The sequence below is a fragment of the Orcinus orca genome, chromosome 3 (assembly GCF_937001465.1).
Source record: "Orcinus orca chromosome 3, mOrcOrc1.1, whole genome shotgun sequence".
NCBI lineage: Eukaryota > Metazoa > Chordata > Mammalia > Artiodactyla > Delphinidae > Orcinus > Orcinus orca.
Window position 1 is genome coordinate 103,986,778 of NC_064561.1, and position 144,179 is coordinate 104,130,956.

General features: G+C 36.1%; 1 protein-coding gene and 1 long non-coding RNA gene across 4 annotated transcripts; one reads left to right on the forward strand and one right to left on the reverse strand.

Moving 5' to 3' along the window:
• Positions 1-29,576: 29,576 nt before the first annotated feature.
• Positions 29,577-64,498, reverse strand: FAM174A (family with sequence similarity 174 member A). Of its 2 annotated transcripts, XM_033408458.2 has the most exons (3): positions 63,922-64,489; positions 42,306-42,440; positions 29,577-30,140 (listed from the first exon to the last, which is right to left on the reverse strand). In XM_033408458.2, the coding sequence occupies exons 1-3, from the start codon at positions 64,359-64,361 to the stop codon at positions 30,137-30,139; spliced, it is 579 nt and encodes a 192-aa protein (XP_033264349.1). In that variant the 5' UTR covers positions 64,362-64,489; the 3' UTR covers positions 29,577-30,136. The 2 variants fall into 2 exon arrangements, with proteins under 2 accessions (XP_033264349.1, XP_004281360.1); XM_004281312.4 differs by lacking the exon at positions 29,577-30,140 and having other exon boundaries at positions 42,302-42,440; positions 63,922-64,498.
• Positions 64,499-64,635: 137 nt separating this feature from the next.
• On the forward strand, positions 64,636-72,062 carry LOC117197237 (uncharacterized). Of its 2 annotated transcripts, XR_007476252.1 has the most exons (4): positions 64,636-64,843; positions 65,394-65,613; positions 67,738-67,802; positions 68,130-72,060. It is a non-coding gene; the product is annotated as an uncharacterized LOC117197237 (long non-coding RNA). The 2 variants fall into 2 exon arrangements; XR_007476251.1 differs by lacking the exon at positions 65,394-65,613 and having other exon boundaries at positions 64,641-64,843; positions 68,130-72,062.
• Positions 72,063-144,179: the final 72,117 nt, after the last annotated feature.

Consider the following 144,179-nt stretch of genomic DNA (forward strand, 5'->3'; position numbering starts at 1 on the left):
TATATTTTAAAGTATACATCCCCACATACACACATATTTTATGACTTTTAACACATATTAGGTGACTACATACCCACAAAAAGTTGAGTATGCAAATATAATGTTTATAGAAATGAATGAAAATCAAAGATTAAATTAAATTCATGTAATATATTACAAAAATTATTGATTATAATTACTTTATCAACACAATATAAAACATTCTGCAAGTAAATTTAGCAAGATTTTTGCCATAAAATATAAACAATTCTAAGGAAAGAAGTTTTATATTATGTATCTATTTAAAAATATGTATTGGTAAATGTGCTTACTAATACAGTAAAGAAATTACAGTGGGATGCCACTTTTCTTCTTAGTTAATGATGAATCCGAACATTTAAATATACTCATGAATATTGTAACAGGGGTCCTGTCACACATCCAGAGTGTATCTGAGTATGACTGGGAAATTTACTTTTTCTTTACATTTTACTTTTTTTTTTTTTTTTAATCTTTTGGCCACACCACGTGGCATGTGGGATCTTAGTTCCCTGACCAGGGATGGAACCCATGCACCCTGCATTAGAAGGTGGATTCTTAACCACTGGACCACCAGGGAAATCTCCTGACTGGGAAATTGATGAGGATACTATAACTCTTTTTGTAGGAGGGCCTGGAAGCCACTTATCTTGTTTGGTTCCCCCCATAATTTCACTGTGGGATTAAGCTCAAGTAGCCTCAACTTGAAATGGATCTTAACTACTTTTCCTCCTTTGAACTGCATCTTCAATCCCTGCCAGTGGTTTCTGAACTTCCCAAATAAACTATTATACTCAAATCCTCATCTTAGAATCAGCTTCAAGGGAAACCCATTCTAAGATACCTGGTTTTACTGTCTTGCTAACATATTACAGTCCAAAAGAGGCTCAATTATCTGGATATTACACAGAACATAACTGTAGCCCTCTGTATTAATGACCTCATATTAATCAGAAATGAGAAGTAAAAAGTAATAAGTATTCTTCATGCCTTAGAAAGAAACATACCAGGATGTGAGAAACGAAATATAAAAATTCAGGAACCTGCTGTTGGTGAAGATTTTAGTCAGTCAGTGGTCTGGGTAATGCCAGTATATACCCTCTAAAGTATAAAGCAAATCATTACGCTGTGTCCCTCCTGTCGCTAAGAAAGAACTTCAGTGCTTGATTGCTCTCTTCAGGGTTTTGGAGGCAATGTCTACCACACTTGCACATGTTGATTCAGCCCATTTATTAGGTAACTTGTTGGGTGACCTAGGAAATTCCAGCTAGCACTGTAGCCTTGACATTAAACTGGCAGATCCCATTAAAATCTCTAAACATTCAGGAAAGAGGATGAATTCAGGAGAAAAAATAATTTCAAATTCCTGAATGTATAGACTCAAAATATTAATCACACTGTTGGCTTTATCTTGATAAAACAAAACAAGGTGATTTTTGTACATAAGAAGTTCATTGAAGCCATAAAGAGGGGAAATTTTAGGAGGGACTACTAGGAATCATGATAGGAAACCAACCATAGATGAATATAAATAATTATAAAAAGTGAGTAAGGGGTCAGTTCAGGTCAAAAACACCAACATATATTGAACTTAACAAGAATGGTTACATTATCCCCTCAATAACACTCACCAGTGTCATATGAGGAGAACAGAAAACAAATAATCAAGACTATCTGAGCTAGATATTGGTAAGGTGAGAATGGAGGAGGAACACTAATGTGGGAAGTAGGGAGAGTGGACTTGGAGTAACTTGAGTGAAACCTACTGTATATCAAATTGGTACCATAACCACAGGAAAAAAAACATGTAGCTTTTGAGCACAATTCAGACGGTACATCATTAGTAAAATATTCTTTTAGGATAAAAAAAATTGCAAAGAAATCTTAAAATTCTCTTACTAGATGTATTGTCAGTAAAAATATTGGTTGGTAAAAAACATATATATTGGTATTGTAATTTTGAAATAATTATATTCAAATTGAAAGCTCGAGCAAATAAATATGCTATTAATATCAGTGACTGAGATTTTTCATGTAAGAGAAAAGAGGCAAAATTATAAAATCAGCAAAGTTAAAAATTCTGCCATGTTAAATTTAAGTTAGACACGTCAACATGAACTTATGCTTTTTAGGTCACTGAAAGATCACGACACTCCAGTAGCAATTGTACCCCTAAAACCCAGAAACCTGGATCTTGGTTTCCACATACCCTGATAAAATAAACTAGGGCTCTTAGACACATTCCAAAATCAGAAGAGAGAAAACAAAATGTGAGTCTGGGACTTTTGTTGTGCAAGCCAAATGCGGAAGTTGTCCAAAGGACGTAAAATCAGCTTGGAAGGGCTCCCACTGGCCAATTAACATCACAAGTGACTGCACTTGAAGGTAAAACAACGAATAAATAAAAGTCTGTGAATTCTTTGTGACACTAAAAAAAAGAGGAAAGATAAGAAAAATTTACATTGATATAACAATATAAGGCAAAATAGTTATAATACTATATAAATGTTAAATAAACGTGAAATTATTGTATTGACTATATTGACTATACAAATGATCTCTAAAATACATAAATCAATTTTATGATAAATATGAGGGGTTTTACTTGTAATTTTTACTTTGCCAAAAATAAAAAATTATAAACTTTGCTACCTAAATTATACAATGTTTAACAGGTACTTATAGGAGAAATTCAAAGTTATTTATATATTTCCTACTGGTACAAATACTAATTAATAAAAACCCATTGCTGTAAAGGAAGATGAATTAAATACATATTTAACTGGTGACATATTTTCAATGGAAATTATAAACTCTTTAATAATGTCACATTTATAATAATTATAATCACTTTAGCAAATAATTTAAAGTAAAAATAAGAAAAAATCATTGATACAGTTTTAAAAAATGAAAGTAACATCTGTTCAAAGGAGATTCCAGAAGGAAACTCTTAAAGATTCTTCATTCTTGCTGACTTTATTTCTAATAAACAGTACAGCCAAAGATGCTTAAATTCATGGGCAAATTAAAAAGCTCTCTTACTCTGGGATGGAGATCATAAATCCATGGCACTGACATGAAAGAGAGCACGAGTGCTCACAGAGTTTATTTGGCTGTAAAAGTCAAATGGTGGTCTTTAAATAACTTATGTGATTGGGTGGTCGCTTAGGAAGCTGCAAATGTCATTTACAGTCTTTGCTAAGAAACTGCACAGTTTCTCCATGAGAACATTTTGATTTTCTGTGAGAATTGTCCTTTTCAAAAAATAACTTAGTGCTTTCTGATTATGATACCTTCATAAAATTCCTGCTTTACAAACTCTTATAAAAATAAAACGCACATATTTCCATCTGTAATTTCATGAAATCCCATTATTCAAAAGTTGTTACTGTTCCTTTCCTATGTACTTACAGAGACTGATAAGCATAAACAGAAGAGATCACAGAAAGAGATTCCTTATTATAGCTATATGTTAAATAAAAGCAAATTCTTGTTCTGAATATATGTGGCAAAAGGGGCCAGGAGATAGGGATAATTCAAAGAACTTAGGAATTTAGACATGGTGGTGCATGTAATACATTTCAATACTAAAGGCATGTGGAAATCCAACATAAGTAGAAAAATAATCTAAACCTATCCATCTGTGGCATGTTTCAGAATGCAAAAGAAGACTATGGTTTGTGTGCGTGTGTGTGTGTGCGTGCGCATATACATGTGTCTGTGTTTTGAGAGAGGGAGAATTCCTCCAGTAATCTCTCTGGAATTGTTGTTCTCCTTTGTGGATAGTAGGCAAGTTTTTGCCCAATGTTTTAAAATGCCTGGACCTATGGGTACAAATAGATGTGGCTAGAAAGGATCTGGTTTACACAAATAATTCACAACAAACGCACTTCTAAAAACATAAAATTGCTTTCTTTCAGAAAACTGAGGAACACATTTAAGCAACATACTAAATATTTAATTCTAAGAATCTAAATTAATTTGCATAGCCAGTGGAGTGTCCTTTAGGAAGCAAGTTTTCAGTTCAGTGTTTCTCATTCCTGGAAATATGTTCATTTATTTCATGGTTATTTATTAACTCTGTTCTGTGTGCTAGGCATCATGCCAGGAGTTGAATACAAAGTAATGAATTAGTCAAAAAACTTACCCACATGCAGTGTACATTTCTGTGTTGGTGGTGAGAGGGAAGGAGACATACTTGCAATTAATATAAATAAGTAAATGCATAAGCTAATTTTATACTGGGATTAAGCAAATGAAATAAACAAGACATGGTAATAGGGAATAACTGGGCTGAATTATGGGTAAAAATGGGAGACCTCTTTGGGACAGTGACATTTAAACTGGACCTAAACCATAGCTGGACCTGTCTAGTTATGTGAAGAACCAGTAATGAATTCCTTAGAGTGACTACTTAAGTAACTTGCCCAAGGCCAACTACCCTGTTAGAATGAAGCCCAAATTCAACTCAAGATTTTCTGACTAGAATATTACTCTTCTCAGCACAGAACATTTCTATCCATATAATTATGCCTATTCAAAAGTTTCAGATTCCTTTCCCTCCATCTGTTCTCGTCATCTCTTGGTGTTGGAGGCCTCCAAGACATGATCTTTAAAATTTCTCTCTTCTCAATCTTTGCTACATTTATGCCCTTTGCAATCATGTCTCATCTCATACTTTAAACACCACCTATAGGCTGATGGCTCCTAAGTGTATATCTGTAGTCAGGACCTCTTTCTGACCTTCAGACTGATTGCCTACTCACAAAAATGATGGCTAATAGACATATCAAATTTAACATATCTTCAAATGAAATACTGGTAGTCAATCCTCCTTCAGACTGACTCTATCTCAGTTAAATGCAATTCCATTTCTCCATTTGCTAGAGCAAAACAATTTGGAGTTATTCTTGAACCCTTTCTTCCTTTTATAAACTGTCTCCAACTCATGAGCAAATTCTGTTAGCTATACTTTCAAAAAATGTCTAGAACTTCAGAACTAGGTAATTTCTTCAAGATATTTTTTCTTGTGTTAGCTATGTGTATTCTGCTGCTTAACATATTGTTGATTTTCTAGTCCTAAAATTATTTTTTTCCATTTCTATCACTTCCATTTTTCTTTCAAATTTGCCTATACATTTCTATTAATCACTTATTTTTTGTTCATCTTTGTGATTGTCCTTTTTTTTTCCTTTTTGATATTTTGCACAGTCTCCTAAGTCCTCTAAATTACTTTTTGTTCAGTCCTTAGTAATCTAACTATGATACTTTATTTCTATGACTGTTACACATGTTGTCTTGACAATGTCTATATTTTTTTTTATTTTTGATTGTGAGCTCATTGCTTTATTTTAATCTGTGGGAGTCCTGTGGCCCTAAATTGTGAAAGCCTTCCTCAAGATAAGATTTGCTTCTGCTTCTTTTTAGTAGCTGGGAAGCACCACCCACATGGGTGGCATTCTAACCATTTTCAGGTAAGAGGTTTCACTAAGTCCTAGCCTCAGTTCCTCCACCTTGATTCCAGTCCAAAGCTAAGGGTTTAACAGCTTTTATACTGGTGATATCCATTGTGCCTCTACTTGTTGCCTGAACCTCTAGCACCAATTCTTGTCTTGTTTGCTCACTTGTTTGGGAGGGGTTTTCCTTGGAGATCACTACTACCTCATATGAAACCAGCAGTGCTTTACAGAGTGTGTTATATCTATGATCCAGTTGTTTTGAAGTTAGGGCGTCTTTCATATCACCAATCTACTATAGTATGGCCAAGGAAGGTCAATACCAAAAAATTGGTATTTTTGACCTTTTATTTTGTTTCTAGAAATGGATATAGAAAACCTGACATGGTTGTTAATTTTTTTTTCTCCTTTAATTATCTCAGATTGTACTTTGTATTTTTCATGTCTATGCTTTAAGTACATACAACATTATGATTGATGATCTTCCTCTTAACATTAAGTAACCTTCTTTAGTTATATCCCATTTAATTAATTTGCCTTAAGTTCTATTTTTCACATAATGCTACTTTTCTATTATTAGTGGTCTAGTAAATCCTTTTCCACCCTTTTATTTTCTCCTCTTTATATTTTTAAAATATGGATGTGTCTCTTTTAATGAGCAGTTATATTTATATAATTCCAATCTTTGTGTCCCATAAACAATAAGTTTATTCCTTCTATCTTTATTGTTGATATTAATACTAGTGTGTATTCGGTTTCACTTTTGCAATCTTGTATATATACCATGCTGCCTTTGCTTTGTTCTCCTTTTACCCTTTTTGAATTAAGTTCCTCCTTTCCCCCATTACTCATTATTAAGTGATACATTTTATTTCTAATTTCATTGATTAGCCATAAATGTTGAACAAACTTATTAACTTTATATGTTTTCTGACAAAGTTCAAAGTCAGCACATAAATAAATTTCACCTCCTCCCCATACTCCTCTTTTTCCCATCTTCTTCTTATAAATTTACCTTATTTGTACTTAACAACTTAGTTTATCAGTTAGTTTTTTCACCATTTCTTCTCACTTTCCATTCCTTTCTTCTGGGTTCCTTTTATTTCTTGTTGAAGTGTATCTTTTAATCGTCTTTCTCCTAAACTTCCCACAACTACTAAACTCCTAATCATGTTTTGCTTATACAGGTATTTATTTTATTTTCACTTTTGAGTAAAAAATTAGCTAGGCAGAGAATTCTAGGTTTATAACAAAATTACAATTCCATTAAAAATATAATTCTATTGTCTTCAGACAAAAATATAATTCTATTGTCTTTTTTTTATTATAGATGAGGTCTGCTACATTCAATTTTTTTTTTCTTTAGTTGTTTGTAAACATGATTTTTTCTTTGGTAGTTCTGAGCTTTTTCTATTTGTCCTTGGTATTAGGTAGCTTTATTAGAATGTATGAAGTTTATCTTTTAGTTTTTATTCTGCTTTTTTTATTATTTGTTAATTTAATATGCTCCACTTTCTTCAGTTCTCAAAAGTTTTAGCCATTATAACTTTGAATTGTATCTCTCCCCATTTGCCTCTCTGTGCTGCCCCTATAAATTAAGTTACACCATTGTTTTCTTCTGTCTCTCTGTTCTAGAATTCTGAGTGATTTTCTCAGTTTTACATTTCTAATTATATGTTTTGGTGTGCCTAGTTTACTGTAGAGCTTTTCTATTAGATTTACTATATCAACTATTATATTTTAATTCCAATATTTTAATTTTTATATTAGTCTGTTATTGATAATAACCACAGGCTTTTACTCCATAATTCATTACAGTGTGAGACTCCTAGATGTCCACTAGCAGATTTTGAATAAAAGCATCATGTGCGACTTCCACACGTGGCTCATAAACCTCCTGTCCACGATGCCCCATGCTCTTTCCACTTTCCTGTGGCCTTCAAGATGGTGATAAGAACAATTTTTGAAGCCAGCTACTAAAGATGGAACAACATGTACAAGTCCAGGTCACTGAACAATTACATGTGTAAAGTCAGCGCCAAACTAAAATTCCCACTCTGTACTGTCATGTGAGAAAGAACTAAACTTCTTGTCCTTTAAGTTAGCAAATCTTAATTTGAAAACTCATCTTGCATTGGAATATTTCTCTTTTGGTCACCAGATCAGTCCTCTTTGTGCAGTATTTTCTGAGGTCATCTCAGCTGAGCCCCAAGGGATCCAAAGCTGAGAAACAGATCATCCAAATGTGTTGAGAACTCTAGACAACAGCACCTCTGTCTTAAAAACCAGCATATGGTTTGGCCAGGATCCAAGTTGTACTGTGACCTCTTTTTACTCCCTCCACCACGTACAAACAGTTTGTTTCTCCTACAAGTGGGCAAAACTTTACTAACTACTTTCTTGTATCTAGACTGGCTTTATGACTCAAGCATGAGCTGTGAGGCCTCTGTTTATATGCAAGGGTTGAAGTTCTAGGCTCAACTCCTGCTTCTGAGCCCAGAATCTCTTAGACTATAGAGCTTCACTTCCTACTTTGACTTCCAAAATATTTCTTGTTCATGTATTTTTTTTTAGCACTGTGATACTGTTTTAACCTTAAAAACTATTTCTATGTATTTGTAGAAGTGAGAGCAGTTATACTTGTGTACTTAATCTAACATCATGACTTCTATAATTTATCCTAAACAGTGAAATCCATGCAGCAATGTATATACAAAGACATTTATTTTAGGGTTCTTTATAAAAATCAGAAATGAAATAAATGATTGACAATAGGGTTTGATTAAATAAATTACACTATTCCACAAAATAGAATATATGCAGTCTGTAAAAATAATTATGTTAAAAATTATTGGCTAAGCTGAACATAGATTAATTTTTTTTAATTTAAAAATAACTGCTTATACTATAGTTCATATATGTATATTTACACATTTGCATGTTTGAGTGCATGTCTGTGCATATACAGTATGTTACAGGGATAGGACATCAAGTTATTTTAGATTTGTAGGCTCTGAAATTGCATTTTTCAAAATTTTTATGATGAATATTTTAATGTCAGAAGACAGGATAAAAAGCTAAACTTCTGAAGGTAATATTAGACCTTCATAGTGAAAATACAGTTGGTGTTAACTGGCAATGTATTTAAAAACATATAATTAAGATATCATTTAGATTCTGATCTGTTCATTCTATGGTTTCTGGCACAAAAACAATACCTATGCTTATTTACTTCAGTCTATGACTGGAATCTGGGATCTTGAGCCTGCTTCTTCATCTGGCATATGTTTCACAAACAGATGGCTCTTCCATTATGCCCCAAGGCTGGAAAACTTGGGCTCTTTCAAGCAAACCAGTAAATTATTTAACTTCCTCATGGTTCTGTTAATGACCTGATAGATCAGCAAAGCAATGAAATGTGTAAAGTGCACTAAGTTAATGATGGTATGAAAAATTCAATGAATATAAAGGGAAGAAACAAACTGAGCAAAGAAGCAGTAGAGAAAAATTTTGCCAACATACATTCCTCACAAAACTCTATGGGAGGGAGTCAGCGGAGGCTTTTAGGGAGCAGTGTTGGTGGGAAAACTTGGAGCTTCCCAGGTGAAATCTGAAACTGGACGACTGTACAAGGAGGGCAAGGAGAGATAGAAGAAAGAGGCAGCCACTCCAGATTCTAGATTTTATGGGAGGACCAGCAAGATGGTGGAGGAGTAAGATGTGGAGATCATCATCGCCCCCATAAATACATGAAAAATATATCTACATGTGGAACAACTCCTACAGAATACCTACTGAATGCTGGCAGAGGACCTCAGACTTCTGAAACGGCAAGAAAATCCCCAAGTACCTGGCCATGTGCCTGACAGTGTCTTGGAGTTCCGGCTTGTGGTCAGGCCTGAGCCTCTGAGGTGGGAGCGCTGAGTTCAGGATATTGGACCACCAGAGATCTCCCAGTTGCACGTAATATCAATTGGTGAGAGCTCTCCCAGAGATCTCTGTCTGAACGCTAAGACTCAGCTCCACTCAACGACCAGCAAGCTCCAGTGCTGAACACCCCATGCGAAAGTAGCAAGACAGGAACACAACCCCACCCATTAGCAGAGAGGCTGGCTAAAATCATAATAAGGTCACAGACAACCCAAAATACACCACTGGACATGGTCCTGCCCACCAGAAAGATAAGATCCAGCCTCATCCACCAGAACACAGGCAACAGATCCCTCCACCAGGAAGGCTACACAACCCACTGAACCAACCATACCCACTGGGGGCAGACACCAAAAACAACAGGAAATATGAACATGCAGCCGGCAAAAAGGAAACCCCAAACACCATAAGTTAAGCAAAATGAGAAGACAGAGAAATACACAGCAGATGAAGGAGCAAGATAAAAACCCACCAGACCTAACAAATGAAGAGGAAATAGGAAGTCTACCTGAAAGAGAATTCAGAGTAATGATAGTAAAGGTGATCCAAAATCTTGGAAATAAAATGGAGAAAATAAAGAAACATTTAACAAAGACCTAGAAGAACTAAAAAGCAAACAAACAGTGATGAACAGCACAATAAATGAAATTAAAAATTCTCTGGAAAGAATCAATAACAGACTAACTGAGGCAGAATAATGGATAAGTGACCTGGAAAATAAAATAGTGGAAATAACTACTGCAGAGAAGAATAAAGAAAAAAGAATGAAAAGAATTGAGGACAGTCTCAGAGACCTCTGGGACAAAATTAAACGCACCAACATTTGAACTATAGGCGTCCCAGAAGAAGAGGAGAAAAAAAGGGGACTGAGAAAATATTTGAAGAGATTAGAGTTGAAAACTTCCCTAATATAGGAAGTGAAATAGTTAATCAAATCCAGGAAGCACAGAATGTCCCATACAGGATAAATCCAAGGAGAAACACGCCAAGACACATATTAATCAAACTATCAAAAATTAAATACAAAGAAGAAATATTAAAAGCAGCAAGGGAAAAGCAACAAATAACATACAAGGGAATCCCCATAAGGTTAACAGCTAATCTTTCAGCAGAAAATCTGCAAGCCAGAAGGGAGTGGCAGGACATATTTAAAGTGATAAAAGGGAAAAACCTACAACCAAGATTACTCTAACCAGCAAGGATCTCAATCAGATTCAATGGAGAAATTAAAACCATTACAGACAAGCAAAAGCTAAGAGAATTCAGCACAACAAAACCAGCTTTACAACAAATGGTAAAGGAACTTCTCTAGGCAGGCAACACAAGAGAAGGAAAAGACCTACAATAATAGACCCCAAACAATTAACAAAATGGTAATAGGAACATACATATCGACAATTACCTTAAATGTAAATGGATTAAATGCTCCAACCAAAGACATAGACTGGCTGAATGGATACCAAAACAAGACCCATATATATGCTGTCAACAAGAGACCCACTTCAGACCTAGAGAAACATATAGACTAAAAGTGACGGGATGGAAAAAGATTCCATGCAAATGGAAATCAAAAGAAAGCTGGAGTAGCAATTCTCATATCAGACAAAATAGACTTTAAAATAAAGACTATTACAGGAGACAAAGAAGGATACTACATAATGATCAAGGGATCAATCCACGAAGAAGATATAACAATTGTAAATATTTATGCACCCAACAGAGGAGCACTTCAATACATAAGGCAAATGCTAACAACCATAAAAGGGGAAATTGACAGTACACAATCATAGTAGGGGACTTTAATACCCCACTTACACCAATGGACAGATCAACCAAAATGAAAATAAAAAGGAAACACAAGCTTTAAATGCCACATTAAACAAGATGGACTTAATTGATATTTATAGGACATTCTATCCTAAAACAACAGAATACACTTTCTTCTCAAGTGCTAATGGAACATTCTACAGGATAGATCATATCTTGAATCACAAATGAAGCCTTGGTAAATTTAAGAAAATTGAAATCGTATCAAGTATCTGTTCTGACCACAACACTATGAGACTAGATATCAATTACAGGAAAAAAACTGTAAAAAATACAAACACATGGAGGCTAAACAATATGCTACTAAATAATCAAGAGATCACTGAAGAAATCAAAGAGGAAATCAATAAATACCTAGAGACAAATGACAATGAAAACACGATGACCCAAAACCTATGGGATGCAGCAAAAGCAGTTCTAAGAGGGAAGTTTACAGCAATACAGTCCTACCTCAAGACACAACAAACATCTAAATAAAAAACCTAACCTTACACCTAAAGCTATTAGAGAAAGAAGAAAAAAAACACCCCAAAGTTAGCAGAAGGAAAGAAATCATAAAGATCAGATCAGAAATAAATGAAAAAGAAATGAAGGAAATGATAGCAAAGATCAATAAGACTAAAACCTTGTTCTTTGAGAAGATAAACAAAATTGATAAACCATTAGCCAGACTCATCATGAAAAAAAGGGAGAAGACTCAGATCAACAGGATTAGAAATGAAGAAGTAACAACTGACACTGGAGAAATACAAAGGATTATGAGAGATTGCTACAGCAACTATATGCCAACAAAATGGACAATCTGGAAGAAATGGACAAATTCTTAGAAAAACACAACCTTCCAAGACTGAACCAGGAAGAACTAGAAAATATAAACAGACCAATCACAAGTACTGAAATTTAAACTGTGATTAAAAATCTTCCAATAAACAAAAACCCAGGGCAAAACGGCTTCACAGCCAAATTCTCTCAAACATTTAGAGAAGAGCTAACACCTGTCCTTCTCAAATGCTTCCAAAATATAGCAGATGGAGGAACACTCCCAAACTCAATCTACGAGGTCACCATCGCCCTGTTACCAAAACCCGACAAAGATGTCACAAAAAAAGAAACTACATGCAAATATCACTGATAAACACAGATGCAAAAATCCTCAACAGAACACTAGGAAAGCGAATACAACAACACATTAAAAGGATCCTACACCATGATCAAGTGGGGTTTATCCCAAGAATGCAAGGATTCTTCAATACACGCAAATCAATCAATGTGATACACCATATTAACAAATTGAAGGAGAAAAACCATATGATCATCTCAATAGATGCAGAAAAAGCTTTCGACAAAATTCAACACCCATTTATGATTAAAAACCCTCCAGAAAGTAAGCATAGAGGGAACTTACCTCAATAGAATAAAGGCCATGTATGACAAACCCACAGCCAACATCATTCTCAGTGGTGAAAAACTGAAACCATTTCCACTAAGAGCAGGAACATGACGAGGTTGCCCACTCTCACCACTATTATTCAACATATTTTTGGAAGTTTTAGCCACAGCAATCAGAGAAGAAAAAATAAAAGAATCCAAATCAGAAAGGAAGAAGTAAAACTGTCACTGCAGAAGACATGATGCTATACATACAGAATCCTAAAGGTGCTACCAGAAAACTACTAGAGCTAATCAATGAATTTGGTAAAGTAGCAGGATAGAAAATTAATGCACAGAAATCTCTTGCATTCGTATACGCTAATGATGAAAAATCTCAAAGAGAAATTAAGAAAACACTCCTATTTACCACTGCAACAAAAAGAATAAAATTCCTAGGAATAAACCTACCTAAGGAGGCAAAAGACCTGTATGCAGAAAACTATAAGACACTGATGAAAGAAATTAAAGAGGAAACAAAAAGATGGAGTGATATACCATGTTCTTGGATTGGAAGAATCAACATTGTAAAAATGACACTACCCAAAGCAATCTACACGTTCAATGTAATCCCTATGAAACTACTAATGGCATTTTTCACAGAACTAGAACAAAAAATTTCATAATGTGTATGGAAACACAAAATACCCCGAATAGCCAAAGAAATCTTGAGAAAGAAAAACGAAGCTGGACGAATCAGGCTCCCTGACTTTAGACTATACTACAAAGCTACTGTAATCAAGACAGTATGGTACTGTCACAAAAACAGAAATATAGATTAATGGTACAGGATAGAAATCCCAGAGATAAACCCATGCACATATGGTCAACTTAACTTTGATGAAGGAGGCAAGAGTATACAATGGAGAAAAGACAGCCTCTTCAATAAGTGGTGCTGGCAAAACTGGACAGCTACATGTAAAACAATGAAATTAGAACACTTCCCAACATGATACAAACAAATAAACTCAAAATGGATTAAAGACCTAAATGTAAGTCCAGACACTCTAAAACTCTTAGAGGAAACATAGGCAGAACACTCTGCCTATGTTTTCACTCATATTTATGCTATGACATAAATCACAGCAAGATCCTTTTTGACCCTCCTCCTAGAGAAATGGAAATAAAAACAAAAATAAACAAATGTGACCTAGTGACACTTAAAAGCTTTTGCACATCAAGGAAACCATAAACAAGACGAAAAGACCACCCTCAGAATGGGAGAAAACATTTGCAAATGAAGCAACTGACAAAGCATTAATCTCCAAAATATACAGGCAGCTCATGTAGCTCAATATCACAAAAACAAACAACCCAATCCAAAAATGGGTAAAGACCTAAATAGAAATTTCTCTAAAGAAGATATTCAGATTGCCAACAAACACATGAAATGATGCTCAACATCACTAATCATTAGAGAAATGCAAATCAAAACTACAATGAGGTATCACTTCACACTGGTCAGAATGGCCATCATCAAAATATCTACAAATAGTAAATGCTGGAGAGGTTTTGGAGAAAAGGGAACCCTCTTGCACTGTTGGTGGGTATGTAAATTGATACAGCCACTATGTAGAACAGTATGGATGTTCCTTAAAAAACTAAAAATAGAACTACCATATGACCCAGCAATCCCATTACTGGGCATATACCCTGAGAAAACCATAATTCAAAAAGAGTCTTGTACCACAATGTTCATTGCAGCTCTGTTTACAATATCCAGGATGTGGAAGCAACCTAAGTGTCCATTAACAGATGAATGGATAAAGAAGATATGGCACATATATACAATGGAATATTACTCAGCCATAAAAAGAAACAAAATTGAGTTATTTGTAGTGAGGTGGATGGACCTAGAGTCTGTCATACAGAGTGAAGTAAGTCAGAAAGAGAAAAACAAATACCATATGCTAACACATATATATGGAATCAGAAAAAAAAATTTCTGAAGAACCTAGGGGTTGGGCAGGAATAAAGACACTGACATGGAGAATGGACTTGAGGACATGGGGTGGGGGAAGGGTAAGCTGGGACGAAGTGTGAGATTGGCATTGATATATATACACTACCAAATGTAAAACAGATAGCTATTGGGAAGGAGCCGCATAGCACAGGGAGATCAGCTCTGTGATTTGTGTCCACCTAGAAGGGTGGGATAGGGAGGGTGGGAGGGAGATGCAAGAGGGAGGGGATATGGGGATATATGTATATGTATAGCTGATTCACTTTGTTATATAGCAGCAAGTAACACAACAATGTCAAGCAATTATTCTCCAATAAAGATGTTAAAAAAAAGAAAAAACTCTGGGAAATAATGAGGTAAATGAGAGTAATGGAAAGAAGTATCAATAAAGGATGAGTTTGAATCTCTGAAGATGCCTGTGTGTGTACATTTAGAAAAAATTTAGTATAGAAATTTCTGTTGTGAACTATGTCTTAATATATTTAAAACAAGATCTAGAGGGCTTATGCAACTAAAAGTTACTGGATTTGATTTCTTTTAAAGCACTATATATAATCTAAGCTACTTGAGTGCTGGGCAAATAACTATCATTTTTATTTCCCAATGTATCAGCCCAGTGTGCTCCATGTAGTAAGTGATCATTAAATCATTGATGAATTGAATAGAATGTACTGAAGTTTCCAAAAGTAAAAGAGATTAAAAGCAATTATATAAATGTTAATAATGACAAGGTGAATTCAGGAAATCTGTGCTTTAGTTGAGATAAATCTGTTTTCTATTTGGTTTTTCTATATGGAAAGTACCCTTTAAAAATTCTTGGATTTTAGAAGATTTATCCTTGCTTTAATTTTTCCTGTGTCATTTACTTACTTTGAAGATCTAAGAATAGTAGGAGTAGAAATGGGTATCTTTTTTTCAGAGTGAAGCATTTTAAAACCCAGCGTTTATAAATAATTAATGCATCTTGGCATAGAATTTAACTGATGCACACAAGAGCTGGCCTACCCAATGAGGCTGACTTTTCCCTAAGCTTTGAAGGCAATAATAGCTTTAAGCTTTTTGGGTAAAGAGAAAAAAGAAAGAAAAGCAAGCCTCCAAGTAGGGGACAGCTGTGTTTATGAACCCTGAAGCTCAGCCGATAGATATTTTTGCCTAAAACAAGGCCTGCTAACCGTGGACACATAAACCTAAATCATGTTAGTCCGCCAGCTTCGATGGTGAGACACAGCTGCAACACAGAGCCTGATTCAAACAGCAGCCTTGGCGGGTTTTCATGTTGCTTCAGCTCATATCCATGGGTAAGCACTCTGCAAGGGAGCATGCTGAGGACAAAAAGCATGCTGCCTGGGTACAAAGACAAAAGAAAGAAATGAAAATAAAATAAAATCTAGGTCTCCACTAAGGAACACAGCTTGTTAAAGGTCCCTTCCTGATATCCGTCATATCAAATATCATCCCTCATTGTGTCTAATTTTCTTTAACCCAAAATTTTGGACAACGGTATTTGTTATTTAATGGCAATGCATCGGTGACAAACTACAGTTAACTCCAAGGTTGTTTCTTTTTATACCATATCGTTTTTATGTCTAGAAAAGATAAATATTTTGCATACATCCTATATATGATAAACTATATATCCTTTTATTTTTAGTATTCTCCCATGAAGTATCTAGTTATTCCCCACCATTAACTGAGATACCACGAAAATCTTAAGGAACTGCATTTCAGTAGTGATCTCTATTTTTTAATAGTTGAAACCTGTCTTTAAGCCCAACTTTTGTAACCTATAGAAGAAATAGTCTTGGGCCCTATGACCCACTGTTTTTTTTTTTTTTGCGGTACGCAGGCCTCTCACTGTTGTGGCCTCTCCCGTTGCGGAGCACAGGCTCCGGACGCGCAGGCTCAGCGGCCATGGCTCACAGGCCTAGCCGCTCCGCGGCATGTGGGATCTTCCCAGACTGGGGAACGAACCCGTGTCCACTGCATCGGCAGGCGGACTCTCAACCACTGCGCCACCAGGGAAGCCCCTGACCCATTTTTAAAAACCACATCCCATCACAAGATAAATATCAAAAGATTAACCAGAATTAATACCAGAAAGTCTACCAACCTCACAATCATAATTTCAAATATCTCACAACCTCAAAACATTTTCCATCTGGAAAGTTGTTTTTAATATTCCCACCACTTCCACAATATTTTAATTTCTTTGAGATCACCAACCCATTGATCTCTTCACTTTCTCACAGTCCATCAAGACTGTCATGTTTTTTCTCTCACTGTCCAGCTTAGATCCCATTGTTAATCATTTTAATCTTCACTTGCAAATACTCCCAAATGCCTTGTCTTCCATTTTTTCTTTTGCATTCACTTGGCAGAACCTAAACTTAGTTATACCCAATTATAACATAAACAGCTTAGTGCCTACACAAGAGTCATTCCCCATTCCCTTTCAAAAAGAAGTCTATTTATTATTACTACTATTATTATTATCACCATACTATTCTTCATGAGCAGGTAATTTAGGAAAGGCTGACTCAATCCCAGATGTAGGTTCTGACTAGACCAAGCTACCATGTTTACCCATTCCTCTTGCTGGGGAATGGCTGAAGCTTGAAAATATGACAGAACTTCGGCCAATAAAAGAAAGTTTTCTAAGTGGTTTCCAGAAACAGTGGAAACTCTTACAAAGAGATAGTGGTGTTATGGTACATCTTTTTTTGCCTAGATGTCTGCATATGGCTCCTAAAACTGGGGCAGCCATTTTGTATCCATGAGGGAGCTAGTCATAGAAAATGCCAACATTTGGAGACTAGCCAGGGAAGTTGAATGAGCTTTGGTTACTATAAACCACTGATTTAATGGACCCTGGACCAATGCAATGTTGAGACTTTTTTATTGAGAAAATAAATCTTCCTTACTGGTTTATTTGGGATTTTGTCGTTTGTGGTCAAAAATATTCTGAGAAACCTGAAATAATAACTATTAAGTAATCACATACCTGGTTTCCCTTTCAAATTATGATCAATAACTTTGAATAGACATTACGTACCACTGAGCACTGAGCAATCCCATATCCTTCTTAGTAATTTTGCTTTTCTACTGGCTCAAATTGCTATTTTATACCATCTCGCCCCTGCCTTTTTTAAAAAGATTTCCTTATCATTTTCTTAGCTCTGTTCTTACTGATTATGTTATCAAAATCAAATGTGCAATCTCTCATTTTTTCATGACTAATTTTTCAATCCTATCAGTGTCTGTGTTCAACTTCCCCTTCCCTCTTGTTGCATCTAAAGAAAATTTTGTGCTCCTATAAAATATCAAGGCTCCCCCATTGAATTCAAGATCCCCATAATCCTTGCTTTCTAAAGGACTTTGGTTCCTTCTCTAGGTTCCATTTCTTCACTCTTGTTTTCTATATTGTAACTACTTGATCTCAAACTCAGGATTAAACTTACTTTTTCTGGCTTAAGTCTCCATCATTTAATTGATAGGAATCTAGTAAAGCCACCAATAAATTTCATGTTCCTAAACTCATTATATACTTCTATGTCATGTTATTAAAACTTTCAGAAGTATCTGATTCAGTTAACCACTCCATCTTTCCTAAAGTATTTTCCATTTTCCTTTCTCAGCCATTGTGTCACTAACTCATGGTTTTTCTCTTTAAAAAAAATTCTTTTGTGTATCCTTCTCCACTAAACCTTTGAAAGTTGAAGTTTCTCTGAGCTCAGTCTGGGGCCCTCTACTCTTCTAAATCTATACACTCTCCCTAGGTGACTGGTGACCTCATCCATCTCTAAGACTTTTTCAAAATCAAATATTACTTGCACAGAAACATACCGACTCTTTTTCTGCAGTCTGTAATCTAAGAACATGCATAACAGAACTCTTTACAAACTTTGTACATTGAGGTTCCTTGGACTGTGATCTTATGACTTTTATTCTCTAAATTTATATAATCTCCCTAGGTAATTTCATTTTCCACCCCAAAATAAGTATTTTCTTTATGCCAATAATGCACAACATTTTTATCTCCAACCAAGAGTCATGGATTTAGATATCATTGCATTTTGGCAATACTCAAATTCATATTTTACTAACTCTGTGTTCCTGACCCAGACCCAACTGTCTACTTGAGATCCTTACTTGCCCATCTCATTGAAATCTTAAGGTCAACATGAGCAAAATGAAAATATTGATTTGGTCAATATTGGTCACCTCCCCCTCCCCCACAAAATACTTACTTCAAACCTAATCTTCTGTTAATTTTCCGTATCTCAGTTACAATACTACAACTGACGCAATTACTAAGGCAAAAAACCTGGGATTCATTTTGACTTCTCCTTTTTTTATCTCCCCCTCCAATCTATCAATAGGTCCAGTTGGTTTATATGTCTAAATCGTATCAAGTATCCTTTACTTAATCCATTTCATTTCTCACCACCTTAGTCCCATACACCACCTACTTATTTCAAAAGCCTCCTAACTAGTTTCTCCAATTTTCTCTTACTTCACTCCAGTCTAGTTTCTATTTAACAGCCAGAGGGATCTTTTTAAACACAAATTAGATGAGACAACTTCTCTACTTTAAAAACCTTTCCATAGCTTCCCATTTGCATTGCAGTTATAATAAAATCCAAACTTCTTGCCAGGCCTTTATAACTCTGCATAATCCGGCCCATGTTGGCTTTCTAACTTTGCACTAGTCTCTTCTAACTCGTTAAACCCCAGGCAGCCTGGTGTTCTCTCAGTTTCTATAATGGTTCGAATTAGTTTCCATTTAGGGAACTTGACATTGTAATTCCCTGGAATGCTTTCCCACCATTTTTTCACACATCTGTCTCTTTTCATTCCTTTAGGTCTCATTTTAAATGTACCCTCTTTGGGATGCATTTCTTAAATTCCATGCTAAGTAGCTTACCCTGCCCCTACCAACACTTGTGTAACATGGCAACTAGGTATTTCTTTCACAGGACTTATCAAAATCAGTAATCATTTTACCCATGTTTGTCTACTGGTATATTGTCTGTCTCTTTTATTGGAATATAAACTCTATGTGAGTGGAGATCTTGTCAGTCTTTTCACCTTTAGGCAAAGTGACTAGCACATAGTAAGTGCTTAACAAAATTTTGTGGAATTAGTGACTAAATATTGACTCAATAGACTCAATAAAGTTATCCATGGCCCAAAGAGAAATGTGAGCTGATAAACTTGTTTACATAAGACCTTTATAGCTCTCCCAGAAAAATCCTGAGATACTTTCTAACTGCTAAGTCTTAAATTTTCATGCAACTTTAAAAATATTTTAATACTCAGAATTATTTATATTTAAGCCATGTCTCATTTCAAAAAGAAACTTCAAATCCCTGAAGTACCTTTTCAAAATAAATATAGAAAAACTTCAAATTGAATAAAAACTTGGGAGATTGCTTCAAAGTGAAAATAATCTATAACAGCAATAAGTATTACTATTCTTGAGAATTACAACTATTAGTGAGAATTGGTTTCATGTAGACACTATGCAAATAACTAGTACTTGTACTATTCCTATATGGTTGTCACAGTAAGCTTATGATGTGGTATTATTATCCCAGTTTTTCAAAATAGGGATACTAAAGTTTATAAAAATTAAGTAATACCCAGGGGCACACAGCCTGTGGCATATGAACTCTGACTATTGAACCTACTGTGTTGCATTTGCCACTCTGCTATGTTGCTTAACCAGGAAGGAAAATACAATAAAAAACAGGTGTGGCAGGGCTTCCCTGGTGGCGCAGCAGTTAAGAATCTGCCTGCCAATGCAGGGGACAAGGGTTCCAGGAAGATCCCACATGCCGCGAAGCAACTAAGCCCGTGTGCCACAACCACTGAGCCTGTGCTCTGGAGCCTGCGAGCCACAACTACTGAAGCCAGCGAGCCACAACTACTGCAGCCCACGTGCCTAGAGCTGGTGCTCCGCAACAAGAGACGCCACCGCAATGAGAAGCCCGCGCGCAGCAACGAAGACCCAACGCAGCCAAAAATAAAAAAACAAAACAAACAGGTGTGGCAGATTCTACACATCCACTTGCATCCTTTTTAGCTTGCTTTTCTGTAAAATAGAGGCTGTAAAGCTAAAAACTACAATCCCCAGACTGCTTTGCGATACCAAGCAGAAGTTTGGCAATAGAATGAAGCAAAATGAGTCAGCCTTCGGGCAGGGAGATCTGATCTTCTGGCATGTATAATCAGAGGTATGTTTTTCTGGGGCAGCTGGAGAAGTTTCTGTTATCAAGTTCCTAGTGTTATAAGTGTTAGGTGACAAGCCATGCTAGCAGTAATGTTTCTCTGTGAACAGTTTTTTCTCTAGCTCTTCTGGGGATTTTATGAACTAACTATTGCTAATTAAATTATTTAAAATGCATTGTTCTGCACAGAAGCACTGCGACTGATTCAGTAATTGTTACTACAAATAAGTAACAGGGACTAAAATATGGACTTGACTTAATGGAGAAAGTGGAAAGATGAAAAGTCAACTCTTAGATACTTGACACTGGAAAATTGGTCACACTTCAGAGACAATGGAAAATATTTGGTCAAATTGTTATCTGATGAACTTTGTTGAATCAAACTATACACTGACTGAGGCTGTACTGTTGGGAAGAGTGAGGACTGATTGGAATGTTGTCTAGTGCTAGCTCTATTGCCACCTTTAAGAAAATTCTACAAGAGCTAGATGAACCCAGGTGAGAGGTAGATAGCTTGGAAGCACAGATGGGAGGAAAGGCCACTTTCGTAAGAGAAACACTCTCTTCCTACAGTCTAACATCTATATTGGCAGAGAATCCCCTAATTTGGGGCCTAGAAACAAACAAACAAACATATTTCACACCCTAAATAGAAGCCATCGCAATGGCAGCAAAGCAGCAACCTTAGCAAGAGATAAAACTGGTAGGCAGCCAGGCAAATGCAACTAGTATGAAGGCAAAAATGCGATTAAGGATTTGGCCTTACCCCATATACATTATTTTAAATTACCCCAAGGCAATGACCATTAAGTTAAGGGAGGGGGAATGGGCAGAATGTAAAGGCTATTCAGTAAAGAGAATATTCAAAATTAAAAACCTTCACTAGGTAAGATCTTTAGCTACAGTTACATCTACAGGATACTAACTGGACACAGGTAATCTCCTAACTTTCGGACAAAACAGTAGGTGACCAAACACCCAGTCTGGATTGCAAAATCTTGTGACTATCATTGCTCCACTAAAAAAGGTATGAAACAATTCCCAGTCTCCCCCAACACACAATAATAGGCAATTGCTTTTGAAAAGTACAACAGCCTGAAGTATCAGATCTGTGTAGCATCTCAGCAGAGCCAGGGACCATAAAAATGGAATGAGTACAAGATTGGCTGACCCAGAGCTTACTCTGCCACTAGTTCAGGGAGTCCTTGCTATTCTTATCAGCAGAATTTGAAAATGTCTATGGATGTTACTTCTCTGTATTTTCTTAATCCTATCTTTTTCCAAATGGAAGGTTTCATAATTGTTAATCTATACTTTCTCCAACATTGTGCCTATTTTGGGGACAATTTACCTTTTAGTTAATAAATTGCCAGACAGCCAGGAACTACACATGGCCCTGCTGGTGAAATTACCTATCATCAAGATTACATATCTTAAACTTTGATTTGGATGCAGCTACTAGAAGAGAGTTTGCGATGTCTTCATTGGAAAAGAGGTGGCTCTATTCAAGATAGCAAATGTTGTTAGTTCCCTACCAAATACTCATTCCCTTCTTCCTCATTATAACTCCTATTTTTTGTGTGACTGATTTGACTGATAGGATATAGCAGGAGTGACGGTCAGGAATTTTTGAAACCAGGTCATATGAAACCTTTTAGTTAGACAAAGTTTAGTAACGACATGCTCCAGTAATGTAGAAAATAGAAAATGGTCCTAATGAACTGATATATCAGGCAAAGGAGATTTCCAGGAAGAATGTTGAAAGTGCCAATTGTTTTCTGTTAGATGAATAGGATAAGATACAGATAGAGAAAGAATGAGCTAAAAAAGACAATATTCAGTGTTTTATAGAAGAATTTAGAGGGAAAAGAAAAGAGATAGGATTTATTGGGCTCAGAAATAGAACTGTTTATCATCTCCAGTCTTTGTAGGCAGCAAGAGGTTTCTCAAAATAAGAAATGTCTTCAGGGCAAAACTCAAACCCAGAATATTTCTAATAACACATAACAGGAGAATAAATTTCAGTTCAATGGTGCCTTTAGAGCACACTTTACTGACACCTCAGAAACATTTCTGGTAGAGCCTTAACCAAAACAAAAAAGCTTCTATGAATATCACAGAGTGTCTTACAGAAAATAGGGCTCCTAAGAATATTAAGGATATAATTCCACACTATTGAGTCTTTCAGCCTAAAATAAAAGAAAAAGAATTGTGGGGATGGCTTTTGTCTAATAGAGTGAACCCTAATAAAACTGGACTGAAAGGAATAGAAGCAATTCACAATAAAAAAGAGCCCTTGGGGACTCCAACCTTCTAAAAGCAGCAAGTAGGCTGAGAAAGCTACTCAGCAGCAAACATAGGCCAGTTCTAAATGAAAAGAAGGGAAGTGCTAGAGAGCATAGCCAGAAAACTAGAAGGCAGACCCAAGTGTCAGACTCATTCTCAGGAAGCAGGACTCAGCCTCAATCAAGGAACTGGTGACATGTGCTCAGCTAGATTTCAGACTTCTTGTGGATGAGTGACTGCTATGTGCCTCCTGTCAGACCCCGCTCCCTTTTAAAATCGGAGTTGTTGTTTGCTTTGCAAATTTCATACCCTTGTATCACCATTGTAATAATGTGTTGAGTAGATAACCTACTGAGTTTACTGAGCAGATAACTTGTCTCTTTAGTTCCAAGATCTTCCATTAGAGAAAAATCATGCTTGAGAAACTGCATTTGAGAAACTGGACCCTCATCATCCCCTGAACATCATTTAAATGACGGATCCTACACTTTAAACCAATGTCATAATGGAGTACAACTTGGGAGATATTGTAGAGGAATAAGTCTATTTTGCATGTGGAATGAACGAACATGAATACTGGTAGCAAGAGAACAGACTGTGGTAGGTAGTCTTCAGAAATGGTCTCCACTGATCCCTTGTCTCCATGCCCACACATGCTGCTCCTCACATGACAAGGTAGGCTGTAATTTCCTCCCCTTGAATCTGAGGACACTTTAGTTATTTTCTTGACCAGAATATGTGTCAGAAGCAATATTCAAAAACACCTGAGACCAAGTCATTAAAAGTCTTGCAGCTTTCATTTTTAACACTTACTCTTGGGATGTTCGCTCTCAGAACCCAGCTGCCAGGCTATGAGAAGCCAAAGCCATATGCAGGCATTTCAGCTGAGTTCCTGGCCAACAGTCAGCATCAACTCAGCCACGTGAGCAAGTCACCTTGGACTCTGAGCCCAGTTAAGCCTTCAGATGCCTCCAGCACCAGCCACAGTCTGACTGCAATCACATGAGATATCCCAAGTAAGGACAGTCAGTTGAGCCTAGTCAATACACAGAAGCGTATGTGATGATGATAAATTGTTTTAAGCTACTAAGTTTTGAGGAGGTTTGATGTGAAATAACAGACGGTAGGAACACCTCTTATCAGGACCAGCCATGTTTCTTCTGGTCTTTTCCTCCTTCCTTTTGCAAACAAAGGAATGATGCCTACAGCTGGAACAATCATCTTAAGCCCATGAAGGAAATACCAAAACATTTTTAGAGACCTTGACCCTGAATTCCTTGAGCTATAAATGAAGCACGATCAACCACAAACTTCCTGACTTCAACACATTAGGAAAAAGAATCTCCTATTTGGGCTTTTGGTTACACACAGCCATGTACACAAACATACTCCAGGGATGAGGTGAATACACAAAATGATACCATAACGTGTTGTACTTTGCTAAACAGAGGCTGCTGGTTCAGCTTTGAGTTTTGTGGGCAAAGAAAAAGAATCAGTCACACAGCTACAAAATTGCCAGAGTATATAAAATAAAAAATCAAACTAGCTGTTCAATGGGAACCCAAACATTTCTGATACTGAATTGAAGTAAATATCTCTCATAGATCCTTGTAAAAAAAAAAGATATGGTGTGATGCAGTATACAATTTACTCATTGTTAACAAGTTAAATATGACATATCGTTCACAGCTATATATTTTTATAACATCTCTCTCAGAATGCCAGACAGTCCAAAGCAATTCTACAAAATGAAAAACAATGAAGTTTTACAGTTGTTGGCAGTCCAAATTAATCTAAGAATAAAATTCAGAATATAGAGAAAGTGGTGGCCAGTGATTTCTACTATCAATCTTTATAAAAACCTTCTTGCTACTAAGCTGTTGATAAATCAGTCTGATAAAATCCAGCAGTATAAGTATTGCATATAATTAAAGATAGACACAAATGCTGATGTGGAGTTAGAGTTAGCATTTTCTTAAGAAAACTGAAGAGCCTAGTTAGGATATGTACCTAGATAGGAGACTCTAATTCAATCTGGAGATTGGCTGAGATAGTAACCAGTAACAAAATAAGGGTTTTCTCTTAGAACATTTCTGTTCATTTCACAACAAAAATGGCAAACTAATATACTAATGATCAAGCCCATAGAGTATATGTCCAATAATTTTAACTTGGAAAAAAATTAGATTGGTTACTGCCAAGTGTCCTCTTGGACTGTATGTATATATGAACATGGTGTTGATTTGGATACAGGAGGTGAGGGAAATGCTAAGGCTGACTTTCCCTCTGGTCTCTGTACTAGCAACAGAGTGACACTGAGTGATATTTATGACACCTTTATAACAAATGTATGGAATTTCAGAGCATAGATGTGAGGCAATAAAATCATAGTATGACCTTATTTTCCTACTGTTTGTCTCCCTGTGCCTCAATTTCCTCAACTCCTCAAATTTATTTTATCTTTTTATTATATATACATTTATAAACAACCTTATCCTTTCTTTGGAAACTGAGATTTACATTAGTAAAAATAAATTTCTTAAACTCATATTCAGTAGGCCATTCTGCTACTTTATAGCTGTTTGATTTGGAGCAAATTCTTCAAATTTTCTGAGCCTCAGTATATTTGTCTCAAAATGAAAATAATAATCTGAAAGAGCTATTGTGAGGACTGAATGAATTAACAAGTCTAAAGCATTTAGCACACTTGTGTTGTTAGTCTGAACTGTTAGTTATATGTGGAGAATAAGAGACTGTGGAAAACGAAATATGGAAGACAACCAAGTTGAGGAAAATGATGGAGCCAGAATACAGTACAAATCTGTTAGTCTCTGAAGCTCTGCTCTTAATCATGATGTGGTTAATCTTCAGACTGGTAGAGGATCTCAATCTGAGATTACAACAGAATCTTTTATGGAGCTTTCTAATTGTACAGATACTTAGGCCACTCCCTATGCTGATATAACATGAATTCTTCAGTGTGGGATCAGCACAAGTATATAGTTTTTAAAATTTCCATAGGCTAGGAACCATCATACTTTCTGCAGAAAAGAAATCTCACTCTTTAACACTTCTATAAAGAGTCCCTTTGGTCCTGCTAATAGTTTTGACTTTCAGGTCCCCAGATATATTTGTTTTTTATACTGTGTACATCATAAAGGAGTTAAAAGTAAATAAAACTGCGAACAGATATCCAGAGTGGGTTTTTTTCTAGGAATAATGTTAAGTACCTTGATAGGCAACTAATTCAGGAACAGTAAACAGTGGACCTTTATGGATGCTAAAAATAAGTTTGATTGATCTACCCCTCAAAGTCTATTTTACCAGAAAGTTGAAAAAAGAAAAAAACTCAAAACTATGGGATATTGTGAAATTAAATTCACTTATCCATATCTTGAAAACAGAATATTGAAATCCATTACAAAAGATGAGCCAGAGAATTGGGATGATTACTTTTTGAAGCCCAGCTTGCCATATTCCAAGAAAGAAATAATTATCAACAGAAATGATATAGAGTTTATCTTCTCTGAAAGCCTACACCTATTGATTTTACCTTAGATCTTAGGATTTGTTAAATCCATAGCTCTGGGCATGGTGTAATGCAAATTTGACAAGCCAAGGGCATCTAATTAAAGGTCACATGTTTGTTGCTTAGAAACAAGTAAATCTGCAGGCTTCTTGGACCTCCTTGACTACACTGGTGCTTGTCTACCTAAAATTTAGGTCATTTATCCACAAGAAGCTATTAGCCCACATGAAGCCTACTGGGTAAAATACAGTTGGAATTTTAGGAAGGGAGATTAGACCATGCACAGATGAAGAGTAACAACAGAGTCAGTGGGAAATATACGTAAAACAAAGAGATAAGAGCTAAAGTCTGACGCTTAAAGATTGCCATCCTTCCTGTTTTGGAGATAAAGGATTAAAAAACAAAACAAAAAAAACAGCCTAATCACCCTATGTAAAGAACTTTCTTCAGGCTAGTGGGTGAACAGAGTCAAAGGATAAAATATATTCCTAATCCTTTTTAAGTAATGAAAATAGGTATGGGGCCAGGTTGCCCTAAAAAGGACCCTGGCAGATTAAGAGGAATAACTATCAGAGATGTTTGCTTACTTTGCTTCAAATGCCTATTTGAGAAAAACCCCCTAATTTTGCCTCATCCCTGATGACATGAGTATTGAAGGAACCTGTATAATTAGAATGGAGAGAAATCCAAGTAAAAACACATATATTTAGAGTCAGATGAAAAATAGAGCCAGAAACCTGGCTAGAGATCCTATACTATGCTCTATAATAGGATCTTTTAATGAAATACGCAGCATCCATTGTTTCTTAACCAGCCAGACATGAAAGTTTTGGGGAAGGTCCCTCTTCTATCTTCTTCCCTTCTGCCTTTACCTCTTGCCTTGTAACATGCTATTGATACAGGCAGGCAAAATATATTATAGACTGTGGATTTAAAAATGTTCAACTTCTGATGTAGGGACTGATGTGAAATTACAGGGACTATCAAACATCTATCTTAGTAAGTCAAGCATAGCATCTGTACTGAGAATAATTTTTGCCGGATTTTTATAAGTCACTGAGGATAAAGCTGTTTATGAAAGCCATCCTTGAAAGTGCTGGGATAGGCTGAGGAGTATTGGGGAAATAAGTATTCCAATCACACATGTTTATGAAATGGATTATTCTAACTACACTCATCCCTTCAATAATTTTTCTTACAAGTTCTTTTACCTTACAACATGAAACAATTTTTCCTTTATTGCTTCACTTTAGAAAGTAAATTAGGTAAAACTATATTGAATAAGCAAATATGAATAAAACTAAAATTAAAAGAGAAAAAAAAAGAAAGAAAAAAAAGAGGATAGTTGATTAAAGGTAATAGATTATATCCTTGGTAAACAACTAAACTCCAGAACCAGCAAGAAGCTGATAAGGTGTAGGTTGAGTACCCAACCCAAGGATTTGATTTCACAGTAGTAGTTACTTACCTAATAATTATAATTATGAGAAATTAGGCAGAAAGAAGTGACTTGATTTTCTAGCCACATGCAGTGGTTGGTCAGGCTTCCGGATCAAGTGTGGAACAGCTATATACTCCAAACCTATTCTTTCCCTCCATTGACTCCCCTCCTGAGCTGTGAATGCAATTACACTAGTTTCCATTGATCTGTAATTTTGGTTAGACTCTTACTAATAAAACAGCCAAAAGGAGGTACAAAAGGGAAAGGAGAATAGTTAACATGTTTTCAAACATCAAGATATCACCAGCTATTTTATAATGTGTATTTAACTTTGTAGGTGAAAATCCTAACCATTTTATCAGCATGCTTGTTACACATCTAATGAAAATTTATTTACATAGCTAAATAAAATTTTGTGTACTATCTGGCACTTTAATCAAAGTGTGACTTATGATGATGATTAAAATAGATTTGCAGTTCAGGAATGACTATATGAAAGTAATGAAATAGCGTTTTTAACCAACATGTCAGAATTTCACATTCAGTTAAAAGATATTCTTTTTAAAGTAGTAACCTAGAGAAACTATATATTTCTTATAAAGTTGCCAGTTAGCATGTAGGTAAAATGCCAACTAAGTTGGCATTTTAAGTGGCCAAATACTCCAACTTACCTCATTGCTAGAGGATTACCTAACCTTGCCTTGCTGAACTCTAGAGTGGCTCCAGGGTTTGTTTTGGCCAATAAAATGTAGATGGAAATGAAATATATCACTTTAGGGCAGAAGCTTGTGAACTAGCATGCAGTTCACCACATCTGGACATTTAGCTACGAGGCAGTATTCCAGGCAGAGGTTTCTCCATCAGCCTTGGCCCTGGAGAAAAGACAATGAAGAGCAGAATCACAGTCCATAACAAATGGGCAGGGTAATGAGAAATAAATCTTTGCTGTTAGTCCACTGTGATTTGCGGACCATCTGTTACTACTATATGACTAGCCTATCCTGACACACACATTTAAATTACCTCCATGGCCCCTCTTGGCAAGGGAGTTTGTGACCCATACTTTTAAGTTCTCCTCTAATTTTCAGAATGTGAAAAACTGAAGCTCAATAGTGTTAAATACATGTTCAGAAGATAATGAAGTCAGTCTCTGTATCTAGGTCTGTCTGACTCCAAGGTCTATACACATACTTTAATTCCTTACTCTCCTATGTCATAATGTGATGGGAATGTTTTCACCGTTACTTTTCTCTCTCTCACAATACTGTAAATATATTAAATGGCTTTGAAATTCACTGGTTTCTGAAATATCTAATCAAAGTAGTATCATAATTTAAAAAGGAAGTTGCTAAAATACAATAACTCTTTTTGACAGATTTTTCTAGAAATCAAATAAAATACATATGTTAATATGTAATTCTATAGTGTTGTGTTTATCTTGTAAACACATTCTGTACCACTTTAAAAGTATTTTAAATCATATTTATTGTTTTGCATACAACTCAGACATTTTTAATATTCAAAAATCCCAAATGCAAAGTAATAAATTTGGCTTCTTTTCCCCACAAAAATGGGAAATACATCTTGGTAAAGAAATTTTTAAATTGTTTTTACACACCAGTTGTTTGTTGGGAATTATAGTTCCAGGAAAAAAAACAAAACAAAACCAAACCTTAACTGGCCAAAAAAAAAAAAAATTAACTGATTAGTATGTAAACAGTTTACAATAATAAGGTAAGCAAGAAAGAAAAACTGATCAGAAAATACCCTGCTTTAAAGTAATTTTCAAATTTCTATTATGGTACAATTTATTCCCAACAACTCTGAGCCCATTAAGAGCACTTCTACAAAGAGAAATACATAACAAAATGATACAGTATTTATTGCAACAAGAAATTAATTAAAGGTTATCATAATATATGTAACTTAAATACCCCCCCATTGATAAAGTGGCTTTTTATTCCTTAAACATAGAAATTCTGCTCTTCATTGTAGAAAGATGAAGTCCTCTCATCAAAAGGCACATTTTTATCTGCAAGGAAAATAAAAATACTATAAATGCCCATCCTGGAACAAATTTAAACACATTTAAAAATATTCCCAAAGATTTGAAATGACAGAAGATAATGAAAGTATTTAAGGAAATGATAATGAATGGCACCAATAAAACACATGATTACTTTGTCTATATTAATTATATCAGATAATATTCTTCAAATTATAATTCTAACTTTTTCAAAGGAATTTTATATATAATTATTGTGGGTAATTAAAGGCTATTTAATAGTCATACTAAAGTTATATCCTTATATAATATTCATAAACAACTTTAGTTGACTTAAGTATACAATGTAGTTATTTATGTATAGTTTCTATAAACACAATTCTTAACTGATCCTATGTCTAAACCTTCAGAAATGAGGATTAATTGAAGTTGCAGGCCTGGAAGTATATTCAATGAAACAAATAAAAAATGCTTTTAATATTTATAATACAGTTACAAAATTTATCCATACAGAAGATAAGGTTTTCTCTAAACTATATAATGGGCAAATTTGCCCATTTTCTTACCTTATTGACTAGTTTATGGTAATATGAGGCTATATTTTCATCACATATTTTTATAGACTTTAATTCTAATTATACATCAGGCTTTAGTGCTACTTAATCCAAACCATAGATTCCAAGAAACTTCTGCTAATAAGAGCCATTACAACCAAAAGCACGTAGTCCAACCAAAGCCAAAGGTGTGCAGATTTTACTAACTTAATAAACCGTCCTTTATAATCATCATTAACACATAGAACTTCACTGGAGATACCTATGAGAATGAGTAATACTCTCTTCCAACTTATTGTTTTGTCTGAATCTTTAGTAAGCAATCTATAATAGACCTCTAAATGATTAGATTATTACAAGCTAATGAGATTCTAATAAATTTTAATTTGAGGGTAAATTTAAGCTTTTAAAAAATATATATTGAAGGTCATTAAAAAACCTGCTACTCATGAACAATAAATAATTCCTCGGAATTCATGCCTACATTTAGTGACCCCCAACTCCAAACCCAACATTTCTCTTTTGCCAGTTGCCAAATTTAACCTTCAGAAAATACTCTGAATAGCCAGAGTGACATATTATAAGCTGTCTGCTCAATATTTCTTATCTCCTTTTTGTTTGCTAATAAAAATACTGATTTTTTTGTGAGCAAAGTAGGGTGGCAGTCTGTTGGGAAGGGGAGAGTTCTGAGAAATTTTGATTTCCTGATAAAGAGACAGATGTGGCTTGGGTTCTTGCCTCTCACTATTTTGTTTTCTGGAATACAGATGTGATGGCTAAAATGGAAGCAGCCATATAACCATGATAAAACAAACATCAGAAAAGATTTGGGAAAACTGCATAGATATAGAGATCCTGTAATCAAACTGCCATTGAATAGATGCCAGGAGTCAACTCCTGTATACTTCTTATGATAGGAAAAGACTTTCGAGTCTCTGTAATTCTAGGTTCTCTACTACTTGTAGCAAGAAATAGTCAATCTAACAGAAGCAGAAAGTAGAATGGTGGTTACCAGGGACTGAGGGGAAAGGGAAATGGGGAATTGCTACTCTAAAGGGTATGAGTTTCAGTTATGCAAGATGAATAAGTTCTAGAGACCTGTTAAATAACATTGCACCTAAGGTTAACAATAGTGTATTATGTAACTAAAAATTTGAGAGGGTAAATCTCATGTTAAATATTTTTACCACATGTTTTTCTATGAGGTAAAAGCAAGTCTGTAGTATCAATACATTTTATGGAAACCTCAGTGTGAGTATTTTTCAAGCTTCAAGAATGTTCTGTCTCTACACATTATGCAATGATACAATAAAAAAAGACATTTTCAAGGACAAACTAAGAGCTCACTGGGAAAATCTTAAACTATCAAAATGGCTATTAAACCAAATCAAGTTTGAAAGGAAAAACTGTCCTAGTGTAGTCAAGAGTATTGTTATTCTTTGTTCATTTAAATACATTTGCAAATATTAGATTACTGGAGTTTTTTTTCCTCCCTGGTCCTTTTAAAGAAGAGATAATATCTTTGGATTTTAAAGAATGAACACTATCTGAGAATGATGGGAAAGGTTAATGCCTTAATAATTGTGTTTAGGACTTTTTCTGTCCATAAACTTGAGGTCCTTGTCCCTGTACGTCCTGCAACCCCATTCACATAAATCAACCTTACAGGTGGCTATGCTCTGCGTCCCACGCCCAACTATCCCACTATATACCTCAGAGAGTCTGCAATCCAGACTATCACGGCAGAATATAAATCCTGAACCAAAGCAGTAAGTAAACATTTTATTAAATAGATCAACTGCTATATGAACAGAAACTTGTGATTCAACTGTTCTGTAAGTTTCCATTTGACAGAATTAGTTTAGACCAGATCAGTCAAACACTTTTGCTCTAGGTTTGTACTGTCCAACACAATAGCAATCTGGCAATTTAAATTAAAATTTCAATTAGTTAAAACCCAATAAAATTAAACATTCAGTTCCTCAGTCACACTAGTCAAATTTCAAATGTTGAAGAGCCACATATGGCTAGCGGCTATCATATTAGACAGGGCAACTCTAGACCATGTGCTGAGATGAGAAAACAGCACTACCAAACAGAATTTAATGTTACATATCATTTGTTGAAATAATATACAAATTATTCATGTTCTTAACCAATAAGGACACTGTGATGATGAATGGAGCAAGGCAAATTTTCTTCTAAGGCTCAATGTCCACAAAAAAGTAAAACATACAAAAAACCCCAAAACCCTACATGAAGGTTCTCTTTTATTACCTGTTTAAATAATGGCAAAGACAGCATAGTTCCCTTTAAATGGGTAAACTACAGACTATCCTACTAGTAACACACACTGGACATCCTTAAATACCAATTTCTATCTAAAATAAGCATTAGTACTTTGACATATTCCTATACATATTCTATTTACTTTGAATAACCTTAGTGTTTATTCTGATAAAATGTTATGCTCCACATTGAAAGTAGTGATTTAGAAATTAGAACTATTTTCAAATTGATAACTGTTTGAATAAGATCTTCTTAATGAGAGTTTCTGGTTAACACACTTATATCAAATCTGCTTCCTGACTGTGATATGCTGATGTTAATAACCAGAAAATACTTTGTAGCCAAGTAACATTGAGCACAAATGTAATGAACACATACAATACAATACTAAATTTAATGAAGCAGAATGGAAGTAGCTAAAAAGCAAATACAGAGTTTTTAAAATTACATACTTGGCAGAAATCACTAGAATAGCCTTGAAGTGATAGCAGTACTAGCTTTTAGAAGCTGCTACCAAGATTGCCAAAATGTCCTTTAGTGTACATCAATATAAAATAATAATAATAACTTTACTGTTCAGCAGAAATCAAACAGAATAACAAGGTATTTTTTCCACTTGTTTTGTGTTGTAAAGCACTGTTTTAAACTGCATTTTTGAGACTGCTTATGAGTATTTACTTCCAAAATTTTTTTAAAGAAAAATGAAGGTAATTTTTAGTTAATATACAGCTGTCTCTGATTACTCATCGGTTTTTCTATCTGAGAGAGCTAAAACGTCCTACACAATTGTTCAAGAATTGATATTTGGTTTTCAGTTTTATAATTCCTTTGCACAAAATGTTTCAGTAACCAAACAAAAGAAATTACCTCTAATATACAAAATTAGGATATCAATAGCAAATTCAAGAGAAGTCATATTAACTAAACTGCTTGAGCTATTTTTTTCCACATACCTACAAATTTTCCCAATTTGACTGTATTAACCTCAATGCTTAAATCTAGTGGTAAGGATGGTTAACTCCTCAATATCCATCCAACCCCAGATAATAATTCTGAACTAATCATGGTACTTCCATTTTTCTTGCAAGTGTTTAGTTTAGGAATGATCACATAACCAATGATATGAAAAACAAAAACAAAACTCTGTTAAACAGAGTTTCTGGGGAAACTATTCTCATTCCTAAGAAGGAGACACAAGATAGCTGGTCCCTAACTTCCACTGAAAATTACTATTCTGGGCATGATTATAGGAACTGCTGGCACCATCCTATTATTGGCCTCAGAATGAAGCCCGCACTTGAAGATGGTCAGAGTCAAAGGGATCACAAAGAACACAAGCCAAGAGCCCTGATGTACTGTGCCTGGAGTTGGCCCTACCTGTTATATCTTATTACATGAAATAATAAACTTCCTTCAGGAAATTTAGGTTAAACCATATACTAGCAGTTTCATATGGTTCAATCTAATGCAAAGAAAGTTAAAAATAAGTACTCCAAATTCTAGCCACCAACAATTACTATTAAAATTTTTATGTACTAAAAGCCACATTAAAAATACCCCTCTCAGAAAGAGCTGACTACAAAAGGATAGTTTTATACTGTGATGAAATTTTAAGCAAGGAAATTAATTTACCTCTCTGGAAATGACTTGCTTCCCGTTATTTTGTGGATAGAATTTGGAAAATGAAGATGAACTAATTTTAGAAAGCACTTAAACAATGAAAGAACCATCAGTAAGACATGATCCAACAAGAATCACCAGCAGTTATACTGTAGACTAATATGATTCTGCACTGCATTTGGCAAGGCAGGCAAATAATAATATTTATATTCCTAATTTTGGGGGTCCCATTTGAAAAATGAACAATAGCGAGTGCTTGTACAGAAGACAGAATGAACAGACTTTAGAATTATTCTTTTTATGGGTATAAATCAAATAAATATTTGAAAAATGAAATGAGATTTCAGCAGGAAGAGAAGCCTAGATTACTTAAACTCTCTGAGCCTCAGTTTTCCTATCTTTTCCCCTGCAGACCACAGGCTCCGGATGCGCAAGCTCAGTGGCCTGGCCCTTGGGCCCAGCCGCTCCGCGGCATGTGGAATCTTCCCAGACCGGGGCATGAACCCGTGTTCCCTTCATCAGCAGGCGGACTCTCAACCACTGCGCCACCTGGGAAGCCCCAGTTTTCCTATCTTTAAAGTGAGAGCAATAGAAACTACCCTGCAAGATGGTCTTGATGATTTCATTGTTAAGGAGCCTAGCACAGTGTCTGGTACATCCTGCACTAAGGCAGGTATTTACTATTAAGTGATATTATAATTACACCTATTATAGTTCTGCTACCCCACTCTGTCCAGGTTTCCCCCTGGCTCAGTGATAGGACCCCTGCCTGATTTTATCCCTCTAAAGACATTCTCTCTACCACTGTCATACATTCCTTTGCTTTTTTCTACCATTTATGTGACTGCTCTGGGAAGCCCTTCCTGAAAATCCTCTTTCAGGGCCTACGAAGACCTTGTGATACACTCTCCATATAAGTATTGATTTTTCCCTTTTATTGAGAGCAACAAATGGCATTAACCATGATTATCAGCTGTTATTAAAGTGAGTTACAATAGGATCTATACAGATAGTCCCCAACTTATGATGGTTTGACTTAACAATTTTTTTTTGACTTTATCATGGTGTGAAAATAATATGCATTCAGTTGGAACCATACTTCAAATTTTGAATTAGATCTTTTCTCAGGCTAGTATTATCTTTCCTCTTTTGTGATGCGGGGCAGTGGCAGGGAACCATGCTTCCCACTCAGCCATGTGATCACGAGGGTAAACAAATGATACACTTAAAACCATTTTGTACTCATACAACCCATCTGTTTTTCACTTTCAGTGTGGTACTCAATAAATTACATGAGATATTCAACACTTTATTATAAAACAGGCTTTGTGTTAGATGATTTTGCCCAACTATAGGCTGATATAAGTGCTCTGAGCACATTTAAGGTAGGCCAGGCTAAGCTATGATGTTCAGTTAAGTTTGGTTTATTAAATGCATTTCCGACTTACGATATCATCAGTTTACACTGGCTTTATCAGGACATGTCCCCATTGTAAGTTGAGGAAGATCTGTGCATCTTTCCCACAAGATAAATTTGAAATGTTGAATAAATTGATGTCATAATGCATGTTTAATATCTAATACCAACATTGGAAGATCAGAGAAAGTCCTGCCCATTGAATCTACTTCAAATGAAGTAATAGAGTTTGGACTGTATATCTCAACAGAAAATAATCTCTAAGTTACAGAAGGTAATAGGAATACAAACACACCTCTGTCCACACTTCTCTGAAACTTCTATCCATTACTAGAAAAGAAATGAGTCTACCTTCCTCAAAGTGAGAGACAGAAAAAGAGGTCGATGTGTGCATAGACCTTGAAAAAAAATCACAGTAGAGATCTAAAATCAGTGTAGGTGTTATTTAATGCTGTTTGAAGAAGAAAATAAAAGGGGAATAGAAAAACTGGTCTTTGCTTCTTAGCACCCTGAAATATCCATCTTATTGCTCATTTTAAAAGGTGCAAAAGTAGGTCGGGCTTAGAGAAGAGCATTACCTCTGGTTTTAGCAAGGTCAAAAAACAGTAATTGGGAATCCTAAGTCTAGCTCAGACTTCTTTGTTCTGTATTTCTGGCCTATGTATGTATATCTATTGTTAACGACATGAGGCTGGGCATTTTGTCCATTTTTGTTCACCACTGTATCCCCAGAGCGTAGTAGAGTGCCTGGGGATACATGGCAGATAGTCTATCATTGCTCTTAGTGAAAAAATGAATCCATCCAATTTGCTATGTCCTCTGGGATATCATAGGCACCTCCAATATTCATGGTTAAAACTGACCTCACACCCTTTGATAATAATCCCACTCCTATAAATTTACCCTGAGCATACACCTCCAATAATATAAAAATATGTATGTGCAGGTTTATTCATTGCAGTATAATTTGTAATTGCAAAATCATTGAAAACTACCTAAACATCAGAGCATAGGCAACTGATTCAATAAATCATGATACATACACAACATGGAGTATTATGTAGCTGTGAAAAATAAAATCTCTATGAACTTATGTAGCATGACTTACAAGAGATACTATTAAGTGCAACCAAAAAATATAAAAGAATATACACTATATGCTACCTCTTGTGTAAGAAAGAAGAGAAACATAAGAAATAACATATTCCAACCAACTTTCATCAAAAGAACCACAGGAGGACAAACCAGAAAATAATGAAGTTGATTATCTACAATGGGTGAGATGGGAAGAATGGAGTGGAAGGGATACGAGGGAGTGCTACTTCTCTGAGTGTGCCAGAGAGTGAGTGGGTGTATATTCTTAAAATTTTTTGGTATAGTTTTTACTATTGGAAGCATGTTAGTGTTTTTCATATTTAAAAAAAACAATAAAAATGGGAAGGACAGAATAAATCTAAAACAGAAGCAAGCAAATGACTTAAATTATATTTCAAATGACTATTACAACCACATAGAAGAGGGGAGAAAAAAAAGAACTAAGCCAAATTACTTACTGTATCTGACTACCCTCAGTCCTGGGCAGGATGAGGCTCTGAGGAGAAAACTGCAAACAAATCCTAAACTCTTCTTGGTAGATTTGTTTATTGTAGTGCTCTAGGCAAAGCAATTCTGAAACTATATTAGTTTTATTATAAGATTGAGCAAAGAAGTAAACATATTGATGTTGCTGGGAGCCAGGATGTTGCTGGGAGACATTCTTAACACAATGAACAAGAAAAATGCCACTATGGAAAAGGAAGAAGGCAAGAAAGAACCCAGTGGGGATGGACTGGAATGGTAGAATGTGAGGTGTGAAGTAATAATATCTAAAGTATGCACATATATGCAAATATGCGTGTATAAGTGTGCACGAGTGTGTGTGTGTGTGTGTGTGTGTGTGTGTGCGCGCGCATGTGCGCTTATGTATACATTTCATAAGCTTGTCTGCTGACAGGGCCAAGAAGCAAGGACGCCCATAACAAAGAGCTCACCTCGTACCCAAAGGAACTAAGCCTCCTTGGAGAAATGGTTGATTCCATGGCTGTAGCAGGGTAGGTACAAAATGAGCCTGGAACACCTTGTTAGGCCAAAATGTAAGGAAGTGCTTAAAAAAAAAAGGGAGCAAATCACAAGTGCACAGAAGCCAGCTTGAAGAGGCTCCCACTGGCAAGTACATCAGTGAATTATAAACCTTTGAAAAAAGAGAAAATCATGATTCCATAATGTCAATAAGTAGATAGATAGGTAAGTAGATAGATAGATAGATAGATAGATAGTTAGATAGGCACACGGATAGGTAGAAAAAGAAGAAATGAGGGTAAGCTCTTGCTTACAGTACAGTGTCCATGCTGAATGGTAAATATGGAGGAAATGTTGTGGTTGGAAAATCATTATTTTGCAACTATCATAGTGAAGATTAGATCAGGCAAGAATCATGACAAATGGGTACTAAACCTAGGGGGAAATGTTGATGATAAGCAAAATATTTTCATGATTTTAAAATGTCTATTTATTAGTTGCAAAGGGGGAAAAACAGTGCATACTAGAGAAATTAGACAAAACCTTGAAGAGGTACATCACAATTACCACTGCTACTGAAGGACAGATGGACACTATGTGTCTCCTGAGAGACACAATATCCTGAGAAGGATGTAGAAAGATCTATGTAGTATTTCCACCAAGAATGCATACTCTGAATCTAATTATAAGGAAATACCGGAACATCACTTAAATATAAAATGAGAGGGATGCAATCTTCCATATCTATATTATGTGAGGAAAGAGAGAACACAAGAGAACAAATAAAGTAAAATGTAAAGGAAAGGTGATTCTAGATAAAAAGTTTAGGATACTCTTTGTACTATTTTTATTCCTATAACTTTTCTGTAGATTTGAAATTATTCCCAGACAGAAAGTTTTTTCTTTTTAAGTAATGTATGAACATATGCTCTTTGAAGAAAAAAAATCAAATAACATAGAAGTATATAGAAGGAAAAGTAAAAATGAAAATGAACTGTCAACCCCCCAATCTCACCTCTTCCCCACTAGAAGCTAAGCTTCACAAAGTCAGGATTTAAAAAATTTGTCTTTTCTATTCTGTTGCTTTAATGTGTTCCAAGCACCTAGACTAGTGCCAGGCATTAAACAGTTGCTGTATAAACTAGCTGCTACATCATTCATTTATTGGATGAATGAATGAATGAATAGGTAAGTACACTTAACAGTGTGCTGTTCTCCTTACTTAATCTAGACATATGTACATTAAAGTTTATTCTAAGTTTTTTAAGTAAATGGTATCATAATACTAAAAAATTCAAGCTGATTTCACTATCAATTATCACTGATAATTATCATTATCATTACTCCCAAAACTGCTTCTCCATTATTACCATTTCTCTCTCTTTCACCCCCCAAACACAATACCTAAATCTTGTTGATAATACCTTTCAAAGCCTCTTGAATAATTCACTCCTCTCTACTTCTCTTGCTATCACCTAGCACAGGCCACCCCATGTACGTGTACCATCTAACGGGTCTTCTTCCTGGTCACCTTACTCCTTATCTTACTCTTCTCCAATTTATGCACAGTAATCTTTGAACTATAGCTTTGATTGTTTTCCCTGTCTTAAAATTTTCCAAGTGTCTCTTTGTAACCTGTAGAATAATTTCTAACTGATTAACATGGATCACAGCCTGCCTGGTTCTTTGTTCTGCCTTACCCTCTTCCTTTTGCATTCAAAGCTCAAAAATCATTCATGCACCCATTCATTTATTTCACACATATTAATATAGCATATATTTAACTTCTTTGAGTTTCTTGAATACACTATACTATACTCTTTTGCTTCTGGTACTTTGTGACTGCAGTTCTGTCTCCAACTCCTGCCCCTGTATCCACCTTTCATTTAGCTAATTTTTACTCATGTCTCAAGTCTCAGTTTACATGTCACTTCCAAGAGGCTTTTCTGGACCATGTGTTTTTGGTTAAGTGTTCTGTGCCCCCACTATTGGTTCTCACACCACCCTATTCTTATTCTTTCTCTGTTTATGTAACTCTGATTAATGTCTAGCTGCCTAATGGAATGCAAGATTCATGAGAAGCAGGGCATAAGAGAGGGATAAATATGGGAGAAAGGTCTGTGATGAAGCAAAATACAGAATAAAAGATGGCTACAGGTAACTATATCTCATGGAAACTGTCCCCTTCTTTATGCCCCTCCTACCTTCCCTAGTTCTGTCCCTCTTCATCACTCCTAGGCCACTTTCCCCACTACTACAACACAGATCTCGTTATCTGATTACATATATTTCAGTCAAGCGGCATCAATAGTTCTCCAATGATAGCAGGGCACTACCAAACTCCTTAAAAGACTACAAAATTCTTCCAGGCTTCCCTGGTGGCGCAGTGGTTGAGAGTCCGCCTGCCGATGCAGGGGACACAGGTTCGTGCCCTGGTCCGGGAAGATCCCACATGCCGCGGAGCGGCTGGGCCCGTGAGCCACGGCCACTGAGCCTGTGCTCCGCAACAGGAGAGGCCACAACAGTGAGAGGCCCACGTACCGCAAAAAAAAAAAAAAAAAAAAGACCTTGCCCATCCCCATGACTTGTCACAGCTGATCCCCAGGTATAACACCTTTCATGTATAAATACATGTGCACACACAACAGGCTGCATTCCAGACATTTTCTGCTGCTTACATTCTGAACAACTATCATTTTTCACAACTACTAAGCTCTGGGTGGTTGCTTCTGACTGTCAAGCACACTTAAAATAGACAAACTGGGCTTCAAATTCAGTTCCTCTTTGGAAACAACCCCGACTTCCTAAGTCAACAGCTTCCTTTTTTGTGTTCCCTTTCTGTGTGTGTACAGAAGAGGTACCTCGTATGCATTTAGCTTTTTAAAATACTACAAATACCACACTCTTTAAATACTATAAAAACTTTGCTGAAAATTAAAGGAAAATAATTATATAAAAAGTGAGACTTCACCCCCCATCCTCCTCAATGAGCACCTTCTGTAGGGTGAGCCCAAGATGAGAGAAATGGTGAGGTGTTTCCTCAGTCAGTCTCAGTTCCCAACTGTATTTCACAATTACTGTCATTCTAGTGTGTAAAGATAAGTATCTATTACACACAGTGGCTCCTAAATGCATGCAAGCAACCTCATCAGGTTCACACCTAAAGAAGCAGTCAACAACTGGGAATATTAGACTTAATGGGCATTGTACAATACTTTATAGGCAATTTAAGGTCTTTCAGGGGGTATATTTGAATGTTCTAAATAAACTTTAGAATATTCTAAATAAAAACATTTTTACGTATTCTATTCATGTTTATTTTCACTAAGAGACTGAATCCCTAATGAACAAATACAGTTGTTTTGTTCATGTTTATATATCAGGTCTCTAATACTATTTTATGGCATTTCATGAATGTATTTTTATTAAATGAATGAATTACCAGCAACTAAAAGCTCATATGTATTTGATTTAATAGCCCAATTTTTGTTGAGTCTTTTTTTTAACCCCCAGATTTCTGTACTCTTTCTATATGCACCTGATTCTGGACTCCAGTTTTCCTTCATCCAACTAATTTCCTCCTCTATTTCAACATGTCTTTCCCTATTGAGTGGAACATTTATTGCCTCCTTTCCTCATTCTATTTGCATTGAAACTAGTCTATATCCATATAACTTTGTTTATCCAAACCTTTTAGGAAAGGTCTTAACACTCAGTGAGAAGAGATCTGAGAATAGACGTTATAGCCACACTGTCAGACCACTGACGATTAGTCCCACAATTCTGCCAAAAACACTGTTTACAAATAGAATAACCCAGACTAAAACCAAAATATTTTCAGAATGCAAAAAGAAAATCAGGTTTACTAATCTCCCTCCCTCCCTCCGTCCCTCCCTCTCTCTCTCTCTCTCTCTCTCTCTCTCTCTCTCTCTCTCTCACACACACACACACACACACACACACACACACACACACACACACACAATTATTATTATGCAGCAGTTAAAAGGACCAAGCTCTTCAAGGAGATTTACAATAATGATTTCTTTGGGGGATGATATTCTATTGTTTACATCTCTTTTAGCAAAGCAATGCGAATGTGAGCTATTTGTTGGGTATCACAAAGAACTTCATTAAATAGAACTGAAAATAATCATTTAGGATACAAACTGTTAAATGAAATTCTACTTTATTTTTTCAGTTTACTTGTCAAAGTACCTCCTGACTCATGGAATTAAACTGCTCAACACTTACCTTCGAGGATGATTGACATCAAACAATGTGTTATCATCATCCTCATCATCTTGTTCTAAAGGTGTCAATTCCATGTTTTCTATGTTAGTGTCCAAAACTCCATATCTCCTAGTCTTTCGGTTTCTTCTTCTCATCCTATTAAATAGAACATATTAATGAATAAAAATTATTTGAATATGGTATACATGATCTTTATACTTACTTGTAAACTAAAAATAAATTATCCCAGTTTCTGACATTGGAGGCATTCAATATCAGAATGGTTACATTTCAGAAACGAAACCAATTTACCACCTAGGATTATCGATTAAACAAAAGCTACTCCTGTATGTTTGTGTGCCATCACCATTTCTTCTGTCTGACATACCTTCTTCTCTTTCTGTCAACGTATAATGTTGACAGATAATCCCTCAAGTCTTAGTTCTGGTACAATATTTTTACTGAAGGCTTATGTTCCAGCCTTTTCCCCATCTTCTCCATGCCTTACCACTGTGCAGCGTTAGGTACTTTCTGCCCCACTATGAAACTGTATGTATATATGCACTCAAATTCTAGACTAGGTAGCGTACACTCCTGGCTGCATATCAGAATCACCTAGGGTATTTTAAAAAGCTCCTTACTCGGGCCATATTGCCATACAATTAAATTATAATTTCCAGGGGTAGGAACTAGACATCAATAGCTTATTAACATTCTACAAGTGTCTCCAATGTACTGAAAGCCACTATCCTAGATCAATGGTTCTTGAAGTGTGGTTCTCTGGATCAGCAGAATCACAGTCATCTAGGGGCTTATTAGAAATGCAAATCCTCATGCCCACCCGGACCTAGTGAGTAAGAAACTTTGAATTTGGGGCCCAGAAACCAGTGTTTGAACAACCACTCCTTGTGAGTTTGATGCAAACTAAAGTTAGAGAACTACTGCTCTAGAGGAGAGAAAATATTTTAATATTTAACTATTATCTGTATATATATGAAGGCGTCTCATGATTTAGAACCCTACTGTCTCCTTCTCTCTCAAATACCTTGTTCTTTTCCTTCTAATTATTTATCTCAGTTTGCATTTATGTGTGCTACGTATGTATTTATTTGAGTGTTTATTTGCCTGTCTCTCCCACTAAGTTGCATGAGGGGAGAAGCCATGCCTATCATGTTCAGCACTGTATTACTACTTTGTAGCACAGTGTCTGATTAAGATTCTCCTTAAATATTTGTTGAGGGTCTGAGTGACATCATATTCTAGTTCAGTGATCCAAATCTGACCCTGAAATCAATGCCTATATCACCTCCAACGTAACAACCTCAACTCTATACACACAGAAAAATGTTTCACACAAGTATCTATGGGAGTTTAAAAACAAAACAGAAAATAGCAAGTAATAACAAATAAGTTTACTTAAATTCTGATTCACTTTGTATGAGGTAATAAGTGTGATAAGAAATACTACAACTATAGCACCAAGTATAGAGCAATACGAGCCTCTGTAAAAATGATACTGGGGACCCCTAGGAGACAAACTGTCCCGTGTGTATATATATTTGAGCCTTACTAAGAAATATTTGAGTCTTACTAAGCATCAGGCATTGTGCTAGCTTCTGGGTATAAAGTACCTGGCTGAGTGATCAAAATTTACAAAATATTACTAACTTTAGGTAAAAACCGAGATAATTTCCACTAATTACTGCCTAAAAATCTATTCTATATGCCCACCCAAAGATGGTAGAAAAGGAAACCGAGGTTTAAGTATAGTATTTAGAGCTACAAATATAACCAGTGAAAGAGTTAATACTAATAACTGGCAAAAATGAGGTAGAACTGGTGATGGTATGAAGTATAAGCCTGTCTTTATATAGTGAAAAATTACATGTGTTTAGGTTGTTAAATTTACAAGTATATATATGTGTGCATGTTTCTATGCATTGAATATGTGTGTATGCTGATAAACATACACATACACACATACCTTATGTAGACCAGAAATCTAAACTTTTTTCTGTAAAGGATCAGACAGTAAATATTTTAGGCACTGTACATCACATATGGTCTCTGTCACACATTCATCTTAACTTCTTCAGTTATTATTTTGATTTTTTACAACGCTTTAAAAATGTAAGACACATTCTTGGCTCATAGGCCTTAGAAAAACAGGTCAGCAGACTGGATATGGCCTATGGGTCAGTTTGCCAATCTCTGATTTAGACTTATGAAAGTAATTCACAGAAGAACTAAGAACAGAAATGATAGAAGTACTGACACTGGAAGTAGGAATAGAAAGGTACAGGGGAATTATAATTCACTATTGGTCTTTTTGAACCACATGATTTAATAACATTTGCACGCATTGCTTTGATTTTAAAAAGTGAATATGTAAGAATGAGTGAAGCCACTTGGCAGCTTAAGTTAAGAATATTCAGAGTCATAATTTCTTCCCTTCCCTTTTGCCAGTCTGTTGCTCAACTTTCTAAACCATATGGCTTCCAAACATTCTGGCATTTTCAGTCATGTGAAATTATTTTTGGAAATAAACTAGATTCTTTCAAGTCACATATTACATATCAAATGGTCAATATGTTAATAACTAGGTCATTGTCAGCCACAGGATACCTTGCCAAGTCTTTAAAAAGGAAATGATATGAACATAGAGTTTAAGGACTTTTGACATCTCAGCTGACACTCTTCTCCACTTCCAAGGTCATCATCATACCTTGAATGATTTTCCAATCTTTCAGTGAGTGGCTAATCTAATCTGCCCAATAACACTGTTTTCTCTTTCTGTTTAAACATTTGACTGCATTGGTGTGAGCACTTTTTCATTTATTTCAGCTTCTACTGTCTTTTAACGTGTATATAAATACCACTTTCTGAATCCAAACTCTTTAATAAGAACCTACTTCATATGCAAAGACTGTGTACTCTTAGGCACCAAATAAATAGGGGAATGCAGTTCAGTTAAAATGAATTTAGTATTTTAGTAAACGTCACTAATTCATACAAGAATAAGTCAAATAAAAAACTATATATTGTTAAACAGAATTTAAGCTTGAAATGCAACTTCCCTAAGAATGTCTTTCCTAAGTCCAAGGATATAGGCAGTGATGGCTGCATGGTCATGACAGCTTTATGGCCATAAAAACATCAAATATAATGAAACACATCCATATGCAGTGATTTTTCTCAGGGAAAGCCAGAAACACTTATAAAGCTTTAAAATTATTGGGCTGATTCAATGAACTGCCTACTTAAAATACTAATAAATATGAAGTGAAAAATACAATACACATAAAAATATACTGAAACTTTAAGTAAAAAGGCTACTTCCATTTTTTAATACGCAGTGTACATTATTTTTAAACAAAAGAGAGGAGGATTTAAAATTCATGCAATTTTAACAGCTATGGCTCTTATCCTACAAATTAATGTTTTCATTAAGCTCATGATGCCCAATTTGTCCAAGTATGTTAATAACTACATACATATAATCATAGATATGCACAGTTTTCTACCAGACATAGTAAACGCATAACTGCAACATGAAAAACTATTTTGTTGGCTCTTCAGTTAACAAAAAAATTGGGACTTTATCTATAAATGTGTAGAGAGGAAAATATGGAAGCCTAAGAAGGCAAAAGAAAATAGCAATATGGTTTATTATTATATTGAATTATATTCATTCATCACATGGCAATCACAGGTAAATGATCTTGATTAGATACCTTCCAGGTATTCAAGTTATTATTCAAATAGCTATCTAAAATAGATGCAGATTCCTCTATGTTCCATTATACTCAGGTCGGTAAGAATTATTTCTGTTTAAATAACATGTAAAAGCTACAGTAGAAAAATAAAACTAAACTACTAAGTAAGGTTGATAAAATTTTATGTAAAAATGTATGGTGCCACATAAAATAAACACAACAGAATAAAACTCCATTTCATTTTACTACTCTGTGAAAGGGAGAAAACCAATCAATGTAACCTGCTGTAACTTGCTGTACCGATCTGATTTTCTTGTTTTAACTGAATGCCTGTAGGGTATTATTAAGTAAGGAATTATATAAGTAATATTATTTCTTAATTTCTTCTATTACGCATTCAAAACTGACTGAGGAATATAGTATTTAGTGTATATTTTATAGACATACACTCTCCTATATGATTAGGCACAATGATAAAGCAGAGTAAATCTTAATAAAGGTACGACTAATGATACAGAATTTGTTTGCCTTGACTTTTTTTGGCAAGAAAAGTGAATTACTGATCAAGAATGGTTTTGGAACTCATTTTTTTTGCACTGAGACATAACTAAATAAAAATTGGTGAGCCACAATTTTAGTTGTCTATGATATTCATGAAGAAATTCAACCCAATATATAACACACAGTAAAAATTATTTTATCTGAAATCTCTCATCTTCATCTCCCATTCACCAAACCTAATCACGTTTTTCAAGAAACAGACACCAGTAAGAGATGAGTATGTTATGAGTTGAATTGTGTCCCCTGAAAATTCATATGTTTAAATCCTAATCCTTAGTTGCTCAGAATGTGATGTTGTTTGAAAACAGGGTCTTCACAGAGTCAGTCAAGTTAAAATGAAGTCATCAGAATGAGCCCTACTCCAACATGACCAGTGTCCTTATAAAAAGATGAAATTTGGAGACAGATATGGATACAGAGAGAACACCAAGTGATCATGAAGCTGGCCCATCTAAAAGCCAAGGAGAGAGACCCGGAACAGAACCTTCTCTGTATTAGTCTGCTCAGTTTGTCATAACAAAATACCATAGTCTTGATGGCTTAAACAACAGAAATTTATTTATCACCATTCTTGCGGCTGGGAAGTCTAAGATAAAGGTACCTGCAAGATAGGTTTCATTCTGAGGCGTCTTCCCTTGGCTTGTAGGCAGCTGTCATTTCACTGTGTGCTCACATGATCTCTTCTTCGGGTGTAAAGGAAGAGAAAGAGAGCAATCTGGAGTCTTTTCCTTTCCTTATAAGGGATCAGCTCTATTAGAGAGGGCCCCTCCCCTATGACCTCATTGAACCTTTTTTGCCTCCTCACAGGCTTTATCTTCAAGTACAGTCACATATGAATTTGGTGGGGGAGGGGGACGTAAACATTCAGTCACTCCCTCATAACTCTCAGAAGAAACCGACACTGCCAATACCTTGATTTCGAATGTCTAGCCTCCAAAACTGTGACGTGATAAAATTTTGTTAAGTTCACCTAGTTTGTGGTACTTTGTTATAGCAGCCCTGGCAAACTAATACAGTATGCAGAAGATTTATCAGGGGAAATGCTTCTGAAGGATAAAGAGGGAGGAAGCTGGAGACGAGGAGGAAATCCTACAGAGGGTGATACAGGTCTGACACCTGTGAGAGTAGAAAGGAAGGATGACAGGATAGGAACAGCAGTACCAGTGCAATGCAATTCTGAGAAAGTTTTGACCAGACCAATGGTATGTCCTTAAGCAAAGGTTGCCTATTAGAGAAGGGAGTCCTCTTTCAGTCACGATGACCAGATTTGGCTACATTCAATCATTGGCTAGAAGCAGGTTTAGGAATCATGGCACTGGCATGGATGTTGTGACAGATCCAAAGCTGTGGAAACTAGAGGCTATCCCCACAGCAGGGTCTCTTAAAGGGAGGTTTGATCAGTGTACTTCCACGGCTGCCACAATCACAAAGTCCAATTGACTGAACTTCCTAAGAATCACTGAAGTTCACTTATAGTGCTTACCACTGCTACTATCTATTGCCTTAATTATTAAAATAGCTTTATAACTGTCTACCTCTGTCTACTCTGGTCACTCAGCAATCTCCCCTCTAAAATTACCAGTGGTTTCCTACTGCTTGGCAGTAAATGATTCTGTAATAAGGCCTATAAAGTTCAACACAGGATGGCTCATACTTTTCTCTCTAGCCTCACCTTGCTCTTGACTCTACATTCTACTTCACTTTCTATACTCCATTGACAAAGCCTTCCCTCATTCCCTCATAATAGCTATGCTTTCTCTGACATTGGCACCACAATATTGCTGTGGTACTGCCTATTCATTTTACAAGGAAGGCTTCCCTAATCTACCCACCTAGGTCACAAGCACCTATTATTGGCTTCCATACCACCCATACACATATCCTTTGAAGAACTTATCAAAGATGTACTTGCACACTTATTTTTGTAACTTTTTATCTTCTCTATTAGACCATTAATTTCATGGGAAGAGGAAATAGATCTGTTCTTATCCCTCTGCCTACAGCACACAAGGACTGGCATAAAGCATATGCCTAGGGCTTCCCTGGTGGCGCAGTGGTTGGGGGTCTGCCTGGCGATGCAGGGGACGCGGGTTTGTGCCCTGTTCTGGGAGGATCCTGCATGCCGTGGAGCGGCTGGGCCTGTGGGCCATGGCCGCTGAGCCTGCACATCCGGGAGAGGCCACAGCGGTGAGAGGCCCGCGTACCGCAAAAAAAAAAAAAAAGCATATGCCTAATAAATATCTGTTAAATTATTTAACTGAAATATTCAGATTCACAATAGGTCTTGCATTTTCTCTGTATAACAAAGACACCTACAATTTTATATGCAAATCATCACCTCTGGTATAAGAGAAGCCAGAAAGAACACCATCTCCAGAACCATACCACAGCAAAACCTAAGGGATCTAGCCAATTTTTATATTGTAATTTGGATAATAGCCCCCTGGCTCAGGACACACACACACAGTGCTAGAATAATTAAGCATATTAAACATGCATTCACTCCAGGACCTCTAAGATACTCATTTAGGATGTGTTAGGTAGATTAGCCTACCTGCTTTAGCCCAGGTGATTCTCATATGCTACCTCAATTAGAACCACCAATATTCAACTTGTATCCTGTGCTGTGGAGTTTCATTTTTATCTTTTGGGTATGTAAATTTACCATATTATAACATGTAGTTATTCTTCATTTACACACTAAATAATTGAAGTTTATCCTTTCAAAAGCCAAACTATTGTTTTTCTTTTAAAATCTCAGCATTCTACATGGAGCCATATCCAACACTAGAGCTATCCATGCCTTAATATATAGGATAAAATGAGTTAATTCTACTCTTTTTGATCTCTCAAGGATCATTGTAATTATACCACTTTAGTGTAAAGCAATGGTGCTGTCATAAGTTATTGACTCCAAGTTGATAGACTACAGAACTTTTGAATCTTTTTGGCTTCTTTTCATAATTATTCTTGGGTCCTCTCTTTTGGCTTATAAGTTACCAGGCTCTGTCACTATCACAAGCTTGACCAAGTGCAGCACTAAATAGAAGATTCCCCAGCAAGGTATCCTGCCACTCTTCATCTCCCGTAACATGTTCACTGCTAATACCTAAAAGTTAAAAAAGAAAAGATCAAATGCATGTTTATCTATGTTTAGGTTATTGGAATGTTGCTTTCTCTGATAGACCCCTTTTCTAAACAAGCTCCCTGTAATTCAGCATGTACAATCAGTTCTTGTGTTTAGGTCTGTCTCCCATTTGATGGTATGCTGGTGGATACCCCCAGGTGAAGTAAACCTTAAGTAAATGTCATATAGCTTAGCTATGAAGTATCCTACATGAAGGTGCACAGCACATAGCTCCCTTGTCATCTTTCCTCTTTGTCTTTATATAGATTTCCTAGTGTTCTCTTCTAGGCCCTAGAATTTGGGATGTGAAGACTGATAATTCTCCTGACCTCCACCTCTAACAGTTCAGCATGGGTTTATTCCCCAACCGACTTTAAAGTCTTATTTACAAACTAGCGCCTCTAAGATTCATCCCGCCTCACCTTTGACTGGCTCTATGACCAACATTCTAGCAGATTTCTCTTACAACCTCCTTTTTTCTCCTTGCTCCCACCCCATCTCTAGCCTTGTCAGACCTAACCTCTTGCTGATTATAGTTTAAGAGGTCAAACACCACAGAGTATGGTATGGGGGAAATACAGTTTTTTACAGAAAATACTGTAAAAAACCCCCAAATATATTACAATAGCAATTCTAGATACAGAAAAATTTCACTAAGAATATTACTATTTACCGAGTGTGCACATATGTCAGGCATTGAGCTAAGCAGCTTGCAAGCATTACGTGATGTAATCCTCACAACAATCCTATAAGTATCCTCATTCTAAACATAGAAAGTCAAAGCTCAGGAAAAATTAAATTTGGGACAGTAAATGGTAGAGCTAGGATCCAAATACAAGCAGGTTGATTCTCAAGTCTAGGTTCTTAAACATTAAGCTATATTGTCTTCCTAATGATTCAAAGTAATTCTAACCAACGTCCAAAATTAGCTACCAAACAGTCTTCTGATCCCTTATACAATGATCTTACATTATACCAGTCTGGATATATTGTTTTAAGTGAATTGCATTTTCGGGTTCATCCTTTCATGGTAAAAAGTAATGACTTGGTAGCTACTTACAATAATAAGTACATTTATGATGTTCTGGTTAGGCCATCTCTTAGTTTTGATCACTGTAACAGTATCTGCTTTTTGTTTATCCTAAAGGAAACTCTCTTCTGCCTTAACAGTACCATGATTTTGGTTAGACAGCAATTGAGCCCAGCCCTAAGAGATATATAATGATCATAATAATTGGTGCAACCAATCATGAAAATATAATTTCCCTTTTGCCAGTCATTGTCTAGGGCTAAGTAGATGAAGCAGTTCAGACAAATGAGACAGAAGGGGTTAACTCAAGTAGTGGGGTTTCTGGGAAAGATTTTTCTCCTTGATAAAAAAAGAACATAGGAAGAGAAGGCCTCTTTTCAGGCCCCCTTCCCTCTTTCCTATTTGAGATACTATTGTGTGGGAACATAATGCTTAAAGCTGAGGTAGCCAACCCATGGTGAGACAAGGAAAGAAAAAGCCAGAATCCTTGATAATCTCACAAAGTCACTGAACTAAGCCTAAGCCTGCTCATATTCATGATAAGAATCAACTACAAAACGTGTCCTTATGTTAAAGTCACGTTTAATTGGATATTCTATTACTCACAGGTAAAAACCTCCTAACTGATAAGGGCGTTGAGTATCCTAGCTTCTCTGAGTTAGGTTACCAGTGTTCCATCACCCACTTGTATGTTTCCATATGATTCTCTTCATTTTAAGAATCTGGATTTAAAGGTGGCCCATATGATAACTTGTCCAACTACTTCTTTACATAGTCCATATTCAGCACCATTCTATAAACACTTCACAACGACTGTGTCATACACGCAAATGGTTTACTGATGTGCCAAAACAAAGATCTCCTTAGCCCTTTGGAGTAGCTAACAGGGTCCAACGTAGACAGAGATCAGGGCAAATAGTCTCAAGCATTTACCCTACATGAATATCAATTTCTAAGTGTGGCATGGCACGAAAAAGGTGGGGGAGCACTACCCTGGCCCAAATTCCCCAACAAATTCACCTCATTACTTTTATCTCCCAGAACTGCACATGATAAATATTGTCTAAATACAGAAAACCCCATTATCATATGTAGAAGAACAGACTAAAGAGATAGCTTTAGAAGCACGAAATCATCTGTGTGAAACTTCTGAAAATTGTAAATCACTATAGAATTTAAGGACTCTTTCATTCAATTACAAATAAATAATTAAAAGAAGCACTCTCAGAAGCCTAGATTTTTGTCCTTATTATAAGAGAAAATGGAAAAGATCCATGGAAAAGACCAGAAAAGAGTGATAAGAAAAATAATAATCATTATCACTAGTAAAATTCATTGAGCAGTTATTATGTGCCAGGAACTGTGCTAAGTACTTGGTATAGGTCCTTGAAACAATCCGTTCTGGTAAATACTATCATTTTCTCTATTTTACAAAACCTGAGCTGAACTTTAGAGCTGCTGTGTAACTTACTCAAGAGTACACAGCTCTTGGGATTAGAACTCAGAAAGTCTGACTTCCCATAAGACTATACTGAAAAGGGGTTAAAATAGTAAAAAGGATCAGAAGCCAATAGAGGAAAATTACTCAAGAATTAAATGATTGGTAACAAATGCAGTAGAGCTATTCAGAATAAAGACCCTTCTGGTAGAATAAAGAACATTTGGTAGCTTGGAGGTGATTAGTGACCTTACAGACTGCTGGTCAAATTGCATGACACTTTTTGAGCCACTCATAGGGACTGGCATTTTAAACCGCTAGGCTAAAAAATATCTAGCAAGGTGGGTATGAATAGTTCATATTCCTCCTTGATTCCTAGAGCAAAGATGGATCAGGGAGGTGTAAATATGTTGTTTCGGTGATAGTATTCTTTTCTTTTTGCACCCATATTCCTTTATTGGTAGTATCTCTACCACAATAAACTGTCTGGTGAGATGATAATTAAGATTCCCACCACCTCTGCCAATAGAGAGACTTAATTTATTTCTCCTTCCATGGAATTTGATTCCTAAGCTGAGGGACAAAGAAACTGAAAATTACTGCGTATCTATACAATGGTATGTTCCTGCAAAGAAACCTGTGTGGTATTTTGATGTCTTGTCTCCTAAGCTGACTTAGTTTCTGCCTGTTCCCAGAACCGATTCTCCAGTTTCTCTTTAACTTTCTGAGATCTCAACATTCTTCCAGTAAATCCCCATTAGTTTAAGTTAGCCAGGCTTGTTCTATCTGTTTAACTAAAATAGTAACTGATAGAAGCAGTAATCTAATATTCCTTTAATATTAGAATGAAGCATGAAAGGAAAAGTGTACAGGAGGAGAAAGATGGGGAATGTTATTTCTTTTGAAAAACGTAATAAAATAATTGTTTTCCCTACCCAAACATTTATTTTCTCAGTCTAATCAAACTTAGTTCATTTACTAAATGTCTGAGTGCAAACACTGTACTTAGCCTTGGATAAAAAATGATAAGTAGGGCTTCCCTGGTGGCGCAGTGGTTGGAAGTCCGCCTGCCGATGCAGGGGACACGAGTTTGTGCCCCCGTCTGGGAAGATCCCACATGCTGCAGAGCGGCTGGGCCTGTGAGCCATGGCCGCTGGACCTGCACGTCCGGAGCCCGTGCTTCGCAACGAGAGAAGCCACAACAGTGAAAGGCCCGCATACCGCAAAAAAAAAAAAAAGAAAAGATAAGTAAATAGCCTTTGTTCTCATGTTTTTGAGTCTTCCCCAGACTCACACTGATCCCCGACAAGAACTAAGAATGCTCATTCATTAGGCAACTACTGACTCAGTGCCTACCCTATTTTGTACATAACGTTCAGCACTGGGGATATAATAGAGAATGAGACAGCCTCTTCTCATAAAGACTATGTATTAATCTTAGGAAGCCTACTCTGTTCCTTCTCTCTATATATATTTCAATTTCTACAGAGAGAATCTAATTGTTATTTGGAATATTTCCAGACTCAAAGTGAAAGTTATCTCTAGTTACACATTCATTATAACTGAATTAGATTAAAGTAAAACAATATGGACATTTCATGGACTTCAACTACTTTACAAGTAAAATATTCTGTGTTTTCACATATCAGTTAATGAAATGATGATTTTGGCCCATTCTTCCCCCTTGGCACAAATAAATAATGCTGCTTTGTTGTCACAACTATTTTGGAAGTTGGGGGGTCAAAATGGGCATTCACCAAAATGAATAGTTTTCATCCCATAATCTGGAAGCAAAAAGCATAAGTTCTGAACATTGCCCAGACATTGTAAGCATCAGTCAAGCTTTGGACATCAGGTGGCCAACTAAATTTAGGACTTGGACTAAATGAATGTACTAGATGCTGGTTAAAGAGTCCAGTTTTTCTTAGCCATAGGTTCAGAATTTGGCTGTTAACACACAATATTAGTGAGTCATCCAACAGAATCAGACTGAAAAGACTGTACCCTTCTGAGCTTTACAGAAATGAAGATAGAAAATCAATGGCGATAAACAATTATATATAAGATTATACATAAGGCGGAAGCAAAATGAAAAAAGATCATCCCCAAAAAGTTATCATCAGACCCATTATTTATATGTATATGAAACATAACACTTAGGATACTCTGGATATTTATAGAAAATATACAGACACCATTAACTAACAATTATATAGTGGGAAAAGTAATTACTGCTTCAATTTTCTTCTAATATTTCTTTATATCAAGACAGAAGTCTCAGTTTAGTGGTAATATGTCTGTAACACCTCATTTTCTAACTTCCTCTTTAATAGAAAGTGGGCCTGGATTTGCTGGGTTTTGTGAACCAACAGTATATAACTCAAATAATATTGTTTCCACCAGTGGTTCTCAAATGTTTTGATCTTAAAATTCCTTTCCGTTCTTAAAAATTATTCAGGACCCCAAAGAGCTTATAAATATGTGGATTATATATATATCAATTATGTGGATTATTAATATGTTAATTAAACCTAAGAAAACTTTAAAATATCATTTGCTTTTTAAAATTAGAATAAATCTACTACATATTAACATAGTTTTTTGTGAAAAATACATTATCAAAAAGAAAACAGAAAAATGAAAATTGGCATAGATTTAGATTTTTTCAAATCCCTTTAATGTCTGGCTTAAATGGATAGAACTAGACAGAAAATGAAAAGAGAGAAAATAGAAAACAGCTAGATTTTCATATCTGCTTCTGCCTTCAATCATTTGCAATGTGTTGTTTGGTTGAAGGATATAAAGAAAATCCAGGTTCATGTAGATATGAGCTTGGAAAAGGGAGGTGCATTTTAATAGTGTTTTCAGATACTGGTGTTTATGCTATTTTGATAGTACACCAAAACTCAACAAGAAGTAGTTTCTTAAAAGCTAGTTGCAATGTGCAGTTTGAAACTGTATCAATGAACTTCTTGTGCCCTATAAACTTAGCATGTATTATTTTGAAAGTAGTTTTGATCTTGCAGATCCCCTGAAGAGGTCTCAGAGAACCCTCCCACCCTCCAGGGTTCCCTGGACCACATGTCTACCACTGGCTTACACTGTACTTCTTCAATCAGTTATTTAAGCCAAGGGATGTTGGTTTTCTGTTCACAAAATAATAAATAGATATGTTTAAAAGGAAACTTTCAGTTTAAAATAAATCCACTTAAAGAAATATATGAAATAGTAGAGGGTAGGCAGTTACAGGAAAAAATGTGAAATAGTTTAGAAAACAAACCAGTGCATTCCTATAAACCTACCCTCTACTGTATTTATACAGGAGGAAACTACACAGTGCTTCCTCAGCTCTTCTCTTGGCTGGCTCCTTTTAACAGTGACGTCTTGGCTCTGCATGTCAGCTCTTCAGAGAGGTGGTACACAACTAACCCAGTTAAAGAGGCTTTATTATAGATTTCCAAATCAGTCTTACTACATAGTTGAAATATTTTAATATCATGATTGATGCCATAAAATAACTTTACTTCAGTAACAGTGGAATGTATCAAGTGGAAGTTACTTACAACAGTAACAAGTGTCACTAATTGAATTATATAATTCCTTTTCTACTTGATAAGGCATTAAGAGGAGTAGAAAAATAAGTGACAGTCTTCTACTTTTACTCATAACCTGGTACAACATAAAGACCTGGTCTACTTCATCTAAAGGTTGATCATAGTCTTAGGACACAGACATCACGTTAATGGGAAAAAAAGTCAAACAAAGCAAACAATGGATTTTACAATCATAGATGGTCATTAGACTCCATGGGACACAAATTAAACCACTTTAGTCTTCTAGGTCAGTTTCATCATATATAAAGTGAAAGATGTCATTTACATGTCCGTATCTGTACCAAATCTGAAATTTAAGTAATTCTATAATCTAACATTCTGTAGTAAGAATAGGCTAAAAAAACTATTCATTTGTAAGTTTCAACTTTTGAATGACTTAGATTTATAGATGAATTCACTTTGCAAAGGTTTTTTGTGTGTAAGATATCAAATTTATCCATTTACTAATTCAAATTTTTGTAAATTTAAAATCAGGATAGGATAGTTAGGATATTAAACATATGTACCAATATTAAAACAGGATCATATTTATGACATCCCCCCCGCATAGGTATCAGTTTTCCATCTAATCATGCAACCGGTAACACTTTGCATTGAAATATTTAGTGCCATGCGAAAGAATGCTAGATGTTTCTAATAGGGGCTATGACAAAGAGTGAATCATACAAAATTGTCAGTATTCCCGGTTAAAAAGGTGGAATGTAAGAAATTTCATATGGTACAACTGAATTACTAAGGTGGTGGAGGGGGAAGATGGCAGAAGAGTAAGATATGGAGATCACCTTCCTCCCCACAGATATATCAGAAATACATTTACACGTGGAACAACTCCTACAGAACACCTACAGAACGCTGGCAGAAGACTTCAGACCTCCCAAAAGGCAAGAAACTCCCCACGTAGCTGGATAGGGCAAAAGAAAAAAGAATAAACAGAGACAAAAGGATAGGGACAGGACCTGCAACAGTGGGAGGGAGCTGTGAAGGAGAAAAGGTTTCCACACACTAGGAAGCCCCTTCACGGGCAGAGACTGCGGGTGGCAGAGGGGGGAAGCTTCGGAGCCGTGGAGGAGAGCACAGCAACAGGGGTGCGGAGGGCAAAGCGGAGAGATTCCCGCACAGAGGATCAGTGCCGACTGGCACTCACTAGCCCCAGAAGCCCAGAGGCTTGTCTGCTCACCCGCCGGGGTGGGCGGGGCTGGGAGCTGAGGCTTGGGCTTCAGGGAGAGGTCGGAGCTCAGGGAGACGACTGGGGTTGGCGGCGTGAACACAGCCTGCAGGGGGTTAGTGCGCCACGGCTAGCCGGGAGGGAGTTCGGGGAAAAGTCTGGACCTGCCAAAGAGGCAAGAGACTTTTTCTTCCCTCTTTGTTTCCTGGTGCACGAGGAGAGGGGATTAAGAGCCTTGCTTAAAGGAGCTCCAGAGACTGGCGCGAGCCGCGGCTAACAGTGCGGACCCCAGAGACGGGCACGAGACGCTAAGGCTGCTGCTGCCGCCAACAAGAAGCCTGTGTGCAACCACAGGTCACTATCCACACCCCCCTCCTGGGAGCCTGTGCAGCCCGCCACTGCCAGGGTCCCGGGATCCAGGGACAACTTCCCTGGGAGAACGCAAGGCGCGCCTCAGGCTGATGCAACATCACGCCGGCCTCTGCCAGCGCAGGCTCGCCCTGCATCGTGCTCCTCCCTCCCACCCGGCCTGAGTGAGCCAGAGACCCCGAATCAGCGGCTCCCTTAACCCCGTCCTGTCTGAGCGAAGAACAGATGCCCTCCAGTGACCTACACGCAGAGGCGGGGCCAAATCCAAAGCTGAGCCCCGGGAGCTGTGCGAACAAAGAAGAGAAAGGGAAATCTCTCCCAGCAGCCTCAGGAGCAGCGGATTAAAGCTCCACAATCAACCTGACGTACCCTGCATCTGTGGAATACCTGAATAGACAATGAATCATCCCAAATTGAGGAGGTGGACTTTGAGAGCAATATTTATTATTTTTTCCCTTTTTCCTCTTTTTGTGAGTGTGTATGTGTATGCTTCTGTGTGAGATTTCGTCTGTATAGCTTTGCTTTCACCACTTGTCCTAGGGTTCTTTCCGTCCGTATTTTTATTTACTTTTTGAAAAAAATTTTTTCTTAATAATTATTTTACTAAAATATTTATTTTAAATAAAATATTTATTTTATTTTATCTTACTTTATTTTCTTTTATCTCCATCTTTCCTCCCTTTCTTTCTTTCTTTCTTTGTTTCTTTCTACTTTTTCTGCCTTTTATTCTGAGCCATGTGGATGAAAGGCTCTTGGTGCTGCAGCCTCCCAGCTCCACGTAATATCAAATGGTGAAAATCTCCCAGAGATCTCCATCTCAACACCAACACCCAGCTTCATTCAATGACCAGCAAGCTACAGTGCTGGACACCCTATGCCAAACAACTAGCAAGACAGGAACACAACCCCACCCATTAGCAGAGAGGCTGCCTAAAATCATAATAAGTCCACAGACACCCCAAAACATACCACCAGACGTGGACCTGCTCACCATAAAGACAGGATCCAGCCTCATCCACCAGAACACAGGCACTAGTCCCCTCCACCAGGAAGCCTACACAACCCACTGAACCAACTTTACCCACTGGGGACAGACACCAAAAACAATGGGAACGACGAACCTGCAGCCCGCAAAAAGGAGACCCCAAACACAGTAAGATAAGCAAAATGAGAAGAAAGAAAAACACACAGCAGAAGAAGGAGCAAGATAAAAACCCACCAGACCTAACAAATGAAGAGGAAATAGGCAGTCTACCTGAAAAAGAATTCAGAATAATGATAGTAAAGATGATCCAAGATCTTGGAAATAGAATAGAGAAAATGCAAGAAACATTTAACAAGGACCTAGAAAAACTAAAGAGGAAACAAGCAACGATGAACAACAAAATAAATGAAATTAAAAATACTCTAGAAGGGATCAATATCAGAATATCTGAGGCAGAAGAACGGATAAGTGACCTGGAAGATAAAATAGTGGAAATAACTACTGCAGAGCAGAATAAAGAAAAAACAATGAAAAGAAGTTGGGACAATCTCAGAGAACTCTGGGACAACATTAAATGCACAAACATTCGAATTATAGGGGTTCCAGAGAAAGAAGAGGAAAAGAAAGGGACTGAGAAAATATTTGAAGAGATTATAGTTGAAAACTTCCCTAACATGGGAAAGGAAATAGTAAATCAAGTCCAGGAAGCACAGAGAGTCCCGTACGGGATAAATCCAAGGAGAAACACGCCAAGACACATATTAATCAAACTGTCAAAAATTAAATACAAAGAAAACATATTAAAAGCAGCAAGGGAAAAACAACAAATAACACACAAGGGAACCCCCATAAGGTTAACAGCTGATGTTTCAGCAGAAACTCTGCAAGCCAGAAGGGACTGGCAGGACACATTTAAAGTGATGAAGGAGAAAAACCTACAACCAAGATTACCCTACCCAGCAAGGATCTCATTCAGATTTGATGGAGAAATTAAAACCTTTACAGACAAGCAAAAGCTGAGAGAGTTCAGCACCACCAAACCAGCTTTACAAGAAATGCTAAAGGAACTTCTCTAGGCAGGAAACACAAGAGAACGAAAAGACCTACAATAACAAACCCAAAACAATTAAGTAAAGGGAATAGGAACATACATATCGATAATTACCTTCAATGTAAATGGATTAAATGCTCCAACAAAAATACATAGACTGGCTGAATGGATACAAAAACAAGACCCATATATATGCTGTCTACAAGAGACCCACTTCAGACCTAGAGACACATACAGACTGAAAGTGAGGGGATGGAAAAATATATTCCATGCAAATGGAAAACAAAAGAAAACTGGAGTAGCAATTCTCATATCAGACAAAATAGACTTTAAAATAAAGACTATTAGAAGAGACAAAGAAGGACACTACATAATGATCAAGGGATCAATCCAAGAAGAAGATATAATAATTGTAAATATTTATGCACCTAACATAGGAGGACCTCAATACATAAGGCAAATACTAACAGCCATGAAAGGGGAAATCGACAGTAACACATTCATTGTAGGGGACTTTAACACCCCTCTTTCACCAATGGACAGATCATCCAAAATGAAAATAAATAAGGAACCACAAGCTTTAAATGATACATTAAACAAGATGGACTTAATTGATATTTATAGGACACTCCATCCAAAAACAACAGAATACACATTTTTCTCAAGTGCTCATGGAACATTCTCCAGGATAGATCATCTCTTGGGTCACAAATCAAGCCTTGGTAAATTTAAGAAAACTGAAATTGTATCAAGTATGTTTTCCTTCCACAGCACTATGAGACTAGATATCAATTACAGGAAAAGATCTGTAAAAAATACAAACACATGGAGGCTAAACAATACACTACTTAATAACGAAGTGATCACTGAAGAAATCAAAGAGGAAATAAAAAAATACCTAGAAACAAATGACAATGGAGACACGACGACCCAAAACCTATGGGATGCAGCAAAAACAGTTCTAAGAGGGAAGTAGCAATACAATCCTACCTTATTAAACAGGAAACATCTCAAATAAACAACCAAACCTTGCACCTAAAGCAATTAGAGAAAGAAGAACAAAAAATCCCCAAAGTTAGCAGAAGGAAAGAAATCATAAAGATCAGATCAGAAATAAATGAAAAAGAAATGAAGGAAATGATAGCAAAGATCAAAAAATCTAAAAGCTGGTTCTTTGAAAAGATAAACAAAATAGACAAACCATTAGCCAGACTAATCAAGAAAAAAAGGGAGAAGACTCAAATCAATTGAATTAGAAATGAAAAAGGAGAAGTAACAACTGACACTGCAGAAATAAAAAAGATCATGAGAGATTACTACAAGCAACTCTATGCCAATAAAATGGACAATCTGGAAGAAATGGACAAATTCTTAGAAATGCACAATCTGCCAAGACTCAATCAAGAAGAAATAGAAAATATGAACAGACAAATCACAAGCACTGAAACTGAAACTGTGATTAAAAATCTTCCAAAAAACAAAAGCCCAGGACCAGATGGCTTCACAGGTGAATTCTATCAAACATTTAGAGAAGAGCTAACACCTATCTTTCTCAAAGTCTTCCAAAATATAGCAGAGGGAGGAACATCCCAAACTCATTCTATGAGGCCACCATCACCCTGATACCAAAACCAGACAAGGATGTCACAAAGAAAGAAAACTACAGGCCAATATCACTGATGAATATAGATGCAAAAATCCTCAACAAAATACTAGCAAACAGAATCCAGCAGCACCTTAAGAGGATCATACACCATGATCAAGTGGGGTTTATTCCAGGAATTCAAGGATTCTTCAATATAAGCAAATCAATCAATGTGATATACCATATTAACAAACTGAAGGAGAAAAACCATATGGTCATCTCAATAGATGCAGAGAAAGCTTTCGACAAAATTCAACACCAATTTATGATAAAAACCCTGCAGAAAGTAGGCATAGAGGGAACTTTCCTCAACATAATAAAGGCCATATATGACAAACCCACAGCCAACATCGTCCTCAATGGTGAAAAACTGAAAGCATTTCCAGTAAGATCAGGAACAAGACAAGGTTGCCCCCTCTCACCACTCTTATTCAATATAGTTTTGGAAGTTTAAGCCACAGCAATCAGAGAAGAAAAGGAAATAAAAGGAATCCGAATTGGAAAAGAAGAAGTAAAGTTGTCACTGTTGGCAGATGACATGATACTAAACATAGAGAATCCTAAAGATGCTAGCAGAGAACTACTAGAGCTAATCAATGAATTTGGTAAAGTAGCAGGATACAAAATTAATGCACAGAAATCTCTGGCATCCCGATACACTAATAATGAAAAATCTGAATGTGAAATCAAGAAAAGACTCCCATTCACCATTGCAACAAAAAGAATAAAATATCTAGGAATAAACGTACCTAAGGAGACAAAAGACCTGTATGCAGAAAATTATAAGACACTGATGAAAGAAATTAAAGATGATACAAATAGATGGAGAGATATACCATGTTCTTGGATTGGAAGAATCAACATTGTGAAAATGACTCTACTACCCAAAGCAATCTACAGATTCAATGCAATCCCTATCAAACTACCACTGGCATTTTTCACAGAACTAGAACAAAAAATTTCACAATTTGTATGGAAACACAAAAGACCCCGAATAGCCAAAGCAATCTTGAGAACGAAAAACGGAGGTGGAGGAATCAGGCTCCCTGACTTCAGACTGTATTACAAAGCTACAGTAATCAAGACAGTATGGTACTGTCACAAAAGTAGAAATACAGATCAATGGAACAGGATAGAAAGCCCAGAGATAAACCCACGCACATATGGTCACCTTATCTTTGATAAAGGAGGCAGGAATGTACAGTGGAGAAAAGACAGCCTCTTCAATAAGTGGTCTGGGAAAACTGGACAGGTACATGTAAAAGTATGAGATTAGATCACTCCCTAACACCATACACAAAAATAAGCTCAAAATGGATTAAAGACCTAAATGTAAGGCCAGAAACTATCAAACACTTAGAGGAAAACATAGGCAGAACACTCTATGACATAAACCACAGCAAGATCCTTTTTGACCCACCTCCTAGAGAAATGGAAATAAAAACAAAAATAAAAATATGGGACATAATGAAACTTCAAAGCTTGTGCACAGCAAAGGAAACCATAAACAAGACCAAAAGACAACCCTCAGAATGGGATACAATACTTGCTAATGAATCAACTGACAAAGGATTAATCTCCAAAATTTACAAGCAGTTCATGCAGCTCAACAACAGAAAAACAAACAACCCAATCCAAAAATGGGCAGAAGACCTAAATAGACATTTCTCCAAAGAAGATATACAGAGTGCTAACAAACACATGAAAGAATGCTCAACATCCTTAATCATTAGAGAAATGCAAATCAAAACTACAATGAGATATCATCTCACACCGGTCAGAATGGCCATCATCAAAAAATCTAGAAACAATAAATGCTGGAGAGGGTGTGGAGAAAATGGAACACTCTTGCACTGCTGGTGGGAATGTGAATTGGTACAGCCACTATGGAGAACAGTATGGAGGTTCCTTAAAAAACTACGAATAGACCTACCATATGACCCAGCAATCCCACTACTGGGCATATACCCTGAGAAAACCATAATTCTAAAAGAGTCATGTACCAAAATGTTCATTGCAGCTCTATTTACAATAGCCAGGAGATGGAAACAACCTAAGTGTCCATCGACAGATGAATGGATAAAGAAGATGTGGCACATATATACAATGGAATATTAGTCAGCCATAAAAAGAAACGAAATTGAGTTATTTGTAGTGAGGTGGATGGACCTAGAGTCTGTCATACAGAGTGAAGTAAGTCAGAAAGAGACAAATACCATATGCTAACACAGATATATGGAATCTAAAAAAAAAATGTCTTACCTAGGGGTAAGACAGGAATAGACAGAGACCTACTAGAGAATGGATTTAAGGATATGGGGAGGGGGAAAGGTAAGCTGTGACAAAGTGAGAGAGTTGCATGGACATATATACACTACCAAACGTAAAATAGCTAGTGGGAAGCAGCCACATAGCACAGTGAGATCAGCTTGGTGCTTTGTGACCACCTAGAGGGGTGGGCTAGGGAGGGTGGGAGGGAGGGAGACGCAAGAGGGAAGAGATATGGGAACATATGTATATGTATAACTGATTCACTTTGTTATAAAGCAGAAACTAACACACCATTGTAAAGCAATTATACTCCAATAAAGATGTAAAAAAAAAAAAAAGAAACTACTGCTAAAAGAACTTTTCTTCTTTTACATTTTATAAAATAAAGTACCCATATAATAAGGTCATTCTGCATTAGTATTAATTTACTCAAATAAAGATTGATTTAGAGGTTTGGTACTAATTTATAACTTATAAATGAAAGGGAGCAAGTACTTGGTGGTTTAAATACTCCCAAAGGTACCACAGGCTTTTAAGACATTCATCCTCACAGTCTTTCACTCAGGCAGGCACCCATGATACTGGGGGTGGGAAGAGGGCAACGCCAGGTCAAAAGATAGCCCATTTCAGGCCTGCGAGGGAGGCTCATCGAGGCTTCGCCTCACCTGACCGTTCTGACGACGAAGTACACCAGCACCGCGCCACTCACCACCATCAACACGGTCAGGGCTCGTTGGGTCATGGGCTTGTCGCCGGGGTTGGGGCTCACAGCGAGGACGCCACCCACCGGGCCTTCTTCCCCCGCTTTCCCGCCTGGGTCTTCGGCTGCAAGCCCCGCACTGGGAGTGCTGCTATTGACGCCCTCGGCGCCCCGTGGTCCCTCGGCTTCGGCCGGAGCGCGGCCCGGGGACTGGGCAGCTGTGGGGCCGGACGGCAGAGGTGGCAGGGTTCGCGGCCCACGGTCCGGAGGCATGGGATCCGGCACGGCCTCGGCCGCCTGCAGCAGTACCTCCAAGGGCCCTCTCAACTCAGGCATCAGTAGCAACAGCAGGAGGGCGGAGGCGAGCAGGTGGCTGAGGCAGCAGCTACAGTGCGTCGCCTTCATTTTCCCCGGACCGCCCTCTCACCACGTGGGAGCTGCCGGGCCCGCCGCCCTGGCTCCAGGTGGGACCATGGGCGCAGTGAAGAACGAAGGGTGACCAAATCCCGGGCTAAGACCCGGCCACAGCAGGTGGCAGAAGCGTCAGCGGCTGCAGCTGCCGGGATAACCGGAAGTTCGTACATCTCAGCAGCCACTGCTACCAGGGACGCTTTCGGTTGCTAACATGCCGGGGCTGGCGCGTTCCGTGACGTCAGGCGCGCAAGACCATCTGCGCACGCGCCCTGCCAGAGGCGCGGGGAAGAGATCCGTGGTTGGCTCACAAGTAAGAAAGTAAGCAAAAAAAAAGGTGTTTAAAGTGTGCAGCAGCTCTTTGCATGAAGAAAACATGAGAGATTGGAAGCTCGTAATTTGAGTTCGTTGGTGCAGAACTGCAGAAACACAGCTAATCATTTATTAAGACCGCCTTGACGTTTCCCTCAGCTCAGGTACAAATTTTAGACAGGTTTCTTCCTGCCTCTAGGTCCTAGACCTCTCTTTCCTTAGGGTATTTACGTTAGAAAACTTGTAACTGTACATTGATTCTCTGCATTTTTGAAATATAAATCTTTAAAAAAATTCTTGCCGGTGTTACAACCCAGGGCTGTCTTTCTTAAGGAACAAGGAGCCATCCTTTTGAAAAATGTCAACAAAGAAGATATCCCTATTCCCCAGTCTCTTTGGAAGGGTAGGAGCCTAACTTAGGCAGGCATCTTGTTTCAATTTGTAAAACTACCTCCTGCCACGAAGCTACGAGAAAATTTTACTTTTTCTTTGGGTAAGGCTAATTAGTAAACAGAATTGGCCTAAGAGCCTCCCTACTCTTAAAATCTCATAAGCTTTTTGTTATTTTCTGGTGAGTTGAGCTCAGAGTCCTGGCCCCTCTTCTCTATTGCAGTAATCTTGGATAAGTCTTCCTTGCCTGTTTAACTTTTTTTTTTTTTTTTTTGCGGTACGCGGACCTCTCCCTGTTGTGGCCTCTCCCGTTGCGGAGCACAGGCTCCGGACGCGCAGGCTCAGCGGCCATGGCTCCCGGGCCCAGCCGCTCCGCGGCATGTGGGATCTTCCTGGACCGGGGCACGAACCCGTGTCCCCTGAATCGGCAGGCGGACTCTCAACCAGTGCGCCACCAGGGAAGCCCTGCCTGTTTAACTTTGACATCAGTAACACGGAACTTTGGTTTGAGCAGATACAAACACACACCAGACCAGAAGTCAAAGTTAGTATTTGTTCTTTTAAAAACTTATTCATTCAACAAATTGTTTAGACTTTCTACTCCTTTCTTAGCACTGGGTCTGAGTATTGAATAGTAGGCAAGTAAGATATGATCCTTGCTCTCTTAGCACTTAGGTTCAAATGGAGATAACAGAATAAACACTTGCATTCATTCTGATTCTGAAGTGTGTGTTATAAATGACAAGTACAGAGTCCACAGTAAAAATTGTGTAAAGGACTATTGTAGGTAAGGTGGAGAGGATAGTGTCTTCTAGCTGCTTGGGGGTAGCAGAGCAATGCAATTGCTCCTGCCACGTAGAATTGCAGGGACTAGGCCTCTTAATGCTGGGTTCCAGTGTGAGGAAGACCATCGGTGACACACCCGAATTTTAGCTTCCAACCTGGGCATTTATCAGTAATGAAGTGGCTCCTTGGGTTTCTTCTCTCCCTTATTCACAACCTTATTCAGAGTCATATGTGGAAGAGAGTTAGTATGTAATGCCACTCCCTTCCACTCCTCAAAAAAGTCCAATATTCAACAATCAAAAAACAAAAAAAGTTCATCATCATCTTTCTTTACAGTATCTCATTTTTACCATTTTGTTCCTTGTCTTGATTAATGGCATTATTCTTCACTCAGGTGAAGTGAAGAATAAGGATAAAGGAGTCATCCTTTATCCTTGGCTTTCCACTGGCATCATTGCTTGCCAGTAACTGCAAAGTGCTAAATAATTCTGAAATAGCAGAGTTAAACTAGTGATTCCAAATAGTTAGAGCATATCATGTTCTAGTGTTTCTCCAAATGTGATTCTTAGCTACCTGAATCAGAATCAGAAATGGGATTTGTTAAAAATGCAGGTTCTAGGTCACTATTCCAGAAATTCTAAGCCAGAATTTTTGGGATTGGGGACATGGACTCTGTATGCATTTTTATTAAGCTCTCAGGGTAATTTTTATTTGCACTAAAGTTTAAGAATCTCTTCTCTCTCTCACCACCTATGTCCAAATGTTGTCAAATTTTCTCCATTTTCCTAATGTCTCTGTCACTAATCAACTCTTTTCTGTTCCCTGCCTCTGACAAGGGATTATTTTTATATTGCTAGAGATCTTAAACCTGCAGATTATTGTGTTTTTTGCATAATACTGTATTATTTGTGAAGTGTCATGAAACAGTATTTTCAATTCAATCACAGGAACTAGGAGCAAGTTTCCTGGGAGAAAATATTGTATTTTGCTTGTATAATATAAAGTGACAATTTGGGGGCACACATGTCTATTTAAAAGACAGATTGTCAAACTAAGTATAATTGGTGTTTCTGAATTTTTTCTATTAATAATAATGATATTTGTTCATTTACATGTTTTAATTTGTCTCACAAACAAGTTGTGCCAATCACTAGAGATTTAAAAACATATAGGGGAGAAAAATTATTAGAACAAGTAATTTATATCAATTTACTTAAATTAATCTGCATACTAGGAAAAGACCACCATTATTCTAATTTATCAGGGAACACTCCAGCTGACAGAACAACAGTCTTCCGTGGAAATCTGTAAAATACCACTGGCCTGATAAGTAAAATCTAACCCTCCCTCCCTGCTCTAGTATTGAATAATAATTTTGAATATTAATTAAGCATCTATTGTGTACCAGATATCATTTTATCAAATGTTAAATGACTATCTTTGTTTAGTCCTTACCAGAAAAAAACAAACTAAAACTAAACCATTATTCTGTTTTACAATTAAGGAAACTGAGATCAAGGATAATCAAAATGGTAAAAATCAACATGAGTAAAAACAATAGAGCTGGGCAGTGAACCCAGGCAGTCTAGCAACAGAGGTGGGCTATTGCGTGCTGCATTTTATCTTCTCCTAGTTCTAGGTTTCCATGATTTGAGTCTAGCTTATTGTCTCAATCAGCTATTGCTAGATTAATGCTGCATAGCCAGTAACTATAAAGATATCAGTGGCATACAGCAAATAAACATTTATTTTTTCTCCTGTGTTTTTGGTAAAGGTGGGATTGACTAATTTAAGTTGACCTTGTGGGTAAGTGGAAAGGGGATAGGGAATGGGCATAAGGAGAAATGAGGAGCCATGTATGTCTTTTTTTTTTTTAAAACAGTGAAAACAACTGGTTACCCAAAGTCCCACCTGATGCCCTGACACACACCTCACTGGAGAGAGAAGGTATGTCACATGGCCACTTCTAGCTTCTGGGAATCTTGGAACTTTAATGTTAAAATGGGCATATTCTAGTCCCTGACAAAATTTGTTTATGTTAGCAACAAAAAAGAAGACAATTTATATTGATAGGCATTTCATTTTCAGTTCTATCTAATAGAGAACAAGGCTCAAATGAGTGTTCTCTGGTGTCAGAATTCCCTGCCTTCCCTCTTCCCCTCCCATTAAGGAAGAGGGAAGGTAGGAGGTTGGCTCAACTGGAATGGTCATTCATAGCGACATCTGATAGATTGAGTCTCTTATACTTTAAGTGGCAGTTTATTTCCACATCAGGTGGGACTGTCTATACCCTGAAGTCCAAAAAGAAAAAGAGTTCAATATGAAAAGAGAATACAAACTGATCACAAAACCAGGCAGTCAAGAGAATGTACTAAAGAGCTCAAACGTGAAGGCGGAATTGGAATGTCAGAGGACAACTAAAGAGCAACAGTTCAAGAATAAGAAGGAACAGTGTTGTTGCGGTAGGTACCACATAACCAACTAGGAATATGAATAAATATTAGGGTTAAATATCTAAAAGAAAATGACCATGTAAATGGGCTATGTTTCCTGAGAGGAAAGAAACAAGGTGAGCCCCACAGTTTCCCTGGATCTCTGCCTGGGGAAAATTTCCCAGCTATAGTGCATCAACCTGGAGTTCAATCAGAATGTGCAAGTCTCTCTTATCTGAAGAGGCAGAGGTCAGAGTTCTGGGCTTTTGAAGTGGTTGGGATCTGTGGACTAGGGCATTAAGAGAAGGAGTCTGTGGAGGTCATGAAGTTCATGTGGTGGTTTCCCACACACCCTTGACTGAGAGCTGGGCAGTACCACCAAACACAGCCACACAAAGTTAATAAGAGACTGGCTGTTACAGAGGTAAGAGCAGAACAGAGAGATTAGACATTAAGCAGTGCTGGGAACTTCGAACTTAGGGCCCAGACTTCCTGAATAGACCCTTTAACACCTCCTAACAAAGTGGGAATCAAGCTGAATCACTGCTTTATGATAAAAGCCACACCCAGAGAAAGGCCCTGTTTATACCCACTTTAACAAAGCTTAAAACCAAGCCCTAACGAGATTCTTAGAGGAGACAGAGTTTTGAGATTGGATCTCACCAATTTACAGGGACTTGGAAAACAGATAAACAGAAATTATACAGTCTCAAGAACAGAGATCTAAAAAGATTCAAGAAAAAATGAACAAACCCCCTTGAACTTATGGACCAATATTACACAGTTTAATATATATGCATTGGAGCTCCAAAAGAAAAAACATTATAATGAGGCAATAAATATTTTTGAAAAATGATTGAAAAACTTTCACTTACAGTTCCAAGAAGGTCAGATTGCAGTTAGCAAGATAAATACCAAGAAAACTGCATATAGGCATATCAGAGTCACACAGAGAGTCACAGATATCAGAGTCCAAATTAGAACATCTTGAAAGGAGCCATAGAAAAAAGATGCATTCATTACAGAAGAACAATAATATATATGAAGGCAGAGTTCTCATCGGAAACAATGAAGACCAGGAGCGGTAGCATCTTTAAGGTGCTAAAAAGAAATTAAAAAGTTATCCATCTTGAATTATATATCCAGTAAAATTGTCTTCCAAAAAATATGGCAAAATAAAGATATTTTCAGGCAAGTGAAAGCTGAGGAAAACTCATTTCAAACAGACGGCACTACAGGATGTTTTTCAGGCTGGATGGAAGTGATACAAGATGGAAATTTCGATTTACAGGAAGGAGAGAATGGCAAGTGGAAATGGAAAATCACTGTGTAAATACAAAGACCAATTTTTTAATTCTCTTCTAATTTTCTTAAAAAGAATTTAATGCTTTGTATAAGGCCACGTTTATGATGCATGTACATGTAAAAACATGGCAATAGAGCATAAAGGTAAAGGACAAGGGAGGTAAACTAAATGGAAATATACTTTCCCATTTGTGAAGTATGACATGTGACATGTGAAGTTTGAAATGTCAGATGTGAAGTGGGATTATGAAGTAGGAAACTCCTAAGGTTAGAAGTGGAATGTTTATAAGTAGAATCATGCTGTTGTAAGGCTATAACATTTGTGAAATATGAGGTGGGAAATGTCAGGTGTGAAGTGGGGTTTATGAAGTAGGAAGCTCCTATGATTAGAAGTGAAAATTGAAGTGACACAATATTGATGCTAAATAGGCATTGTTAAAATAATAATAAGGAGAAATATCGTTAGACTTACAGCAACCAGCCAAAAATAATGAATAGAGTTATATCTATGGAAAGATAATATAAATATATAGCTACAAATAAAAATATATCTTTGTCAAGTATTTCTTACAGTGGATCATGAAGATGGCATTTTTTCTAATAATAAAAGTGATACGTTGATACTATTGAAGTTTAGAAACTTACAGTTTAAAGAAGCAATAATTCTACCACCCTGAGAATTTCCTTTATTCCAATATTATATATGTGCCTGTATGTATGTATATATACATATATAATTTTTTGCTTGTATATTTAGTCCAATAAGTATATATAATTTTTATTCTATTTTTATATTTATGTCATAAATAATATTTTGTCTCAAATATCTTTGTAAACATGAATTTTAATGATTTATTATATGTAATCACTACGTTGGACAGTTTCCCTTTAGCTGGAGCACTGTTATGAAAAATATCACTAAAGTATTATTTTATTTAAATATTTTCTGCATCTCTGCCAGTGAATTATTTCTTAAGGGAATATATGCCAGTGACCTCATTTTAGGGTTTTAGGTAGACAGAGTCTCTCTGTCTTAAAGATTTAAAAAATAAATTTGTTGTGTCAGTTGTTTGAAAAGCAGAAGTGGATAGAGCTGAGGCAATACTAAATGGTGAATGGTCTCATAAGCTGTAACTGAGCACCCAATCCAGTGAATAATAACTGTGGGAAGTAAACCCAAGACTGTGGTCTAAGTACAGGCAAGAATACAGGAGGGTGATGTCTGAGAGTGGAGCCAGTATGGAGTAGGGTGATAACACCTTTGCCTCCCATTCATTGCCATCATCACTTGGGAGAAGGTAAGGCCTCATTGAGGAGGGTTATATTAATTAACATTTCAGCCTGTGCAGCAGTTTAGTGTTCCTAAGGTGAGGGATAGTCTATTGGCAATGAACCTAAAAGGAGAAGTCAGTGTCAGGCTTGAGGGGAAAATAGAGATTATTTTGTGAGACAAGGCAGTTATGACTGGCTTTATATGTGCACAGTATAATCTTCCTTAGCACAAGTGTCACCAAGTGGGTTAAAAACTGCATTTATGGGGCAGTGGGAATTTACTGAGGCATGAAGAGACATTGGGATCATAGGGTCATGAAGTTTATAATCTGTAACAGATATGTCTGCAACTGTCTTCTCTAGGGCCTCTTCAGTGCAATATAGGGTGGTGGTTGATATTAGTAGGGCAGGGGAGGAGGTGCAGTTTATGTCTTAAAGCTGAGAAACAGGGCAGGCACCTCAGAAAATAACCAAATTCACCAAGGCAATTAAATATGCAAGCCTTTGTGAACAGATCTTGCCATTCTTTGATAGAGCTGAAGCCAGATTTAGAATTTGTTGGAGACAATATACTTGTGTTTTTAATTCCAGAAAGAGCATATGATATTGGGATAGTAAGCATTATATCTTAAAATGGCTCATTAATTTGGAAGGATATACTTGATGCCATGTAAAAGAGAGAAGTGCTTCCTAATGATCAGTTGCTTCTGTATGATGAAAACCGACTAGTTTTTAAATATTTTTATTTAAATACTTTAAAAATATTTTTAAATTTTTGAGAAATATTTAAAAATTTTAAAATATTTTTATTTGAACAGATACTAAATTTATATGGTTCAAAATTCAAAATGTACAAAAGGATATTTACTGAAAAACTGTCTTCCATCCCTATTTACCAGATAAACAGTTCCTCTCTCAGAGCCTAAATATTTTCAGTTTCTCATGCATTTTCCAGTGATAAACATATGTATACAAGTTATATAAAAGTGTCCTTTTTAACACAAATGAAATGGTAGTGTTCTTTACATACAGTTTGGTACTTTGCTTTTCCGTTGGTGTTATTTTTTAAAATACCTTGGAGATCTTTCCATATCAGTACATCATGAAATTTATCATACTGTTTTATTCAGGGCTGAATTGTGATTTTTGTGAGCCCTAGGTTCTTTTGCCTTCTTTGACCCCTTTCTCCATAAATAATAGTAATACTAACAGTAATGGTAATAGTAATAATAATAATGTTCTATTTTATGACTGTGTTGGTATAAAGATGAATATAATCAAGGTTGGATTCATTATTATTTATTATTATTATATTTATTTTTTCTGATTTTAAAAGAAATTTAAATTAGCACATTTTCATGGGTCCCTAAAAGTACTGGTGAGCCTTAGGCACTATGTCTATTGTGACTAATTGAAAGATAAATCAGCTCTGGCTGATTTTATTATTACAAAGTTTTCCATAATAAGGACATTATTTTAATCAAGTCCTTGTTGATGAACAGTTAGGTTGTTTCCAAACTTTTTGATTTTTTTTTAATAGTAAGGAGTTTAAAAACTGTAAGCTAAACAAAAAGATGCAGCCAAACATAATAAGTATTTACATACTAATTTAGAGTGGTACTACCTTGTAAACTAAAATTATTATTTTATTTTATTTTCCTGCATTTTTTAGCTGGCAGTAAACCAAATAGTCACCAAGTGCTAGTGGGGCATGTGAAATAGCACGTTTTGTTTCTCTGTCATGATTTTTATTTTCTTTTTCTTTCTACATACACCATCCCCTTCTCTTTGCCTCCTCCTCCTTTGATTCAGATTAATATTACTATTCTTTTTACAGTTCTTCCTTCTTTCCTATTGGTTCTTTAAGTTTGTCCTAAAGGTTTATTTATATTTGAACACTTTGGTAGAATTCAAAGATGAGGAAATGGCCAGTATTGTTAATATTTGAAATGTGCCTGCATAGAATTTCCCTGGGCTGAATTCATAGATAAATAGCCTAACACAAAAATTAATTCATATGCTGTGAAATGTCTTATAAATGAAATGATCAAATTGTCTTATATCCTTGATTCTCACAAGTTTATTAACTGTATTATGTCTTTCTCTTTATCCCATCCTTTATGCCTATCTCTTGACAAAATCATTTCTTAGGTATATATATTGGCTATCTTAGCATTAGCATGAAACTCTTACAGCATACTTAGCTGGCTCAGTATGGCTTCTCTCAGTGAGATATTTTCCCAATTAATTTTATGTTTGTAGATCAGCGGTTAAAACTAAATGAGGCTGGGGGTGGGTAGGTAAATGCATATATAATCAACTAGGGATTGATGGTCCTGTCTAAAAGTAGATGTCATTTACTTTTAGTCAGTTTTCATCATACAAGACAAGAAAGCATAAGTTGATTTTTTTCTCAAAATAAACCATAAATTCATATATTTATGTGACATCACTTTTTAATTAGCAAGTAAAATAAATAAAAATATCAAAAAAACACTGTGCAGTCAACACTGCACACCAAATCAAATATATCTGTAAGCTGTAGAACTCATTGGTCGGCAGTATGAAACTTTTGTGTAAACTCTTCAAGGACAGGAATTTTTCACTGCCTTTGTATTTAACAAGTATGCCTGCATGTGGTTGGTGTTCAGTAAATATAGGTTAATATACAGAATGAATAAAAAGTAAGATTTCTAATTTTGAATAGTAGTAATAATGTTTCTTTTATTCATATACCACAGCTCTCTAGATAGAAAGATATAGTGCAAATTCTTTAGGTTAATCAAATTCCATTACTTGAAGGAAAAAAATTAACACTAAATAGATTTTCATATATCTGTAGAGTCTTAGAATTCTTACATACTATATAGAAGTAAATGTAATCCTCTCAATTTTGTTGAAGAGCAGAGGAATGTCTAGAGAGGTTCTATAAATTTTTTAGTGGACAAAAATACTGAAGGCGTGACTAAGCTTAAACCTCCTGATTTTTAAAATTGGGCCCTTTTATACCACACAATGTTTTCTACTCTGTCACTAGTGCTATCTGTCAACAAACAGTTGGATAATAAAAGGACTTACTTCCTACATCTATAAGGCGTTTAGATTTTTAAAAATTGAACCTTTTGTTAGTAAGGAAAAAAGTTTAAAATTAAAAGTAACTGTTTTTTCTTATTCTAAATGGAGTTAATATAACTACCAGATTTATGCAGCAAAGTTCGATTTTACGAGTACAATACATTAAAAATTATTTAAGCCATAATGAAATTTGTAACTGGTCTGAAAACTAGTTTTGCCATGGTTAATCATTCACAGCAGTGAATGATTCTTCCTGTTTTATCAAGTAAACCCATCTAATTTAAAGTTGAAAATGATATAGCATATCCATAATGCTCATCTCAAAGGATGACAAGAATCATTGAGCAAATATGTAAATCTGCAGCTTAAAAAAATTAGGAATTTTCCTTTAAAAATCATCATCAGATATATTTGCTATATAAATATTTTGTTGCAGTCCTAACAAGGATTCCTTATTATGCTAATAAAGATACCCAAGTAATTAATTAATTATTTATTAATCTTATAATTAGATACCCTAGTAAGGATATGCTAATCAGGCTTCCATGCTCATGATCACTACTAGCAATCAGCACAGGCATACTAAGAAGTGGAATATGGGAGACAGTCAAAGAAGTATTTCCTTCCCATGAACGCTATTGCAATTTCCAATTTTGATTTTGTAGGAAGGGTACAGTAAAATAAAACTATGATGGCAACCTACCTGTAACCTCAGGAATGCCCCAGAGTGTGTATAAATCTGCTGAGTGGGTCCTAAAGGTGGGGGAGGAGGAGATTAGCCTGTGCCTAAAACTTCTAAACGGAACCAGGTGGTACATCCACCCACCTTGGCATATCAAATAAATGATCACAAGCCACAAGCTCATGATGTAGCTCAGATATTTATCCAGCATCACTCTCCTGCTTATGCACTCTACTTATTCATTTACTTCTTGGCATACTTCTTGGTTTGGTTTTACTTATGTTTCTTTTGAAGGCATTTACCCTACACTTGGCCTGCATCCTGGCTTAGTGCACTGCAGCTTCAAGAAAAACCTCTGAAAAATTATAGAATATGTATAGAACTATTAATTAAAATTTTCATATATCTTATTGTGTCTGTGCGAGAAAACTTCACTAAATTAGATAAAGGCAGTTAAGGGAAGTAGAAACTAGGAATTCCATTATTTAATATCTGCACTGTTCCTATGTTTTTTAAACAAACAACTCTGTTCGGTGTGCATCACTGGAGGATGCTAATAAATATAGCAGTTCTAAAAACATACACTGAACATCCTGTCATGTGAAAACTACATATTCTCTCACAACAGAAGAAACAATGATGAAAAGCCAATTCTGTACTTTAAAGTCAAGACAAATACAGCAGAGGGAAAAGAAAGGAAAACAAGTATCCAAGAATGATGTCAATCTTTGATGATGCTTTAATTATTATCTTGCTTATCACCAGGGGAAAAATACTTTCATTCCTGGATATATCAGACCTTATTGATGAGAACTTTTAAAATAGATTTTATGCTTTAGTGTGATTCATTCATTCATTCATCCTTTGAATTTATCAAACCTGTATGAGCACTGCATGAACATCTTCAGTACCTCCTCTTTGGAAGATGCTTCACACTCACACTTCCATGGTCACTGGGCAGTCTGACCCCACTTTTGATCCACATCTGGCAAGTTCTAGGTGGGCACCTGACCCAAGGTAGGCCATTCATAATTCATTACAATGAATTTGGAACTGGCACTAAGATGGGTCTCATACCTGGGAATGTTTATTGAATGGTTAAAATGTAAAATCTCAGCCAAGCTTTCTGCGATGTGAGCTAGGGTGTAGCCAAAGCTGATATGAATATTGAAAAAAAAGTGACATGATAGGAACAAACAAGATGAGGAGTGGATAGTGACTGTAAGTTTGTTTGCTTTTGTAGGTTTGTTTGCTTTTGTTCATTTTGTTGTTTTATTGTTTTTATTTTGAAACCTTAGCTTAACTTGAAGCTGCATTTACTCTCACGTTCTTGTATGCATCTCATTTAAACAATTTATCTTTCAATGTAAAACTCTTAAGAGCAGAGAATTTTAGAAACACAAAAATCTCACTCATACAATACTGCCCCGTTTTGTTAAACGTATTTTGTGAGGGCAATATTTTTGTGTAAAATTATCTAAAACTCTGATTTGTCAATACATAATACAACTCAAACCCTCAAATTAGATAGTTCTGTAACACATCCTATCTAATATATTTCTAAATAATTTTAAACTGTGCAAAAAAATCGATTCATATATTTAAGAGCAACTTTCTTTGAACTTTAAACAGATGTATTTCAGAAAAATATTTAATTAGATCTAAAGGACAGATTTTTCAGTAAAAAAACAATAATTAATTGCATTAAGAATTTCATGTATGAGGTTAATATGATTGCTTTTTGAAAACCAATATTACAGGGTGGTGAATAGGTCTTACCTGTAACTGGGAATTGGTAACTAGGAACCAGAACTGAGGACAGGGAGACTTAAATACTCTGTATTCTAGGGAGAGCTGAGGACAAATGAAGACTAGACACTTCTTTGGGTTTATTTAGAGGACATTATCACTCCTGTCCTACTGTGGACTCAAAGATGTCCTTAAGGAGAAAGGTAGAAAAAGAGGATAGTTGAAGGCAAGGAGCAGAAAAAAAAAAAAAAAACATTTCAAGTTTCTAACCCACTAAGTTTAAATTCAGTAAAATGGTTTGCTTTAACTGGAGAGTTTTCATTATCATTTTTGGACTGCCTTCTATGAAAGCAAGATTCTCAGCAGTGTAATGCTACATACCTACATGTTAGGCTTCCATGTAAGAATGACTTACGTGCAGAATTCCTCTTTGAAAAATGGAAGTTGTATAGACTGTAGCTTTGAAACTTCTGCCTCACATAGCTTAGAAACATAAAAAGTACATCATTAGGCAATGGGGCAGTAGTCACATCTAAAATATTTAATTATTATTAGCATTTTTAAAACTTTTAGCTATAAACTATAATATGCAGTGTTAAAGTGCAACACACAAATCTATATCATATGATCTGAAACTATCAATTACATAAATCAATTTATGGCTTAGCATTATTAGAATTATGTGATCTAATAGAACAAAAAACTATTATCCTATATCTCCAAGGTGGTTTAATAAACTCTCAGTATAAGTTGTTCCAGGAGTAATCCTCATAAAAAATTCTCCGAAGCAATTATTTTATTGGGTTTATGTAATGCAGACAAATCAAAAGATAATAGTTCAAACTCTCCTTTGATTATTACAACGTTTAACATTATATTTCACTGGAACCTGTTAAGAAATGATGTGTGTTCAGGGTTTTATTTTTCAAGTGCTAAGAAAATTAAGAATATTTATAGAAAAACTTTAAGGTCACTACAGAGGTTACTGATTTTATTTATAATTTCCAAGTTTTCAGGTCAGAACAGTAACTTCCAATGTGAATTTTTCAGCATTCTAGGATTTTTCTGCTTAATTGGAGTGCCCCAAAGTTTCAAGCAGTTTTCTTTTAAAAAATCAATTTTAATTCATTTAAATTAAATTAAAATTATTTTTACTGAACTGTTGATGCTGTTTTTACTGCTTAAATAACTTTATTTAAAAAGTGAAAAACAGTTACCAGAAACATATTAATGTACATTTTATAAATTAAGCATGTGTATAAATATCAACAGTAGAACAGTTGTTCTCTTAGAGAATGAGACCCATGGCATAAGCATCACTTGGGGATGTGTTAGAAGTGAAAATTCTCAGGTACCAGTCCAAGCTATTGAGTCAGAAACTTTGGGCTGGACCCAGGAATCTGAGATTTTCCAAGCCCACTATGTGATCTGGAAGCACACTGTGTTTTAAGAACCACTACAGGAGGGTATTGCTACTAGGAAAAGATTAAAACAGATTAACAATTGGTTGTTTTCTGTAAGTTGAATCTTCCGATTGTAAAACTAGTTTCAGTCTTGGCTACACATTAGAACTGGGGAACTTTAAGAAATTCTCATGCCAGGGCCACAACTAAAACCAAGTAAGTGAGATTCTCTGGGGTTTGGGACTCAGGCATATTTTGTAAAGCACCCCAGGTTATTATAATGTGCAGTCAAATTTGAGAACCACTACATTTTGGAGTAAGCTCTTGTAAGAGTAGTGCCCTGCGAGAGCTATAAAGATATTTCCTAAATATTAATGCCACCTTTTGAGGGTGCTTAAATGCTGAGATATCACAGGTACCCTCTGCCTTGGGCATTCTGCATCCTTCAAACCATCTGGAATGGCCAAAGTTAATGCATCCCTAGATTTTTCTCCACCTCCCAGAATTTACTGGAAGAAAAAAAAAAACAACAGAAATTGAAGATCACAGCTATAAAAGAAAGATAACACACTATGACCTAGACAAACCAGAATTAATAGAGAAGGTAGTTCAATAATTTAAAATAAACATAATAAATATCCTCAGAAAACAGAGAATGTTGGTAGCATGAAGGAGGAACAAGAAATTATAAAGAAGAATCAAGCAGAAATACTAAGTATTAAAAAAAAGAACTCTTGCCTCATTCTCTCTTTCCCATCACTGCCTATATTCCTCTGGAAAGTTATAATGAATCAGTTTTAGTTCTACCTTATTTAGAAATTGCCTTCCTCCCTCCCTCCCCCCTCCCTCTCTCCTTCCCTCCCTTCCTTCCCTCTTTCTATTTCCAATTTTGATGTTTGCTTTATAGACACTAATAGATTTAATTAAATTAATTATTCACCATTACTTCTTATATATCTGTTCAATGTAATGCACAAAAAAGAAAAGACAATATCTAATAGGCAGTATCTCTGCCCTTTAATCCTAGATGGCAATAGCAACCCCTCCCTCTGTATTGACAATAAAGAATGTCTTTGGAGATTGTCAGATGTCCCATGGGGGACAAAATCACCCCCAGTTGAGAACCACTGGTAAACAATATTCTGGCTTCTCTCACCATAGAATAATTTTGCCTGTTGCTAAATATCACATGATTGGAATTAGATGGTATGCAGTTTGGTCTATCTTATCTAATCAACCCATCACTGTCCTTGAGTGTACATCTATTTGTGCTGTTAGAGTGGATGTTTTAACCATAGTTCCGAGATTGATCTCTATTGTTGTGTTTGGCTGAATTTTGTTTTTTTTATAAATGCAGCTTTCCATTGTATGAATATACTACAACTTATTTAACCCATTCTCTCATTGATGGGCATTTGGTTTCTAAATTTGACTATTATGAATAAAGCTAATGTGACCATTTTTGTACATGTCATTCTGTGGATATGCATTCGTTTCTGTTGATGTTCTGTTGATGTTGCTGTTCATTAAATCTAAGAACTTCTATTATGAAAAGACACCACTGAGAGAGTGAAAAGGCACTCTGAGAGGAGATATTTCAATACATATTTTCATCAAGGAACTCATATCTAAATATATAGAGAGAGCTCCTATAGATCTGTAAGGAAAAGACAATCAAACTGGAAAAATGAGTAAAAAACTTGAACAAGTTCTTCACAAAAGAGAATATGCAATAAATGTATGAAAGGGAGCTCAATCCAATAGCCGTAAAAGATATGTAAGTTAAAACAGTAATTGGATAACCCTACACGGCTACCAAAATGGCTAAACTTAGAGACTGACATTACAAAGTATTGGGAAGAATATAAAAAAAAACCTGGATCTTTCACATTGCTTACTCTATGAGACATTCTCACTATGAAATATACAAAATGCTCTGACATATGTTTGGGTTGTTCTTAATATTTTGTCATTAGAAACAATACAGTAATATTCTTGTGCTTTCGTCTTTGCACTTCATGTGAGAATTGGTTCTAGATTTCTAGAAGAATCTGTTTCACTGTGACTTGTAGGACTTTTTAATATATCATGGATATTAACTCTCTGCGGTACGCAGGCCTCTCACTGTTGTGGCCTCTCCCGTTGTGGAGCACAGGCTCCGGACACGCAGGCTCAGTGGCCATGGCTCACGGGCCCAGCCTCAACGCGGCATGTGGGATCCTCCTGGACCGGGGCACGAACCCATGTCCCCTCCATTGGCAGGTGGACTCTCAACCACTGCGCCACCAGGGAAGCCCCTATGGATATTAACTCTTTAATGTTATATATGTTGAAAATATTTTTCTTCTTATATCACTTCTTTTAACTTTGTTTTTAAGCTCTGGTAATATATAGAACTTTAAAATTTTACTGTCATATCTATCACATTTCTTTTATGACATGTTCATATCTTGGTTAGAAAAGTGTTTTATCTCAGGAATATTCAAAAATATTTTTCTAATACTATATTTTACATAAAATTCTTATTTGTTAAATCATTTATAGTTTATTTTTCATTATGATATACAGCTGGAATCAACCTCATATTATTATTATTATTATTTTTTTTTTTTTCGGTATGCGGGCCTCTCACTGTTGTGGCCTGTACCGTTGCGGAGCACAGGCTCCGGAAGCGCAGGCTCAGCGGCCATGGCTCACGGGTCCAGCTGCTCCGCGGCATGTGGGATCTTCCCGGACCAGGGCACGAACCCGTGTCCCCTGCATCGGCAGGCGGACTCTCAACCACTGCGCCACCAGGGAAGCCCCATCCTCATATTATTTATTCCCTGTTGAAACGAAATTTTCTCTTTTCCACATACTAATTCCCCATATATGTATGTGTCCTTTTCTTAACTCCTGTTACTTTTTTCATCCGTTTGTCCATTATTGCATAATATCACATTTATTTTTATTTTCTTCCTTTTCAAAAATTTCCTGGCTATTCTTGAGCATTTGCTCATCCAGATAAGCTGTTGAATAAATTTGTTTTTCTCCCCCTAACCCCATAAAAACCCTCTGAGAATTTGATTGAGTTTGGCATTTACTCTGAGTCATTTTATATTTTTATGATATGGAATCTTCTCATCTAAAAGTACAGTATGTATTTCCCTTAACTTTTATATTTGTAACAAAGATTTACAGTTATTTTCAGAGATCTTACACATTTCTTGTTTGGTTTATTCCTATGTCTTTTATAGTTTTTGCTGCTATTATGGATTTCAATTATTTTCTTTCAAAACAATTTTTTGATAGTTTATGAAAAAGACATTAATTTCAGTATATTGATATTGGGCCTGCCACTAGTTACTAAGCTCCCCTAGAATATCTAATAGCATTTTTTTCTTAGTGTAATTTTATTTTTCCAATTTAGTATTATATTTTTGGAAATAATGAAATTTGCCTCATTTTAAAAAAGTTTTAATTCTTATTTATTTCAGTTGAAATATTGCTTCAATCATGAATGCAAGTGCAATGCCAAACTCTGGAATTCTCCTGATGTTAATGGATGTCATTGCTTCTGTCTTTTCCTTTTCTTTTCTTTTTTTCACTTAAATGGTATTGGTTCTAGTGTACTACATATAAGTACACAGAGTTTTGCATTTGTTTTCTGGGTATGGGTTTATCATGATAAGTAAGTTTCCTTCAAATGCAAAATTACTAAATGCTAAATCTTAACTAGTATGGTCAATTCTTTCTGCCATTCCATTCAGTGCATACATTCTCTGAAATTAGCTTTATGAGGGAAGATAGGAATCTCTCTATTCAGATGAATTCAGTTCCTGTTTGCCTCTCATTGTGGAAGACTTTTCTAAGATAAATTTTTTTTCTGGTGTTTAAGCGTATGTATTTTTCAATGACCAGGGCCCCTAAATGCAAAGCAAATATTTACTAAGCTATAATCTGCTGTACATACTGAGATATAGTATTGACAAGGTTTACAAACACAAAGAAACGTATTATGTTGTTATGAGCATTTTAAGGGGGTCTTCAGGGGTAATTTCAAATATTAAAAAACAGATTTTACCTTAGAGACTGAGTTCAGAACCTAATCCTCTTGTAAAATGCAAAGCCACTGCACCTTTGTAAATCAAATAAGTCTATGATTTTCTTTTTTTTTTGCTATGTTTGTTAGCATTAGGTGTCAGAGTTCAAATAGATTTCTAAAATAGATTGGAGAGCAATTATTTTTTATTTATGTTCTTAAATATTTTAAATAACTTGGAATAAGTAAAGGTAGATCATTTGTTAACTTTTCCATTTATTTTATATAATTTGGTTTATTTACCTTTTCTACGGTTTTCAATCAGCTCTGGTAGTTTATGTTACTATATATTTCTTATATAACTATTTCTAAATTTAACATCCTAATACAATTTTATTCCCATATATTTTTTAATCTTATTCGTATCTGTCATTATGTCCCTGTTATAATTGATAGTGTTTACTTTTCATTTCTCTTTGATTCTTTTCTTTGCTCACTAAGAGTTTGTCTATTTTGTTGGTCATTTCAGAATTCCAGCTCTTAGTCTTATTAACCGTGCTTTTAAAAAAAATGTGGTAAAAATACTTAACTTGAGATTTTTCATTTTAACAAATTTTAAGCGTACAATACACTGTTGTTGACTATAGGTACAGTGTTGTGCACAGCTCTCTAACATTTATTCATCTCGCTTAACTGAAACTTTGTACCTATTGATTAATTACTCCCTATTTCCTACTCCTCTCAGCTCCTGGTAACCATCATTCCAATCTTTGATTTTATGCATTTGACCATTTTAGGTACCTCATGTAAGTAGAATCATGAAATATTTATCTATGTCTGGCTTATTTCACTTAGCATAATTTCCTCAAAGTTCATCAATGTCATCACAAATTGCAGAATTTCCTTCTTCTTTTATATTTTAAAGTTGAGTAGTATCCCATTGTGTGTATAATACCACATTTTCTTTACCCATTCATCTGTCCATGGACATTAGTTTGTTTCCATACCTTACCTGTTGTGAATAGTGCTGTAATGAATATGGGGGTGCTATTATCTCTTTGATATCAATTCTTTTGGACATATATACAGATGTGGGGGTGCTAGATCATATGGTAGCTCTATTTTTTAATTTTTAGGAACTTCATACTGTTTTCCATAGTGACTGCACCACTTTGCATTCCCACCAACAGTGTACAAGGGTTCCCATTGTTCCATATGCTCACCAGCACTTGTCTTTTTTTTTTTTTTTTTGATAATAGCTATCCTGACATATGTAAGGTGATATCTCACTGTGATTTTGACTTGCATTTCCCTGATGATTTCTCATATATCTGTTGGCCATTTGTATGCTATCTTCTTTGGAGAAATGTCTATTCAAGTCTTTAGCCCATTTTTAAATTGAATTATTAGTTTTGTGGTTATTGAGTTGTAGGGGTTACTTATATATTTGGGAGTTTAACCCCTCTCAGATAAATGATTTGAAAATATTTTCTCCCAATCAGTAGGTACCTTTTCACTCCCTTGATTGTTTGCTTTGCAATGCAGAGATTTTTATGTTTGATGTAGTCAAAGTCCCAAAGTCATTTTTTTGCAGAATTAGAAAAAACAATTCTACAATTCATATGGAACCACAAAAGACTATGAATAACCAAATTGATCCTGAGAAATAGCAAGGCTGTAGGTATCCTAGTTCCTGATTTCAAAATATATTATCAAGCTACAGTAATCAAAACAGTATGGTACTGGCATTAAAAACAGATTTATAGACCAATAGAACAGAATAGAGAATCAAGAAGTAAATCCATGGTCACTTGATCTTTGACAGGAGCACCAAGAATACACAAGGAGGGAAGGGTAGTCTCGTCAACAAATGGTTTGGGGAAAAATGGGTATTCGCATGTAAAAGAATGAAATTGGACCCTTATTTTACATGATATGCAAAAATCAACTCAAAATGGATTAAATATTTAAAACCTGAAAAGTAACACTTCTTGAAGAAAATGTAGGGGAAAAGCTTCATGACATTGATCTTGGCAATGATTTTATGGTATGACATCAAAAGGACAGGCAACAAAAATGAAAATAAACAAGTGGACTACACATTAACTTTTTTGAGGTGTTTTACTTTTAAAATCCACCTTAATATCATCCACCTAAATTCATCCAATGTATTTTATTGCTTTTTATCTACCTTCTTAAGGGCATAATTCATTTATTTTCAACATCTCTTTCTAATTAAATGAGTTACTGTGCACATTTTTTACTACATTGAGCTTTGGCTGAATCCTATAGGTATTCCATATAAAGTTTTCATCAATATTAATTTCAAGCAGATTTTTTAAAATTTAGTTTTCTCTTTTAGGAAAATTTATTTAGAGGATTGATTTTTTAAAATTCTCTGTTTTATATTAATTTTAAAAATATGTTTTATTATATACATTGAAATAAGGGAATGTTGACTTTATAGTTATTACTTGGAAATTTTATTGAGATTTTTTTGTGGCAAAAGACATAACTGATTTTATAAATTTTTCAATTTTAAAAGAATATATATTCAGGGTATGATATAGAATTCTAGGGATATTAAGGATGATACTTAAATTTCTTGTATAATTTGTCTCCTCAGCCTATTGAATTCTGAGGTAAATAAGTTATTGTCTCCTAACATGAATTCTTTTTGGATGGAGGGAGGAAGGGTGACAAACAGTCATTGTTTCTAATACTTTTGCTTTGTATATTTTGCTGCTATATTAAAAGAATTTATGTTTGTAAATGTTTATAATATTGTAGCTTTTCCCATTTTGAAAGCTTCACATTTGTTCCATTACTGCAAAATAAAATTTTTTTCTTGAGTACTGTGTCATCTAATATAAAACTGCCATCTTACAATATTTTTTGTTTACATTTATCTGTTATATTTTTTTTTTCTTTTTTTTTTTTTTTTTTGCGGTACGCGGGCCTCTCACTGTTGTGGCCTTTCCCGTTGCGGAGCACAGGCTCCGGACGCGCAAGCTCAGCGGCCATGGCTCACGGGCCCAGCCGCTCCGCGGCATGTGGGATCTTCCCGGACCGGGGCACGAACCCGTGTCCCCTGCATCGGCAGGCGGACTCTCAACCACTGCGCCACCAGGGAAGCCCTATCTGTTATATTTTTGCCTATGTATTTATTTGCTCATTTTTTGTTTTTCTAGTATAAATTACATTTATGTAGGTTTATTGATACTTTCCTCTTTTTCTTTAATAATATATAAAAGTTTAAAAATCTCATTTACACTTATTTTTATAACCTTTTATTTGTATTATTTATCCTAGTTGATTTTACATTTCATGTTTATTAAGCTTTCTTATGGGTTCTTGTCTTTTATTAATTTTGCTAAAATAAAACATCTTTTCATTTTTCCCTTTCATGATTTGAATGTTTTTGTGTCAAATTTGTATTTTCCTTGTGGTGTCCTTAATTTTTAGAAAACATAAATAGCTATAGATTTTGAGAAGTGTGATGCATTTCTGATCTCCCATCCTTTGTGTATAATCTGTTTTTCTATATCTAAAAATTTTTAAGATCAATTTCACGTTATATGTGTTCTGAAATGTTACTGTATGGTACAATGGTGGGATTTTTGTGTATGTCATTGTCACATTGTAATTTATTAAAAAGATAGTTATTACGATTATTCTCACTTTTATAGTCTTCCCAGGATCTCAAAACTTCATATATGAATGTTGAAAATTCTCTTATCCCACTGTAGCCGTGAAACAATGATTTCAGTCTGAGCTTTCATGTGCAAGAAGTTCTAGATGACAGGGTCTACAGGGGAAGAAGAGGAGAGTTGTGAAAATGAATACCTTACTCATGCCCTTGAAAACCCGTCAGTTTATTTTGGGAGATAGGCACGTAACTGACCTATTCAAATCCAAACGTATCAGTGATGAATAGTGATGAGCTGGATTTCTAGTCAGGAAAGAAAATAAGGACAGAAGGAAGAACATGAGCAAAAGAATAAGGGAAGGTGTGAAAGTGACTGGCATATTCACATACCAAACAATGATGGAGTGAATGCAAAGCCAAAAAGGCATGGAACTGAGTGGCAAGGGGTACAACTAGAAATAATAATAGATAAGTGAATGAGAGGATTGGGAGTATGGGCTTTATCCGGTCTGCAGTTAAAATAATTTAAAGATTTTGTTCAAGGAACTAATATGAAAAGGTTTATGTTAACGAATTCAGGAAGTGAGTAAAAGATGATTTAGAGAGAGCTGAGATTAGAAAGTGTTGAGCAAGTGGTACTAGAAGAGAAAATGGAAGCAGGGAGTTTATTTAAACACAGTTTTGGTACCCATTTATCAAAAACCGTAAACAAGTGGAACGTGGGTATTGTTAGAGATGGAGTGGTCAGAGCAGTCTCTTAGATTTCAAGTATGAGTGATTGGTGGATGCTGAAGTCATTACCTGAGTTTTAAACAAAGTGGAAAGACAGGTTTCATTGTATATAAAATTTGTTTGCGGAAGCAGTGGAATTTAGCAGTTAGATAGACTTGAATTATAATCACTGTACTTACCTTTACTGTTTTTTTTTTTTTTTGACATTGTGCATGTTACTTAACCTGATTGTTAGTTTTGTTCATGGTAAAACATGTAGAGTAATTCCTCTCAAGGGGTTTTTATGGAGATTAAAACAGCTAACATATGTGAAATGGATTACTATTTCTATCATAATATTATTATTACTATTATTACTGTTACTATTTTTGTCAATAATATACTTGAATTTTCTATTGGAGAACTATATAGATGTTCAGAATTTGGTAGGTGAATTAAAATGAACTTTGCACTCAGGAGAAAGTTTAATATTGGAGAAATAATTTTTGTAGTTGCTATCATGGAAGGGACTGTAGAAAGACCATAACAGGAACAAAGATATTGTTCATCTCTGGGGAAGGGAGCAGATGAAAAACTAATGCTAAACCAGCCAGGTAAATAATAGTGATAAGAAGGAAAATCAAAATAGTACTGGCAGTTAAGCTAAAAGAAGAGAGAATGTCCAATAAGACAGATATGACAAAGAAAACAAGGCAGGTGAAAAATAAAGTCTATTTGATCATCCAGAGGTCAATTTCATAGAGTTTCTCTGGAGTGCTAGAGGAAAAGAAATAGCAGTGCAGTGGATTCAAGACACTGGAAGGCATAAGCATGAAAAAAGTGGGTAGAGATTGCTCTTGAGAGTCTATATCAGAAGAGGAGGAAGAATGGAAACTGAGAAACAGTTTTCTCCTCCATTTTCTGAGTGGAAAGGACTGACCATGTTTGAAGGCCAAGGTGAGGGTGACAGTCAAGAGGCAGGTTAGGGATTCAAGGAGAGTAGTAAAGGTATAGTAAAAACCTGAGGAGAATGAGAAAGGAAGTCAATAAGAAAGTGTTGATTTACCTCATTCATATAAATGATTATGTAGTTATATGCTCAAGCCAAGAAAGAAAAAGGTTTGTAACCGATAATTTGAATAAAATCTTAACACATGGTTTTGCATCTTATATTTCCTGTAGTTCCTACTAGTGTGTCCTGTTATAAGATGTATACATCTTTCTGAGGCTCTCATAATTGTGAACAAAAACCATAGAATACTCTTGGATTTTTAGATTTTGTTTTAGCTGCTTCTCTCTTATCATTTCTTATGCCTCACCCATCCTATATCTGACTATCCATGTTTCAAAAGCATGCACATTTCACAAAGCTTATATTTTTATTTTCTGCTACAGGCACATATTCTGTAGAATATGTTATAATTCAGATGCAACCTTTGGGAAAAAAGGAATCAGTAACTCCTGTAGGTCACAGAAACATGTTAGAGAACAGTCAATGTAATTATCTGTTTTCTGCTGCTCAATACTGACAGAGTGGGCTAAATAACAATTACTGTCCTTGAGAACATTGGTTTTGTCAAATGCAGCATCTAAAAAAGAAAAAACATAGACAAAAATCGGTGTTTTCCTTGGTTTGTTTATTCAGCGGCCAATAGTTACGATACAGGGTTAATTTTATTTTTGTGGTTCTTTTACCAAGTACAATAAAAATCCCAGTGAATAAACATAGATAATAGATATTCATTAAGTACAGTGATGTTTGTGGAAGCTTCACTTAATTCTAGATAAGCAAAATTATTGTACCATATAGTATTAGGAGAGATCTAAACTGTGATTGTATTGTTGGACATTTTTATTATGATTTTGTCCTCGCTGGTCCCTACTGCAAACAGCAGAGCTAATTTGGATGGTATAAAACTGCATTTACCAATATTGAGCTATAATGATGTAACAATTTTCGATTCAGTGGTCATGTCATATTTGGTCAATAGCCAGCAATTGCCATTAGTGAGAATTGAAGCACCTACACAAAGTGCCAGGTCAGTAAGAGAAACAAATCAAAGGAAGATGAAGTGATCCATAATGAGCAGGGAAAAATCAGTAAGATAAAAAAAGAGCCTATCTCTTAAAATGAATAAAGAAACTGGCTGATGTTTGAACTACATTTATGCCATGTAAGTAGTCACTCTGAGCAATAAAGCTTAGCACAAAAATACTTCTTGCTTGCTGTAATTCTCCCTGATTGTGATCCTATTCTAAAACTGTATATAGTGATTGTACCTGGTAATACATTGAAAAAATGTATGTCTTATTAAAAAAATCATGTTTAAAGAAGCAAACTTAAAATAAGGTGTACACTATGCAAAACCCTCTCTCTATATAATAGTAAGCCACACACCTGATTGTCATCCTAGACATATCACTCCTAGTAGCTTAATTCAGATTGACTAAAGAGCAGCATGTGAATAGTGTGTAGGTTGGCCTTGAGGCTAACTTAATTCAATGTTCTGTCTTGAAGCATGTAGAAAACTTCTCAGGAAAACATCAAAGAGGAATTCATGAGTCCTTGAAAAGCTAAACTATTTCATGGATCCTAGGAGGATAAATGGGAACTTTGACAAGAATGGAGAATGTGGTACTTCAAAGGTGTAAGTACAATTGCTTTGCTACTCTGTTCAGCTTCTCCTGTTAAGAAAACTGCCTCAGCTTCTGATTAACAGTAAGCTTTTCTAGTAAATCCATTGCTTTAACTGGAGAATACACCAAAGCAAGGGAATTCAGGATTTTATGGGGGCATTCAGTACATCACTTCCCTGCTCGAATGCACTATTGCTTTATGTCTCCCATGGATGAGACAAAATCAGGAGGATATTCAGTGCCTCTAAAATCAAAAGGCAAGGGGCATCTTTTCTAATCATGGAGCTTCTGGGAAGAATAACGAAAGAGTGGGTTTTCATCTTCCTCTGCTACCCAGATGACTTTATTAACTCAAATCTTTGGATTCCAAGTCAAGAGCTCTGTGGTAACCAGCCTTAAAAATTGCCCCTGATGCCTCCTGATATCCAACCCCTTTCTGTTAAATGACTAGGGTTAGGTTATTTGATGAATCAGATATGGCAGAAGCGATGGGATATCACTTCTGAGCTTAAGTTATAAGACAGCTTCCAATTTGGATTCTCTCTCTCTCTCTCTCTCTCTCTCCCCCCCTCCCCCTCTCCCCCCCCCTGCCCCCGCTTCCCTCCCTCCCTCTCCCTCTCTCTCTTTCTCTCCCCTTTTCTGTCTCTATCTTATTGCCTGATTTGGGGGAAGACTTATGGAGAGTCCCTCATGGTAAGGAACTGAAACCTCTTACTAATATACTAATAGCCATGTGAGTGAGCTTGGAAAGAGATTCTCCAGGCCCCATGAATCCATAGAGATGCAGACCAGCCAGCCAACAGCTTGACTGCAACCTCGAGAGAGACTCTGAGCCAAAAACACATGGCTAAGGATTCCTGACCCTCAGAAACTATGACATAATAAGTTTTTTGTCTTAAGCCACTAAATTTTGCAGCAATAGATAGTGTAGGCTCTTTCCGTCTACACTGGGACACACCTTTTCATTTGTGAAATGATTTTTTTAAAAAATAAGTGATGTCAAAAATTCTTTCACTTTATGAATGTCACTGATTGAGTGGAGCCACACCCTTTCAGTAACCATGATCCAGGAGATTTAAAAGAAAAGGTTCTCTTCTTGTTTTCAGAGTTTTAGTTGTCTTATTTATTTAGTTCATGGTGTCTGGCACACATGGCAGGCACTAAAGTTAGGGAATATCTCTATAAAAATTGTAAAGGTCTACATTCTGCAATTATGCATATTTATTATCATTCTTCGAGTAATTCTTCTTGCACTAGTCTATATGTATAAGTTGAAGATAATAATAGTACTGGATTGTTGGAGAGATAAAATGAGTAAATATATGTAAATTACTTCAGTGTCTGAAATTTTTGTAATTACTATACATGTTCCCCTTCCTGTGTTATCTCCTTCTCTTCATCCTGACAAATAGGGATATTATTAAAGAGACCTCAACCTGTAACTGTGATCCTCACTTCTAATCCAGAGTATATTGGCCAAGAATGTGTTCCCCTGAATGCCTATCATGATCTTGCTTCTTAAGATATTCAGCTGAACACGCAAGATTTTGGGCCTGTCCTTTGGCCAAGATCAATTTATTAGAAAATATTCAAATTTAAATATAGCCTACCTATTAACTAAGATCATTTAAAAAGCATTTTAACCACAAAAAGGAAATGTCAATAATTGTCAGTCCTTTTATGAGAAAAGGAAGCACTGGTTGATTTAAGGTGTACAGTGTCGATTAACCCAAAAGAGTGATAGAAAAGAAACATTAGCAAACTAGATTTGAATGCAGACTCTGCCATGTAAGAAAGAAGTCCAGAATATACCTTCAGTATACATTTTGGCTTAATATATATCCTTTTTTAAAACAATAGATTTTTCTTATTGTAAAAATTACTTTAATAGTACTTTAACATTACAATAATTTAATCAGAAAGAATTAAGGAAGTAAAGTTATAAAGGAACTAAAAAGTCATACAAATCCCTATATTGAACTTGGAAATAATCTTCCTAGTGCTTGGTCTGTACATATGTTATATTTCATCCAATCTAAGGTACCATCAATTGTAGGATGCTCCATTATGTTATGATCCATTAAGAAAGAAAAAGATATACACTGCCAATTAAAACTATGATAAAATGCTTGCCTATGACATATTGTTTTTATTTTTATGTATTGAAAAGGCTTATTTAGACATTTTAGCAAGTACTTTAATCATATATCACACTTGTACATGCAGAAAAAAGAAAATATGAGCAAAACAAATTGGTTAAGATACTCCTAAACTGTCTTACATGAAATTGTATCTTTTATTTTTTTTGTCTCAGAGTGGTCAATATACATGTTTTTCCACACTATATCTGTTGCAACTTCAAAAGTATAGATTATGCAGTATTTCTTAAAACTTTTCTATTATCTTCTCTGAGATTTTCCTTTAAGCTACTGACACTCATTCTGCAAAATTTGATGCACATACACAGGCAATTGTAAATAAGTCAGTTTTGCTATCACATCAAAAAAATAACAAGATCCATTCTAATATCAGAGATTTTAGGACAAAAAAATAATGAATCAGTTAGTGTCCAGTCAGGAAACAGAACTAATGCCAAGAAATTCAGTAGAAAGAATTTAATACAGAACTGACCAAGATGGCAGAGTAGAAGGACGTGCTGTCACTCCCCCTTGTGAGAACACCAGAATCACAGCTAGCTGCTGGACAATCATCGACAGGAAGACACTAGAACTTGCCAAAAAAGATACCCCACATCCAAAGACAAAGGAGAAGCCACAGTGAGACGGTAGGAGGGGCACAATCACAGTAAAATCAAATCCCATAACTGCTGGGTGTGTGACGCACAGACTGGAGAACACTTACACCACAGAAGTCCACCCACTGGAGTGAAGGTTCTGAGCCCCACGTCAGGCTTCCAAACATGGGGGTCCAGCAATGGGAGGAGGAATTCCTAGAGAATCAGACTTTGAAGGCTAGTGGGATTTGATTGCAGGACTTTGACAGGACTGGGGGAAACAGAGACTCCACTCTTGGAAGGCACACACAAAGTAGTGTGTGCATCGGGACCCAGGGGAAGGAGCAGTGACCCCAGGGGAGACTGAACCAGACCTACCTGCTAGTGTTGGAGGGTCTCCTAGAGAGGCAGGGGGTGGTTGTGACTCACAGTTGGGACAAGGACACTGACAGCAGAAATTCTGGAAAGTACTCCTTGGCATGAGCCCTCCCAGAGTCTGCCATCAGCCCCACCAAAGAGCCCAGGTAGGCTCCAGTATTGGGTTGCCTCAGGCCAAACAACCAACAGGAAGGGAACCCAGGCCCACCCTCTTACACAGCCTCATCCACCAGAGGGCAGACAGCAGAAACAAGAACTACGGTCCTGCAGCCTGTGGAACAAAAACCACATTCAGAGAAAGACAAGATGAAAAGGCAGAGGGCTACGTACCAGATGAAGGAACCAGATAAAAACCCCAGAAAAACAACTAAATGAAGTGAAGATAGGCAACCTTCCAGAAAAAGAATTCAGAATAATGATAGTGAAGATGATCCAGGACCTCAGAAAAAGAATGGAGGCAAAATTCGAGAAGATGCAAGAAATGTTTAACAAAGACCTAGAAGAATTAAAGAACAAACAAACAGATGAAAAATACAATGACTGAAATGAAAACTAGACTAGAAGGAATCAATAGCAGAATAACTGAGGCAGAAGAACGGATAAGTGACCTGGAAGAGAGAATGGTGGAATTCACTGCTGTGGAACAGAATAAAGAGAAAAGAAAGAAAAGAAATGAAGACAGCCTAAGAGACCTATGGGACAACATTAAAAGCAACAACATTCACATTATAGGGGTCCCAGACAAGAAGGAGCATAGAGAGAGAAAGGACCAGAGAAAATCTTTGAAGAGATTATAATCGAAAACTTCCCTAACATGTGAAAGGAAATAGCCACCCAAGTCCAGGAAGTGCAGGGAGTCCCATACAGGATAAACCCAAGGAGAAACAGGCCGAGACACATAGTAATCAAATTGGCAAAAATTAAGGACAAAGAAAAATTATTGAAAGCAGCAAGGAAAAACGACAAATAACATACAAGGGAACTCCCATAAGGTTAACAGCTGATTTCTCAGCAGAAACTCTACAAGCCAGAAGGGAGTGGCATGATATACTTAAAGTGATAAAAGGGAAGAACCTACAACCAAGATTACTCTACCTGGCAAGGATCTCATTCACATTCGATGGGGAAATCAAAAGCTCTACAGACAAGCAAAAGCTAAGAGAATTCAGCACCACCAAACCAGCTCTACAACAAATGCTAAAAGAACTTCTCTAAGTGGGAAATAGAAGAGAAAAGGCCCTAAAAAAACAAACCCAAAACAATTAAGAAAATGGTCATAGGAGCATACATGTCAATAATTACCTTAAACGTGAATGGATTAAATGCTCCAACCAAAAGACACAGTCTTGCTGAATGGATACAAAAACAAGACCCATATATATGCCGTCTACAAGAGACCCACTTCAGACCTAGGGACACATACAGACTGAAAGTGAGGGGATGGAAAAAGATACTCCATGCAAATGGAAATCAAAAGAAAGCTGGAGTAGCAATGCTCATACTAGATAAAATAGACTTTAAAATAAAGAATGTTACAAGAGACAAGGACACTGCATAATGATCAAGGGATCGATCCAAGAAGAAGATATAACAATTATAAGTATATATGCACCAGATATAGGAGCACCCCAATAGATAAGGCAAGTGCTAACAGCTATAAAAGAGGGAATCGAGAGTAACACAATAATATTGGGGGACTTTAACACCTCACTTACACCAATGGACAGATCATCCAAAATGAAAATAGGAAAACAGAAGCTTTAAGTGACACAGTAGACAAGATAGATTTAATTGATATTTATAGGACATTCCATCCAGAAACAGCAGATGACACTTTCTTAAGTGGGCACGGAACATTCTCCAGGATAGATCACATCTTGGGTCAAAAATCAAGCCTCAGTAAATTTAAGAAAATTGAAATCATATCAAGCTTCTTTTCTGACCACAATGCTATGAGATTGGAAATGAATTACAGAGGAAAAAACGTAAAAAACACAAACACATGGAGGCTAAACAATATGTTACTCAATAACCAAGAGATCACTGAAGAAATCAAAGAGGAAATCAAAAAATAACTAGAAAAAAATGACAATGAAACACGACGATCCAAAACCTATGGGATGTAGCAAAAGCAGTTCTAAGAAGGAAGTTTATAGCTATACAGGCCTACCTCAGGAAACAAGAAACATCTCAAAAAAACAATCCAACCTTACACCTAAAGGAACTAGAGAAATAAGAACAAACAAAACCCAAAGTTAGCAGAAGGAAAGAGATCATAAAGATCAGAGCAGAAATAAATGAAATAGAAACAAAGAAAACAATAGCAAAGATCAATAAAACTAAAAGCTGGTTCTTTGAGAAGATAAACAAAATTGATAAACCATTAGCCAGTCACACCAAGAAAAAGAGGGAGAGGACTCAAATCAATAAAATTAGAAATGAAAAAGGAGAAGTTACAAAAGAGACCGCAGAAATACAAACCATCCAAAGAGACTACTACGAGCAACTCTATGCCAATAAAATGGACAACCTGGAAGAAATGGACAAATTCTTAGAAAGGTATAACCTTCCAAGACTGAACCAGGAAGAAATAGAAAATATGAACAGACCAATCACAAGTAATGAAATTGAAACTGTGATTAAAAATCTTCCAACAAACAAAAGTCCAGGACAGATGGCTTCACAGGTGAATTCTATTAAATATTTAAAGAAGAGCTAACACCCATCCTTCTCAAACTCTTCCAAAAAATTGCAGAGGAAGAACACTCCCAAACTCATTCTATGAGGCCACCGTCACCCTGATACCAAAAACAGACAAAGATACTACAAAAAAGAAAATTACAGACCAATATCACTGATGAAATTAGATGCAAAAATCCTCAACAAAATACTATCAAACAGAAGCCAACAACACATTAAAAGGATCATACACCGTGATCAAGTAGGATTTATCCCAGGTATGCAACGATTCTTCAATATATGCAAATCAATCAATGTGATACACCATATTAACTAATTGAAGAAGAAAAACCATATGATCATCTCAAGAGATGCAGAAAAAGCTTTTGAGAAAATTCAACACCAATTTATGATAAAAGCTCTCCAGAAAGTGGGCATAGAGGGAACCTACCTCAACATAATAGGGGCCATATGTGACAAACCCACAGCAAACTTCATTCTCAATGGTGAAAAACTGAAAGCATTTCCTCTAAAATCAGGAAGAAGACAAGGATGTCCCCGCTCCCCACTGTTATTCAAAATAGTTTTGGAAGTCCTAGCCACAGCAATCAGAGAAGAGAAAGAAATAAAAGGCATACAAATCGGAAGCGAAGAAGTAAAACTGTCACTGTTCACAGGTGACATGCTACTATACATAGAGAATCCTAAAGATGCCACCAGAAAATTACTAGAGATAAACATGAATTCAGTAAAGTTGCAGGACACAAAATTAATGCACAGAAATCTCTTCTATTCCTATAGACTAATGAAGAATCTGAAAAAGAAATTAAGGAAACACTCCCATTTACCACTGCAACAAAAAGAATAAAACACCTAGGAATAAACCTATCTAAGGAGACAAAAGACCTGTATGCAGAAAACTATCAGACACTGACGAAAGAAATTGAAGATGATACCAACAGATGGAGAAATATACCATGTTCTTGGATTGGAAGAATCAAGTTTGTGAAAATGACTATACTACCCAAAGCAATCTACAGATTCAATGCAATCCCTATCAAACTACCAATGGCATTTTTTACAGAACTAGAACAAAAAAATCTTAAAATTTGTATGGAGACACAAAAGACCCCAAATATCCAAAGCAGTCTTGAGGGAAAAAAACGGAGCTGGAAGAATCAGACTCCCTGACTTCAGACTATAGTACAAAGCTACAGTGATCAAGACAATATGGTGCTGGCACAAAAACAGAAAAATAGATCAATGGAACAGAAAGCCCGGAGATAAAACCATGCACCTATGGTCAACTAATCTATGACAAAGTAGGCAAGGATATACAATGGAGAAAAGGCAGTCTCTTCCATAAGTGGTGCTGGGAAAACTGGACAGCTACATGTAAAAGAATGAAAGTAGAACACTCCCTAACACCACACACAAAAATAAACTCAAAATGGATTAGAGACCTAGATGTAAGACCAGACACTATAAAACTCTTAGGGAAAAACATAGGAAGAATACTCTTTGATATAAATCACAGCAAGATCTTTTTTGATCCACCTCCTAGAGTAATGGAAATAAAACCAAAATAAATGGGACCTAATGAAACTTCTAAGCTTTTGCACAGCAAAGAAAACCATAAACAAGACAAAAAGACAACCCTCAGAATGGGAGAAAATATTTGCAAACGAATCAGTGGACAAAGGATTAATCTCCAAAATATATAAACAGCTCATGCAACTCAATATTACAGAAACAAACAACTGAATCCAAAAATGGGTGGAACACCTAAATAGACATTTCTCCAAAGTAGACATACAGATGGCCTAGAAGCACATGAAAAGTGGCTCAATGTCACTAATTATTAGAGAAATGCAAATCAAAACTACAATGAGGTATCACCTCACACCAGTTAGAATGGGCATCATCAGAAAATCTGCAAGCAACCAATGCCAGAGAGGATGTGGAGAAAAGGGAACCCTCTTGCTGTTGGTGGGAGTGTAACTTGATACAGCCACTATGGAGAACAGTATGGAGGTTCTTTAGGAAACTAAAAATAGAATTACCATATGATCCAGCAATCCCACTACTGGGCATATACCCAGAGAAAACCATAATTCAAAAAGACACATGCACCCCAACGTTCATGGCAGCACTATTTACAATAGCCAGGTCATGGAAGCAACCTGAATGCCCATTGAGAGACGAATGGATAAAGAAGATGTGGTACATATATATAATGGAATATTACTCAGCCATAAAATGGAACGAAATTGGGTTGTTTGTTGGAATGTGTATGGATCTAAAGACTGTCATACAGAGTGAAGTAAGTCAGAAGGAGAAAACAAATATTGTATACTAATGCATATATGTGGAACCTAGAAAAATGGTACAGATGAACCGGTTTGCAGGGCAGAAATTGAGACATAGAACAAACATATGGACAGCAAGGGGGGAATTCCGTGGGGCAGTGGTGGTGTGTGTGATGAATTGGGTGATTGGGATTGACATGTATACACTGATGTATATAAAATTGATGACTACTAAGAACCTGCTGTATAAAAAAATAAATAAAATTGAAAAATTAAAAGAAAAATGGAAAGGAAATAGGAAAGATTTCCAGAGAAGCAAAGAGTTAACTTGGAAGCCTAGGGGGAAAAAAAATGCAGAGTTTCATAGAGAACGACTTATAAAAATGTTAGCGAGCTAAAAAGCAAATAGACGTAGGTAAGACATATAAAATATTTCATAAACTCTATTCTTGACAGTTAGTAATCTGGGCTCTTATATCTACTTTTCTATTTGAAGAGTAGGCTAGCTTAAAGTATGATGGTTTTATTATCAAACTCTTTATTATTCATTACTTTGTTGAAATATTTGTTAATGATAATATTAGTTAATGTGGAACTTTTGTTGACCTTGTCTTTTATCACTGTGACTTGGACTCAATCACGGTTACATACGCCTGTACTCTTTGGTTAAAAGTGACCAAAACTCAAAATAGATTAATTAAAAACGAACTTATTGGCCCAAGTAAGTCAAAACTCTATTTTTATTTATTTATTTATTTTTAATGAATATTTATTGAAGTATAGTTGATTTACAATGTTGTGTTAGTTTCTGCTGTACAACAAAGCAAATAAGTTATACATACACATATATCTGCTCTTTCTTAAATTCTTTTCCCATATAGGTCATTACAGAGTATTGAGTAGAGTTACCTGTGCTATGCAGTGGGTCCTTGATGGTTAACTATTTTTTTTGTTTGTTTGCGGTACACGGGCCTCTCACTGTTGTGGCCTCTCCTGTTGTGGAGCACAGGCTCTGGATGCGCAGGCTCAGCGGCCATGGTTCACGGGCTCAGCCGCTCTGCGGCATGTGGGATCTTCCCGGACCGGGGCACGAACCTGTGTCTCCTGCATCGGCAGGCGGACTCTCAACCACTGTGCCACCAGGGAAGCCCAACTATTTTTTTTCTTAAACATCTTTATGGGAGTGTAATTGCTTTACAATGGTGTGTTAGTTTCTGCTTTATAACAAAGTGAATCAGCTATACATATACATATATCCCCATATCTCCTCCCTCATGTGTCTCCCTCCCACCCTCCATATCCCACCACTCTAGGTGGTCATAAGCACCGAGCTGATCTCCCTGTGCTATGTGGCTGCCTGCTACTAGCTATCGGTTTCACATTTGGTAGTGTATATATGTCCATGCCAGTCTCTCACTTTGTCTCACCTTACCCTTCCCCCTCCCCATGTCCTCAGGTCCTTTCTCTACGTCTTCATCTTCATTCCTGTCCTGCCTGTAGGTTTTTCAGAACCAATTTTCTTTCTTAGATTCCATACGTATGTGTTTACATACGGTATTTGTTTTTCTCTTTCTGACTTACTTCACTCTGTATGACAGACTCTAGGTCCATCCACCTCACTACAAATAAGTCAGTTTCATTTCTTTTTATGGCTGAGTGATATTCCATTGTATATATATGCCACATCTTCTTTTTCCATTCATCTGTTGATGGACACTTAGGTTGCTTCCATGTCCTGGCTATTGTAAATAGAGCTGCAAGGAACATTGTGGTACATGACTCTTTTTGAATTATGGTTTTCTCAGGGTATATGCCCAATAGTGGGATTGCTGGGTAGTATGGTAGTTCTATTTTTACTTTTCTAAGGAATCTCTGTACTGTTATCCATAGTGGCTGTAGCAAGTTACATTCCCACCAACAGTGCAAGAGTGTTCCCTATTCTCCACACCCTCTCCAGCATTTATGGCTTTTAGATTTTTAGATGATGGCCATTCTGAATGGTGTGAGGTGATACCTCACTGTAGTTTGATTTGCATTCCTCTAATGATTAGTGTTGTTGAACATCCTTTCATGTGTTTGTGACCATCTGTATATCTTCTTTGAAGAAATGTCTATTTTGGTCTTCTGACCATTTTTGTATTCGGTTGTTTGTTTTTTTGATATCGAGCTGCATATGCTCCTTGTAAATTTTGCAGATTAATTCTTTGTCAGTTGCTTCATTTGCTAATATTTACTCCCATTCTGAGGGTTGCATTTTCATCTTGTTTATGGTTTCCTTTGCTGTGCAAAAGCTTTTAAGTGTCATTAGGTCACATTTCTTTATGTTTTTCTTTCCATTTCTCTAGGAGGTGGGTCTAAAAGGATCGTGCTGTGATTTATGTCATACAGTGTTTTCCCTATGTTTTTCACTATGAGTTTTATCGTGTCTGGCCTTATATTTTGGTCTTTAATCCATTCTGAGCTTATTTTTGTGTATGGTGTTAGGGAGTGTTCTAATTTCATTCTTTTACATGTAGCTGTCCAGTTTTCCTAGCACCACTTACTGAAGAAGCTATCTTTTCTGCATTGTATATTCTTGCCTCCTTTATCAAAAGTAAGGTGACCATATGTGCATGGGTTTATTGTGGGGCTTTCTATCCTGTTACATTGATCTATATTTCTGTTTTTGTGCCAGTACCATACTGACTTGATTACTGTAGCTTTGTAGTATAGTCTAAAGTCAGGGAGTCTGATTCCTTGAAGCTCCGTTTTTCTTTCTCAAGATTGCTTTGGCTATTCAGGGTCTTTTGTGTTTCCATACACATTGTGAAATTCTTTGTTCTAGTTCTGTGAAAAATGCCATTGGTAGTTTGATAGGGATTGCATTAAATCTGTAGATTGCTTTGGGTAGTATAGTCATTTGCTCAATATTCATTCTTGCAGTCGAAGAACATGGTATATCTCTCCATCTGTTTGTATCATGTTTAATTTCTTTCATCAGTATCTTACAGTTTTCTGCATACACGTCTTTTGTGTCCTTAGGTAAATTTATTTCTAGGTATTTTATTCTTTTTGTTGTAGTGGTAAATGGGAGTGTTTCCTTAATTTCTCTTTCATATTTTTCATCATTAGTCTATAGGAATGGAAGAGATTCCTGTGCATTAATTTTGTATCCTGCTACTTTAACCAAATTCATTGATTAGCTCTAGTATTTTTCTGGTAGCATCTTTTGGATTCTCTATGTATAGTATCATGTCATCTGCAGTGACAGCTTTACTTCTATTCCAATTTGGATTCCTTTAATTTCTTTTTCTTCTCTGATTTCTTTGGCTGAAAGTTCCAAAACTATGTTGAATAATAATTGTGAGAGTGGACAACCTTGTCTTCTTCCTGATCTCAGAGGAAATGGTTTCAGTTTATCACCACTGAGAACGATGTTGGCTGTCCGATTGTCATAGATGACCTTTTTTATGTTGAGGTAAGTTCCCTCTGTGACTACTTTCTGGAGGGTTTTTATCATAAATGGATGTTGAATTTTCTCAAAAGCTTTTTCTGCATTTATTTAGATAATTTTATGTTTTTTCTCCTTCAACTTGTTAATATGGTTTAATCATATCGATTGATTTGCATAAATTGAAGAATTCTTGCATTCCTAAGATAAACCCCACTTGATCATGGTGTGTGATCCTCTTAATGTGCTGTTGAATTCTGTTGACTCGTATTTTGTTGAGGATTTTTGCATCTATGTTCATCAGTGATATTGCCCTGTAGTTTTCTTTCTTTGTGACATCATTGTCTGGTTTTGGTATCAGGGCGATGGTGGCCTCATAGAATGAGTTTGGGAGTGTTCCTCCCTCTGCTATATTTTGGAAGAGTCTGAGAAGGATAGGTGTTAGTTCTTCTCTAAATGTTTGATAGAATTCGCCTGTGAAGCCACCTGGTCCTGGAATTTTTTTTGTTGGAAGATTTTTAATCACATCTTCAGTTTCAGTGCTTGTGAGTGGTCTGTTCATATTCTCTATTTCATCCTGGTTGTGTCTCAGAAGGTTGTGCATTTCTAAGAATTTGTCCATTTCTTCCAGGTTGTTCATTTTATTGGCACAGAGTTGCTTGTAGCAATCTCTTATGATCCTTTGTATATCTGCAGTGTCAGTTGTTTCTTCTTTTTCATTTCTAATCTGTTGATTTGAGTTTTCTCCCTTTTTTGCTTGATGCATCTGGCTAATGGTTTATCAGTTTTGTTTATCTTCTCAAGAACCAGCTTTTAGTTTTATTGATCTTTGCTATTGTTTTCTTCATTTCTTTTTCATTTTTTTCTGATCTGATCTTTATGATGTCTTTCCTTCTGCTTACTTTGGGGTTTTTTTGTTTTCCTTTCTTTAATTAATTTAGGCGTAAGGGTAGGTTGTTTATTTGAGATGTTTCTTGTTTCCCGAGGTAGGATTGTATTGCTGTAAACTTCCCTCTTAGAACTGCTTTTTCTGCATCCCATAGGTTTTGGGTCGTTGTGTTTTCATTGTCATTTTTTTCTAGGTATTTTTTAATTTCCTCTTTGATTTCTTCAGTGATCTCTTGGTTTTTTAGTAGTGTATTGTTTAGCCTCCATGTGTTTGTATTTTTTACAAATTTTTTCCTGTAATTGATATCTAGTCTCGTGAGTTGTCGTCAGAAAAGATACTTGATAATCATATCAGTTTTTTTAAATTTACTAAGGCTTGGTTTGTGACCCAAGATATGACCTATCCTGGAGAATGTTCCATGAACACTTGAGGAGAACATGTATTCTGTTGTTCTTGAATGGAATGTCCAATAAATATCAGTTAAGTCCATCTTGTTTAATGTATCATTTAAAGCTTGTGTTTCTGTCTTTGGATGAGCTGTCCATTGGTGAAAGTGTGGTGTTAATGTCCCCTAGTATGATTGTGTTACTGTCGCTTTCCCCTTTTTTGGCTGTTAGCATTTGCCTTTTGAATTGAGGTGCTCCTATGTTGGGTCCATAAATATTTACATTTGTTATATCTTTTGCTTGGATTGATCCCATGATCATTATGTAGTGTCCTTCTTTGTCTCTTGTAATAGACTGTATTTTAAAGTCTATTTTGTCTGTTATGAGATTTGCTACTCCAGCTTTCTTTTGATTTCCATGTGCATGGAATATCTTTTTCCATCCCCTTAATTTCAGTCTGTATGTTTCCCTAGGTCTGAAGTGGGTCTCTTGTATACAGTATATATACGGGTCTTGTTTTTGTATCTATTCAGCCAGTCTTGTCTTTTCGTTGTAGTATTTAATCCATTTACATTTAAGATACTTATCAATATGTTTGTTCCTATGACAATTTTCTTAATTGTGTGAGGTTTGTTTTTGTAGGTCTTTTCCTTCTCTTGTGTTTCCTGCCTAGAGAAGTTCCTTTAGCATTTGTTGTAAAGCTGGTTTGGTGGTGCTAATTCTCTTAGTTTTTGCTTGTGTGTAAAGGTTTTAATTTCTCCCTTGAAGCTGAATGAGATCCTTGCTGGGCAGAGTATTCTTGGCTGTAGGTTTTTCCCATTCATCACTTTAAATATGTCCTGCCCCTCCCTTCTGGCTTGCAGAATTTCTGCTGAAAGGTCAGCTGTTACCCTTATGGGGATTCCCCTGTATGTTATTTGTTGTTCTTCCCTTGCTGCTTTTAGTATTTTTTTCTTTGTATTTAATTTTTTTATAGTTTGATTAATATATGTCTTGATGTGTTTCTCCTTGATTAATATATGTCTTGATGTGTTTCTCCTTGGGTTTATCCTGTATGGGACTCTGCGCTTCCTGGACTTGATTGACTATTTCCTTTCCCATATTAAGGAAGTTTTCAACTATAATCTGTTCAAATATTTTCTCAGATTCATTCTTTTTCTCTTATTCTTCTGGGACCTCTATAATTCAAATGTTGGTACATTTAATGTTGTCCCAGTCATCTCTGAGACTGTCCTCAATTCTTTTCTTTCTTTCTTCTTTATCCTGCTGTGTGGTAGTTATTTCCACTATTTTATCTTGCAGGTCACTTTTCCATTCTTCTGCCTCAGTTATTGTGCTATTGATTCCCCTAGAGAATTTTTAATTTCATTTTTGGTGTTGTTCATCACTGTTTGTTTGCTCTTTAGTTCTTCTGGGTCCTTGTTAAATGTTTCTTGTATTTTCTCAATTCTTTTACCAAGATTTTGGATTATCTTTACTATCATTACTCTGAATTCTTTTTCAGGTAGACTGCCTATTTCCTCTTCATTTTTTGGTCTGGTGAGTTTTTACCTTGCTTCTTCATCTGCAGTGTGTTTTTCTGTCTTCTCATTATGCTTAACTTACTGTGTTTGGGGTTTCCTTTTTGCTGGCTGCAGGTTCATAGTTCCCATTGTTTTTGGTGTCTGCCCCCAGTGGCTAAGGTTTGTTCAGTGAGTTGTGTAGGTTTCCTTGTGCAGGGGACTGGTGCCTGTGTTCTGTTGGATGAGGCTGGATCTTGTCTTTCTGGTGGGCAGGGCTGTGTCCAGTGGTGTGTTTTGGGGTGTCTGTGACCTTGTTATGATTTTAGGCAGCCTTTCTGCTAATGGATGGGGTTGTGTTCCTGTCTTGCTAGTTGTTTGGAATAGGGTGTCCAGCACTGTAGCTTGCTGGTCGTTGAGTGTAGCTGGGCCTTAGCATTAAGATGGAGGTCTCTGGGAGAGCTCCCGCCGATTGATATTACATGGGTCAGGAGGTTTCTGGTGGACCAGTGTCCTGAACTCGGCTCTGTCACCTCAGAGGCACAGACCTGACACCCAGCCAGAGCACCACAACCCAGTCAGCCACATGACTCAGAAGAAAAGGGAGAAAAAAAGAAAGAAAGAAGGAAAACAAATAAATAAATTAAATAAATAAAATATAGTTATTGAACTAAAAAATAAAAAAAATTAAAGATAACAATTTTAAAGTGTTAAGAAAGGAAAAAATATCACACAAAGAAGTATACACACACACAGTCACAAAAAGAGAAAAAGGAAAAAAAATATATATATCTATATATATAAACATAAAGGAAGAGACTAACCAAATCAATAAACAAATATATCAATGATAATAAACTAAATAGTAAAGTAAGTTAAACATAAAACCAAACAAATTAGATGCAGAAAGCAAACCCCAAGTCTATAGTTGCTCCCAAAGTCCACCTCCTCAATTTGGGATGATTCATTGTCTCTTCAGGTATTGCAGAGATGCAGGGTACATCAAGTTGATTGTGGAGATTTAATCTGGTGCTCCTGAGGCTGCTGGGAGAGATTTCCCTTTCTCTTCTTTGTTCGCACAGCTCCTGGGGTTCAGCTTTGGGTTTGGCCCCGCCTCTGCATGTAGGTCACCTGAGAGCGTTTCTGCTTTGCTCAGACAGGACGGTGTTAAAGGAGCACCTGATTAGTGGGCTTTGGCTCACTGAGCCTTGGGGGAGGGAGAGATACGGATGCAGGGCGAGCCTGCGGCGGCAGAGGCTGGCGTGACGTTGCACAAGCCTGAGGCACGCTATGTGTTCTCCTGGGGAAGTTGTCCCTGGATCACGGGACCCTCGCAGTGGTGGACTGCACAGGCTCCCGGGAATGGAGGTGTGGATAGTGACCTGTGCTCGCACACAGGCTTCTTGGTGGCTGTAGCAGCAGCCTTAATGTCTCATGCCTGTCTCTGGTGTCCATGCTGATAGCCGTGGATTGCGCCCGTTTCTGGAGTTCGTTTAGGTGGTGCTCTGAATCCCCTTTCCTCACGCACCCTGAAACAATGGTCTCTTGCCTCTTAGGCAGCTCCAGACTTTTTCTTGGACTACCTCCTGGCTAGCTGTGGCGCACTAACCCCCTTCAGGCTGTGTTCACCCAGTCCTCTCCCTGGGGTCTGATCTCCGAAGCCTGAGCCTTAGCTCCCAACCCCCATGTGCCCCGGCGCGTGAGCAGAGGAGCCTCTCGGGCTGGTGAGCGCTGGTCAGCACCGATCCTCTGTGCGGGAATCTCTCCGCTTTGCCCTCCGCACTCCTGTTGCTGTGCTCTTCTCCGCGGCTTCGTAGCTTCCCCACCCCACCCCCCATCTCCGCCTGTTTAGGGGCTTCCTAGTGTGTGGAAAGTTTTCCTCCTTCACAGCTCCCTCCCACTGGTGCAGGTCCCGTCCCTATTCTTTTGTCTCTGTTTTTTCTTTTTTCTTTTGCCCTACCCAGGTACATGGGGAGTGTCTTGCCTTTTGGGAAGTCTGAGGTCTTCTGCCAGCATTCAGTAGGTGTTCTGTAGGAGTTGTTCCACATGCAGATGTATTTCTGATGTATTTGTTGGAAGGAAGGTGATCTCCATGTGTTACTCCTCCGCCATGTTGAAGGTCTCTCTCCAAAAGTCTATTTTTAGATATAATTCATCACTGGTTGCATCTAGGTACTTAAAATGTTAGTGGAATACTCTCTAAATTTATCTCACACTTATACAATACCTGAGATGAGAGCTATTTGGAATCAATTTAGACACCTTATTATTGATTTTTATACAGTACTCATTTTTATACAGTACTTATACAGTACTTTTTTAATGCCTAAGTTTGCAAGGAAAAACCTTGACTTGCTGCTACTTTCACTTGAACTGGAAACGTGTTCTTCATAGAAAGGATAGAAAGGTACACACTCTCTTCTATGCAATTGACAGAAATGTATTTTCTTAAGTTTGGAGACAACTGAATTGATCATGTAATCAATAGTAAGAAAAATGACTTCAGAGCGGCTATTCCATAACCGAGGCATATTTTGGTTTTTGGTACCTGTCTTCCAATAATTTACTGCTTTGTATCCAGCAATTGACATGTAGTTTGGAACATGCACTTTGATCTTTTACTATTATATATTTGTGTGTGCTTTACTGGAGAATACATACATACACAGATATACCCTTTTTTACAAATCAGGAAGTATTACTAAAATGAGCTGCACATATTTTCTAGACTAATTTTCTTGTTGCCGTCGTTTTTTGCTACACTATCTATGCAATCCTTTGATGGTATGATTTCCTCTGGAAATCCCTGTGGAGACCCTTTCAGGAATTCTTTTATATCCTATCTCTGTGCAGAGGAAGAAAGACCTTCTATTAAATTAAGCATTTGTGTGTGTATCATTTTAATTTTCTTTCTCTCTTTTGTAAAGTGGTGTCCGTTCTACCCCCTGCCTAACCTATTAACTCCTGCTTGGTTTTGGTTTAAGCCACAGCACAGAATATGTGCACTAGAAACTTATTAGGGAGAATGACCTCAAACTTAGTACTGCTCAGTGTCTCAAAATCTTTGTGGAAATAAATAATATTTACAAAGGATTTTCTGAAAATCAAGTAGTCCATCCATTTTTCTTGCTCAGAGATTCTTAACTTTGGATAAGGGAAGATCTAAGAGCACCTTAAAATTGCACATAAATTCTATGCATATGAATTTTAATGGGCTGTCTGTTATTTTCACCAGGTATTCAAAATGGTCTATAACTAAGAATTGGTTAAGAATCATCTCAGTTTATATTTTCAAAGCTATATTTGGATTAATACAAAAGACCGGAAGGCTACAGCCTACATACCTAGACTTCAGTTTTCCAGAACTACTGCATATGATTAATTATCCCTAAGTCAACTGTTAAAATTATATATATATATTTTAAAAACAATAACAGAAACATACCACTTTGTCTAGTGAAGGTATTTATCTTTAGTGTCCGTGTAAGCAATGAATGTTCTTCTTTGAGAAACTGGCCTATCTTCATATTTTGGAATCTATGCCTCAAAGAACCCGTTGTGTTTCCTCTGGCTTTACTATTATAGTGTACTGCCAAATTAGAGGCTCAGTGTTAGCTACTGTACTCCAGGGCATGCATTTTTGTAACTCTTGAATTTATTCTGTTGTCTCTACCCTTATTTACCTTTGCCACAAATTCTTTACTTTTTTGATAAGCATTTTGTTGTAGTACGTATTTTTATAAGTTGCCCTAAATCATTTCCAAAAGCACTGAGTGTACAAGTACAGATGAATAAATAAATAATAATAGTGACTGAGGCAGCACATAAATCTTTTTGTTTATTTCATGTATTTTTTTCACATGGTCCACAGTTTTAAATTGCTTTCAGAAATGGCTTCTTTAATAACATACTTTTGGGGGGAAACGGGGGAGTGCGATGAATTTTGGGAGATTGGGATTGACATATATATGCCACTATATATAAAATAGATAACTAATGAGAACCTACTGTATAGCACAGGGAACTCTACTCAGTGCTCTGTGGTGACCTAAATGGGAAGGAAATCCAAAAAAGAGGGCATATATGTATATGTATAGCTGATTCACTTTGATGTACTGCAGAAACTAACACAACATTGTAAAACAACTGTACTCCAAAAAAATTAATTAAAAAAACACATACTTTTGTAGTTTTTGTTGTAAATATTTATTATTAAAGTTTAAAACCTACTAATGTATCCTTAATAAAGTAAGAAGAGCTAAGGGGCCAACAATGAAAAATGAATCCAAAGTATTTTAACCTGAATGGTAAAGGAGGGAAGCTCTTTTTTCTGGTTTAAAGTATAAAAACATATTTTAGGCATCATTGCTTTAGGTAGATGTACTATTTTGCAGTCACTTGTTCAAAAGATCTAACAAAATTGAGTATATTTTCAGAAAATGTCTACTCTGTCTTCTTCTTATAAACATAAGACATACATACATACACAGATATACCCTTTTTTACAAATCAGGAAGTATTACTAAAATGAACTGCACATATTTTCTGCTTTGGGATGTATTTTAGTGCACACTAGTGTACTTTTGTGTGTGTGTATGTGTGTGTGTGTATGTGTGTGTGTGCTTTGGGATGTATTTTAGTGCACACTAGTGTACTTTTGTGTGTGTGTGTGTATGTGTGTGTGTGTGTGTGTGTATAACTAAGCTTTGTCTTTTAGTGAAATTGAAGTTATTTATATAGTCCCTGTTTTGCTTTCTTTTAGTTTTAAACTTGCATTTGTAAAAAGTTAGCAATACGTATTGCTTCTTTGTTGCTGTTTGTCAAAAATGGGTTGCTGACTACTGTATTATTGTATTGTGGTAGGGTGTACTGATGAATGGAAAACGAGTAAAAAAGGGAATTGAGTTTTATTCTTATGTCCTGAGTAGGACTTCCCAGTCTACAATGCCATCTATAGAATTATCATTTGAACGTACATTTAGTGGATAAGGTAAAAGACCAGGCCTAAGACACAGCATATCTAATAAGCAAACCCTAAAGATCAGCTGTAAACCATTTCTTCCCAGCTACATATTAATTGTGCTATAATGGAAACACTGAGGGTTAGCTTAGAGAAAAGAATGGGAAATCCTATTCCCATTATATAAAACTTTACCAGTGACAGGTTAGGTAAAATTTTTAAAGCAGCATAAAATGCATGTGTTTTAACCTCAACAAAAGGTACTATAACTCTCCTCTTTGAGTAGTCTGTATGCCCAAGCATATGCCATGTCCTCAGATAAGCTGAAGAGGTTTCCCTCATCATATATCTTATCCCAGTGTAGGCCTAGGCTAAGTTCTGTGCCTGGTACATGGTAAATGCTCAGTAAATACTTATAATATTGAATATTTGACACTGTTAGGAAAAAGAAAGGCCATGCACAGTGAGTGTGTGACTCAGAAACAGCTGTCTGGGAGGAAAAATGAAGTGCCCAGGTTGCCAAAAACCAAGTCTGCTGGAATAAAAGGAAATGTCTGTGTGGTAGCTCCTAGTCAAAGAGATGATATGCATTGCTCCCTTTCACAGCATGGCTGATTTAGCACTGTGCTACAAGATGTGGTCATTGCTCTACTCAGCTTTTCCTAGAAACATCAGAGCTTGGCTGACCCTTATAGAAGGAAAAGGAAATGTGAACATCACTTCCTTCACAAGTTTGCAGTGAACTGCTAAAGTATAAAGACTTCACTCTTAATACACAAAGAGAAAAATTTGCGATAGTTTTTTTAAGGACTGCTAACATAGCCCGAGGGACAGACTTTACAAGTAGTCATCAAGTAGGCAGGAAAAAGTGGAACAAGGACACTTAAGACTGAAGACTTCAGTTAGTTTGAGAGTGAATATTTGAAGGAGGAGCTACTAGGAGCTACATTCTTTCTACCTTAGGAGAAACTAGGTGTTATTGTGTAAAGTAGTCTCTAAAATAAAATAAGAACTATAGAAGTATACATTTAGGGATATGGAATCAAATCAAAGAAGGTAAAGTATGCTTCTAGGTTCTTCTACTAACCCTCTTTGAGAGTGTTTGGCAATTAATTCCTTTGATTAATTTCTTCATGTCTCTGAATTACTACTTTACCTGTCAGGATTTAGCCTGAGAAGTAGAATCACTATGAGTGATGTAGAATAGAGATTTATTATAGAGGCTTTCACTTCACACAGTTGTTCCTGGTGCAGAAGTCTGTACAAGGCTGTTGCCTCTGCATCTTGTACCAAGTCTCAAGTCTCAAAAGGTCAGGTTAGTCCAGCAGTCTGAGAGAAAAGCTGAATGTGTAGTAGGGAAGAACTGAGAAATTTGGAACCTAAGAGGACAAACTGCAGCCCATGAGCCCAAATGGAGACCCAGATCTGTCTTTTATTGCTTCCAAATCTATAGTGCACGTAACCTGTAAGATAAGCTGGTGCCATTTGCCATAGAACTGAATACAAATCTTAAAGTTCATGGTTAGCCTGAAGTTCTTCAATAATAGCATTTTATCAGCTTACTTCCACCCTCTCCACACACACTCTTCAACTCTCTACAGAACATTAAAAAATGCCCTAAAAGGTTTTTTAAAAGGCTACTAAATCTTCATCTGAAATTGATCCACAATTATCTACAAGAAGCAGAATCCTTTCTGAGGGTACTTTCAGACTAAATTGGTTTCCCAAGAGGATGATTCTCAATACAATGAAATGGAATCTTTCTCTTGCATTTTTAGGATCTATGTGCAGCAGTGGTAACATTAAAAAAAAAGGGTCACTGGTCATATGAAAAAGATGACTCTCCCCATCCCTGCTCCTTCAGAATTCGTGCTATATTTTCTAGCTATTTCTACAAAGACCATGTCTACCAGATTAATCTCTGACAAATGAAGACCATCCATTCATAGTCATCTGGAAGACCTGTGTTGCACTACTATGCTGTTCAGGAATTTAGTGCCAGCTAACACAATGACTGGTTGACCAATGTAGTTTTGATGTGTACAGTAGTAATACGGTTTTTATTCTCCCTCTAAGGAGGAATGTTGGAGTCTGGCTCTTTAAAAATAACCAGGTTAGAATGAAGCAGCCATATGGTTGATTACAATGATGCTTTTCATTTTAGTTCAGTTTTGATTAAGTTAGAATCTGATACTGTAAGTGCTCCCATATAACAACAGAACAAAGTTTAGGCATTTCAGTCTTAGCATGTCATGTTTGTATATAAATGTTGAAATTCTAAAGATAATATGAAGGATCAAGCATTATATACATTTAAAATTCTTGATATTTAAAAAGTTTTTCATATTTACATAATTCCTTACTGTAGTACTTAAGTTTTTCATATTTATATAATGCCTTACTATACTATTTACTCCAAAATGATTTGAAGTTTAGTGAGAAATTGAGGAAAAGAAATTAACATGTAAATATTATTCCTTAAGAAAGGAAGTTATAAGACAGTTTATCTAATGCAGGTGAAACTGGAATTAGGCAATATATATCTAGATGTTCACATTTTTAGGTTCAGTTCACATTAATAAGGATATTAAATAAAGAGATTCTTTGGTCACATAAAAGCTGATTTTCACTCTCCTTTCTCGCTAAGAACCAATGTTGTCTTTCGTAGTAATTTATTGTCTTTTCTTTGGTAATGTCTTCTCATAATATAAGAGATGTAGAAATCAAAAAGAAGGGGGAATCAAAGGAATATGAGATCTATGTACATTGCTGCAATGATTTTTAATTTGTTCAAATGTTTTTGTATGAAGCTTGCAAAAAACATTTTTCTAAATCGTGAATGCCAGAATAAAGTGCATCAACTTGCTACAGTTGTTTTAGATAGAAAAAGTTGTTATCATTAATGTTAAAGTTCGTATTGAAAAGTTGACTTTTGAAAGCCATTGAATTATGTGCAAATCTTGAAATATAAATGTTATACTATTTTTGTGAGTGTCATAATATCACAATATTATGCCCATAGGTCTATCACATAGTATCAGGTGTTGATGTTGAATTACTCACTATATAATTTCATTTTTAGATATTGAACATAATTTAATTTTCTAATTAGTATTTTTTTAAAGGAGTATAATCTTTTATTTTTATTATTTTTTACATCTTTATTGGAGTATAATTGCTTTACAATGGTGTGTTAGCTTCTGCTTTATAACAAAATGAATCAGTTATATATATACATATGTTCCCATATCTCTTCCTTCTTGCGTCTCCCTCCCTCCCACCCTCCCTATCCCACCCCTCCAGGTGGTCACAAAGCACCGAGCTGATCTCCCTGTGCCATGCGGCTGCTTCCCACTAGCTATCTACCTTACGTTTGGTAGTGTATATCTGTCCATGCCTCTCTCTCACTTTGTCACAGCTTACCCTTCCCCCTCCCCATATCCTCAAGTCCATTCTCTAGTAGGTCTGTGTCTTTATTCCTGTCTTACCCCTAGGTTCTTCATGACATTTTTTTTTCTTAAATTCCATATATATGTGTTAGCATACGGTAGATCTGTAAAAAATACAAACACATGGAGGCTAAATAATAAACTTCTTAATAATGAAGTGATCACTGAAGAAATCAAAGAGGAAATAAAAACATACCTAGAAACAAATGACAATGGAGACACGACGACCCAAAACCTATGTGATGCAGCAAAAGCAGTTCTAAGAGGGAAGTTTATAGCAATACAAGCCTACCTTAAGAAACAGGAAACATCTCAAATAAACAACCTAACCTTGCACCTAAAGCAATTAGAGAAAGAAGAACAAAAAAACCCCCAAAGTTAGCAGAAGGAAAGAAATCATAAAAATCAGATCAGAAATAAATGAAAAAGAAATGAAGGAAATGATAGCAAAGATTAATAAAACTAAAAGCTGGTTTTTTGAGAAGATAAACAAAATTGATAAACCATTAGCCAGACTCATCAAGAAAAAAAGGGAGAAGACTCTAATTAGTATTTTTATATGAAGCAGAAAAAAATAGGGGATTAAGAAAAATTTGAAGAGTTTTCAGTTACATTTAGAAAAATTTTCCCTGAAAGCTTTTCAGTAACTTTGGTACTCCAGGTATCAGGTTTGTCAGTTATGTTTGACTCTGGAGGTTTATTTGAGGAGCCTGTAGAGAATGGTAACCTTGACCCTCCCTGGGAAGCCCTAGTCTGTCAGGCAACCAGTTAGCCTTAGCCTGTAAGTCAGTCAATCAGCTAGTCAGTCAACCAGTTAATTTACATTTACTTGTTACAAGGTAGAACATTTTGGAACCTAAAAGAGAGCAGAAACCATTCTGGGATACTGCACAATCTTAGGCAAAACAGTAGGCTATACTGTACACAGCACTAAGTCCAAAACTTAGTTCAGCAGGCAATCCATTTTATGGTTTTTATCAAGTCTAGTTTTTGATCCATGGACTGTTTAATTAGCGTGTTGGCCTAAATAGCTCCTGTACCTTATAATTCTATGATTTTTTTCTTTATTTGTATCAATCCATAGAATAGTAATTCCCAACAATTTCCCACAGCTTTCCAGTGTACTATGAGCTCTTTTCATTGCAACAACTCAAACTGATATTGAATATCATTTCATTTTGTTAAGTCAACTTTACAAACTGTTTTTAGTGATGTCCATCAAGTAGATCATTAAGTCGAATGGTTGGTGGTATAGAATTGGGAACAACTTGCTACAAATAAAAAGTAACATAGGATAATATTAATCCAGTGCTAAAGAAAGGTAATTTCCTTAAGAGGGTGGGTATTAGCCCTGTCATATTAAGATAGTAAACAATTATTAGAACAGCAGCACAATGCTATGTGTGAAAATGTGCATGGTAGAATAACTGAATGGTTTTCTAAATAGATACTATGACAACTTGTTATACTTTAGTAGTGATTAGTTTATAATTATAATTGCCTTTCAAAAAATGTTGTATTGGGTCTTTTAAACTTTACCAAATAATTCAGGCATTCATAGGGGTTTTTACAAATATAAGAATTTTAAGATTTACTATAGAAAGTTGGATAATGGAGCTGATACATAGTAAATACACCTCAAATTAGATGGAACTCTCTGAATCCAGTCTTAAAATTAAAAAAAACGTATCTAGAGACAGACCACTTTAAGTCCTCTCTGGCTTAGTGCAGGATGCTTTTCTGAATTTACTGTAAATAGGAATTGTATAAAAAGGAAGGCATGTGTCTACATTTTGTTATGGTACTTAACTTTGAGGAATGTATACTCCAAGTTGCTATGGTGAATAAATATTCAACTTGCAGTCATATTCAAATTTTGAGATTATTTTCTTGATAATTAAATATTTTCCTAACTTAAAAAATTCTTAAAACCAGAACTATTGTTTTTAAAAACATGTGAAGTTAATAATAAGTATGAAAAAATACCTTGGCTCAGAAATGGAAAAATGAAAAGCATGGATCAAATTGCATAGCACCTCTTTGTTAGTTTGACATGAGGCCAGAAGCAAGAGTTTATACTAAACGTTGATTTTAAAATGCACCCTTTACTGTTATTTGATATTTTCCCCAAGCAAACTAAGATGTGAAATTTAATAATCCTTTATGACAATTTTATAAAAATGGACTGCCATGCTTAATTGATGACGAGCCACTTCATCTGCCACCTCCAGACATTCGCTGTAAGTTATTGATACAGGGTTCACAGCCTCTATCCATCAGATCTTTGACTGCATCTGTGTCATTAACCTTTGGGTTGATCTGAGAGTGGCATCACCCGACTAACTGGCTGTCATGTCTGCTTGGCAGCTGGGCTTCACATGTTCTCTTTCACTTTGTCTCCCAAGAGCATCTGAACAGATAGGGACAAAGCGATGTAGCCAATTAATTACCTTGTGATTTCTAGATTGTCCAGCTTTTCTCCTGAGATAATGTCAGGAGGAAATAAAATCTAAAATATATGAGTACTTGATGCATTAGAAATATGAGTCAAAAGTCTTTGTGCCGTAGAGACCCAGGTTCTGATTTCAGCTCCAAATCTATGTGACTTTTTGTAAGTTACTTAACTTCTCTGGGCCTCATTGGAAATTATTTAGAGGCAGAGACAGTGAATTTTCCTCCAGGATTTATTCTCCTTGTATTAGTTTATAGATAAGTCCTACCTGTTGGGGACAGATCTATCTTTTGGAAGTGTTAAGGACAAAAGGGTATAAAATAAATAAATGAATATGTTGCTAGTTTCCCCTCCCTCAGAGTCTTGGAAGAAGCACATGGGCTCTCAAAGTTATACCACCCTAACTTCACAGTAAATCTACCTTGACCAATTCTGCCACATACACATAGGTTTTAGTAGGGCTTCTGCTCTCCTAGCTAGAGACATTTCTTAACCTGCCTTATTCTTGAGTGAGATCATCTGACTCAGCTCTGGTTCACAGGAGAACACAAATGTTACATGCAACTTTCAGATTCTGTTCTTAAAATAACCCACTTACACCACCCCTCCCCCCCCTTTTTTTCTTTTTCCACTGGCTGGAGAAAGCAGTACCAGAGCAATAGTTGGGCTTGGGAAATGGCACCATCTTGGACTCAAGAGATGGAAGCTCTACCTTGAATCTGGCAGCACCCTCTTGGGATAACACATTCTGGATCACCCTATATATCTAAGTATTCTTTAAAAAAGAAATAAACCTGTATCTTTTTTTTTTAAGTCAACGTATATTCGGGTCTCTTTGCTAAAGTAGCTTAGTTTAAATCCTAATAAATATAAACACCTACATTCTGGTATTTTTATGAGAGTTAAATTATATAAGCCATGTAAAATGCTTGCATGTGGTACTGTGCAAACACTCTCTTTGCAGATGGAATTTTTAAATTATCTAGTTTTGTTTGGACAGACAAGTAATCCTAAAATCTATAGAGAAGTTAAACCTCAGTGTTAATGGTTTTAAAAATCTCTATTTCTTTATCTTAGTAATAAATGTTTCACTGGTTTAGCATTTACAGGGCAAAGGTACTGCCCGGTATCATCCCATACCATCTTCATATTTATTATCCTTTATGGATATTTTGATGAGTTTATAATGTATATAATAAAGTTTATAGGACAGGTAGTAGGTGCTCAACACATGTTAAAATAGTCTACTTCTTCCCTTTCATCACATTCTACATTAGATATAAAATATAATGGCTTTCAAGCTCACAAATATTCACCCATTAGCCTTCGTATTCATTTGAGAAACTGCACCTTCTCCCCACATTCTAACAATATGATAAAAGGGAACTGTTGGGATCTTGCCTCTTTCTTCATAGCCCTTAATGGACTTGTGAATATTTCCCTAGGATTTCTAAAATATTGGTAAGAGAGAGGCACTCTTTCCTGTGGTTCTGCTATTTTAGAAATGTGAAAATTAAAGCTTTCTGTAGTTTTGTCTGCTGTCACACAGCAATAGTTGTGGTAATAATTGATTTACTTGTTCTAAATGGGCAAGACAAGTTTCACTCTAGCTTTTCTTGTAATTCGAGTCCATGAAACAAAATATTTCTCCTTGATTAAGGTGAATTAAGGTGGGTTTCTTTCACTTGCTGTGAAAATAATCCCTGAATAATGAGGAGCCTCTTTGCTTCAGTGCAGTGTCTCCCATGGGCTGTTGCTGGAACAAAGATCACTATGCCTGAATTCTCTGCCAGATTAAGTCGGCAAGTGCCCTGCCTTATACAAAGAGAGTTGTTCTCTAGGACACAATCCTACCCTCAAGGGGTTTACCATAGAGAAGAAATGATATGAACAAAATAAGTAGCTAAATAACAATACAAGCTTTAAGTAACTGTGAAAAGCAATAATAAAAAGAGATATGACAATGTAGCACAGTGTTATCACGAATATAATTTCCTGTGGAACTTGAGGTTCAGGGCAATAAGCAAAGCATATCATAAATCATTAAGAGAATATTTGTTTAAAACTTCTGTGGGATAGTACCTGCAGGCTATGCCTTCCCTTTTTCTGCAGCCTGAATAAGGTAAATAGAATTAGGTCAGCAGCCATGTAACAGAGCAGGACCCTATGGGGTCTTCCCCGGACAGGCCCTTCCCCCATATCCTCTGCTTTAGCTCCTCTCTGTTACCTAGATAACAGTATTTCCTGAGTTGTTTTACAGATGTGAAAATCCCCCACCAAATGGAAGATGTTAACTACTTGATGACCAGGTGCACATAGCCCCAGGCCTCCTGGAGCCTAAGGACTGATACCGTTAACCCCCGTGACACAGATGGCCCTGCAATAAACCTTTCTCTGCTCCAAACAAGGACGTTTTGGTTTGTTTGGCCTCACTGTGTGTCAGGCACATGAACTTGTGCTAACAGCAAAACCATAAAATCTGAAAAGATATGAAGCCTCTAAAGGCTTTTCTCCCCCACTCCCCACCACCCTCATCACTCCTCCCCTCCCTGAGTATACTGCCTTCTTTAGCTCTCCCTTAAGAGCTAAGCTCTCTCCTTTTCCTTGCAGAAAAAAGGCTGCGCAAGTCTACGCACTGGCCCAGCAGGATGTAGCACTATGTGCATCCCCAGAAGCATAAAGGTTCTAGAGTTTATTGAATTAACTGTGCTGCATAATATTCAGTGAAATATAATTAAGCCTCACATTTTCTGTAACTCCTTGGTTGTAGTTTTTGTTTATCATTCCAGGCCTTACTGGGAGTGCTGGGGAAATTCTCCTGAACCACAATACATTTGTCTGGGTATTTGTTTGCATACCTGCTCAAAGCCTTTCCACAAGTTCTGAATATTTTTCCTATATGTCAGCTGCTCACCGAGTTTCCCTCATGGGTCACATCTGTAACACCCACTTCTTTTATTCTCTTATAAATGAACTGGTCATCCAAACCACGTTATCAACTGACTTAGAATGTTTATCACCATGATCACGTTGATTAATTTGCTAACCTCAGGGATTAAGCTGTCTTGACTATTAACAGTGGTTTGAAAAAGCAAGAATTTGCCACTTCCTTTGGTTGATACTATGTAGACTGCTTGCCATATGGCCTGGGCACACATGACCTAGTTAAGAGAGGCAGAGCTACATGTTGGCAAAAGAATCGGAGGCCTTGGAGCAGGAACTGTATACTTAGACTGACATGGGTTTAAACTAGACCCTACCACTTAGTAGCTGTATCACCCTATCTTTAATTTCTTTAAGTTCCACCAGTTGTAAGACTAGCAAACACAACTTACAGACTTGTGGAACTTTAGAATGACAACATTCATAAAATATTTACCAGGTGTATAGTGAGCACTCAGTAGTAACCATTAGTTGTGATTGAGATGACAGTGAATATGAATAAGCAACAAGTAAATGTATAAATATGATTCTGTGATACTTTTTATATTATAAAATTAATTTAGCAAATTAAAGGAACCATTTGGGGGCTTAGTTTGAAAGCTTAGTATTCCTCTAAAGAAAAAAAAAATGAGGACAAGATTCATCCTTAGATAATTTTAAACTAAAGTTATTCTAAAATTTAATCCAATAAGCAATTACTGGGTTTGGAATAAAGTCATTCTAAAATTTAATCCAGTAAACAGTTATTGGGTGTTGTCTGTGCCAGGAAATATGCAAGAATCAGTAATACAAAATTAAGTATAGTTTAGTGATATAAGCATACTGATTGAGCATGTACATGAGATAACCTGAAGGTAAAAGTGAAACAGATAATTGTTCAGACATGAAATAAGTGTGTGATATTTTCTAGTCTGCATAACTGTTTATTTCATTTATACCTTCATATTTTACTAGTTGTGGTTTTTCAACATATAATTGAACTTCTGCAGTAGGAAAGGAGAAGCATTTTAATTTCCATCAAGATTTAGTATATGTATTTTTCACTGCAACATCCATGCTCTTACTATTAAACTAGGATAAATAATGTGTAGAATTTATTGTTTGATCATGATTGCTTACCTATGCAAAATAAAAATTGGAAGAAATTTACTTGTGTATAGATAATTAATCTTGCTCAATTGTCTAAAAATAACATCTATATGGATAACTGATTATGGTACTTTCGTTCCTCACTTAATTTCTCATCCTATAAATTTTTATCTTCAACTATTCAGTTATTGGGAGATAACATTTTGTGATTTTAAAAAGGCAGCTAATTTTATGTAAATGTTTTGGTTCTTGATATGTAAAGATGTACAAATACAAAATAAAAGGTTTGATTCTCCCTGTGAAAAATAAGGGAAGAGATGTCCTACCCTCCCTTTTCTTAGATATTTGCTTTAGAAAATTTATAATTGTAAATACTTTCTCAGTCTCTTTGAAATGTATGTAAACCTTTTTAAAGTTAAATAAGTCTTTTGTCAGTTTTACAATTCTGGAATATCTTTCTGTAGGACCTAGGAACCATACCTTTGAAATATAATCATCAAGGAAGGTAGCACCCATATTTCCCAGTTTCTGTGAGAGCCCAACCATGACCAAGTTGCAAAACTACCACCTGTCATAGAGGTAAGAATTTAATTTGCCTTTGGGTAAATCCAGTTAACGAATATAATGGATCATCTCAGGTGAATTTAGAATGAACTATGTGTGACAATGGTGCTGTCAAGTCCTCTTACTTGAACAATAGTTATTGTTTACCTTGGGAGCATGTATGGAATGGGTTGTGTCTGCTTGGCTGTATAAAAGGATGAGATTTCTTTCTGCCTTTGAAATCTCTTAGTGAGTTGCCTGTAAGACTCATCATGTTCTGGCTTAATACTCATTCAAAAATAAAATTATTTTCTCTCACTTCTGCCTTCGTGAAGCCATTTTTCTGGCTCAGCAGATTTTTTAAAAATTATATTTTCCCAACAAAGGTGAACACAAATATTCACTCATTAAACCATTCATAGTTTTTATTTTTTTTTATTTTATTTTTTTCATTCATAGTTTTTAAAATGTTATTTAAGCACTGCTCAACAACTATTTAAAAATAAATAAAAATCTGTATACATGCACATATGTATTAAGTTGAATCATTTGATAATGTTTTGCAAGTGAAAAACAGTAGAATATCAGCAGTTTCATGTGTTATAACCTAAATTATATGCATTTAGAGAAATGTGTGGAAGAATCTACAGCTGTTAATATCAGCTAATTAGTTGGGGAGAGATTATTACATTTTCTTTTATGTATCTGTCCTCATATTTTTTGACTTATTGCAATAAGTTTGTATTATTGTTTTTCTTGGTTTACAAAGTAAATTGATTTTTAAAAAGATGGTAATTGCACTTGCAACATAAGCGTCATTAATCAAGGCAGGGACAATTCCCCTTTTACATTTTCTTTTAATGTCCAGCTCCTAATGTAGTGCTACATAAATATTTGTGAAAGGAAAAAAAATGAAAAAAAATGTGTAAATGAATGAATGACCATAGCCAGAGAGATTTTTGAGGGAATAGTGAAGACTTAAATAAGCTATACTGAAATCGTTGACAGGTGTTTGGGGGTAAAAAACAAAAAAAACCAGAGGCCGTATATAAATAAATAAATAGCTTTTTGGAAAAGTTTGGCCAATAATAGACTCGGTAAAGTGACTTACATTGTTCAAAAGAGAACCTTTTGTAGTTGTGAGTTCTCAGAGCATATTTGCATGCTTATTAACATCATTGTTGGTGGCAAAGTGGTTGAAGATAGAGAAGGAGACAGGATAACTAAAAGCTAGAGATCACTGAGAAAGCAGGAGGAGGTACTGGTCTTAATTTGGTTCATACAGAGTTCTTCCATTATTCCAAAAAAGAAGAAAAGGTCGCAGAGGCAGGTCTATTTGTGCATCTGTTGGAAGATTGGGAGGATCTTGGCTGATGATGACTTTTCTGTCTCTGCGAGGCCTGGAAATGTGATATGATGCATCTGTTTTTCATGTTGCAATTGCTCTGAGTCCAATATCTGTACAAACAGAAGTAGTACCTTACATGCTTTCAAAGCTACAAGTTTTAGTGGTCATTTGCATGCCCAGCTACTAATTCTGAAGAATGGTCATTGTGCCTGAGTGCCTAGGACAGATGGTTTTTCATCTTTAGTTACATATTGCCAAATAAACTCTCCCCCTATGGACAACCCTGGAGTTGATCACAGATCATCAGCCCATTTTCTCCTTTCCTCTTGGTGAGTTCCCATTTGGGGTCCTTGGTTCCTTTCTTCAGTCAGGACCACCAAAGGACTTGAAAAGAAGGGAATGAATTCTGGATCCCTTTTCTTCCAGAGACTCTGTATTAATTGGGGTTCAGTCAGGAAACCAGAAGTAACTCCAGGTATTTCAAACAACAAATGACTTAATAGAGGTGATTAAAAAATATTAGAAGGTCTGGGGTAGAAAAGATTAGGGAAGCCACTCTACCATTGAGGAAATCAGGAAATTATCAAATTATAGGAAACCACTGCCATTGATTTCACTGCCCACTGTACTGAAGCAGGTGAATCTTTGGAGGACACTGGGAAGTTGCTGGAAAACCCTTGATGCTGAAGCCTTAGTAATTGCCAGCCACAGCCATGAGAATAATAATTGCTTTTACTTTTTGCTTTTCTTCCAGATTTACACTAGCTCCTCTCATTGGCAGAATCTAATCTAGGGCCATAATGACAGTAATTCTTGAAAATGCAGTTCCCAGGCTTCCAGCTCCTATGATAAAATGAGAACATAGAAGGGGAAAAATAAGCTGAGTGGCCCACACAATTCCACACAATCCAGCACATTCCTCAGCCAAATTACCTACATCCTTTCCCAGGGAACAGTTCCCACTTGACCTACAGTAAGAGGTGCTGAATATGTGTTCTTGCTAATTTGGGTGAGACCCTAGTAGAAACTTATGCCAAAAATTGATAACCTTAGAAAGTTGAAGCTAGTCAAGCGTTAAAGGGCTGGGTTGATTTGCCTCTAACTGCCATTATCACAACTCTCTTAGCAGTAGCCCCAAGGGCATAGCAAATTAGTGTAGGAGTCATTCGTAGGGCTGCCAAGCAGAAACTCAGTAATATTTCTATGCTTCCTCTAACTCCCACCAAGTTGTTTGAAAACCGAAATGGGGAAAAGGAAGTACCACTTTCAAAGGATCACTAAACAGTTGCATTCAGAATAAGTTATACTTCTCAATCTATGAAGGTAACTCTGTTGCATGTAATAATTTAATAAAGACAATTTATAAGAAAGTTTAAGATAAAAAAATTTATAGATGAGATTGCTTTGAAGATTAACTTAAAGCAACCTTGTGAACTAACATTGGTAAAGAAAGTAGAAATTTAAGAAAATATGAGCAGGATGCAAAGACTAAAATTACAGTATATTCACTTAAGTTATTATACTGAGTAGTCCACAAGGAACCATTACAGTTAAAATTAGTAATAAAATTTGGAAATGAGAATATCATAATAAAGTCAGAGTTTTATGAAACCATGATCAACCCCTTCAGTTTTATGAAATGTCAAGAATTTTTTATTTCTGGATTTAAATCTGAATGTCTTAGATAGCCTGCTACTTACTTCTTCCACAAGAATATTGGCAAGCGTATCAAACAACTATCTTGCTTTGTAGAAACCTCATTTTATTTCTGTTTAGGAAAAAGTCCAGATTCTGGGAGGAAGATAGTGGTCATAACAGGACCATTAGATGCTTAAATTGAGGCTGATGGAAAAAGGAATGGAAGACTTAAAACATATTCTTCAGTTTTAGGAGAAACTGAAATTTGAGGTCATGCTTGGCAATGCTTGAATTTCAGTCTTAGTTAAATACACAGTTTAAGACCTCTGAAATACAACACATACAGCTTTTAAAACATGGGAATGGCAAAATAAAAGTCCCTTATTTCTCACTTCTTTTATTCTCACAGTTGAATAAATTTTCCATTTTTTTTGTCCTCTGCAGTCTAAGAAATGTGAAAATCTGGTTTTTAATAAAGCATCATTTATTAAACACTGAGGATTTAAAAAGTACCTTCTCAAAACACTGAGAGTTTCTTTATTGTTAATTGTTCTAAAATCTTCTCCCAGAGATTTTGTAATTTAAAATTAAGAGCAATTTAACCTGATGTATATGTGATGTGATGTATATGATGTATATGATAATATATATCACACGTATCTATGCACTGCCCATTCTATTTAAAAACATTTAGCAGTTGTAGTTATTATTTTAATTTAGTTGCTTTAGTAAAATATTTTCATTTTGTGCAAAATGCATATATCAAAAGGAAATTCGTACTATTTTTTTCTCTCACGTGACCATAAAAAGACACGCTGCTCAACCCAGAAGAGTATTTCTAGTTTCACCTAGTGATGGTATATATTTCTTCCAATAAAACTATGTAGAATTAAATAAGTTTTGACTGATAGATTAGAAAATCTAAGTTAAAAAATTGAAATTAAATATTAAAATTTGGTAAGATAGTGAAGCTTAAGAGTTCTTTGCCAAGTGAAATGAACACAGCATTGAACAGTGTTTGAACATCTCATGATTCAACAAAAGTTGAGGAGGCTAATCTGGCTAGAGGAATGGGCTGTCTCATTGGAGAGAATAGTGATTAAAATATTCAGATGTGTGAAGGCTTCCATATTGATCTTTATTTCTTTCAAGGCTTTATATCATTTGCTGTTTGTGCCCTACACTTAGTACTTGTCTTAACTTATCCTCTGATTTATATATTATTTTACGTGAAATCTCTGCCTTAAACTCTTATAGGCCATGAGCCATATTTCATACTTCTTTGTATTTCTCAATTGTGCATGGCACAGTGCATATTATAGGCATGCAATAAACATTGCAACTGGCATGGTTGATGATGGTGATGTGATTATGCTGGATAGGTAGATTAAAACATGATTGGGGAATTGCTTGAATGCCAATCTGATAACATTAGATACAATTTTTTACCTAAGGGTAGAAAAGAATTATGGAAGATTTAGGTGATGAAGTCAAAATTTTAAGGAAGAATCTATAGTCGCATATATAATGAAATCAAGCTCAGTGGGGAAAAGAAAATCTATTGACAGGAAATCCAGTTTAAAAATGTAGATTAGTTGCCTGAGGAAGAAGAAAATTAGCAATTCAGGCTTTTTAGAAAATCATAAATGAATTAAGAAGAACTTGAACCTCAATGACATTCGTGACAATGAAAATAATGCAGTGAATAATGTGAATTGTGACTCCTGACGTGAAATCAGAGTGTTTATATGATCAGAATCCCCCAATTTCTAATATATCAGTGCTACTGTCACCTTTGCTATATTGCAAAGAAGGTAGAATATGTGTGTAGGACTGCCTCTTTGTCACTAATGGCTGTCTCACCCTCAAATGTAGCGTAATGGGTTGGAATATTTGTGGTTTGCAAATACATATTCTTTTGTCCTTTAAGCTAGAGAGTGAAATATACTGAACAAACTGTTCTATAACACTTTTATGTTAGGCTTGCAACCTTGGGATCTTAGCACACTTTGTGTTACCACTCTGGCTATGATAGATATAAGAAGAGACTAGAGGGAGGAAGAAGAATGGCTCCATTTCCCTATGGCCAATTGCTAGAGCCAGCCTAAGATTCTGCTTGCTCCCTCTTTTGCCCCCAGATTGTTTCTAATCCTTTTTGCATTTCAAGTGAAACATCAACTCCTAGTATGGAGGCATTACCAAGGTCGATATGATCACTTCAGTCACTGAAGAGGAGAAAGAATCTCAAAAAGAGGCAAACAGATAAAAGATTCAAAGAGAGAACAAAGGAGTAAGAATTTTTACCATATTCAAACTCCATTTGCAATCTCTTTACTCTTCATACCCCAATTTTGCCATTTATTATTGCATCTTAACTGTGTTTCTCTGGTGCCTCCATTTTGCCCTTGATAGGGTGTAGGCTGTGAGAATGGAAAAGGGATCTAAATCCCATGTATTATGTAGTTTCTTAGTTCTTATTCTCTCATCTACAAAAACACAATTTTTTGCACACTACTTATAATACTTGATACAATTTTAAAAATTAAGTAACTTTTAAAACTTTGGCAATTTTATTTCAAAAGTTGATTTCATATCATAAATGATGGGTTCAGGACATGCTACCCCAAAATATGACACCTTAGTATATTGAATATTTTAAGTTGAAGGAGTTTGAAAAAAACAGCAGAAGCAGAAAGGTCTCTTTAGCTTTCCCCTGCCCTTCTCCCCTGAAACAGGTGGCAAAATCCTCATGTGAGAGGTGTCCTCCCTATATCCCAGAAGAAAGGAGCACCCTTATCTCCGAAGACAAAGGGATGCCAAAAATAATTCAAACAGGCCTTGCTAAGTTTTCCCCAGTTTACTGCACTTACTTCATACCCTCTGACCTATCATATTTCTACATGACTGCCCACTCTTCACCAGCTTAGCATAAAAATACTGAGGTCTGTTTCTTTGAGTCTCCATTTCCTAATGTAGACTTCCATGTCATATAAAACTTATATTAAATAAATCTGTATTCTTTTCTTCTATTAATATGTCTTTGTCAATTTAATTTTCAAGCCCAGTTAGAGACCCTAATGGGGGTTGAGGAGAACTTTTTCCTCCCCTACACTACCGTAAAAAATATACTTAGCATAAAAGAGAGCAACAATAAAAATGTATAAATTAAATAGTATCTCTGTAATAACCTGAAATAATTTTGTGGATCTCTAGAGGTACATGCACCACACTTTGGGGAGCATGGCATTAGAGGCTAGAATTCATCATGAAAGAGTTTCAAAGGCAGAATTATCAAGGTATTTGGTGATTGCTTCTGGGTAGGGAGGGCACAGTTGGCACAAATAATAATTAACTGTAATATTTGAGTAAACTAATAACAATGAAAAAAGTGAAAATACCAAGCATATCATTAAAGATTATAAACTGGTATTTGTGCAAACAGCAAGGAAGGAGATATAGGTTTAGAATTCATTGATTGATATTTGATGATCCAAGAAAGGATGTTCTAGTTCTCTTTCACAGGAAGAATGAAGAAAGAAACAACATATAAGCATTTCAAAATGGCATATATGCATTCCTGAAAAACTTTACATTCTGCAGAACTGTACCCTGCAAATAAGGCTTACATGAAAGATAAGACTGGGTCAAACCTGTCAAACTCTTTGCAACATTGTAACCAGAGCACTAGCATAAACAGAAACAATCCTAATTTTAAAAGACATTGACAGGTTTTTAAAAAGGCAAATTCCTAATAAATAAATTATACTGTAAAAATAAGATTTTTAAAAGAAACCAAAAAAGGGAAAGTAGCTTGATGGAAGGTATACAGAGAAGAGTGTAGAGTTACATGATGGGGAGAAGTTGGTAATAAAGACAAAGCAAGTGGCCAAACTGAGCCAAGACAAAGAATGTGTGATGATAAACACTCCTCAGTGGCTTGCTGTCACTTAGCCCCTTGTGGTAGGCAGAATAATGGACCCTCAAGGATGTCCATGTCTTAATCCATAGAACCTGTAGATGTATTACTTCACATGGCAAAGGGAAGTTCTTACGTGTAAAGACTTTGAGATTGGGAGATCATCCTGGATTATTTGGGTGGCCCCAATCTAATGACACAGGTTCTTAAAAGCAGAGAAACTTTCCTGGCTGTGGACAGAGGCACATGTGAATATGAAGAATGGTCAGAGAGATACAACATTGCTGGTTGTGAAGATGGAGTAAGGGGACTCAGAGCAAGAAATGTGGACAGCCTCTAGAAACTGGAAAAGGCAAGAAAACAGATTCTCCTCTAGAGCCACCAGAAAGGAATGCAGCTCTGCAGGCAGCTTAATCTTAGCCTAGTGAGATACAAGATTCCTGTCAGATTACTGTTGCTGCTAGCACTACTAATACCACTACTACTACCACTACTATAGATCTGTTAAGACAATAAATCAGATAAGATACAGATTGTCCAGTTAAGTTTGAATTTCAAATAAGTGATAAATAATTTTTGTTTTTGTTTTAATATAAGTGTATCTCATACAGTATTTGGAACATATTTATACTAAAAAGTTATCCATCATTTATCTAAAATTCAGATCTACATAGGCATCCTGTATTTTTATTTGCTCAATCTGGCAACCCTACTTGTTCTAAAAACTCTTAACTTTAAGACACTTTTAATATTAATATATTTGAAATCAGAAGGAATCTTTCAACTTAGGTATTTGATGTGTTTCACTGTACTTTTCAAAAAACCTCATTAAATTTATGGTGTATCTTACAATGTATGGCATCTTAAAATCATGGAAATACGTATGAACTTTTCTTGAAAAACGTCACCTCTTTTTTTTTAATATTCCGTATGTTTAACATTTGTATCTAATTGGTTAATTGATTTTTACATTTAATTATCTGAGAGTACATTTGTGTCTATTTTTTATGAACTACTTCTGGGATATTTAAATTTAATCCATGATAGCAGAAAATATTAAACAAAAAATTTCATCCTGTGATATGCTAAGATATGAGGGTAAGACAAATGTATTTGTGTTTGTGTGAGGCAGCTGCTATTTAACATTTGAAATCATGATTAGGTTCCAAGAAGAGTCTGAAAAAGAACTGAAAATATCAAATAATAAGATGAACTATATGTTCAGTGGTAAAGTATGTTGGCATTATAATTTAGGATTCCAGAATCCATTTATCTATTCCTTTCCCCCTCCCTTGCTACATGTTACAAAAAGTAGTAACAAAAAGTTACATCCATGAAAGAATAACAAAAAGTTTCATCCATGAAAGAATAACAGTTTTGGAATAAAAAACATCTAGGTTTGAACTGGGGTTTACTTTTGGCAAGTTCCTTGCCATCACTGAGCTCTATTTACCTTTTCTGTAAAGCAGGGATAATGACAGTGTGCCATTTTGAGGAGACAATTCTCCTTTTTTTTTTTTTTTTTTTTGGGCAAGGTCTGGGCTTTCTGAACAAAACTCACTGGAAAACTTTGTTAAAACATGATTAACAGCAAACATGCCTTGAAACCTTAAGATGGTGAACTGCTCCAAAGATATTTAGACTTACCTCCCTTGGGGCCATTTGCTGTTGTTCCAGCTTGGAGGGCTGGGGACTTCCCACTCCCTTCCCAGGCAAAGATTTGTTTACATCCCAGCTTGAAGGCCTCTCTCTCTCTCTTCAAGGGAAGGAGGGACAGCTGTATTAACAGATGTATTAACTGCCCTATACAACTTCTGAGTATCACAAATTAGGGCTCCTCCTCCGTGGTGCAACCCCACTGCAAGCACAGGGTAACATCAGGCTCTCACCACATTGCCCAGTGAAGGCTGCAGTTTGGGGGACCAGCACTAAAATGCTCTGTGCATAATGAAGATCTGTTCTCTGATCCAGGGGCCTTATGTATCCCATTAAGCACAAAATATAAATATATAACTTAAACAGTCATTTGTCTCGTTTCCTACGAACCTAAAATTTATTCAGCAGCAATATGCCCAACCCAGAGCATAAAGCATGTTTTGGTGACGAGCATGAGCTTACATAAACTCCTTTTCCTCTGGTTAATTTAGGGATAGGTTAAATAAGCCCAAAGAGATTAAAGGAGAAATCTGCCAAGTTGATGATAGTTCTGTGAGAGATTTTCCTCCTAAGTGAGAAAGAGTGCCATACAAAGAGAATCCCTTTCATTCCAAATTACGGTATTTTGAGCTTGTCATATGAGGATGTGATGTTTGGAGAGGCAGCAGACATGTTATGACTATTAGAAACAAGTCTGAAGAAGGAAACTAATAGATTGAGGGTGAAAGAGCAGAAGAATGTCAAATGAATGAGCAAAAGAGCAAAAGAATGTTCTGGATGGCATCTTTAAGCTGTTGAATCAACCCTGAACTCATTTCTTTGCGTATTTAAAAAATATACAGTAACTGCTCCTTACAATTCAAACAAATTCTTGTCGAGTTTTCATTTATTTAGAACTAAAAGCATTCTAAGTAACACAAGAATCTAACTCAAGGAATTGTGAAGACTAAATGAAAAGAGAGAAAAAGTAATTAGAATATATATATATATATATTAGATTATGTATATGTGTGTGTATGTATATGCTGCCGCTGCTGCTAAGGAGACTCTCTCAGGTCCAAGCACCCGTTTGTCTATAGTATAAGTGTCTATATCATATCATACCATATCATCATATATCATATCATATCATATCACAAGTCAAGGGCTCCAGTTTGGGAGGGTTTGTGAAAGAGGGGTCATTGAAGCACAAGGACAGAAAAGATGGGGCATAGTGGTCAATAACGGGAACATTAGAATAAAATATAAAAGTAAAAATTTAATTAGAGCAGTTGTTCTCGAGTAGAACCCTTTATATTCTTAACAATTGTGTAGAACTCCAAAATGCTTTTTATGTGAGTTTTCCATATCAGTATTTACTAAATTAGAATTTAAAACTGAGATATTGAAAAATATTTTTTGAGTACCTTATTTTAACTTTACTATACTTTATTTAAAAACACATTTTATATACAACTTTTTTCCCAAAATTAAAAAAAGAGAAAAAGGTCAGTGTTTACTTTTTGTTTGTTTTTGCAAATCTCTCTGCTATCTGGCTTCTCATATCTGCTTCTGCTTTCAAACTGTTGTGTTATATAAATTTGACTGAAGTGTAATGAAGTTTTGGCTTTACATAGATATGGACTTAGAAAAGGAAGGTGTATTATAATACTCTTTTAAGATAATTGTGGGTTTTGTTTTTTTTTTTGGAACTACACCAAAGCTTGGCAATAGATGGTTTCTTAAAAGTTGATTGTAATGTAGAATCTTGGCCTGGCAAATATTTCATAGCAACAAGTGTGAAATACGTTGATCTGTCTTACACCTTAGTTATTCTTTACCCATGGATAATTTTGTAACCATGCACTGACTAGTAAATATTGATTAACTGAGTTATGTACATCTTCTAAAAGTTGACAAATTCGTTGTCACATTTGTTAACATCATGGGTGTTCTTATCAGAATATTATTTAAGTATTGGGAAACTAGTTCATAGTGACAGACCTACATTTTCCAAAATTCTAATTTTTTCTTGAAAGCTTGACATTTATCATCACAACAAATATTATCAGTTGTTTTCCTTGAAATGGAGTCCACTTCATTAATTTTTGAAAAAAAATGACTGTCAAAACATGTCTGAATAATTATAGTACATCTGTCAGTTGTGTTTTCAAGTAAAAACGGTGTTCCACTAAAAAGACAGCTACTTGAGCTTGTATTTGAGACAAATTGCACAAGTGCTTTTACTTGAGAAAGCCATCATACTTCAGAATGTAGAAGTGTTTTATCTACATCTATTTTGTCATATAGATGATAAAAGAGGTATGTTATGCAAAGGTCTGGTTTAATTAAATTAAAATTTTACTGCTTCATTAAGAACACTGTTATGTGAAAGTCAATGTTTTTCCTTTTTTTTTTTTTGCGGTATGCGGGCCTCTCACTGTTGTGGCCTCTTCCGCTGTGGAGCACAGGCTCTGGACGTGCAGGCTCAGCAGCCATGGCTCATGGGCCCAGCCACTCCGTGGCATGTGGGATCTTCCCGGACTGGGGCATGAACCTGTGTCCCCTGCATCGGCAGGTGGACTCTCAACCACTGCGCCACCAGGGAAGCCCAATGTTTTTCTTTTTTTAAAAAAATTATGAGTGCCTGGCAATAAAGAATAGAATGACTACTACACTACTGATATAATTTGGTGCTGGTATTGAATATTTTATGTTAAAGTGATAGCATTTTTACCCTCATTATTTTTGTATCATCAATGTGTGTGTCAACCCAGTAAAAAAGGCAAATTATGTCTTAGTATTATTATGGAATAATAATAATAATATTGACCTCATTGATCCCTGAAAAGTTCTTATGGACTGTTTTCGGCTCCATATACTGTACTTTGAGAACAACTGAATTCTCAAAGGGTGGGATAAAAATGTATCAGTGTATCTCAATTCTCCCTAAAATCCTGATATGTGCTACTAGAATGAAGACCTGACATCTAGCTCATTAAAAAAGAAACCTGTTTATTTGGGTTCATCAGCCATCCATCCCAATAGATAGGTTTATTTGTGTCATATTTTAGATTCCACATATAAGTGATATCATATGATAGTTATCTTTCTCTTTCTGACTTACTTCACTTAGTATGACAATCTCTGCTTTTATCCATGTTGCTGCAAATGGCATTATTTTGTTCATTTTTATGGTTGGGTAGTATCCCATTGTATTTATGTACCACATCTTCTTTATCCATTCACCTGTTGATGGACATTAAGGTTGCTTCCATGTCTTGGCTACTGTGAATAGTTCTGCTGTGAACATAGGGGGTGCATGTATCTTTTTGAATTAGAGTTTGTCTGGATATATGCCCAGGAGTGGGATTTCTGAATCATATGGTAATTCTATTTTTAGTTTTCTGAGGAACCTCCATACTGTTTTCCATAGTGACTGTACCAACTTACATTCCCACCAACCGTGTAGAAGGGTTCCCTTTTCTCCACATTCTGACTTGTGTGAGGTGGTACCTCATTTGATTTGCATTTCTCTAATAATTAGAGGTGTTGAGCATCTTTTCATGTGCCTATTGGCCATTTGATTGCTTCTTTGGAGAAATGTCTATTTAGATCTTCTGCCCATTTTTCGATTGGGTTTTTGATTTTTCTTGTTGAGTTGTATGAGCTGTTTGTGTATTTTGGAAATTAAACCCTTGTTGGTCCCATTATTTGCAAGTATATTCTCCCATTTTGGTCAGGTTTATTTCTAAGTATTTTATTTTTTTGGTGTGATTTTAAGTGTTTGGTTGTTTTTTATATATTCCCTTTCTACTGTTTCATTGTTAGTATAAAGAAATGCAACCAATTTCTTTATGTTAATCCTTTATGTTAATTCTTGTATCCTGCTACCTTGCTGAATTCACTTATCAGTTCTCGTAGTTTTCATGTGGAGTCTTTAGGGTTTTCTGTATGTAGTATCTTGTCATCTGCATATAGTGACAATTTTACCTCTTCTCTTTGGATACCTTTTATTTATTTATTTTCTTTTTCTTGTCTGATTGCTGTGTTTAGGACTTCCAATACTATGTTGAAGAGAAGTGGTGAGAGTGGGCATCCTTGTCTTGTTCCAGATTTTAGCAGGAAGGCTTTCAGTTTTTCACCATTGACTATTATATTGGCTGTGGGTTTGTCATAAATAGCTTTTATTATGTTGAGATATGTTCCCTCTATACCCACTTTCATAAGAGTTTTGATCATGAATGGGTGTTGAATTTTGTCAAATGCTTTCTCTGCATCTATTGAGATGTTTGTGTGGTTTTTGTCTTTTCTTTTGTTGATTTGGTTTATCACCTTGATTGATTTGTGTATGTTGAGCTGTCATCGTGAACTTGGAATGAATCCCACTGGGTTGCGTTATGTGATGTTTTTTATGTGTTGTTGGATTCAGTTTGCTAGTATATTGTTGAGAATTTTTGCATCTATATTCATCAAAGATATTGGCCTGTAAATTTCATTTTTGGTGGTATCTTTGTCTGGTTTTGGTATCAGGCTTAATAGAATGTCTTTGGGAGTGTTCCCGCCTCTTCAGTCTTTTGGAAGAGTTTGATAAGGATTTGTGAAAGTCCTTTGTATGTTTGGTAGAATTTGCCTGTGATGCCATATGGCCCTGGACTTTTGTTTGTAGGGAGGTTTTTGTTTGTTTGTTCGTTTTTTTTAATTACAGATTCTGCTTCTCTTCTAGTGATTGGTCTGTTTCTTCTTGATTCAATTTTGGTGGGCTGTATGTTTCTAGAAACTCATCCGTTTCTTCTCGGTTGTCGAATTTGTTGGTATATGATTGTTCATAGTATTCTCTTATTTTTTTTGTATTTCTGTGGTATTCATTGTTATATTTCCTTTTTCATTCCTTATTTTGCCCATTTGGATTTTCTCTTTTCTTCTTGGTAAGCCTGGCCAGAGGTTTGTCAATCTTGTTTACCCTTTTAAAGAACCAGCTCTTGGTTTTATTGATTTTTTTCTATTGCTTTTTAAAATTTCTATTTATTTCCTCCCTGATCTTTATTATTTCCTTCCTTCTGCTGACTTTAGGTTTTGTTTCTTTCTCTTTTTCTAATTCTTTTAAGTGATGGGTTAGGTTGTTTAGTTGAGATTTTTCTTACTTTTTGAGGAAGACGTGTATTGCTGTGAACTTCCCTCTAAGAACTGCTTTTGCTGCATCCCATAGATTTTGTATGGTTGTGTTTTCATTGTCATTTGTCTCGGTATTTTTTAGTTTCCTCTTTGATTCACATTGACCCATCGGTTTTTTAGTAGCATGTTATTTAATATCCATGTAATCATTTTTTCTTATTTCTTTTTCTGTGGTTAATTTCTAGTTTCATGCTGTTATGGTCAGAAAAGATGCTTGAGATGATTTCCATACTCTTAAATTTGTTGAGGTTTGTTTTGTGCTGTATGTGGTCAATCCTAGAGAATGTTCCATGTGTACTTGAAAATAATATGTATTCTGATTTTTTTTGTATGTAATGTGCTGAAAATATCAATGAAGTCTAACTGTTCTATTGTATCATCTGAGATCTCTGTTGCACTATTGATTTTCTGTGTAGAAGATCTGTCCATTGATGTCAGTGGGGTGTTAAAGTCTCCTACCATTATTGTATTCCTGTCAATTTCTCTCTTTATGTCTATTAGTATTTGTTTTATGTATTTGGGTGCTCCTATATTAGGTGCATATATGTGGACAACTGTAAAAGCCTCTTCTTGTATTGATCCTTTTATCATTGTATAGTGGCCTTCTTTATTTTTCTTTATGGCCTTTGTTTTGAAGTCTGTTTTGTCTGAAATGAGTATTGTGACCCCTGCTTTCTTGTCATTTCCTTTTTCATGAAATATCTTTTTCCATCTCCTCACTTTCAATTTATGTGTGTCCTTTGCCCTAATGTGGGTCTCTTGTAGGCAGCATATTGTAGGTTCTTGTTTTTTAATCCAATCTGCCACTCTGTCTTTTAATTGGAGCATTTAGTCCATTGACATTTAAGGTAAATATTGGTAGATATGTACTTATTGCCATTTTAAACCTTGTTTTCCCATTGATTTTATATTTATTCTTTGTCCCTTTCTTTTTCTATTTGTGGTTTGATGATTTTCTTTTGTATTATACTTATGTTCTTTTCTTTTTGGTTTTTGTGGACCTATTACATGTTTTTGAGTCGTGGTTACCCTATTTTTCAAGTATGTGAACCCCTTCTTATATCTGCTTGCTGTATAGTGGTAGTCATATAGGCTCAAGCACATTCTAGGAAAAAAACCCTACATTTTCTTATTCTCCTCCCACACATTTTATGATTTTGATGTCTTCTTTTACATCTTCATGTTCCTCCTTTTGCTGTTCCCTGTGTTTATCATCACTTATCACAGAAATTATTTGACTTATTTTTTTAAATCTGTGTACCGGCCTATTTAAGTGATTTACTTTCCAGTTGCATTTTCTCATTCTTATTGATTCTTATTTCTGTTCTATTTAGAGAAGTCCTTTCCATATTTCCTTTAGGATAGGTTTAGTATTGCTGTATTCTTTTAGTTTTTGCTTGTCTGAGAAATTCTTTCTCTCTCCTTCTATTCTAATGATAGTCTTGCTGGGTGGAGTATCCTAGGTTGCAGATTTTTCCCTTTCAGAATTTTGAATATATCTTACCACTCCCTTCTAGCCTGTAGCATTTCTGTAGAGAAATCAGCTGACAGCCTTATGAGGGTTCCCTTGTAATTAACTATTTGTTTTTCTCTTGCTGCCTTTTGAATCCTCTCTTTGTCTTTAACTTTTGCCATTTATATTATATTATGTCTTTGTGTAAGTCTGTTTGAGTTTATCTTGTTTGGACCCTCTGTGGTTCCTGTGCCTGGGTATATGTTTCCATCTTTAGGTTTGGGAAGTTTTCAGCCATAATTTCTTCAAATACATTTTCGATCCCCTTTCATCTTTCTTCTCCTTCTGGAATCCTTATTATGTGTAGATTGGCACACTTTATATTATCCCATAGGTCTCTTATATTGCTTTCATTTTTTTTTTTTTTTTCAATTTGGCTTTCTGTCTGCTATCCTGATTGGGTGATTTCCATTGTTCTATCTTTCAGGTTACTTTTTTGTTCTTCTGCATTGTTCATTCTGCTATTCATTGCCTTTAGCTCAGCTTTTGTCTTGGCAAGTGAGTTTTGTACTTTTTCTTGGTTTCTCTTTATAGTTTCTAGTCCCTTTTTACAGTATTCTGCATTTCTGTCAATGGCCTGTCTTAATTCCTTCAGTATTTTCATTATCTCCTTTTTGAAATCAGTGTCTGTTAGATTGAAGAGGTCTATTTCATTGTTTGTTCTCTCAGGGGAATTCTCTTGGTCTTTTAACTGGGAGTGGTTCCTCTGCTTCTTCATTTTACTTATACTTCTCTTACTCTGTGAGTTTAGGAGAAACAATTATCTACTGTTGTTTTGGAGGGCTATTTATATGTGGGAGTATCCCTGTGTAGCTTGTGTGGGTTTAGTTTTTTGGTGCAGGGCTGTTTTTAGTATGGATGCCTATCACGTCTTTCCTCAGCATGTGCTGGCTGTTATCCTCTTAATAGGGGGTGTGCAGATGTGGCGGCTGGTGCCCAGTCCTGGGGTTCTCGGTGGTGGTGGCAGTTCACGTGCACCCCTGAAGCATGTGATGGGAGTGGAGGCAGCTTGCAACCGCTCCTGGAGCTCACGTAGGCAGTGTTCTGCTGCCTGAGACCACACACGGGGAAATATGCTGCAATAGCAGGTCCTGTCCCTCTCCTTATGCACCCCCCCAAACAATGGCTCCTGGCCTCTGAGACAGCTCAGGCTTCCTCCATTAACCCTCAGTTGAGGCTGCACCAGACTCCAGCCCCTGCTGGAGTTTTCAGGCAGCCAACCCCACTCCTCTCCCCAGGTCCAATCTCTGAAGCACCCAGCCCCTGCCCACACAGGTGAACACGTCCCAGGTTGGGGAATGCTGGGAGGTGGCACTGACTGTCTGTGCAGGTCTCTCTCCATTCTGGCTGCTGCAAACTGGTTGCCGTGTTCTCCTCCAAGGGTCTAAAGCTCTCCCTCTGTCCCGACTGATCTCCCCGCTGGTGAGGGGCCTTCCAGGGTGCAGGAACCTTTCCTCTTTTACAGCTCCTTGTCAGGGGCACAGGTCCTGACAAGATTCCTTTGTCACTTTCTTTTTTTCTATTTTCTTTTGTCCTACCCTGTTACATGGAGATTTTCTTGCCCTTTCAGAAGTCTTAGGTCTTCTGCCAGTGTGCAGTAGATATTCTGTGAGAATCATTCCACATGTAGATATATTTCTGATGTATTTGTGGGAGGTGGTGAGGTTCATGTCCTACTCCTCCACCATCTTGATTGCTCCCCTAATTGTACTTTATTGATCTTTATAAAACATTTTAAATTATTTTTGTAATATGGTGTTGTATAAGTAAGTAAATAAGTAACTAAGTAAATAAATAGATAAAGTGAGTTCCAACAACTACTTTTCACATACTAGTCTGTTCTCATTCCCATTTTATCCTATTTTTTCCTCTGATGGCAATTTCAAATGGCACAAAGGGTCTAATTGTGTGTCTCTGATATTTATGTATGAAGACTTATGTACCAGACCATGATTCTCATGGCTATATGACCCCTGAAAATGAAACAAGCAATGGCATTTTGGGGATAAATGATTGTATGCACACTGAAAATATGAGATAGTACTATAAGCAATCCTCAGGAAAATTAACCCATGGGAACATGAAATCTTCCTAGTCACTAATCACATAATAATTTTTCTTTCATGTGAGAATTAGTAGAGAACACCAATAACTTTAGATGATTGGTCTTAAACAATGTATGCTGAAGGCCACTGCAAAGAACATCTGCGTTTTATACTAAGGAAGAATGAATAATGCTTTTAAGTACTATACATTTCTTTGTAGATTTAAATGTCTGCTTAGAAGATTCTAAGGTTTAATTGGAACTCTTCATGTGTATTTAAGTAAATTTTAACTTTAAAAAAATTTTGCCTTGTCTTAGAGGAGTACTTTTCATTTTTTCACTGTTAAGTATGTTAGCTTTGGGTTTGTCACATATGACCTTTATTCTGTTGAGGTATGTTCTTTCTATACCCATTTTATCGAAAATTTTTTAATCACAAATGGATGTTGAATATTGTCATATTCTTTTTCTGCATCTATTGAGATGATCATATGATTTATATTTTTCATTTATGTGGTATATCGTTTTGATTGATTTGCAGATGTTGAACTATCCTTGCTTCCCTGGAATAAATCATACTTGATCATGGTGTATGATCCTATTAATGTATTATTGAATTTGGTTTGCTATTATTGAATTTTTGGCTAAAGATTTTTGCACCATGTTCATCAGAATTATTGGCCTGTAATTTTCTTTCTTTCTGTTATCCTTGTCTGGTTTTGGTATGTTCATTGCAGTGTTGTTTACAATAGCCAACATATGCAAGCAACGTAAATGCTCATTCACGTATGAATGGATAAAGAAGATATGATATATATATATATGTATCATATATATGTATCTACACATATATATTTGAATACTATATTTGAATACTATTCAGCCATAAAAAGATGAAATCTTGCTATTTGCAACAACATGGATGGACCTTGATGGTATGCTAAGTGAAATAAGTCGGAGGGAGAAAGGCAAGTACCATATGATTTACCATATGATTTCACTCATATGTGGAATATAAAAACTAATTAAGTAAATAAGTGAACAAACCAAACCAAATAAAAACAAGCACATAGATATAGGGAACAGAGTGGTGGTTACCAGAGGGGGCAGGGCATGGAGGGAGGGCAAAATGGATAAAGGTGATGAGCAGTATGGTGATGAATGGAAACCAAACTTTTGGTGGTAAGCATGCTGTAAATATATACAGAAATTGAAATATAATATTGTACACATGAATCTTATATAATATTATAATCCAATTAAAAAGAAATTAAAAATTATAAAAAACCTTCTGCCTCAGGAAAGATATTGCTCCAGTTCGAGCAAATTCTAAAATAGTTTTGGACCAAGGATAAGATACCATCACATGGAAATGTTTTGGCAGCACATGAAGAGGTATTTAGTGTCCTTTCCTGTATCTCCTTTGTTGTATTTCCTTTCCTGTATCCTACACACTGCCAGTCTCATTACATAGCAAGTATGTTCCAGAATGTAGTGACTGGGAGATGAATCATGGAATTCGGGAGAGGAAAACAAGTATCATAAGGAAAAACAGTGCATCCTTCCAAAGAGTGCAGGAACCTTTCCAAGGTTGTCATTCATACATGAAAAACTTATTTAAAGAATTTAAATATAAATCTGGGAGTGTCTGAAAGGTATTGACCTCATGCAGAATGTAACATTTTCCTTCTTTTTTCATCTTCTTTCAAAGACCTATAATATTTAATGTGAAATTAGCAAAGCCTGCTCATTCTTATTCATTATTTCTGGATATGGTATATTGAGAAAAAAATAAAAATATGTTAATGTATAAGAGTCTCATATTTCTATAGAAATTCAGTGATTACCTCCACAAGATGTTTTTGCCCTTAGTGTTGCTATTGTACAGCATGACTTTAAAGCTTGTATATGGGAGATTTAGAACAAGTGTTCTATAAAGAAGTGATTTTTTTTCTCGATTTGCTAGACTAGAAAATGCACCCCCATCCACCCACCCATGGTACAGGGAATATTTCAGATTATTTCATTTTCCCAGATATCAGAACATCAAGTGAAAAAAAACCCCAGGTACTAAAAAATTAGTCTTAAAATGTTCTGCTCATGATTAATTGCTATAATGCATTTTTAATTTGTTACGCTAAGGTTCTTCTTAGAGGTCAGAGTTTTAACTTTTATGAAAACAACCTTATTGAGTTATATAATACAAATCATAAAATGTACCCATTTTAAGTGCACAGTTTAAGAATTTTTAGTAAATTTAAAGAGTTGCACAGCCATCATCACAATCCAGTTTTAGAACACTTCCTTAAACTCAAAAAGATTCCCTGTGCCTATTTTCAATCCTCATTCCCACTCACATCCACAGGCAACCACTAATCTACATTTTGTCTCTAAAGATTTGCTCTTCTGGACCATTCATATACATGGTCAACCATACACTATTTAGTCCTGCATCTGACCTTCTTTAGCTTCTTTAGCTTAGCATAATGTTTTTGTTGTTCATCCCTGTTGTAGCATATATCAGTAGTTTGTACCTTTTTATTGGTAAATAGTATTCCATTATACGGATATACCACATTTTTTGTTTAGATAGTCATCAATTGTTGGGCATTTGAATTTTTCCCACATTTTGGCTAGTATGAATAATGCTGCTATGAACATTCACATGCAAGTGCTTGTGTGGCTATATATATTTTTTTTCTTTTTTCTTTTTTCACACACATCCCATATATATTTTTGTGGGTTAGAGACCTAGGAATAGAATTGCTGCATTATATGATAAATTTATGTTTAAATCTTTAAGAAACTGGCAAGAGGCTTTCTCTCCAAAATAACTGCACCACTTTACATTACTACTAGCGATATATGAAGGTTCCAGTTTTCTACTTTCTCACGAACACTTGTTATTGTATGTCTTTTTGATTACAACCATTCTAGTGAGTGTGAAATGACATCTCACTACGGTTTTAATTTGCATTTCTCAAATGGCTAATGAGGTTGAGCATCTTTTCATGTGTTTATTAGATGTTCATAAATCTTCTTTGTTTAAATGTCAGTTCAAATCTTAATTGTCAGTGACTCTGCAAGTTGACAGGAAGGTTCAGGACCTTGTTGAATTCACCTTTTAAAGCTTCTGGTTAGTTAGCCTCCCAGTTTTTTCCTGGTAAAATGCTACTTTACTCTTCAGTGAGATAAGTGGACCTTTTTATGTGATACTGTGATATCTTATATTTCTCTTTTGCTTACAACAATTAGGGAGAGAAGCCTAGTTTCATAATTCCATATTCTCCTGCAGGGCTCTGACTTTACTCTGACCATGTTACAGTTTGTAGGCAAATAATCACGTATCCCTGTCCAGAAGTGGAATAGAGTAGCACAGAGTTCAGTGCTGCATGGTGATTCTTGTGTTGGTCATTCATAGCCCTGTAGAATTTGAATTGAGAACATTTGTGTACTTACGTCACCTCCTTGACTTGACCCTTTACCTGGTTAGACCTGTGATGTCTACAAGACTTGCACACATAAACTTGAGGACTTGAACCTGGATGCTCCTCACTCTTTGCTTTCCAGATTTCTACACAACACTTCTATTCCTATTTCCAGAAATAAGACAGGAGCATACTACTTTTTTCAAGAGTGAGATTGCCACTTTATTTTTTTTTTATATATTTTGTTGCCTGGAACCACACACCAGAAATACTAATTTAATGTTTATAAAAGGAGTTTGCATCATTTTGACAAGACTTTGTTAGATAATATTTCAGAATTTCTCCCCTTGCCCTGTCCTACTGTGATATATGTATATCACACAAGAGACATTTGGCCTACTGTGTTACCAATAGCTATGTAGTAGAGTGGAGTAGAGTACAGTTTTATGATTCCACTTTTTACCATCACAGAGTAGCTGCTATTAGACCTGTTTTGCCACAGTAAATAACTTCAAAACTGGACAAAATATTTGAGCTGTTTCCAGACATTGAATAAACAGGTGCCATGGGAGTGCAATCATTGAGAGAAAGGAAACAAGTGAGATTAGCTGCATGATCACTCTGGTTTTCTGCCTGAATGCATGTTCTTGACTATAGTTCAGGGAGAGGAAGCCCGAAAGTATTCTCACCAAGCTGAGGATACAAAGGTTATTTGTATATAACTTAAGGCTATTGAGTTGGCTGGAATTTACAGAGCAGGGTATCAGAGAAAAGATATCTATGTAAAGAAGGAGATTCAGAAATCTGTATATATGACTTGCCTTTGGTCTTTGGCTAAATACCAAGCTGAACATGTGCAAATTGAAACTCAAAGAGGATGCATAATGATACCAAAAGATACACATCTATTAGAGAGTCGTGAACTGAACAACTCCTGCAGCTTGCACAGAACAGATGTTCTACTTCCAATTAGCCAGTGTGGAGAGAATTCATTTCATATGATAGGTAGCAAAGAGGCCATGCTTTAAGAGTAGGGCTATTCTAGCCCTCAGCTAAAGGCTGCTTTCTATTTTAACTAACAAAGAGTTTTTTTAAAACCTTGGAAAGTTGAAAGATATGTGTAAATAAATTAACTGTCAGATTAATAACAAATCTGACAAAATAAACAAAATAGTGACAAAATAAAATAGTAACAAAATAAACACTATTAAGGAAAAGAATAACATCTAAATAATCAATAATATAGTATTCATAATGTCCAGTATACAGTGAAAAATAGACATGCAAAAAGCAGTTAATGAGGTCCATAATCATGAGAAATATTAATCAATAATGAAAGTGACAGAATTAGCAGATGAATTTATAACAGCTATTAAAAATTAGTTCACATTTTAAGAGCAATTTTAAAGGGCAATATTGACAATAAAATTTAATCCCCCATGTAAACGTTGCAACTTTTCCAAACCTCACATTAAATAAACACATAGTAAATATAAACAAACAAACAACACATGCACACATACATACAAAAATACATATTTTTGGCCGAGAGGGAACATGAGAACATTCCAGGTAAGAGAAAGATCAGAGTAGGTGATAGGAAATTAACCTGTTCTATATGATTGGTTGTACAGTGTGCTTGAAACAATAAAAGATGAGGTTAGAGAGTTATTAAGGAGCCAGTTAGTATAGATTTTGAAACCAGATTAATGGGCTTGAATTGGCTCCAACTATAGGAGCTGTCAACCTAAAAGGAATAGACTGCCAGATATTTCTCCAGCAAAGATGAGTTTATTTGGGATCGTCGAGAATTGCCATTTAGTGTCTGCAACCATGGCGAGCCACATGGAAAACCCCACACAGCAAGGAAAGAACTATTTTATAGACAGGAAAAAGAAGTTGGGAGGGCTATAGTAAACAAAGAGTCCATGGCTGAGTACTTGCCAGGAAAGAAGAAACATCTTTCTTCTTTTTATTGGGCTCTGCTATCTTTGCCAGGCATGAGGGCTCTCCCTTCTGGTCTCCTGACTCTATTTAATGGAGGTTTCTGTTTATTAATTTTTTAACACTTCCCCCTTTTGATCAAGATCTTGCTCTGAAAGCATTGCTGATCATGTCAGATTTTCTAGTTTTAGCAGCTTTTTGCCCCTGTGTCAGGAAGGACCTTTCTTGGCTGTAGTGTCTCACATTGGACCAAAAGTGCGTGGATTGGAAATCTATTGAGGTCACTGAGTAACAAGGGAGGGGTAGGAGGGGGAACTATAAGGTACATTTTATCTAAATTCCATACATTATCACGATCATAGATATTAGAGAGCATCTGAAGTGTTATGTCATCATCAGAGGTTTGATGATAAACTTCCAACAGGACAGATCTGGATATCTTGGGAAAGCTTTCTCATCAGATATTGTCTGCTTCAATTTCAGGAAATCTTTCCTTTTACATTACCAGATGATATGCAGGTCCATTTAGGGTTTGGTGCTTTCTTTAGGTATGTCACGTGAACCCAAGAGTCTATTCCTTGGAGTTTGGCAGCACAAGGATTGGTTAGCAGTACCTGATAGTGGTCTCTCCAATGAGGTTGAGGAGAGTTTTTCTGTTCTTTTCCAACAGATAAAAACCCCAGGTTGCAAGTTGTGATGCTTAAAGTCTTCATCTTCCAATAACACTCTATGAAAAGATTGATCTACCAAAACACGGTTATTTTATTATTATAAAGCAATTAGCCCTTTGCAATATTGAAATAGCCCTCCTTTTGTTAGTTGTGTATCAAGAGAAGCAGAACCCAAGTGCATTGGGTGTCCTGTGACTATCTCAAAGGGTGAGAGTTCATAAGTTCCGAAAGGGTTGGTTCTGATATTTAGGACAGCAATGCTTTCAGCCAAGGTATCTGTGGTGGTGGTGGGGCGCCCTGTAAATTTTGCCACTGGAATCTTAATAATGCCCTCAGTGCGTTTGACTAAACCAGAGCACTGAGGGTGGTAAGTGCAGTGAAAGTGTTGTAAAACCAGCTAAACAATACAGGCTTGTCAAAGCACCTGGCCAGTAAAATGGGTACCTTGCTCACTGTGAAGTGCAAGAGGAACCAGGTAGGGATAATGTTTTCCAAAAGGATTTGAGCCACAGAAGAGGCAGTAGCCTGTCTGCAAGGGAAGGTTTCAGTCTAGTATGAAAACATATAGACCATGACTGAAACATATTTATATTCATGAGACAAAGGAAGTTGTATGAAAAGCATTTGCCAGACTTTAAATCATCCATTGTGTAGTTGAAAATGTCCAGGAGCAGTACAAACAGGCTTCCCTGGGTTGAACTTCAGACAAATGGGTTAATTGAAATAGGTACTTTTTATAGCCTTGTTAATGTTTCCCCACAAATATTGATTCATGAATACTATCATTTTGTTAGTAGACCAAGAGTTTAATGTATATTCAGGGGTGAGGAGTGAATTTTAGAGTCTTCAATAGGACTGGGTTGTTATTTGGTCCAAACCAGAGCTTTATCGTTTTTTGTTGTTGTTGTTTCGTTTTTTTTGTTATATTCACTAGTTATATTTTTTAGATTACGCATATAAGTGATATCATACAGTATTTGTCTTTCTTTTTCTGACTTACCTCAATTAGCATAATACCCTTCAAGTCCATCCACATTGTTGCAAATGGCAAAATTTCATCCTTTTTTATGGTTGAGTAGTATTCTATTGTGTGTGTGTGTATACACACACACACACACAACACACCACATCTTCTTTATCCACTCATCTGTTGATGGACACTTAGGTTGCTTCCATATCTTGTTAATTGTAAATTATGATACTATGAATATTGGGGTGCATGTGTGTTTCCCAATTAGTGTTTTTTTTCCTTTTTTTTTTTTTGAATATGTACCCAGGAGTGGAATTGCTGGCTCATATGGTAGTTCTACTTTTAATATTTTGAGAAACCTCCATAATGATTTCCACAAAGGCTGCACCAATTTACATTCCCACCAACAGTATACAAAGTTTCCCTTTTCTACACATCCTGTCAACATTTGTTATTTGTGTCATTTTTGATGATAGCCATTTTGACAGGTGTGAGGTGACATCTCATTATGGTTTTAATTTGCATTTCTTTGATGATTAGCGGTGTTGAGCATCTTTTTATTTGCCTGTTGGCCATCTGTATGTCTCCTTTGGAAAAATATCTGTTCAGTTCTTCCACACATTTTTTTTTTTAAACACCTTTATTGGAGTATAATTTCTTTACAGTGCTGTGTTAGTTTCTGCTGTATAACAAAGTGAATCAGCTATATGCATACGTATATCCCCATGTCCCCTCCCTCTTGCGTTTCCCTCCCACCCGCCTTATCCCACCCCTCTAGGTGGTCACAAAGCACCGAGCTGATCTCCTATGCCATGCAGCTGCTTCCCACTGGCTATCTAATTTACATTTGGTAGTATATATATGTCAGTGCTACTCTCTACTTCGTCCTAGCTTACCCTTCCCGCTCCATGTGTCCTCAAGTCCATTCTCAATGTCTGAGTCTTAATTCCACTGCTACCCATAGGTTCATCAGAACCATTTTTTTTTTTTTTTAGATTCCATATATATGTGTTAGCATACAGTATTTGTTTTTCTTTTTCTGACTTACGTCATTCTGTATGACAGACTCTAGCTCCATCCAGCTCACTACAAGTAACTCAATTTTGTTTCTTTTTATGGCTGAGTAATATTCCGTTGTATATATGTGTCACATCTTCTTTATCCATTCATCTGTCAATGGATACTTAGATTGTTTCCATGTCCTGCCTATTGTAAATAGTGCTGCAGTGAACATTATGGTGCATGACTCTTTTTGAATTATGGTTTTCTCATTGTATGTGCCCAGTAGTGGGATTGCTGGGTCATATGGTAGTTCTAGTTTTAGTTTTTTAAGGAACCTCCATACTATTCTCCATAGTGGCTATAC

Excerpts from the sequence above, each read along its gene's own strand:
- FAM174A (XM_033408458.2), bottom strand. The coding sequence starts at position 64,361 with ATGAAGGCGACGCACTGTAGCTGCTGCCTCAGCCACCTGCTCGCCTCC. Across the intron at positions 42,441-63,921 it reads TTCGTCGTCAGAACGGTCAG|GATGAGAAGAAGAAACCGAA; the intron begins GTGAGGCGAAGC and ends TCTATTTAATAG.